At 34.2% G+C, this 114,286-nt stretch overlaps 1 protein-coding gene across 1 annotated transcript; it reads right to left on the reverse strand.

Annotated features, from left to right (window-relative positions):
• Nucleotides 1–8,498: 8,498 nt before the first annotated feature.
• Nucleotides 8,499–74,557, reverse strand: LOC129233108 (doublecortin domain-containing protein 2-like). Its single transcript, XM_054867167.1, has 7 exons — nucleotides 74,217–74,557; nucleotides 69,635–69,686; nucleotides 67,843–67,898; nucleotides 60,243–60,395; nucleotides 50,892–51,175; nucleotides 40,551–40,675; nucleotides 8,499–8,734 (listed from the first exon to the last, which is right to left on the reverse strand). The coding sequence occupies exons 1-7, from the start codon at nucleotides 74,522–74,524 to the stop codon at nucleotides 8,552–8,554; spliced, it is 1,161 nt and encodes a 386-aa protein (XP_054723142.1). The 5' UTR covers nucleotides 74,525–74,557; the 3' UTR covers nucleotides 8,499–8,551.
• Nucleotides 74,558–114,286: the final 39,729 nt, after the last annotated feature.

Genomic DNA, 114,286 nt, shown 5'->3' on the forward strand with positions numbered 1-114,286 from the left:
AGTAAAGGAAAATGATGCTTGGAGAAGTTTATATAACTTTGAAGTATACCGTAAATACAGACAACCCAACATCTTAAGAGTAATTAAAGCCAACAGAATCAGATGGCTAGGGAATGTATTTAGGCGTGCAGATCTGGACCCGGTTAAAAAGCTAACTTTTTCGAAGATTGAGGGTGCATGGAGATGGGGAAGACCAGCAACAAGGTGGCTGGATAGTGTTGAGAAGGACCTAAAAATTTCGGGAGTGAACAGGTGGAGAAACCTGGCAATGTGTCGTATCGCCTGGAGGAAGCAGACGGAGAAAGCATTGGCCTGCACCAGGCTGTTGTGCTGATGAAGAAGAATGAGTGAGTTACTACATACTTTCTGTATTTGATTTGCCCTTCATATTTCCACAGTATTTGTTTGGCTTTCAAATTTTTCTGTATTACAGTAAAACCTCGTTAAGTCGTCACTCAAGGGACCAAACATTTTTGACCACTTATGTGTAGTGACTACTTATGTGGAGTGGGAAATTAAGGAAGAAAAAAAAAGCCTTACAAATATTCATGACTAGCAGTAGAATTCTGTGAGAAAAACAATAGCTTATGTAATCAATGTCTATAAATTAGTGAAAATTTTAAAAAGGAGGAAAAATACTAATGATAGTTACTTTGTTTTATTTTCTCTTACTTATACATTACTTAATAACAACAACTTATTTTAATGTAGTTACGGTACATTAATACAATTTTTCAACGCTGACTGATGAAGTTGTTGCTTACGGAAAAGAACCATCTCTTCTAACATACATCAAGCTTTAAATTTTGTGTTTGTTGTTCCTTGTAAACGGATGTTAAATAATTACCAGCTTTTTCCAGGTATTAAATTTTGTCTGTCTTGCTGGAAGGAGTTAGATTCATATTCTCGGCACTTGGCAGAGTCACAGCAAGAAGTATGCTTAGAATGACCAGAACCGAGGATCGAGATTTCAAGGAAAAATTAATATCAAACAGCCTTTCAACTAAGTCCGACACTATTGTCTAAGATCCGATAAGGAAAAGGAATTTTAGAAAACAATTTTTGAGTGACTAGTTAACCGGGTAAAATTAAATTTGGTGATCAGTAAAGGAGGATCATTTTACATTACTGTGAATAAGACCTTGTTGGGACCAAAGAAAAACGACCACTCAAACGGAGTGATCACTTAAACAGTCGACTACTTATTGAGGTTTCACTGTATCTGCAACAGAAATGATTTTGTCTACAAAAATCTTAATTATTTGAAAAGTACTTTAGACTATAATAAAGTTCCTCAATCTTTTTATGGAAGTTACATTGTAAGAAATTGCCTTGCAGAGTGAAGTGTAGTGCAATTGTATTATTGCAGTCGTAAGGCCACCTAAGCTATGAAGGTCTGTTGGGATCTGTCCTGAAAATTTCCGATGTAATCTCTGCTCTCCAGTTTTTATTTTCAATCCAGTGACAAAAATGACAAACACATTCAATAAAATGAAATGACAAAATACTGTAATGCAATAGCTGTTTTTTTCCTCTTTTTCAAAATAGTTTTATTATATACTGTGAGTTAGATATATACAAAGTAGCAAGAAACTGGCAGTTATCTTTAAGAAATGCTTAGGGGCAACGTAGCAGTGTATGCGTTACTTACAGCATTGCTCAAAACAATTGGAGTGTCTAGTCATCGATATGAAACAGCCATACAACAAATATGAAAAAGTGGAAAAAGGTAAATAACATTTATAAATTTGAGAACATGTTTTCCCCCCCTGTGAGATGGGAAATTATATAGTTTGGATAAGAAGTGAATAGCAACCTGTAGCATTTCTCATGTAGGAGATGATTTAAAATAATTGACAGACATTGAATGCTTAGTAACAGTGAATATGATCCCAGTTACTAAACAGCCAGGTAAAAACTCAACTGATAACCGAGGGGGGGGGGGGGGGTCATAGTGTTGTATTCTGCCATAGGATGGTACAATATCTGCAGAAATGAATTTTGATATATTTAAAAAAACATATTTTAGATACCCCACTAGCAATAGGGAGTCTAGTCATCGATATGAAACAGCCATACAACAAATATGAAAAAGTGGAAAAAGGTAAATAACATTTATAAATTTGAGAAAAGGTTTCCCCCCTGTGAGATGGGAAATTATATAGTTTGGATAAGAAGTGAATAGCAACCTCTAGCATTTCTCATGTAGGAGATGATTTAAAATAATTGACAGACATTGAATGCTTAGTAACTGAATATGATCCCAGTTACTAAACAGCCAGGTAAAAACTAAATTGATAACGGGGGGGGGGGCGGGGGAGGGAATCATAGAGTGTTGCCATAGGATGGTACAATATCTGCAGAAATGAATTTTGATATATTTAAAGAAACATATTTTAGATACCCCACTAGCAATAGGGAGTCTAGTCATCAATATGAAACAGCCATACAATCTACAACTCACAACAAATAAGAAAAAGTGGAAAAAGGTAAATAACATTTATAAATTTGAGAACATGTTTTACCCCCCTGTGAGATGGGAAATTATATAGTTTGGATAAGAAGTGAATAGCAACCTGTAGCATTTCTCATGTAGGAGATGATTTAAAATAATTGACAGACATTGAATGCTTAGTAACTGAATATGATCCCAGTTACTAAAGAGCCAGGTAAAAACTAAATTGATAACGGGGGGGGGGGGAGGGAATCATAGAGTGTTGCCATGGGATGGTACAATATCTGCAGAAATGAATTTTTATATATTTAAAGAAACATATTTTAGATACCCCACTAGCAATAGGGAGTCTAGTCATCGATATGAAACAGCCATACAATCTACAACTCACAACAAATATAAAAAAGTGGAAAAAGGTAAATAACATTTATAAATTTGAGAACATGTTTTCCCCCCCTGTGAGATGGGAAATTATATGGTTTGGATAAGAAGTGAATAGCAACCTGTAGCATTTCTCATGTAGGAGATGATTTAAAATAATTGACAGACATTGAATGCTTAGTAACAGTGAATATCATCCCAGTTACTAAACAGCCAGGTGGTACAATATTTGCAGAAATGAATTTTGATATATTTAAAGAAACATATTTTAGATACCCCACTAGCAATAGGGAAATGTTGGAATTTTACATACATTATCTTCACACTTTATTTTCAGTGGAAACCAAGTAAGCTAGTTTGTACAATAAAGCTAAATGACGATGAAAAAGTGTAAAAAATGAAAAATTTGCAGATACTACACTTCATTTTTTACACAATAGTATTTTGCTGCCATATATTTATACAAAACTTTCTATGTAACAAGCATTCAGTAGCCATACACATACAACCTCATACATGTGTTTATGTCAGGGTTGGCCGGATTGGACCCAATGGGTTTTTTTGAAAAAATCCATTTAAAAAAAACCATTATTTAGCCCACTTTTGGGTTTTTTTAAATTTTCCGAGAAGTTTTTACAAAAAATAATTAATTTAAATACTTTCACAATTTAAACTTCTTTTTTATTTGTTCTTCACCACAGCCAATATAAAAAATTAATTTTGAACTTTAATAGTATTTCTTAACTCTTAACAGCATTAAAAAATACTTCAAAGATTTTAAATAATTATATTTAACTTTTTTCTTTAACTGGTCAATAAATAAACCAAATTATCTTGACTAAATCCTGTCACGTCTCATTTTCTTAATATTTCTAGATTGTACAGAGGAAACTACTCTAGCTAAAAGGCTTTCATGTCAATTATTTTCTGCAAACCAACAAGTCACAAATCTCGAATAAACAAAGTATATTTTTTAGAAATTAACAGGTTCGCAAACGGTCATACAGAAAATGGAATAGGATGTACAGTATTTTCATTATCTTACGAAAAAGTTTAATATTTCTTACTCTGTACACAGAAATAGGAAAACAGGGAACATAAAATTCGAAGAAATGTCTTGATTAAGCTTGAATTCAGTAAAAAGGGATTTAAATTACTTGAGGTTCTACAGTAGTTTTGCACTGCAAAATGAAATACAACAAAGTAAAATGCAAAAAAAAAAAAAAAAAGTAGTAATTACAAACGAACAATAGATTTTATCACTCGAGAAGTAACTTTGCCTTAACTGTTGGTAATCATGGAAACTAAAAAATCTGAAACTTCACCATTCTTGGGTTTCGTCATCTTTTTTTCTTTTCTTCAGAAAACGCTTAATTTTCCAGCTTTTTTTTACCAAGACAATTTTTTTGCTTTGTCCATATACTTACTATACAATATGCTACAAGTACCCCACATTTTCCCTAAAAAAAGACAAAAAAATCCACATTTCTTTAAAAAAACCCAGCTTTAGTTGGGTTTTTTGGGTTTTATTTAAAAAAACCCAAAAAACCCTGGGTCCATGGGTTTTTGCCAACCCTGATTTATGTCGTGTGTACCTGAATATTAGAACATTTTTATATCCTTCACTAGAATCAATAAGATTCATTTCTACTTTATGTTGAGCATCAATATAAAAGATGGAATAGAATATTTACATGGAATTTAAAAGATAAACAATTCAATATACATACAATAAAATCTTTTACAAACTCTTTATAAATAGAGGCAAATATTTTTTGTATCAACAATATAAATAAATTTGTAACTATTTAAACCTTGGCAAACAAATTACGCAGGTTGGCACAAAATATCTACTGCACTAGGAATCAAAATTATAAAAACATATAAATTAACACTAGAATTACAGCAGTATTTGTATATCTAGAAATACGGCGGGGGTCATTTTGACCCTCCCAAAAGAAACTGCCATAGTTTCCTACATAGTGTCATATTTTTAAAATTGAAGTTAAAATAAACTAATTGATAATAATCACTCGTTTTAGAGGATAGAGAAGTTTTCAGTCCATATAATGAAGTATTAAAAATATCTTTTAAAATGAGATCGCATTGTTTCAGTTTCATTAAATTGCATTTTAGAAATCTACGATAAAATAAATGAATGTTTCATCATAAAACAAATAAAACAGTTTTTGAACTCAACTACTTAAATTGGTAACTTTAACTAATAGTCAAAACAAAAAATAAATGTACTTTCAAGATTATTCATCTGCACAGCAATTTTTAGTCTTTCTAATTTTCTGTGTACAGAATTGAATTTCAGATATCTTAGTGTCAAAAAACATTAAGTTTTTTTTTTACTCTTACATTTCTTTATTTGACATTTCTTTCTTTTTCTGTGCTCTACTGACTAATCTTGCACCAGCATAAATCAACTTATAGCGAGAACAGGTTTGTTATTACTCAGTATGTATTCCTCTGTATTCTTCTGCTAAACATAAAATTTCATCTTCCCTGAGCCCACTTTTATGAGCCATCAATATGTTTTTACGAAAAATCATGTAAATAAAACAAACTATTTTAGAAAAATAATTATGAATAAGAAGCAAATCCTAGTCATTCAGTGATGCATAATATATTTTCTGTTCTCGTTTCTTTAGCAGGGGCCATTCCAGGATATTTTTCTCACTACCTATTTTTGTGAAAGTATTGCATCATTCTATTTTTGTGAAAGTATTGCATCATTCTATTTTTGAGAAAGTTTGTTTTTATCAGCATTGTTTTTGTGAACTTTTAGAGGCATCCTAATTTTTGTAAAAGAGAAGTAGAACAAGTGAAATTTTAGTTTGAAAAGTGTAAATGTCATCTAGTATTATTTTTAACAGGTTTTTTGTTTTGGGGAGGGGGGGGGAACTAAAAACCTAAGAAGTACCAAAAATACCATCGTAATTTCAGCTTAATGGGCTATGTACTGTGTACAATATTGGAAATTATGAGAAAAACGGTTTCCCAAAACAGATGTTGAAAGATTGCGATAACATTGCATAAATACACTTTGGCGAGAAACAGCTAAAAATGAGTAAAAATACCACAAAAAGGTTGCTATTTAAGCGATTGTTCATATAAACCTGCTTAGAATTTTATGTTATAAGTAAATTTTGTTTTAAACAGAGAAACAAATTTTATATTTTAAAATGCGAATTTTTGTGAAATTTTCGATGTTTTTGTGAAGCTACCTGATTTTATTGCTTGATTTTTGTGAAAGTACCGATTTCAAAATAAGATTTTTGTGAAGGTACCGAAAAACGGTAGCAAAATCAGCCTATATTGGGCCCTGTTTAGGAAATATGTTTTACTTTTTTTTTTGTTCTTTCCTTAGTTGGCACAAACAAATATAGTTTACAGAAGGAATATCTATCACGATGAAACATATATTAACACTTCTTTTTTCTGAACAGGAACAAAATGACACCTGCTGTAATTCCAGGTATAACCTTCCAAATTGCATTCAAAAAAATAAATAAATAAATAAATAAAATCATTTCTTCAAAGCTATATCACACAGCACAATGATTTCGGAAAAGTCAAGAAAGGATTAAGATATTAGTGAAAATATAAAAGAGCAGTTAATGAATGAAGTTTGCTTGGGGTCAAAATGACTCATCCCATAATTCAAGTGTTTATATAAGTTTTTATGTACTAATTGCAATTTTGAAGGAGGAAAAAAAAGCACTTTATATGAATTTTATTCAGAAACAAGTTCAATCTGAGATAAACTGCCGAACTGTAGCCAATCTATTACAATAATTATGTTGTGTTTCATAGTAAACACAATTGTATTGCATGAAATACACCGCCAGCTCGGTCATTTCCATCCGAGGACTGCAGTTTCGTGCTTATTAGCACTTATCAACTCGGCATAGGAAAGTGACTGAGCTGGAGATGGAAAACCTCTTAAGGAAGCCAAGAGTGCCAAACAAACTGGTAGCTAATATAGAATTAGCACAGACCAATGTATATCTGCTTTAGCCCTGGCAAATGGGCCGGTAATTTACTGAATATACCTTGCCTTGCCTTCAATCTTCGAGTTGAACCGAACCATTGCTTCGGTCACTCATCTGGTCTGTGCTAATTCTATATTAGCCACCAGTTTGTTTGGCACTCTTGGCTTCCTTAAGAGGTTTTCCATCTCCGGCTCAGTCACTTTCCTATGCCGGGCTGATGAGTGCTGATAAGCACGAAACTGCAGTTCTCGGCTGGAAATGACTGAGCTGGCGGTGTATTTCATGTATATCTGCTTTAGCCCTGGCTAATGAGCCGGTAATTTACTGAACAATTGTATTGCATGGTGATTTAAATAGCTTATTTCCATTAAGGACCAGTCTGGGAAATTCTTCTTATAATCTATATTCTCAAAATAATAAGACGCATATAGAAAAAAAAAATTCAAAAAGATTTTAAAAAACTTCCTTCTGAGCACTATATCTATCATAATCCACTACAACCAAACTCAATGTTGTATTAGAAACTAATTTGAAAGATACATTAGACCCAACCTACAGTTGGAGGTTCATATGGGGCTGTCAATGTTTTGTTCCATGTTATGAATAAAAAACTATGCTCTGGAACATTTCAAAACAGCTGATTATCCTTAATGGGCATTAAGAAAGAATTTTGTAGATAAATATTCAAAAAATGCAGTAAGTTACCGCCCTAAGCCAGGGCTAAGGCAGAAATACTTAAAATACACCACCAGCTCAGTTTTTCGTCTGAGGACTGCAGTTTCATGCTTTTTAGCACTCATCAGCCCGTAATAGGAATCACATGAGCTGGAGGCGAAAAACCTCTTAAGGCAGCCAAGAGAGCAAACAAACTGGTAGCTAATGTAGAATTAGCACACCAGATGAGTGACCGCAGCAATGGAGCGGTTCAACTCAAAGGTTTTCCAGGCTGATGAGTGCTAAAAAGCATGAAACTGCAGTCCTCGGATGAAAAACTGAGCTGGTGGTGTATTTTAAGTATTTCTGCCTTAGCCCTGGCTTAGGGCGGTAACTTACTGCAAAATACCATGATTTGCCATCAATCTTTGAGTTGAACCGCACCATTGCTGCAGTAACACATCTGGTGTGCTAATTCTACATTAGCTACCAGTTTGTTTGGCTCTCTTGGTTCCCTTAAGAGGTTTTTTGCCTCCAGCTCATGTGATTCTTATTCCGGGCTGATAAGTGCTAAAAAGCATGAAACTGCAGTCCTCGGATGAAAAACTGAGCTGGTGGTGTATTTTAAGTATTTTAAGTATTCAAAAAATGTTCAGTATGTTACCGCCCTATAGCCAGGGCTAAGGCAGAAATACGTGAAATACACCGCCAGCTCAGTCATTTCCAGCCGAGGACTGCAGTTTTGTGCTTATTAGCACGAAACTGCAGTCCTCGGCTGGAAATGACTGAGCTGGATTAGCACGAAACTGCAGTCCTCGGCTGGAAATGACTGAGCTGGCGGTGTATTTCACGTATTCAAAAAATGGTTTATGAAAAACATTTATTAAACAAGAATCAAATAATGACAGCAAATATTTTTGAAATTGTAATTTCCTTTCCTTTCCCTTTGTTATCTGGTTAATGTTTAAATGTATTTCAATTTTATATGTGTTCAGGTCCCTGAAATTTATCTTCATATGAGTTGAGGCCCTGGGGTAAAAAAAGGTTAGGCACCACTGCTTTAGACAAATATGTTTTGAATATCGAGAGTCTGTGAATGTGATAAACTATATTTATTAGCAGATGCTGGTTGATCCCTCCCATTTTGTTTTTTCTGCATACTGGGCAAAAATGCAACAATTTCATCAGGCACATCTAAGCTGAGATGTTGTAGTGATCTTTCCATATCTGGAGTAATGTCATCCTAAAAATAACCAAAAGCAAAGAATATAAATAGAAAATTTGGAAAGCAAATATGAAGAAAAAAAAAAAAGCAGAAAAGCAGCAGAAAGCAGAAAAAAAAGCAGAAACAGAAGTTCATTAAAATTATATATTTTTTTCAATCTTAACTTTAGTTCTTTGGATCCAAATTTATACTAAAGCATGAGTTAAGTGCATAATTCATTATTAGAAAAAGGATTTACTAAAGGTACAACATGGGATCCTGAATCCGAAATGCTTGAGACCACGACCTTTTTGAATTTCTGAATTTTCCAGATTTGGGAATCAAAAAATAGTGAAAACTTCTCCTGTCATGCTGTATTTTTCATGGTTTACCCAGTTTTGCTAATGTTTGTGCTAAAACTCTTTTATTTTTTGATCAATCTGAATGAAAGTTTACTTCATTAATCATACCTGCCAACCTTCAAAGAAAAAAAAACAGGAGATTCCACTACAGGTATATAGGTGATTCACCAGTGACATATCTTCACAACAAAATTATTAAATTATGCTTTAAAATAACATGAATACTAAATTTAAAGTGAAATTCGGATTTTTCACAGATGTAAGCTAATTGGTAACAGCAAGAAAAATATATTGTAAATGAATAAACCAAATGATAAGGACTAAATTGGCTTAAAATTTCGTACATTCCCTTGTCCCTACCGAAAAAAGTAGCTACAAAAATTTAATTACTAAAATCTGGTACAATTCGAAAAAAAAAAAAATCAATATATACTGAAAATAAAATATAAAATAAGTAGGTGTAGGGTAGCACATGTTAAAATAACTTCAAACTTTCAAAATAATTGAAATATTTTCAAGATGCAAAAGGATTGAAATTTGCTGAAATTTTCGGCAAAGCACGTGCTTCGTTGAACATGCAATGTCGATAGCATCCAAAAAATTTATTTTTACTAAATGAATTATTAATAGGAAAAATTCTTATTCCCTGACATTCCTAAACTAGAAAAGAGCGCCATCTATTGAGAAAAAAGTGAAACTTTTTGATGATTGACTGAAAAAACGGGAGAAAATCGTAAAAAACGGGAAAATGGAAGCAAAAAACGGGAGTCTGCCGTTAAAAACAGTACAGTTGGCAAGTATGCATTATGCAAAAACAAAAGTCAGAGATAATTTGCAGCAGCATATAGTCTGCAGACGTTGCTTTTTATTATTATGCAATGTGACGATCAATACAACGAATAAATCATTTTTACTAAAAATAACCTTGTTCTTTTGTTCAACAGGCTTTATATTGCATACTAATAAGAAGAAAAAAAATCGTTAACAGAAAGTGGATGTTAAAAGATTGATGCACAATTACAGCAAAACGCTTGTTTACGCATAACAAGTGGCATTAAACGTTTAAAAAAAAAAAAAAAAAGCCGAATTGAAATAGTTTTTTCAACAAGTAACTGCCAAACATCAACAATATCAAACTTTTAAAACTAAGAAAAAAAATCTTTTTAAATATATATTTTTTTAATTGTGGTTTCTTTAAAGGAAAAAGTTCTGAATTTCGAATCTTCCGAAATTTGGTATTCTGAAATCGGATTCTCATACTGACGGATCAAAATGCAAACTTTTAACCTACACATTTAATAAAAATTTTAACCTACAAAATCTTCTTGCCTGCATGTAAAAATTATGTTCATATTTTTAACTATTTTGTAAACTATAATTTATTTTACTTGAGATTGAGACGATTATAACTCAATCACACCTGCTTGCCTTGCAGTTCATATAACATGAATTATAAAGTGCTAACAACTGTAATCAAATGCCATCCTCATGAAAAAGTAGCAAGATTATATGCAGTGAAATATGTGTGACAACCTTGATTAGATCATAGTTGCCAATTTGGGAAAATTTTAACGTGCAAAAAACTAGTGCTGATTTGATAATAAACACCCAAATCAGTGTTATAAATTTTACTAGCTGCATGTAAAAAAAAAAGTGCAAGTTCAACTTTCAAAAAACTTTTTTTTTAATTTTTTTTTTTTTTTTTGCACTATTTGTTTTTTCACATTAAACTTTTATGCATTTACCATCACTGAAAAAAAGAATGTAAAATTTGGGAAGTCTGTATCAGAGCCGGCCTTAACGAATGCGGGGCCCGATTGGAGAATTCTGGCTGGGCCCTTTACAGAATGATTGCATTTAATTTGAGACAAAGGAAAAGAATGAGGGTGAATTTTAAAAACGTTTGACAAGTTTAACAGCGAGAAGTTTTTGATGTGCAATTTAGTGCTTTGACAGAAAAGTTATGTACCACATGCTACAAGACCTAAAAGCGAAGTTTAAGTCTTTGATGATGTTAGCAATAGGACAGAGATGGGAGGTCGACTTCCCCCGGAATATTTTAAAAATTGAAGTCTTCAAACTTAGTTTCAGTTGGGTGAAGAAGGGAGAAGGGTTCAAATGCCTCTCCCGGAAGAATTTTGAATCAAATAAAATTAACTGAATTTAAAAAACAGCTTTTGGGCCCCTAAAATTTGGATGCCTCGGGTAAATTTCCGCTTTGTATGCATGCGATAGTTAGGTCTGAGGTGGGGCCTTTACTTGATTACTCACAGTACTAATCGATGATAATCATTAAAAATTAGTTCTTTGAGGGCCCATTACCTAGTTCACCTTTTCCTGGCCGCTTAGTAAAGGGTACAGTCGGTAAGGCTATTGTTGATTTCAGATGTTCAACTAGACAGATAATTTAACTTTTTTCCAGAAATTTGTTTGACACAAGTAGTTTTGGAAATGAATTCTGCTAATTTTAACTCCGAATGCTTTTAACGAACTTAAAATTACCTAAAAGCTTCAGGAACCTCCTTAAAACCATCGATTGGACTAAAAGTAGCTCAGCATTCCCAGATTAATCATCAGTTAAATATTAAATTTTAACTTTTTATTTTCATACATTTTTTTTCTTGTATATCTAAAGGAAAAAAAAAGGTTTTTTTTTCTTTCGGCGCGGGGCCCCTGATAGCGCGGGGCCCGATTGGACCCTTTTGCTCTAATCGGCATAAGGCCGGCTCTGGTCTGTATACAGATACAAATATGATGACCATCAACAGGCTCTGGGTGAGGCCTTCAAGATTTAAAGGCCATCCAACTAGCAAATGACGTCATCGTTCGTCAATCCACAATGATATTGGGAAGTACGTGCTTCGATTAGTATTTTGGTTTAATTAAACTATTTGGTTTATTTATTATTGTCTTCTGTTATTTTAGTAGCATTAAAAGTTCTACTTTTTCATTTGAAAACATAAAAAGGAACCAATAATCATCATTAAAAAAATACACTGAGCTTAATTCATAGTATTTTACATAAAAACATTTATAAGTCTTACAAAGTATTCAAATAACTAAACATGATTTTATTTTACAATCATGTTAAAACGAAGTGATAAATAAACACAGTTTTATTTTTCATTTGAAATTTTTTAAAAAACTAATCGCATTTTAACTACTCGTATATTGTATTGAAACATCAAGTCTTAAAAACTATTCAAATAAATAAATGAACTTTCATTTTGCAATTACATCATAACAAAAAATAATTTTACCATTGTATTTGAATAAGAATTAAATGAAATTTTAAAAAATAAATAAACAATTTTACTTAAGTAAACGGGAAACATGACTGCAATATGTTTCAAAGACTTAACATCAAATAAAAGTACATAATACCAGATTATTGATGTTAACTTAGCTTAGGGTGCTGTTTACTTTGGGGTGCCATCCCCCAAAGTAAACAGCGCCCTACCCCGTTCAATTATGAAAACTTCAAGAAAAATACCCCTAAAACATCTCCCCCATCTCCTTTAAAATTCAAGGGCACAGTTATCAGGGATGAGAGTGGTCAGAGAGCAAAAAGGAGGAAATCCCCCCCCCCCAAAAAAAATCGTAAAACAGATGATATCCAAAAAAAAAATTTCGTGAAATGGATGATATCCAAAACCGCATCAAAACAGAACCTGAAAGCCATGATATTCAAAAAATCAACAAAAAATGTATAATTTACCAGTTTTAAAGGTAATACGTATTTAATTAGGTATGAGTAAGAATTTTGTATAATTTCTGCATTGCACCATTTCTTTGCAAGGGTGTTTATTCCTAAATAAATCTAAATTTTGAAAAAGAGGCAACAATTTCTAACTCCTGAGTCCTTGAACAAAGGGTTGGGGAAGACAGAGGTCAATCTTGGCTGCATCACACAATAGTGTCAACTTATCATATTTTTTAGAGAAAAATACATTTTTTCATTAAAAACATTTGAGTTTATAGTGTTAAACGAGTGAGAACATAAATTTTGAAATTAGATCTGTTTGTAAAGTAAAACTTTACAACAGAGAAAAATCTAAAATTTCTTTGTGACAGAACATACTTTTCATAGTAAGAATTGAAAATAAATAAATATATATGTATATAAACGATTTGTTATCTTTTTCCTTGCATTGGAACTCAAAATTTGTTTTTGAGAGCTTTCTAATATTGGAATAAAAAGAACAACTTACAACTGCCTCATTTAATCATGAAATTTCTAAACTTTTAACAGGTTGTAAAGCTAAACCATATTTGAGATTCACCATAAATATTTTTTACCCTTTCTTAAATACACAAAAAAAATGACCATGCCAAGTTACAAAAAAATTCGAGACTGTGGGTGCTAAGCCACATTTTTTGATTGAGTTTTGCATTTTTTTCTAAAATAAATTAAAGAAATAAAAATATTATTGAAATGATGAATAAAATAAGAAGATATAAGGTAGTACATAGTAAAAAACCACCCAACAACAAAAATAATTGAAATACTTTCAGGATGCAAAAAGATTGAAATCTCAAACGAGGCATGCAACTTTCGGTGCAGCACGTGTTTGACGTCGTTGGCTTGATTCCAAAACGTACGTTTTTGGCAGATATCGAGGAGGATTAAGATTCAAGGGGAAAAAATAGAACAAGTAAGAAATCGGGGACCGAAAATTTCAAAAAATCGTATTTTTTTCCGATTTTTGAGGAAAATAAGGACTAAAAGAGGCAAAAAAAGGAGGAAAGGGAGGAAAGGTCTTAAAAACTAACAGAAAAAGCCGGAATTCCGGCAAAAGCCGGAAAACTCTCATCCCTGAGTTATTTATAACTATAGCCGTTGCAAGGCTATCATTATTACTCACGCTGACTCACTTTCACTCAGCAGACAGTTACAAGACTTAATTATATATATTTTTAATTGCCTCTACATTCCGGTACGAAGAAAGGATGAGATAAATCCAACAGTATTGTACTCAAAAATGTGCATTCGAAGTTACATATTTCCTATTTCATCTATTTCAGCCAGAGCAAGCAACACTACTGTTTACTGGTAAACTGCACTACTTTCAAAGTTTCGCTCCAAGTTCATAGATCGATGACTGGTGGCGTAACTAAGCGGGGGGAGAGGAGTTTTCTGGCCCGTTATCACATGGGCCATGCTCTGGGTTCAGCTAGGCTGATCCTAGTCAGTTAACAAGTCCCCAATGAAGATCAATGGCCTCCTCTTCGGGTGAGCTTATTCGAGTGCCCACGACCCTACTAACGTAGTCATTTTCCTCATTTCCAGATTAGCCTGAGACTTGAATAGCTTAAAACAACAACCCCTCGTCCTGCTTTCGGTGCAAAAATTTAACCTACAGTCGACGCTCATTATAACAACCACACATTATAAAGACCGTCCCATTATAACGACCAGTGGTAAAAGTCCCAACTTTGATCCTATGAACTTTACGTTAATTTGCCTTCGTTATGACCGTTCTGTATCGTCTAATCCAATACAACGACCGAATTCAGTGGATGCTATTTCTAGTGTTCTTTCCAATAAAACAAATCTGTAGCTTGAAATGACATTGATTATTGTTTACGGACATCTGCTTGAAGTTTTCAATGCCAAATCCAACTTTGAGAGGGGGGGGGGGATATTACCATTCACCACAGCTAGCACAGAAAAAATAATGGGAGGAAAAATTGAGAAATTTCCAGATTCCTAAGAAAAGGGAGTTGACAGATGTGTTGGTAGTTTGGTGTTTGAATCTAGTGGTTTTTAAGATTTCGGGTTCGCGTGAGACTTTTAAATGTTTCTTTGAAAAGCAAGAAAAACACAATTTATCACCTATATCTGAAACGGAAAATAATGTTTTGCAAAAATCACGTCTGCTAAAAAGGCAAACATCTGTTTCTGGTTTTATCTTCAGAAAATGTAGTGGTAGCAGTAGTAGCGGATTTGTAAGTGTGTAACATTTTCCTCCCTATATTTTCTACTTTAAAATTTTTTAAATATTCTGTCATAGTATTTTGCACACGATTTTTCTTTAAATTCCTATGATAAAAATAATTTGGACATTTAACTGGAATGTTTCAAAAAGTACCATTTTTTTTGGAACAACGGGACATGCATGATGACTGTGTATATTTTTTTAAATTATACCTCTTATAACGACCACTCGTTATAAAGTCCTTTTTCTCTGGGACCGAGATGGTCGTTATATCGAGCGTCGACTGTATTAACATCCTTTTGATAAATTTACACAACTAAATCATGTCCCCACTGACTCTTTGTTTCATATTAAACCTTTTAAGTCTGGCATCATAATTGAAATCTGAAAATCAACTCACTAGTCTAGAAGCCCTACTTTGAACTCTTTCCAATAAAGAAATATCTTTCCTGAGATAAAGAGACCAAAACTGAACTAATTTGGTATGTTACAAATACAAATACTAAAGTGACGACCAGCAACAGGCTCTGGGCCCAGCTAGACTGGTCCTAGTCCATTTACAATCCCCAGTGAAGATCAATGGCCCTCTTAAAACTATCTACTCCCTTGCTCATGACCACCTCTTCCGGTAAATTGTTCCAAGGTTCCACTACCCTGCTGTAATAATAATTTTTCCTAATATCCATGTTAGCCTGAGATTTAAATAGCTCAAAACAATGACCCCTTGTCCTGTTTTCAGTGCTAAACTTCAGCCCCATAACATCTTTCATTTTAATAAATTTAAACAACTGAATCAAATGAAAGTTGAAAAATAAAAAAATAACAGAAATCACATATTTCTTTCCCCATACATCTTCATTCTTTGGCAATTAATTTGATTCGCAACATTAGGGGGGTTTCGTTTTGACAGTGTAATCGAGAGAAAAGTAAAAAATCAATCTACTTAACTTGAATGATTTTTATTGAAGCTAAAAAGACTAGGAATGATAATCAACAGACAACAGGGATAACTTGAAACTGATTCTACAGTGTTACTGGTTACAACTTAAGATTTGAAATAAACTTGAGGGAATTCAATAACTCCAGAATGGAACAACGACCTATCTACATAGCCCTCAACCCCAGAATCCTTATGAGTTTCGTAGCAACCTTTAGCGAACATAATTTTCTCCCCTAATTTTCCTTTCTCATGCGACAAACAGTCTGAACTGGAAAAAAAATCTACGAATGTCTCAACAAAAAAATTCGATCTATAGAGATTTTTTCGATATATCGAAACAATTTTTCTACGTAATGAACATGGAAATTTGCTGGGATTTCGATATATAGAAAATTTCGATATGTGGAAGTTCGATATATGGAGGTTCGACTGTATCTCCCTCCCCCCTCGTTGGACTGACAAGAGACGTCGACTGTCTTCGAAGGGTAGAAATTGTCCCGAAATTTCAAATTCCAATGAAGATGTCACTGTAATTCTTGAGTCCTGGAAGTCAGTGTAGTTCAGGCGGCAAAATCATGAGGGTCATGAATTTGGATAAACTTCTGGATTTAGGTCAATTTGTACTGGATATGAGCCCAGGTAAAATAGTTTGAGCACATAGGCTTTAGTTCGACTGCATGGAGGGTCTAACTTTGCTGGTTTGGCCCCGGAACTGCAGTAGCGTTTTCTTTCGAATTTGAAATTTTGGCACAATATTTGCTTTCCTAACATCTGTCGCATCTCTTGTTAGTACAACGTAGGGGCGGTGGAATTTATTCTATACTGTGAATACATTCAGTTGGGTGATAATTATTAGAAATGACGTTCCAATAGTGATCTCTGAAGTGAACTGAAGAGGAACCTTGCTAAACGCAAACCAAAACTGTAAACTGAAACGCGAACTTTCAAATCCAAACCAAAACTTTTTCATTTTTGTTCCGCGTTCGAGTCCATATCGTAAAACAGTCAGTCTCTCTCGAACCACCGTAGTGTGTAGATATGTGATGTAACGTTAGCTAATAAATGTAATTAATTTCTTTATTAGTTAAATTATTGAGCAGTGACTACATAAAGCATGTAACAATGACAACACTACACAATTAAAGGAAATATAAAATGATTATAGAGAGAAGGCCCAACGTGAACTACAGATGAACAAATGAAGGTAAGCTCTTTGCTTATCTATTATCATCTTGTTTTATTTAAATTGATTTCATATAAATGGATTATTATTATTAGAATGGCCTACCGAGTTATAACAATAATGATATGCAATATCAAGAAAAGAGTAAAAAAAGGTTCATTTTAAAGGAAAAACCATTGCATTCTGGAGCTAAACTAGAAACTTTGGACCCCCATTCCGGCCAAACTAGGACCTATGCAGTCAAACCGCTTTACCTGTGCTCATATCTAGTGGGAATTAACCTAAATCCAGAGTTTCGTCCAGATCCGTGACCCTCAAGGTCGTTAACCTAAATCCAGAGTTTCGTCCAGATCCGTGACCCTCAAGGTCGTTAACCTAAATCCAGAGTTTCGTCCAGATCCGTGGCCCTCAAGGTCGTTAACCTAAATCCAGAGTTTCGTCCAGATCCGTGACCCTCAAGGTCGTGCCGTTTGGTAGTCAGATCACAGTAAAGATTTCCATTATTGTACACTGATTACTTTCACGCTTACAGAGTTAAAAGTAATTTGTGATTGATTCCCACTGAATCACATTTTGCTAAAATCCTGGTTTCTTTCAAATATAAGAGAGAAACATTTTTTCCATGCATTATTATTAATTGCGATTTGTTCAGTACACCAAAGGCCTCTTATAGTCAGATTTTATATATTGTGACAAATTCTGTAAATAGTTTCCCGTAATGAATATACAGCCCCTTCACCTCTTCTCCACTTTTGGAGAAGCTCACTGTCAGTCATGACGAAGCAGTCAAAGACGGCAATATTGTTACAAATTCTGTAAATAGTAATTATTGTAGCAACGTAAACTGTAAATAGTTTCCCGTAATGAATATACAGCCCCTTCACCTCTTCTCCACTTTTGGAGAAGCTCACTGTCAGTCATGACGAAGCAGTCAAAGACGGCAATATTGTTACAAATTCTGTAAATAGTAATTATTGTAGCAACGTAAACTGTAAATAGTTTCCCGTAATGAATATACAGCCCCTATACATTCGGCTGAAGTATACGATCCCCCTATTTTTCATTGATAAGATTCGTGAATGAATAAAAAGAAGAAATAAGATAACGGTCTACGATTTCCGAGAAGCATTTGGAATCTTGTGGAATATTTGAGAGTTCTCTTTCGGTGTGTATAAAAAGCGTCACGCATGATAAAGAGTTTAGTTTCGATTGAGAATTTGTACTGAGAGTGTATTAGCTCTGTTTATTGTGAGGCATTTCGCTGTGTTGTTTTTCGTATTTGGAAGTACAGTTGGCTCTCTGTTTAACGACGCTCTATTTAACGACTTTCTCTATTTAACGACTTTCTCTATTTAACGACGGCTTTTCACGGTCCCAGATGGTCCACTGTAGTGTTAAAAGCATTCTATTTAAGGACGTTTTCTACTTAAGGAGGATTTTTTGTGGTCCCTTGAAAGTCGTTAAACAGAGAGCCAACTGTAAATACGTGTGTAACTGTTGAGTTTACGGTGTTGTGTGATATTTGCTTAATTGCTGATGATTAATTTAGCAGTTGTTGACAATCTTTCCTGTACAGAGTATAAATAAATTTCTTGTGTTTTTAATCAAGAACTGTGTCGTCCTTTCAAGAAAGTTGGAAGCCGCACCGGATCCGTTACAATTTACACATCTAAATATGTTACATAGTCATTTAATTTCAGCATTATCTTCCTATCTAAGTGATTCCCTTTGCTCATCACTTATTTGTTAATTTTCAATGCATATTTTTTTTTGTAAGAAATTGCAAACTGTTTCCAACACTTTTTAACAAGAAATATAAATCTATGAAAAACAAACTAGTCTCAAAAACTAAAAGTAAACATATTCCAAATAAAAAAAATTAATTAAAATAAAACTAAACATAGTGCAGAAACTTGGAGCTCAAACTTTCTAGAGTCACTATGCTTACAAAATGCTAATTTTCTCACTACTGTTAAATGCATGTCAATTAGCAATTATTCATTTACATTAATTTCTTTCCAAAAAAAAAAATCAGTCTCATTCTAAATATTATAGAGCATGCAAAGAAGCTGCTCTATAAGGATGCAAAGAAAAAGATTTGCAGTAATTCATGCATAAATATTTTGTTGTCATTTTTCACTTCATTAACTTCGCACAAATCATTTTTTTACAACTCCTAAAAGAAACGATAGAATATTCTAAGACAATTCCAAGGAACTGAATAGTGTATTCATACCTATCTATAAATTACAAACAAGTTATAACAATTTAATGAAATGTTTGTTTGAAGAAAATAACTCGTGCTTCTCGAGTTTTTTCCTTTGTAAAGAGGTCTTAATTAGCAGTTAAAACACAACGCCAGCAGATCAACAAGTCCTCTGACACAGCGATTGGTAATTCATTCAATTTTATTAAATTTATTTAATTTAACAAATTTTTCAATATTATTTTTGAGGGAGGTGGTTGAGTCTTTAATGGTACAGTGAAATAATACTTGATAACAAATTGAACTAGTTAAAAAATACTGTGACAATCTCCAGGGGTGCCCACAGGGAGGGATTATGGCGCAAGATGCGCCATCAAAAATTGGGGGGGGGGGATTTTAAATTTTTTTGAAATTTTATTTATTTAAATTCGTTTATTGATTTAATTTTAAATCGAATAATTTATTTTACTTTATATTGTTCTGTTCATATTTTATCTCACTTATTTATTAGTTGCTGTGTGTGTGTGTGGTATTGGTGTAGTACAGAACTTTCTAATAAAATAATAATTAAAAATAAATAAATAACTTAATTAATTTAAAATTAAATAAATGTAAAAACATATAAATTTAAAAATAAATATATAAATTTAAAAAAATTAAAAATAAATTAATAAATTTTTAAGTAAATCAAATAAAAAAAGAAAGCTAAAAATAAAAAATAGAAAATAGACAGAGGGTTGAGAAAAAAATTGGGAGGGGGGGATTTCGCCATTTAACTTAGGGGGGATGGGCACCCCCTGACAATCTCTCCCCCCCCCCCCCGCTTTGCAAAAAGGTCTCCTAATTTTTTGGAGTATAGAGAAACTGTCTGCAGTTGTCTGCCATAATGTTATCAATAGCAGTTCCTTCACTTTCAAACAAGAACACAAGCACTTCACTTGGTACCCAATCAACATAGGGCTTTTAGTTAACCCTACCACCAAATGCAAATTACAGTCAAACCTCGTTAACAGGAACTCGAAGGAAGTGTCAAAATATTTCGTGTTAACCGAATTTCGCGTTAACCGATTTCGACGTTTATCGGATTTTGTTTAAATAAATTGTTTTATGTTTGAGTCTCGGAAAATATTAGGAACCAAAGTACTTTTGTACAAAAATGTACACCCAAGCACTTAAATTAAGAAAAACGAGCAATTCGAAACAGGCAATGACTATTCGGTTCATTTCTCTACGACAGTGCATTTTTAAACATCTGATTTTTCCTTGATCGCAAGACTGCATTTTCGCTGTAGTGTTAACGGGTAAAAAAACTTAATCGCATTTAGACCTTAAACCTCTACATGAGCAGAACAGGTAACCAGAGTTTGACTTTCTTTTTCACCATGAAATTTTGTGTCTAGGTTTGTTAGCCACTTGGTGAAGATTTCACTTTTCATCCAATCTTTTTTACTGTCATAGTCTACAGCTAAAATTTGTACTTTCTTGAAGCAATGTAATTTTCCAAATTTTCCTACAAAAGGAGAGGAATTTTCCCGCTGCCATCCATGTCACTTGCGTTAAGTGCAGATCTTCCGACTATCAAAAGTAATTTCATGTAAAAGTATGGTAATTTATTTAAACAAAATCCGATAAACGTCGAAATCGGTTAACGCGAAATTCGGTTAACATGAAATATTTTGACACCCCCTTCGAGTTCCTGTTAACGAGGTTTGACTGTAATTTGCATTTGGTGGTAAGGTTAACTAAAAGCCCTATGTTGATTGGGTACCAAGTGAAGTGCTTGTGTTCTTGTTTGAAAGTGAAGGAACTGCTATTGATAACATTATTTTCTTTTTTCTTTTCCCTTTTTTCTACAAGACAAGAAATTCTTCTTCGTTTTATTTTGTCTAAATCCTCTTTGTGTTAAGCGATTGATTTAACACTATATTGTAGTACTATCTGACCGGGAATGGAATATATTTCGTGCTGAGCGAAATTTCGCGTTATGCGAGTTCGTGTTAACGGGGTTTGACTGTATTTTATTTTAGAATACAAAAAACATTAAACTGGTTGACATTCTTCACAAATGGATACAGCGAAGGAAAAGAAGGGATAAAAGGGATTTATGGATAACAGTGGCGGCGGTTTGGGGGCAAAGGGGGAGGCAACCGCCCCTCCCCACTTTTATGGTTTATTTATTTATTTTATTTTACAATTTAGCAACCAAGACGAAAAATTACAAAAAAAAAAAGCAGAAATGTCAAAATCTTCAGAACATAAATATTTTGTTAACTTTGTATATCGGTCATTCTCCAGAAAATGTAACTTTTGATACAGTGTTGCCAGATGGTCAAAGCCAGATTTCCCCAATTCCCTTCCAACTTTTCCCCAAAATGCAATGTTTTCTATCAAATTTCCCCAAATTCAAAAATTATTTTTCCACTAATATTTTCATAAAATGAATCGACTTTCTCTGATATTTTTGTCTCTTGAAAAAAATTTTTTCCCCCAAATAACCAAATTCTTTTATAAAATTCCCCAACTTTTTTTGTCTTCCTATTTTCCTTTTTTTTTTTTTTTTGTCTTCTTTATCTTTTTTATCTTTACCAATAATAAAGCTGAAAGTCTCTCTGTCTGGATCTCTCTCTCTGTCAGGATCTCTGTGACGCGCATAGCGCCTAGACCATTCGGCCAATTTTCATGAAATTTGGCAATAAATTAGTTTGTAGCATGGGAGTGTGCAACTTTAAGCGATTTTTCGAAAATTCGATTTTATTCTTTTTCTATTCTAATTTTAAGAACATTTTCCCGAACAAAAATATCATAAGATGGACGACTAAATTACCAAGTTATCATAATGTGGAACCGTAACGTGAGCAAGCAAATTGGCGAGAAATTCATCATGCATTATTTGTAAATATACAGGGGAACCAAAAGACCTTTTAATTTTCTGCTACGGGCAAAGCCGTGCGGGTGCCACTAGTCATAAATACAAATGCCTAACCGAAAGATAAGAAATAACCAAATATTTTTTTTTTCTACTCGCATTTACTACTCTGCTTCCATATGTACATTTAAACCATGATTTTTGTATATATTTATCCAAGAACATCCTTCATCACACTTATTTTTGCCTGTTTCACGTATCAACTAGTTACTCATGCAGAACTATTAATGCGAATTCCATAAAGTTGAGCAAAGCTAAACCAACACTGTTTGATACAAACAATGTAACTACCAGATGTCAAGACACGAATTTAAATACAAAAAAAAAAAAAAAAAATTCCCCAGGTTTTCCCCAAGATAAAAATTTTTCCCCAAAGAATTCCCCTCAAAACCCATTTCCCCAAAATTTCCCCAGATAGCACAAGATTTCCCCAAAAGGGGAAATTTCCCCCAATCTCACAACACTGCCTTTGAATTCAAACATTTTTTTAATTTCGAAACCTTTTGTTTTCTTTTTTTTTACATTCTTACATGAAAGTTTCACCTACTAGAAGTAACCATAAACAAAAGCCCAGCGAAGTTCTAATTATTTTACTCATAAATAAAAAAAAATATAAAAAAAATGCTTAGTTCACAGAAAAAATAAACTTTTAATGTTTAAAAATCGAGGTAATTTAATATCAAAGTAGTAATTTTTTTAATTTCACAAACAATGAGCTATTTTAATAATAATTGGGAATCTAATATTAAGCTCTCTTAATTAAAGTACAGTTTAACTCGTAGTTATCCTTTTAGTTCAAATGTATGTTAAAAAATAGTATGTAGTAAATTTGAAAGTAAACTGACAATTTATAATTTTGTTAGAATGCCTAAGATTGATGTATTTCCCCTACATCATTTATTTTCACCTCAGAAATAATGACATTGATAAGGTCTGTCATGAAGGTGAGGAATTTTCCATTAATATAGGCCAAATGGAAACATTTTTCAGGGAAATATTTTTTTCTTCATTGCTACAATCTGCACATGTTAAGAGGAGTCAGTACCCTAAATACTTTCAAAAATTCGATTTTTTGATTTTTATATATTTTGAAACTCCATTTCAATACCTTTTTAATGATACAAACATCTTGAACGTGCTCATATTAGAAGTAAGTTAAAATAAGCTTTAAAAAATGTAAAACCTGTTTTGATGAGGTATGATTTTCCCCTTTATATTGCAATATCTTGAAATGGTATTTTTTAAACTAAATGTTCCTTTTTCTCAGAAACTAAATTGTGTTAGGCTTTGAAATTTTTACCACCTATTCCATACATCTAACTGCATATACTGAAGTAAACTTTTTCTCATATTCGAAAAAATTATTTTTTTTATAGAGCTGATTTTGTGTTGCAAAATGGTATTTTTTGAAACAAATACAGTGACTTACACATTAGAATTTTTTACAAAAAAACTAAGCTTTCTTTCTGTAAAATTTTGCTTCAGTATAGAGAACAGAGTCTACTTGAGGTACAGAAAAAAATTCATACTTGTATCTTTAATAGATTTTCAGAAAAAGGTACATGAACCTGTGCAAATTAACATTGACAGTATACAGGGTACTGACTATCCTTAAGCCTATGAAAACATGTTCGCTTCTTTTTTATATTAATTTACATCCCTGAAATTCAAGTTCACGGAAGTAAGAGTACACAAGAACCACGCTTAGTTTTTCTAACAAAATCTTCTTGTTTTTCGACAAAAATATCACAACTTCTTTATGACTGAAAATAAACAACCCTTCTATCATGCAGAATGAAATTTGATGTCATAACTGCCATGTGTTAATGAGGAAGGGCATTTTGTGTTTAGGTAATGGGAGGTGAGAATTTATCGTGTGACATAATTCCTTTTATCCGAATAAAATAAACTAAAACACTACAGTAGGCGCCGCTTAATGTGATCACGGTTAATGTTATCATTCACTTAATGTTATCAGAATCACGAAGTCCCGGAACACTTGTATGTTGTCACACGTTAAAAAAGTCGGATATTGTAATCAGTGTCTTTGTTTATTGTTATCACTTTTTCATAAACTTTCAATTTTTTCCCCATTTTTGTTCCTCAATTAACAGAAATACATAGGCAAACCCTGACGAGACTCACTTTCTGTGTAGCATTTTGTGGTTTTCAATAGCAGTTCAAAATTTTTTTAGGAGTGAAGCTACAGAAAGTTCGCCCCCAGTGACCACAGACTCCCCCTAAGAAAAATTTCTTTTGCACCTAAAAAAATTCAGTTGCTGGACACGTTGCAGGCATTGATGTAGGACCTCCATTGTTGACATTACTTTGTAAACTATTAAAGAATTGTGTCGAGATTGAAAACAAAGCGAAGTTAAATTAAAATTTAAACAACAAGCAAAACCATGCTCTAAAAGATAGAAAAGCTGAATGTGCTTTGAAACTGGTTTATGAAGGTCAGAGAAAACGGTCATATTTTACTTCACCTATTATTATGTAATTAAAAATTGCATAATTTAGATTTAACTTTTTATAATTCAGATGTTTCCATTTTGTTAATTTAATAATTTATAATTCAAAACTGCGTTCAGTTGAGTCTTTCTGATTTTAATTTGAGGTTGCCAAAATAAATGCACACTAATCGCGGAAAAAATCATTATTTTGTGTCTCCTGGATTCTTTTCGGTTATTGTTATCAAATTGTATTTGTCCCAAAGTGATCACATTAAGCGGCGGATACTGTATATTAAAAAATTAAATATACTTAAACAATTAGTATTTGAGGCACTTGTGAAAGGAATAATAAATAAGTATATACTTTTAATTAAACAAGTTATTAAGTAACATGAACCGTCACACCAGGTGTGTGACATGCCACAGAGGTGAGAATTCACATGTTGAGAACCAAAATATACTAAAATAAAAATTATTATTAAAAAATTGTTGGCAGGTTTAAATAGATATATTTTTGATGAAATTAAAAAGTATTGTCAAATCAACTGTTCCTTAAAGTTTTTACTGTAAAAGGCATGTGACAGAAAAGTTACACTTTTTGAAGAATGACCCATATATGTTTACAAAAAGAGTTTTTAGCAAAAGCAGTAACTTTTAGTTTATGTGTTCAGTATTTAGATATTAGTAAGTCAATTGTTTTACTTAATCCCCTATAGGTCATAGGTAAAGCCATAAATTGTTTAATGAAATTATTACTAAGTGTTTGTGAGATCTCAAAATACTTTGGGATAAATAATGTAAGTCAAATTCATGTGTAAGTGTTTCTTTGAAAGTTAGTGTGTAAATAATTCATCAAAATCTTAAAAAAAAACAAAATCTTAAGTTGTTAGATTTACATCAATTACCACTCATCTGCTCTCAAAACCAGCCCTAGCAAAATTTTGTACTTTTTTCTCTCTTTTTTTAAAAATTATTTTTTTGTAGGTGCTAAAAGTCCTATGGCTTTAAGTTGTCTTTTTTTTTTTTGCAACTCCCCCCCCCTCCCTTTTCAGTCTCAATCCCCACCTCTGACGGATAAATATGAATGAGGTGTTAAAACTTTCACAAGTGTTACAGATAATTGATTATTACAGTCGAACCTGTCTATCTCGAATTTCATGGGAAGGAAAAAAATTCGAGATAAAGAGGTTTCGAGATACGGAGGTTTTGAAAAACTTATTGAAATTTGGAATCTGATGATGAAAATTTGAATTTTATACCAAAGACTGTACATGCAAAAGATTAAAATTCTTCCGTATTAGTTTTGTTAGGTACTATTTTATACTAAGCACTTTATTGCAAGCAAAAGTCTTTTATTGTTTTTCGGTGCCTGACTTTTTTAGATTCAACTATCCTCTTGAGGTTGGCAATGGCTGAAAACCCATCTTGGCCTATACATACTTAACTTTGGCGGCAATTTCATTTTTCTTCATTAATGGATTCTCGTCCAAAAATTCTAGAATTTTCACTTTTTCATCATTTGAAAAAATCTTTAGCTTTCTTTTCACGCCTATCATTTCTCTTTATTACGCAATCACAACTTCAAGCAAGAGATCACTCATGGAACAGTACCTAAACCAGGTTGTGAAACGGGTTTTAATTTGAACGACCTTTATTAACCACGAACTTGAAAAAGTCACCCCACATGTCAAATCTGTCATGCCCAGCCCTCTCCTCATTGTCCTATTCTCTGCCCTCTGCTCTGCTTCCGAGAAAGCGCTCGAAATGACTGTCCTTTCGTTAGTCTTCCTGGAAAAAATAATACCTGGGCGCATTTCTCCCTTTTTACTTCCTTTTACAAAAAAGGAAGTATTGTATTCGCGAAAAAATTTTCACTCACAAATCGCCCTTAATTTCCATTTTGCTCACCCCCAAATGAATGTTGAGTTTTTTTTTCGATTCGACCACATGCGGAAAAGTGCCTAAGAATGTATAGACACGCGAAATATCCATTTTGACCATCACCGAGGTAATTACAACGACTTTTCTCGTCACGTCTGTATGTATGTGCGTATGTATCTCGCATAACTCAAAAATGGTATGTCCTAGAAAGTTGAAATTTGGTACATAGACTCGTAGTGGGGTCTAGTTGTACACCTCCCCTTTTGGTTGCTTTCGGATGTTCCTAAGGGGGTCTTTTGCACCTTTTTGGGGGGAAATCATTGTTAATTTCGATGTAAACTCAAGTGGCGTTATAATTTGTCAGACACTTGGCGATATATCGCCAGTCTTTTGGTCGCCAAGTTTTGTCGCCAACTTGGCGACAAATTTGGCGGAGTTTTTTTTTTTTTTTGGTTTCAATTTGGCCATTGTTGGTGATATTTAGAGAATAAATATTGAATCACATTAAAATAGCGAATAATGGGGAAATGACATTAAATTGGAGTAAAAGGAAGTCATGTGATGCACACATCAGCTCGTTTACACTGACCTCTCTGCCCTTGAGGACAATGCTACTGTTTCTGTGTTTAAGGAAAGTTGTTTGTTGTTTTGAAGATTGCTGGGCTTCGAATTCAAAAATGTCAGCATTGCTGGAATTCGAGATATAGAGGTATTCAGGATTTTTTTTCGAGATAAACATGGAAAATACATTGAATTTTGGCTGAAAATGCAGGGGAATTTAAAATTTTCGAGATAGACAGGTTTTCGAGATAAGCAGGTTCGACTGTATACTTTTTTCCATACTTGCTATCATTTTGACAACCACAAATACATCAAATGGAACATATTACAGTTCAATGTAAAAGTGATTTACCAATTTTTTTTAAAGCTTTGGACTAATAGATTTTTATTCATTGCATGTTAAAAAAAGATGCTCTGTCCACAACATCCCTTTTTGGCAGCACTTACATCTATGAGGAGCTATTCTCCAAAATGAAAAATGTAAAGTCAAAACTAAGGAATTGTGCTCCTAACACTTATTTGGAGTGGTCCTACATCCTACTAAGCCATTGCCGTTCTCGCTCTGTATTCTGCCTATCATTTTGAAATTAAGATCATTTATTACTAAAGAAGTTCTTCTGCCCTTATATAGAAGTTTGGTAAGACCTCATTTGGAGTATGCTGTTCAGTTTTGGTCTTAAGAAAGACATTAATGTATTGGAAAGGGTTCAAAGGCGGGCTACAAGGCTAATAAGTGGACTTTCCCACTTAGATTATGATTCCAGGCTCAGAAGGTTAAAAATGTACAGTCTTGAGCAAAGAAGAGACCGAGGGGACATGATTCAGTTGTTTAAATTTATTAAAACGAAAGATGTTACTGAGCTGAAGTTTAGCACTGAAAACAGGACAATGTTTTAAGCTATTTAAATCTCAGGCTAACATGGATATTAGGAAAAATTATTATTTTAGCAGGGTAGTGGAACCTTGGAACAGCTTACCGGAAGAGGTGGTAATGAGCAAGGGAGTAGATAGTTTTAAGAGGGCCATTGATCTTCACTGGGGATTGTAAATTGACTAGGACCAGTCTAGCTGGGCCCAGAGCCTGTTGCTGGTCGTCACTTTTGTATTTGTATTTGTATATTATTCCATGCTGTCTCTGTCTTTTTTTCTAAATTTCATCACTTTCTGACCACTCCTTCTTGGTGTCGCATTTTCAATGTCGAGCAGTAGCCAGAAACAAATTAGGCATCCCTTAATTTTTAAAATGATATAACTATTACAGATAATAAATGGCTGATTAAAGATATAAAAAAAACATAGCACATTTGTTTTGGGAATGTCTTTGTGAATATGTAAAAATAACTGCAATAGAAACATATAAGTTCTTCCATGGAATTTATTATTATTGTATTCAAAAGCATTTATTATATGAATATGGTAGAAAATATTCATAACACTTCAGAATCTATGAATAAAATAAATTATTTTGCCAAGTAATCACCTCAATCTTGTAAAATAAATTACATGCATAAAAAAGAAGAAAACATTCTAATATCTAATTATTAAAATATAGGGTGTTCGAGAAATAACACCCCTACTTTGAAATGACATAAAAGCAAAATTCTGTGAGATAGAAAGGTGAAACAAGTGGTATGTTGCCCCAGCTGATCTAGAATTTTTTATACACCGGTTTTTAAAAATGGTTCGAAAATTGGACATGGAAAAATGCTGCAGTCAAATGTTTTTTAATTGACTTATGAAAGTGCACTTAGTGAACAGAGGTTCAATCCCATTGCAATGGGTTCGATATGTCCACCTTTCACAGCAGTAATATGACCTTTCAATTGCATAACGTTACAGTCTTTTCTCGTGTTTTAAGAACTTCAATATGAGTTATATAGCTGATTTAAGTCAAAATTTTATGTAGCTTATAGAAATATAAAAGTGATCACCAGCAACAGGCTCTGCACTCAGCTAGGATGGCCCTAGTCAGTTTATCAATCTGCAATGAAGATCAATGGCCCTCTCAAAACTATTTACCCCATTGAAAAGCGATAGCTTTATGCAAGGTTAATTAGATAAAAATGAAACAACATTTAAAAGCACAAAAAGGATAAAAAGTTTTTAAAAATGCAGACATGTTTCAGAGGCAATAGCCTCCTTCCTCAGTGCGAAATGAACAAATAGATGAATCAAGGTCAAGAGAGAGTTTAAATGAGTAACCGGAAAAACATTGACCAATCAGCTATCAGCGAGTGCAGAGACATAATATGACGTATTCTAACATGTAAGATTGAATAAGATTGGAGAAAAATGCGGAAGAGCAAAAGACTCATTGCAAAGATTATTTAAGTTTTTATGAATGTAAAAGGATTCCAGAAAATCTAATTCACCTACTGTTGTAGGTCTGCAAATGATCTTGGCCTCTGAAAAGACAAAATTGTGTCCTGTGTCCCAACAATGTTTAGCAATTGAAGATTTGTTCAGTTCCTGTTTTTTAACGTGGTTTTCATGTTCTTTCAAACGAAATTTAAGTGAACGCCTTGTCTGTCCCACGTAACCGATATTACATTGACAAGGAATGTGATATATGCCCCACTGATCAAGTGGTTGGATTGGGTCCTTCAGTTTGGAAAGAGAAAGTTTATTTATGGGTCTGTAAATTACGCGAAAGTTAAATTTACTGAGTATTCTAGAAATACGAAAAGAGATGTGTAGATAAAAAGGTAAAACCACAAAATTTGTAGAAGAAAAACTACGTATGTTGGAGGTTTTATTCCGAGTTGAAAGTTTGCAAAAAGCCCTGTCGATGACCTGAAGAGGATAACCCCTGTCCAGAGCCACGGCTTTCAAAAAATTGAGTTCATTATTGAGAAGGGTCTGATCAAAACATATGGAGATGGCTCGGTTGACAAAAGTATAAAAAGCAGACATTTTTTGCTTCTTCGGGTGGCATGAACGAGACCCCATTCACCCCATATTTACCCCATTGCCAGAAACAGCTGCTTGTGGTAAACTATTCCAAATTTCCATTTTTTACAACACCTTCTATTATTATCAGTTGCATTCAACCTTAAACAATACATATTTAGTCCCATCAAGCACTTTAATTTGATAAAGAGGTATTCAAGAAAGGCAGTTAGGAGATGGTGGTTGACCATGCCTTATTTTAGAAATACAGTCGAGCCTCCATATATCGAACTTCCACATATCGAAATTTTCTATATATATCGAAATCCCAGCAAATTTCAATGTTCATTACATAGAAAAATTGTTTCTATATATCGAAAAAATCTCTATATATCGAAAAAAATTTCGAGACATTTGTAGATTTTTTTTTTTTTCACTTTAGACTGTTTGTCTCATGAAAAATGAAGGTTAGGGGAGAAAATTATGGTTACTAAAGGTTGCTAAGAAATTCATAAGAAATTTGGGTTTGAGGGGTGTGTAGATAGGTTGTTGTTCCATTCTGGAGTCCTTAAATTCCCTCAAGTTTATTTCAAATCTTAGTTGTAACCAGTAACACTGTAAAATCAGTTTCAAGTTATCCTTTTTGTCTGTTGATTATCATTCCTAGTCTTTTTAGCTTCAGTAAAAATCATTCAAGTTAAGTAGATTGACTTTTTACTTTTCTCTCGATTATGTTGTCAAAACAAAAATCCCCTCATGTTGCGAATCAAGTTGAACTGCCGAAGAATGAAGATGTATGAAGGCACAAAAATGTAATATCTGTTAATTTTTCAGTTATTAACTTTCGTTTAATCCGATGCTCGTATAAATTAGAAATTAGGTTTCATTTTAATGTTTTAGGAGATTTTTATGATGAAATAAGATTGTTTCTATATATCGAAATTTCTATATAGCGAATTTTCCCCCCGCAATTTGCTACTTCGATATATAGAGGTCCGACTGTATTCATTTTCATGGAGGTGTGATACACAGAGGAAAATTGAAGAATGGATTGGTCAAAGTATGGTTGCAGTTTAGAAAGTAAAGCTTGTCATCATTACTTTTTTGCCAACTAAATGCAGTTATTGTTGCAACTTAAACATGTCAAAATATAAATAATCACACAAATAATCATTTGTACATTTTTTTCTTAATTCAATTAATTCTAAAACTCTGAAGTATTAATCATCAAAATTGGGTACATTTTCTTCATAATAATAATAAACATCAACAAGCTTCAAACAGCAAATGATAAATTGAAAATCAAATTCTCTCATTCAAGATAAATTTATTTATTGCAATCTCACTTTGAATAAATTCCAATGAGATAAATGTTAAGGATCCGGTGCAACTTCAACTTTCTTGAAATGAAGACACAGTTCTTGAGAACACACAGGAAATTTATTTACACTATGTACAGGAAAGATCGTCAACAACTGCTAAATTGATCATCAGCATTTAAGCAAATATCACTCAACACCGTAAACTCAACGGTTACACACGTATTTACTTCCAAATAGGAAAACAACACAGCGAAATGCCTCACAATAAACAGAGCGAATACACTCTCAGTGCAAATTCTCAATCGAAACTAAACTCTTTATCATGCATAACGCTTTTTATACACACCAAAAGAGAACTCTCAAATATTCCACAAGATTCCAAATGCTTCTCGAAAATCGTAGACCGTTATCTTATTTCTTCTTTTTATTCATTCACGAATCTTATCAATGAAAAATAGGGGGCTCGTATACTTCAGCCGAATGTATAGGGGCTGTATATTCATTACGGGAAACTATTTACAGTTTACGTTGCTACAATAATTACTATTTACAGAATTTGTAACAATATTGCCGTCTTTGACTGCTTCGTCATGACTGACAGTGAGCTTCTCCAAAAGTGGAGAAGAGGTGAAGGGGCTGTATATTCATTACGGGAAACTATTTACAGTTTACGTTGCTACAATAATTACTATTTACAGAATTTGTAACAATATTGCCGTCTTTGACTGCTTCGTCATGACTGACAGTGAGCTTCTCCAAAAATGAAGAAGAGGAGAAAAGGGGGGGGGGCAGTTGACCCCTGGAGGTGTACAAGAGAGGGTACATGTCTTTCAGTCTTGTGAGAGACAGGAGGTTGTTTTTTTCTTCTCGCAGAGAGAGAGAAGGGCTCAGCCAGCTTTTATAAATCATCTACAGTACTGGCCAGAGGATGACTCACTTGTTTTTTCCCATTCATAGTAACGTATTGGCGCCAGATATTTGTTTTGTGAAAATGATGGTGTTCTTGCTTGGCTTAGTTTATTAGATGTGTTCGCTGTGTATTGACGCATAATTTTTTTCAGAAGTCAGGGGCAAATCCAGCATTTTTTCCTCACTACCTATTTTTGTGAAGGTATTGTATCTATATTCTATTTTTGTAAGTTTTTTATACATATATATATATATATATATATATATATATATATATATATATATATATATATATAAAATTAAGCAATCAGAATTTCAAATATTAAACAAATTATTAATAATAAGTGATGATAAAAAGGATTGTTATTTATAATTACACTTATTATTTGTAATTATAACTATAATTTCACTTATTATTTATAATTTGTTTAATATTTGAAATTCTGATTGCTTAATTTTATATTTACTTGGCTTTTTAGTTTTGCTGTGTTGCGCATCTATGGGCTCTTGGTGTGGTCTTTTCAATATTTTTCACTTTTATTATTATATATATATATATATATCAGCATTGATTTTGTGATCTCTTAAAGGCACATTCTAATTTTTGTCTCAGAAAATTAGAGCAATTTAAACGTTAGTTTGAAAAGTGCAAATGTCATTAACTAATATTTCGAAAGTTTTTTTTTTGGGGGAGGGGGAAATAAAAGGTAGGGAACATATTGTATCTCAGCTCAATAAGCTTTGTACTGTGTACAATTCAGGAAATCACCATTGCCTAAAACTGATGCTAAAAGATTGCTTAAAAGAAATTTGGCGAAAAACAGTGGAACTTCAGTTTAATACTATTAAAAAGCGATTGTTCATATAAATCATCTCAGCATTTTATTTTATGAGTAAACTATGTTTTAAACAGAAAAACATGTTTTCTATTTTAAAACACAGGTTTTTGTGAAACTTTCCTTTTTTTTTTTTTTTAATATTGTTTCTAGAATGCATCGATTTTCTAAGTTAGTTTTGTGAAGCTGTTGATTTTATAACTTGATTTTTGTGAAAGTACTGATTTTAAAATAAGATTTTTGTGAAAGTACCGAACAGCGGTAGTAAAATCAACCTGTATTGGGCCCTGGAAGTGTAAAGTAATATCAAAATGCCCAGTAGAAGAATTTTACGCAAAATGCATGTACAAGGATTCTGAGCAAAGAAGGTAATAGTGTTGGGAAAGTGCTGCCCGATTACAATTGACACAAAAGACAGTTTCCGAGTCTATAAGTAATTTCAAAACGGAAATTATGGATATTCAAAGCCAAAATGTCTTCACAAGAGCACAGGATGATTCCATAATTTCGGCCCCAAAGAAGTCACATAGAAAATCAGCGAAAGCAATCCAAGCCGGTTTAGCAAAAGGTAATAATGTCCCTAGCCAAAAGACAATTTGCAGGAAGCTATTCAATGCCAATTTAAAGTCCTACAAGCCTACCAAAAAGCCTAAATTTTCTGAAAAACATTGCTGACTGACTGAAATTTTGTAAAAATTAGCAGGGGTGGACTGCGGAGCAATGGAAACATGCGATGTTTTCTGACGAGACTCAAGTATCACAGTTTTATGCATTTTGTAGAAACATACGACGACCTCCCAATAAAAGAGACTGTCAACTCTACAGTATTCCCACCATAAAAAATGCTGAAAAACTCATGATCAGAGGAGCCATTTGTGCCAAGGAAAGATGTGAATTGTGGTTCATGCCTGAAGACACATCAATTACAGTCGAACCTCCATATATCGAACTTCCACATATCGAAATTTTCTATGTATCGAAATCCCAGCAAATTTCTATGTTCATTACATAGAAAAATTGTTTCTATATATCGAAAAAATCTCTATAGATCGAAATTTTTTTCGAGACATTTGTAGATTTTTTTTCCACTTCTGACTGTTTGTCTCATGAAAAATGAAAATTAGGGGAAAAAATTATGTTCACTAAAGGTTGCTACGAAACTCATAAGGAATCTGGGGTTAAGGGCTGTGTAGATAGGTCGTTGCTCCATTCTGGAGTTCTTAAATTCTCTCAAATTTTATTTGAAATCTAAGTTGTAACCAGTAACACTGTAAAATCAGTTTCAAGCTATCCCTTTTGTCTTTTGATTATCATTCCCAGTCTTTTTAGCTTCAGTAAAAATCATTCAAGTTAAGTAGATTGGTTTTTTACTTTTTTCTTGATTACACTGTCAAAACGAAACCCCCTAATGTTGCGAATCAAATTAATCGCAGAAGAATGAAGATGTATGACGGCGCAAAAATGTAATTTCTGTAAATTTATATTTTTCAACTTTTATTTAATCCGTTGCTTGTATAAATTAGAAATTGGGTTTTATACACGAAAATTAGCTTTAATTTTAGTGTTTTAGGAGATTTGTACCATAAAATAAGGTTGTTTCTATGTATCGAAATTTCTATACATCAAATTTTTTTCCAGAAATTTGCTACTTCGATATATGGAGGTCTGACTGTAATTAATGGAACTGTTTATCTCGATCTGCTAAAAGAGAAGTTACCAACGTTTATGAATATCAACCAGTGCACAACTTCCAACATGATGGAGCATCTTGCCACCAGACTAAATCTGTTACGACATGTATTGCAAAAAAAGGGGTTTCAGATCCTTGGGCTGAGGCCAAGAAATTTCCCAGATCTAAACCCAATCGAGAACTGCTGGGTAATTTCAAAGCGCAAAGTTGCTGAGCCTAACCCCACCTCACTTTTGGGCTTAAGAGAAACTATAAAACAAGTGCCGATTACAGAAATTACACCACACTATTGCGAAAAATTATGCATTTCCATGCCTGATCGTATCCAAGCTGTATTGGAAAAGAAAAGGTTTCCACACCAAATATTGAACCTTTTCTCAACTATTTATGTATAATGTGCTTATACAGTAAAACCTGTAAAGTTGACCACCTTTGTAAGTTGACCACCTGTCTAAGTTGACCGCTTTTGTCAGGAACGGAATTAGTCCCGTCTTATATAATGAAGGAAAACCTCTGTAATTTGACCACCTCTCTATCTTGACCACTAATATTAACCAGACATTTTAGAAAACCTATGAATATTTATGTTTCCATCGAAAAATATTGGGCTCATGTTGTCCCAGAAAATGCCCCAAAATTCAATAAGGAGGTATTTTGTTGAAAAGTAGATTACCATGGTTAAACATGTACAAGAAAAAATCAAAGGAAGAATTTGAGTCACTTTTGACTTGTTATGCATTTTTAGGAATTGTTAAAATCAAGTAAGCAGAGATGCCACTCTCTTATTCAAGCTTTCAGTAGAAGTTCAAAAAATTTTCAGTAGTTTTCAGTGCTTATCAGTAGTTTACAATTCCCGACAAACGCTATGACAAAAGTCGAAAGTCAAATACATAGCGACGACGAAAATTAAAAGGTTATATATATTACACCAAGTAAACTTGTTCATCAAGATTATAAGAGGAAATTATGGAATTAAATATACACTGGATAATAATTTGAATTTCTTCACTGCTTAATGCAAGTATGATTTCCTTTTTGTATCAAGAGCATTCATGAATCTAATATTAAATATTATGAATCCACTTAAATAATGTTGTGTGCTATGGCAGAAAAGCTTAAAGCAATTTTCAAAATATTTATTCATATGTACAGAAATAATAACATAAGTTAATATAAAATTTTTAAATGACATACCTTTTTCACATGAGGATGACTGTTCTTAATACAGCTTATTTTTTCAAGATATTTTAAAACACATTTAAAGCAAAGTCTTTAAAGGAAAAAAAAAAGATGAAACAATTGAACTTTTTAATCCGAGTCCATGAATTCTAGAAATCTGTTGCAAGCCAAACAGAAGATAGTTAAACCATGCTGTGGTGACTTTAATTCCTCCTTCGAAAGTTTTTTTTTTTCCCAACAAAAATCCTTCTTAAAAATTTTAACAACTTGAAGAAAAAAAAAACAAAGTTTTCATTCAAACTAAAAAAAAAAAAAAAAGAGTCCTTATCTAGTTTAGACTGGAACTCACGGTCCATGTTTAATTTGAATTAGCTGCAAGTGGAAGAAGCTACAGTTGCGCCTTGCTTTGCTGACATCAATTCTTCCTTTGAGAATTTTTTCTCAAAACATGCCTCTTGAGAAGAAAACATCTTTAACTTCTGCACCAAAAGAGCTTCCAATACTTCAGTGCTCAAATTTGGGCGAAACTCTGTATGATTTTTTCGAACCAAACTAAAAAGTCGTTCACTAGAAGCATTTGAATGTGGTACAGATAAAATTGCATACATAATTGAAGACAAAAATTTATACTTCACAGCTCCATTGCAATCTTTTAGCTGTGAAATTTCATTCCAAATTTCATCTATTCTTTTAGTAAGGTGAATAGATTCAAATTTATCTGCTTGATAATGAACAAATTCATTTTCCAAATCATCGAGTGCTGTAGATGGAATCAGAAATGGGAAACGATTTACCATCCAAATCACAGAACAAAATGAAATTTTGTCTCTGATTGTTACATCAACTATCTCGGCATGTTTTAAAAATTCAAGTTCTCCTAACAACTTTTCAGAAATATAGGAAAGAGCTGTCGTGTAAAAATCTCTAACTTGAGTGTAAAATACTTCAGCATCTTGCTTGGATAAATTACTTTCTGCGAGAAACATCTTTGTCTTAACTCCTATGACAATGTTTTCATCTTCCTTTTGTAGGGATTTTTTCATGTAATTTTTGTTTGAAAAATCAAATTCTGTGCTATTATCTGAAACAACTGATGGCTTGACAAATCTTACCAATAGGTCAAAAAATAATTGTTGCAAATTTCTTCTTAATTTGTGTATGAGAGGTTCCTCTTGCTGGAGAAGAAGGTTAACTTTAATAAATAATGGAAGGGTGCTCTGGAGAAATAGGAGAACTAGTTTAAACATGGGATTGTTGAAGGCCTGTTGCACTTGTTGGAATCTTTTATTGTTTGAACTGTTATTTGTTTCATCGGAAAAAAAACCTTTCAGGGGCTCCCACTGCTCCAAAATTCGATCCACACAATTTAACAGCGAAAGCCATCTTGTTGACGTGTACTTTAGTATTTTATGTGGTTTCTCTAGGCCACACAGTTCTTGTTGCATTCTGAAATTGTGTTTTCTTTTGGAGCTTTTATCCAAAAAGAAATATATATCTGTTAGAAACAGTTGTATATCCACCTCAAACATTGAAGATGCTTTTTTTGCAGCAATATGTAAAAGGTGGCATGGGCAGCCTCTTATTACAATAGAGGAATTTTCTGATGAAAAAAAAGATGCGACACCTTTCTTTTTCCCTATCATAGTATATGCATTGTCAGCACTAAAGCTGATGCAATTGTCCAAAGTTAGGTCCTTTTGCTTTAAATTATCATTTATAATATCAAAAATTCCTTTACCTGTGTTATCAGTACAGTCTAGAAGGGATAACAGTTCCGTAGTCACTTTTCCAGACCGCTCATTAAAAAATGTCACAAGAAGAGGATATAGCTTCTTATCTCCACAGTCATTACTGCCATCGGTGCTTATGGAAAATGGTTGTGTTTTGCAAACGGAAACGGTTTGCGCAACAGAATGCTGAGCCATGTTTTTTATAATCTTCGAACATTTAGTCCGAGCGCAAGTGAATTGCTGTGCTATTTTTGAGTCTGGGAACATTTCCTTAAACAGCTGTTTAGAATGGTCTGCAGTAGCAATGGGCAAATTATGCTCAATCAAAAAGCGAGTGAAAAGACACTCTGCTTTGATGACTTCCAAGTTTTCATCTTTTTTTCTGAAGAAAGTAGAGACTTCTTTGGTGTTCTGCACCGCCTTGGAGTTTTCAATATGCGACTTCGCTGAAACGTGCCGCCGACAATCGTCGCGGCCGCCGTGCGCCAAACTGAAGTTTTTTGTACAAATCGTACAAAACGCCATATTTTCCGATATTTTGGATTTTTCCAAGCAAGGAAACTCTTTACTATAAACGTCTCTGAATTTCTGACAACTTTTTTTTTTAGCCCGACTCTCGGGAAGAGGGGACGTTGATCGTTTGTTTCCATCCATTAAAGAAAATAAACAAATGAGAAATAAGAAACACCAGAGACTAAAGACACAACAAACACGTGCGAAGCAAGGAGCAAGCGAACGAAAAATGCAATGCCTGCAGAAATTCTTATCTCTCCTTCTCTCACAAAGCAGGGTTGCTGCAAATATCACCAAACGTGGTGGGGAGAATTTCCGGTTAGAACCGGATTCTTTTGCTTTCTACCGTCGCCATTTCTCCATCTCCCATTGTCTGCGACTGCAGACTTCCATAATCGTCAGTACTCGCTCGCTTCGGCGATCGCCAAATTTTTTTTTTTCATCGCATTTAGCGTTTATTGATGTCACAAAAATTTTCCGTAGAAAAAAGGGCCTTTTCCGTAATTCGTAGTTAACTAACTTTTTAAAATTTTTTCCGTAGTAACTACGGATAATCCGTAGCGATCGGCATGTCTGAGTAAGTAGTGTTTCATAAGCAATGAAACTTTTTTTTTTTGATCGATTCACAGAAATTTTAAACTTGTATGATACTTTATGCGTCATTCTAGTAAATAATCTCTAAAAATATTTAAACAACATTTTTTCTTATTGTTTTAAAGTAATGTTAAACAATGACAGTGAGTTTAAAGTATTCCAATTAGTTTAAAAATGAATGCATGGGACGAGAAATGACAAACAAAAAAAAAAAGTTTTCATTACTACCCTCTATAAGTTGACCACCTGTCTAAGTTGACCATCAAAGTACTGCACCGCAAGTGGTCAACTTACACAGGTTTCACTGTATAACTAAAGTTAATCATTCCCATAAAATAAACATTTAGTAAAATGCTATTATTCTTGTGCATTCATAAACATCACAGTTTTTTGTGGTGAGTCATCCATTCTAGCCAGTACTGTACATACCGTCATCATCATCAACCGTAAATACAAACTGTAAATAAACTATGCTGAATGACTTCATTCTGAATTGTTCCTACACACGACTTTACTAATATATTAACGGCCCCCGCTCACACAGCTCGCTCTGACATGCTTTAAGAATGTTTTTTTTTTGTTAAAAAATGATTGGAAATAAAGCAGCATTTTTTTCCTCCAGATCATAACAAATATTTTTATTATCTTAGATGATAGGAGTAGAATTATTTCCTCTTTTATAAAACTTGGTGTAAAAAAAAAATTCATATGGACAAAAAGGGGCTGTACTCGTAAATATGGCCCACATCATTTATTCCTTCTCTACCCATTTTAAGGAGTGGACTGAAATGATTCACATGTTTCCGCGGTCAAACTATATATCATGTTTAAACAATTAATTTTTCATTATGCAGAAACCTTTAATGAGTTTGAAATCAGAAATCTCAACTCATTAATGTGCACATAAAATTTAACTTTTATGGATAAAAATATTACAGCCGGACCTCCATATATCGAAGTAGCAAATTGCCGAAAAAAATTTCGATTTATAGAAATTTCGATATATAGAAACGCTCTTATTTTATCCTAAAAATCTCCTAAAACTTTAACGCTAATTTTCGTGTACGAAATCTAATTTCTAATTTATACGAGCACTGGATTAAATGAAAGTCAATAATTAAAAAAATACAAATTACAATTTTGCGCCTTCATACATCTTCATTCTTCGGCAATTCAACTTGATCCGCAACATGAGGGGATTTTCGTTTTGACAAATCAAGAGAAAAGTAAAAAAATAATCTATTTAACTTGAATGATTTTTACTGTAGCTAAAAGGACTAGGAACGATAATCAACAGACAAAAGGGATGACTTGAAACTGATTTTACAATGTTACTGGTTACAACTAAGATATATGAAATAAACTTGAGGAAATTTATGAACTCTAGAACGAAACAACGACCTACCTACACACCCCTCAACCCCAGATTCCTTATGAGTTTCGTAGCAACCTTTAGTGAACATAATTTTCTCCCCTAACCTTTATTTTTCATGAGACAAACAGTCTCAAGAGGAAAAAAAAAATCTATGAATGTCTCGAGAAAGAATTCGATATATAGAGATTTTTTCGATGAATAGAAACAATTTTTCTATGTAATGAACATAGAAATTTGCTGGATTTCGATGTATAGAAAATTTCAATATGTGGAAGTTCGATATATGGAGGTTCGACTGTAATTACATACGTTTTTACGTGCCAGTCTGTTATTTAAAATCATATTTTGAAGTCAAGAACAATTTTACCTCAATTTCTTCAGCTTCTAACAAATCAACAGGCAAATCAACAATCGTTTCTGAACTGTCTTCAACTTCAACAGCACCCACCGTGAGATCATTTTGAGCTTTGGATCGAAAAATGCCGCCGAAATCTATTGGAGGGAAATAAGAAAAAATTCATACATTTCTTTCAAAAACCATAATGATACATGTCTAAGTCAGCATAGTAGCAAGCTTGGAAAAATCTCAGTGAGCAAAAAGCTCATGCTCTTTTGATAATACAGTGAAACCTCAATAAGTAGTCGACCGGTTAAGTGGTCACTCCATTTAAGTGGTCGTTTTTCTTTGGTCCCAACAAGGTCTCATTCACAGTAATGTAAAATGACCCTCCTTTACTGGTCACCAAATTCAATTTTACCCGCTTAACTAGTCACTCAAAAGTTGTTTTCTAAAATTCCATTTCCTTATCGGATCTTAGACAATAGTGTCGGACTTAGTTGAAAGGCTGTTTCATATTCATTTTTCCTTGAAATCTCGATAATCGGTTCTGGTCATTCAAAGCATACTTCTTGCTGTGACTCTGCCAAGTGCCAAGAATTTGAATCTAACTAATTCCAGCAAGACAGACAAAATCTAATACCTGGAGAAAGTTAGTCAGTATTTAACATCCGTTCACAAGGAACAACAAACACAAAATTTAAAGCTTGATGTATGTTAGAAGAGATAGTTCTTTTTCGTGAGCAACAACTTCATCAGTCAACACTGAAGGATTGTATTAATGTACCACAACTGCATTAAAATAAGTTGTTATTAAGTAATGAATAGTTAAGAGAAAAGAAAACAAAGTAACTATCATTAGTATTTTTCCCCCTTTTTAAAATTTCCACTAATTTATAGACATTGATTACATAAGTTATTGTTTTTCTCACAGAATTCTACTGCTATTCATGAATATTTGTAAGACTTTTTTTTCTTCCTTAATTTCCACTCCACATAAGTAGTCACTCCGCAAAAGTGGTCAAAAATTTTTGGTCCCTTGAGTGACGACTTAACGAAGTTTTACTGTAAATACCTAAATCAAAAATCAAGTCACAAAGTCCTACATAAATTTTTAAATAACATACTTGCATGTTCAATTTTCTAAAAACTTTTCTTTTTATGCTTTATTGCACTATTTGGATACTGTTATTATTTTTACAATTTCTAGAAAAACTGTCCAGAAAAAAAATTTCTTGTTCAAGATATTATAATTAGTAAAGCTGAAAGTAATCCTTGCATTTAAGTAAATTTTCAAACTTTTGGATCAATTCATAGTGTATTACTATGCCATCAATACTAAATTTCATTTGAATCGTAAGCAGTGGTGTAGTCGAGGAATAATAAGAGAAGCACCCCCTTTTTATTTTTATACAGTACAACCTTGATATCTCGAATCTCTTGGGATGGGAAAAATTTTCGAGATTTTGAGTTTTCGAGTTATTAAGGTTTTTAAAAAATTACACTAGTAACTCTCACATTTACACACACGTACGCTATATTCATTTATATATGTACTATCAGACCACTTCGAATTACGATCAATAAAGTAGTCTTCAATATTTCACTAGATTTGAAATTTTCTAATTGTCGAAAGTGCACAGGATGAGATTTTGAAATGAACAACAATTTCAACTTGGTTTTTTCACCTAAAAATTTAAAAATTCTAATTTTATCTTTAACCAGTTACCTCACATTCAAAAAGTTCTCAGCAGCCATATTGTAGGAGTTAAAAAAACTGAATGATGAAAATGAGGAACGCATTTTCCGTTTTTGCTTGAAAACTGACGGACGAAAAATCGAACCCCTTTCCTCAAAATGGACAACATGTTCGAGAGAAATGCACAAAGATTCTAAACTCTGGGGAAAACACAGCACCTCCTTCATCCCCTATTATCTTGCCCCAATCCCCTATTCACAAAATTTCCAAGAAAAGGGACGAAAAACGTTAAGCAATTGTCCCTGGAACTGGTTTTACTACAAAAACTGCCAAAGCAAAACGACAATTGAAACTTGCTTCTGTGCAAACATTTCGACATATCAAGGGTTTCGAAAAATAAATTTCGAGATAACTATGGAAAATACATAGGGGTTTCTATAGAAAATGCTGGGGAAAAATTTTTTGTTTCCAGACATCAAGGGTTTCGAGATAAGGAGGTTCGAGATATCAAGGTTTGACTGCAGTTCTTATGCTCACAGCTGCAAGCCCCGCTGAATTTTTGAGGCAGGACTATACCACTGATTATATGTCCCTGCATAAAAATTAAATTTACATGACATTGTTGATGCTTTCTGGGAAAATAATCTACGAATTATAATGTTTCTCCAAGTTTCAAAATTCCCACTTGTTTAGGTTTATTAAGATAGGTTATTAAGATATTTCTTGATAACTGAAGTTTTAAAGTCATCTTAAAGGGACAAAATTTAAAAATCCAATAAAATCTGATTCAACTTTTTAAACATCAGCTTTTTTGTGAGTTTTTTAATTAGTCTAAAACCACCTCAAGTATTCTCACATGGAATTTTTATATGACTACTAGCTGTACCCGACGCGCGTTGCTATGCCAACAAAAAAATACATCATTATACTGATTTTCATGACAATCGGTTGAACGGGGCAGAAGTTGATACTCTGCAGTGCCACCTGGTGGCGAGTGGCTTCAATGAGCCTATGATGCACCTTCTCCGTGGAAAAATACATATATATAGCCATTTTCATAAGAATCGGTCCAAGCATCGAGTGAAGCCGTGACTCTACTCAAATTTTGTACTCACGCAGTTTGCAAGATGAATCCATCGCTAAAAATATCAAATAGAAAAAGTTTTAAATCCCTCCGTTGCATGAAAAGCCATAAAACAATAAAGAAAGAATTTATTTGTTCAAACTCAAGAAAAATGGCTTCTTATCAATGAGATCTTTCACGCGAATTCATTTCTGCATTTTATTCGTATTTATCCAATGGATTGTGACTTATATTGGATAAAAAAGGAACTACAGTACAACCTCGATATCTCAAGTCTCTCAGGACGAGGAAAAATTTCGAGATATCGAGTTTTCAAGTTATCAAGGTTTTTAAAAAATTACACTAGTAACTCTCACATTTACACACATGTACGCTATATGCATTTATATATTTTATATTTCTAATTGTCGAAAGTGCACAGGATAAGATTTTGAAATGAACCACAATTTCAACTTGGTTTTTTCGCCTAAAATTTTAAAAATTCTAATTTTATCTTTACCCAGTAACCTCACATTCAAAAAGTTCTCAGCAGCCATTTTGTAGGAGTTAAAAAAGTTGAATGATGAAAATGAGGAACTCATTTTCCGTTTTCGCTTGAAGACTGATGGACGAAAAATCGAACCCCTTTCCTCAAAGTGGACAACATGTTCGAGAGAAATGCACAAAGATTCTAAACTCTGGGGAAAACACATCACCCCTTTCATGCCAAAACTCCCCTATTATCTTGCCCCAATCCCCTATTCACAATATTTCAAAGAAAAGGAATGAAAAACGTTAAGCAACTGTCTCTGGAACTGGTTTTACTACAAAAATTGCCTAAGCAAAACGACAACTGAAACTTGCTTCTGTGCAAAAATTTCGACATAACAAGGGTTTCGAAAAATAAATTTCGAGATAACTATGGAAAATACATAGAAGTTTTACAGAAAGTGCCTGGGGAAAATTTTTGTTTCGAATCATCAAGGGTTTCGAGATAAGGAGGTTCAAGATATCAAGATTTGACTGTATCGATCGGATTTTTTTCGAACTGGTCTATAAACATTCCCAGTACCAAAAATAACAAACGGTGAAAGTTTCAGCCAAATCTGCCAGGTAGTTTTTGAGTTCATGGATGACATACAGACAAACATTCATTTTTATATATATAGATTGGATAAAATACATGTTGGTACAGTGTTTTATTTTTTAAGGATTTCACAATCAAAAAGTTAAAGAATGTAAAAAAGAATGAAAAACCATTTTTTAAGGAAAAACTTGTCAACTTATTCCTTTCACAAAAGCAATTATAACGTTTAAAAGTATGTTTTCAAGCGTACATGCATTGCAGAAATGTCATTCCTGTTCATACATCAACAGATACAGTGAACTCTCCTTTATGCACAAAACAGTGACCAGCAGACAAAGGGGTAAGTGAAAAAGTCTATTTACAGGTCTAACAGACAATAGACGTTCTAGCAAGACCATGAATGAAAATGTTTCTAAAGAAAAATAGATTGATATTACAGGGTGGCGACAGGAACTGTGAAAAAAAGTTCCCTGACTTTTCCCTGATTTCCCTGATTAAATTCACCAAATTTCCCTGATTTACGTTACCAATGATAATGGTTTTCTTGCTTTGTTTTACTTGAAATCCATTGTATGTTTGTATAAAATGCAGTATTTTAAACGTTTTAAGTTATGTAAAGTTGTTAAACTAAAGATGTATTTTAAAATAATATAGATATATTAAAGATATATTTTATTATTTTTTTTGAATAGATAATTGGCGGAAAATGCGTAGGGAATTAAGAGTACTTAATTTTGTAAAGCAAAAATTTTTTTTTTCTTCAAAAAATCAATTTTCCCTGATTTTTTGTTATTTTTTCAAAATTCCCTGATATTTCCCTGATTAATAAAGTTCCCTGACTTTTCCCTGATTTCCCCGAATACCCTGATCTGTCACCACCCTGTATTAATAACGAGAAAATAATCCCTCACGGTATGACAGCGGCAAATTGCCTTTTTATCAAAGAGATTAGCTGTCAAATTTGACGTGTTCAAAAAAATATTTGCAAATCAAACCCTGACTAAGGTAAGTCACATTTTCACTACTTTTCAGGTGAGCGTAAAAAAATGTGCTTACCGTATACAAAGGTTGAGACTCATGCTCTTAAAACATTGGTTAATACTAAATAAAATGAGTTTTATTTTTTTTAAACATACAGTGAAACACCGTTTATACGTTTCTGAAGGGACTGTATGAAAAAAACGTACAAGAGAAAAAAACGTATAACAGGATACATTAATATGTATTAAACTCTGCAGGGACAAATTAAAAAATGTATAAATGATAAAATTGTATAAAAGAGAAACATATAAACGGTGCTTCACTGTAATTATGCATTTATGGCTTAATGTGGAATAGGATTCCACATACAATGCAGTAATAACCAGAAAATAACAATTTTTGTGTATGTTAGTATGGCTCCAAAGTAGATATCTAAGAGAGAAAAATGCTTAAAACTTATACAGAATTCTATACACAAATGTAACTGACCATTCTATTTATAAAATCATGAAATTAGCAATTCATCAGATGCATCAAATTTCTGAAGATTTCCTTGTTGAAATCATACTTAGTATAAAGCTGTTCTCAGCTCATCAACATTGCCAGAAAAAATTGTTAAAGTGTATCATCGTGATTGCAATAAATAAACCTCACATGTGACATGCAACTGATTTAATTTTCTACTTTTTGCTTAAAATAGAAAGGAATTTGAAATATATTTACGATCAGTAGGCATGAAAATGAATTTTTAATTCACACCAGCATCAGGCAACATGAATGAAAAAATGAATTAAATTCTGAAAATTTCAGAAAAATATTTCAAACTGCAGACTAAAAGTAATTTTAGAATGAACGTACATCAACGAAAAACAATTTTGTCAATCTATCGTGTTTCACAAAAACTAATAAAACTGGCAAGAAAGTGCAGACGATATTTCAAAAAAAAAAAAAAAAAAAGGAAAACTAAACCTATTATTCTTATTAAACATATTTAAAAAATCTTTCCTTCATTTTTCATCAAATAACAATGATTACAAAGTAGAGGGTATTTTACAAAGAAAGATAACCATCACTTTTTTTTCCTTTAAAAATCTCATTTTTCAACCCAGATGATTATTTGAATTGTTGATGACATCAGAGCGTTACTCAATCAGTGATTTTGGCTATTATATATATGAGGATGGTTTGGGAATTACAGTAAAAGAAATTGGCAAGTATTGCAATTAATGAGAAACACAAATTGTAACATACCAAATTACTATTTATTTCCTTTCAAAATATTCCATTCCAGATGCTTGTTTTTGATGATGAATTTCAATTAGAGTTCTTCAAATTCATACAGATAAGAAAAGGCAGTTTCAGAAGCTGAATTCAATTTCATATATTCCCAAATAGTATAATGTGACCAGATTTTTCAAGCTAAAAATCAGGACACATGATGGGGGGGGGGGGGAGTAGAGTAGTTTTTCTTCCACAGGCTTAATATTTTACGTAACAGAAAAATGCCAAGAAATAACTCAAATGTACCAATAAAGAACTCAAGTTGAAAATAATTTAATAGTATTGAAGTAAAGAATATTGCATCACACAACAAATTTATTAATCGAAATTATTATTTTCAGTTGTACTTGCTGTTAGAAGCAGTTTTGAGAAGCAAAAGAATAACATTTTACATGGCGTTCTAACGTTTACTGACAGCAAAAAATCGGAAAAGCGTTAAAAAAAATCTAGATTGTATGTTATATTTCTAGTGTGACGGAATTTAAACAAAAAAAGCTGGACTTTTTCGACAAAGCGGGACACTTTGGCGGGACATTTCTGCAGTGGGACAGTAAGAGAAAATGCGGGACGTCTGGTCACATTAAAATAGTATCACAATAAGCACTTTAACACTAGAACGACTGACATTTTCTGTATACCTAGAAAGACTGAAGGGGCCAGTGTGGCCCCTACCCATTTTTGGGGTGAATTATTTTAAAAATTCTTCCTGAGGGAGTCCACATGCCTGATACACCTTCTTTCATGACTAAATAAAAACTTAGAACTTAATTATTTTTAGTTTTTCTCTCTATACTGGGCAAAAGGTTGAATTAGTTTTCCTTTCTAAGAGCAATGGCCACCGTTAGGATGGTAAGCAGTCGGTACTGTTTATAGCATTTGGATATCCAATCGGCTGCATAAAGAGGAAGTTACAGGTTAAACTACAGTGAATGGCATTTTTTTTATGCTACAACAATAAGGATTAAGGAAAAAAATAAATTTTTTAATTGTCAAAATGCTTAGGGGCCACCGTGGCCCCTCCCGTCTTTCTAGGTATAAGGATCAATATTAACGGAACTATGGGACGAATGATTAAATGATTAAACAAGCATTCAAATAGTGTCATAGAATGAAAAGTCAGAAAATTCCATTAAGTTCCGTTAGATATCATCCGAGTTATTAAACAACAAACTACGCGAGGGGCAACACAGGCCCCTCCGTCTTTCTAGTGTTAACACAGTTTCTCCCGTTTTGTCATTTGAACATCATGATGCATAAGTTAAAGTTTGCAAACTGAAGAGCCAAATTGTGATACTACAAAGAAAGAAGTAAAGCTTAGGGGGTGAAAAAACTCAAGGGACACTTGCACACATTCGTGCCCCACTCAGTGTTGCCAGATGGTCAAATCCAGATTTCCCCAATTCCCTTCCAATTTTTCCCCAAAAAGCGATGTTTTCTACCAAAATTCCCCAAATTCTAAAATTATTTTTCCACTAATATTTTCAGAAAATCAATCGACTTCCTCTAATATTTTTCTCTTGAAAAATTTTTTTTTACCCAAATAGACAAATTTTCTCATAAAATTCCCCAACTTTTTTTTTCTTCCCAGTTTTGCTTTTTTTAAAAAAATCTTCTTTATCTTTCTTTATCTGTACTAATAATAAAGCTGAAAGTCTGTCTGGATATATCTCTATCTGTCAGGATCTCTGTGACACGTACAGAGTCTAGACCGTTCGGCCGATTTTTACTAAATTTGGCAAAGAATTAGTTTGTAGCATGGGGGTGTGCATCTTTAAGCGATTTTTCGAAAATTCGATTTTGTTCTTTTTCAATTTCAATTTTAAGAACATTTTCCCGAGCAAAATTATCATAAGATGGACGAGTAAATTACCAAGCTATCATAACGTGGAAACGTAACGTGGGCAAGCCAATAGGCAAGAAATTCATCATGCATTATTTGTAAATATACAGGGGAACCAAAAGACCTTTTAATTTTCTACTACTCGCAAAGCCGGGTGCCACTAGTCATAAATACAAGACAGCCAAGAGAAGAAGCTAAGAAATAGCCAAATGTTTTTTTTTCTACTTGCATTGACTACTCTGCTTCTGTATGTACATTTAAACTATGATTTTTGTATATATTTATCCAAGAACATTCTTCATCACACTTATTTTTACCCATTTCACGTATCAACTAGTTACTCACGCAGAACATTAATGCAAATTCCGTAGCATAATATTCCACATAATGCGAATTCCATAAAGTTGAGCAAAGCTACACCAACGCTATTTGATACAAACAAAGTAACTACTACTTCTTGACGTGAATCTAAATACGAAAAAAATTCTTTTTTCCTTGAGGTTTTTTTCCCCCAAGAAAAAATTTTTCCCCAAAGAATTGCCCTCAAAACCCATTTCCCCAGTGAGCACCAGATTTCCCCAAAATGGGGAAATTTCCCCCCATCTGGCAACACTGGCCCCCACTCCCGCTTTGGTTGTGATTTAACAAATCGCTCCTTTTTATTTTCTGACGGAGAGAAGATATATGAACTCTTTTTCTCTTCCCCGGGAATAAGAAATGGTATGTGTTTCACCTTCAAAATGTATTGGCTCTCGACCAGAGTGTTGCAGAGATAAGATGCTCCATTGTAATTCAAGCTCAATGAAGGAGAACATAGAGAAACACATTCCATTCCACATGTAGCATTTTATTTGTTAAAATTTTCATTCTAAAAAACCTTCAGTTCATAACAGGGCTGTAGACAGGGCAGGGACCGTCAGGACAAATCCTTCCCCGAAATTTTAAGTTATGTCCAAAAAATAAAGAAACGAAGACAATCTAATCAAAACTCTTCCTTCCATTCCTCCTTCACTATCACTTGGCCTTGTTATACAAATCTTCTTTCATTCAGACCTCTTCCTCTTTTCGCCCGTCCCTTCACACCATGATATATATATATATACTTTTTTTTTAATTCAAAAAGTCCTCATTTTTTCAAACTTTGGTAAATCACTGATTGCTAATGACTCTTGTTACGGATAACATTTTAAAAACATTCTTTGATATACATTTCAACAAGAGACGTAATAGATTTACATGATCAAAACTATCATTTTTAAACCTACCATATTTTTGATTACATGCTTAATTTTGTAGATTTTAATCAAGTAAGTCTTTAAGAATATTAATTTATTTTTTGAGGTGGTGAGCGTAGATTACTTTTCAACTGTGACTATTTTCACTTATTTGCGTGAAAATTATTCTAAAAGCCCCCGACGCATGCATTTGTAATTGCAAACATGTAATAGACACTGTATCAAGTGTTATAGACCGTAAAAGCGTGAGCAGACCTCTTATTTTGTGAACTCCCTAATAAATAATTTCGATGGAATATAAATTAGTTATCAAATATTAATGAAGTAATTAATTAAAATAATTATTTGATACAAATTTTTTTAAATGCATTGTTGTTTAATTTTTGCAAACAACATAATAAACATAATTTTTAAATGCTATTTTCCCACTTGATTACATGTCCTGGAACCACCTTTGCCTTGACCATGTCCCTCCCCAAAAAAATATCCTGGCTACGGCCTTGGTTCATAAGTAAAAGTTTTATTTCTAGAGCAATGCATGAACAAAAAAATTTTTCTCTGTTTTCTTATAGAATGAGCAGGGACCACAGAAAATTGTCATATTATCGAAAAATTTGCATAAAAGAGGTGGAGTATGAGTGAGAGTTCACTGTACAGTAGAAGACCGTTATAACGCCGACCTATATAACGCAATTCTCTATAAAACGCACAACTTTTCAGAAGTAAACAATAGGTTTTGAAGTTTAAAAAATCCTTCTGTTTTGCTTTGCAAGCACTAAAATTGCAAGGAAAATCAAATTTTGAAATAGTTTCTCATCTTTCCATCTTAATTCAAAGCTTTTAAAGGAAAATTAGTATTTACAGTAAATAGAAAATACCAGATGGCTCTTGAAAATGCAGCTGTTATGCAAACCATGAAGCTAGCAGAAGTGCAGGATTTTGATTGTGAAACATCTTTATTTGTGAATAACTAATTGTAATATTGGTGCTTTAATACTCATTGCAGATAAAACTCATTCTAAAGTGCTAATATATAGATATATTCTGAATGTTAGTTTCAAAATTTGTGAAATGATCTATATAACGCCAAAACCTGTATAACGCAAAAGCTATGGTCCCAAGGTGTGCGTTATAATGGTCTTCTACTGTATAACCAAAACTAAGATAACTTAAAATGCTAATTACCATCATCTAAGTCAATTTTTACTTTTGTTACGTAGTCTTCATTAAAGCTTATTTGTTGAGACATTTCATTTTCAGAATCAACAAAATAAGGATGATTGGCAATGGATTCAAGAGCACTTCCTTTACTGCTCAAAGCTGTAGAGCTTTGGAGAGGAGTTCTTTCGTTACTTTTAGTACCCGAGACAGAAAACCTAAATCCAACAGAATATGCAGATGAACGAGATGGCAGCCCAGATGACCTAGCTGTAATCAAAGATGATGTCTTTCGAGATGAATATGGAAGACTGAAAAAAAAAAAAAACATACATTATCACATTGCATCAGGGTTGTAGTTTTGGCCGGACAAAACTGATTTTATCCAGGCCACTGGCTAAAACCGGTTTAAACCGGCCAAAACTGGATTTAACCACCATAGAACTGGCCAAAACTAAAGTACATGAAAATGCATTTCTAATTTGTATGTATGTGAGAGATGTGTGTTTTGCAACTAATAAATCTGTTAGTTGGAAGTTTTTTTTGATTAAGCACAGCAATTTTAGTTAATTAAATATAATATTAGTGAAGTAATTTACATTATTATACCAATAGTAGTGAACAAATTTTAATTTTCTGACAGTATTCGAACTGAAAGTGCAACAATATGTAAATTACCTAGGTGACGTAGTTGTTTTTTCTACGTATAAAAGCATGGACTCTAGAGTTGGAAAGGTGCTCAATTGATTTAATGGTTTGTTGGTCAAATTGATGCCGGGTCAAATGCATAAGTTTGATTTATTTATCAGCTCAGTGAGCATATTTTTATTTTTGAATGTAACAAAAACCAATAAACGGTTTTTTAACTTAATGTCTCTTGCTTTGCTACTCTGTTATCTACCATTTTCTTCAAAATTAATAACTGAAATTTCTCACAACTAAAACATAAGGAATACAAAACAGCCTGTAACATAAATATAGTGACTTTTCAATAATGTTGCTTTTTAATTTTCAAAAGTGTTTCCCCCTGTACCTTTAGTTTAGTTTAAAAAAAAAAATGCCTATATATGTTTCGAAAAGAAGTTTTTTTTTTCTCTCATTAATTCTTCAAAATTAATTGAAATACTTTCAAATACTTTATACATTTGTGTGAGAGAATTAAAATCTATCTATTCAACTTACAATGTTTCACTCTATTATTTTTTTAACGTTACTGCACATTTTTCATGTAAACCTTATCTCCTAAACATGCTGTAATTTCTATAAACTGTAAAACATACTAGATAAATAATGAAAGATGATTGATAATGGTTTGTTTTGCATTTCTTTTTAATAAATTATTATTTGGTTTTCATTTAAAATTTAATAATTATCTAAGTGGCCAAAACTGGATAAAACTGATTTTATCCCTGCCGGTTTAAACCGGTTTTATCCACGGTTAAAACCACTACTGGTCGAAACTCGTACAACCCTGCATTGCATTCTCTGAAGCTTTATTTGTAAATATTTTTCCATTTACAAAAAAGGGATGTTATGTAATAAGATTTAGAAGGAGATTGAAATTAAAAAAAAAAGGATGACTTGCTTGTTGAGGAAAAAGAAAAAGGAACAAATTAAAGCACAATCACAAAAAAAAAAAAAAATCCCCACAGACAAAGTACAAATGAATCAAGAGCTTTAAAGCAGCCTATTTATCTGCACCCATAACATCATTATAAACATCAAAACAATCCACTACATTGTTTAAGCTGAAACGAGCTCATGTGTGCATCACATGACTTCCTTTTATACAAATACAAAAGTGACGACCAGCAACAGGCTCTGGGCCCAGCTAGACTGGTCCTAGTCCATTTACAATCCCCAGTGAAGATCAATGGCCCTCTTAAAACTATCTACTCCCTTGCTCATTACCACCGCTTCCGGTAAGCTGTTCCAAGGTTCCACTACCCTGCTAAAATAATCATTTTTCCTAATATCCATGTTAGCCTGAGATTTAAATAGCTTAAAACAATGACCCCTTGTCCTGTTTTCAGTGCTAAACTTCAGCCCCGTAACATCTTTCGTTTTAATAAATTTAAACAGCTGAATCATGTCCCCTCGGTCTCTTCTTTGCTCGAGACTGTACATTTTTAGCCTTCTAAGCCTGGAATCATAATCTAAGTGGGAAAGTTCACTTATCAGCCATGTAGCCCGCCTTTGAACCCTTTCCAATACATTAATATCTTTCTTAAGATAAGGAGACCAAAACTGAACAGCATACTCCAAATGGGGTCTTACCAAACTTCTATATAAGGGCAGAAGAACTTCTTTAGACTTATTTGAAATAGATCTATTGATAAACCCAAGCATCTTATTGGCTTTGTTGCTAGCAATGCTGCACTGTTGGCTAAACTTTAAATCCTGACTTATTAGGACCCCCAGATCAGTAACTTTGTCTGCCTGACTAATGACTGAACCTTGCAAATAATAACTTGTACACTTATTTCCATGCCCTAAATGTAGCACTTGACATTTCCCAACATTAACAGCCATACCCCATTTATCAGCCCACTCCGTAATATGATCTAGCTCCTCTTGCAGCTGATTTGCTTGTTCTTCATTTTCTACAGTCCCCATAACTTTGACATCATCAGTACTCCAATTTAAAAATATTAGTGCCTCGGAGTGAGCAAAAAAATACTTTAAATACTTTCATTCCAAGTCTGTTGCAAACTGAAGCAAAGAAAACGTTTTATACAGAGAAATGTTCCCAATATTGGCAGTTTTAATGTGATTCAATGGTTAACTCTCTAAATATAGCCAAATTAAAAGCAGATAAAAAAAAAAACCCGCCAAATTCGTCGTCAAGTTGGCGACAAAACTTGGCGACCAAAAGCTTGGCGATATATTGCCAAGTGTTTGCCAAATAATAGCATCGCTCGAGTTTACATTGAAATTAACAATGATTTTACCCTAAAAAGATGTAAAAGAACCCCTTTGGAACACCCAAATGTAACCAAAAGAGAAGGTGCACAACTAGACCCCACTTGGAGTCTATATGCCATATTTCAACTGTCTAGGACATACCGTTCTTGAGTTATGTGAGATACATACACACATACATACGGACGTCACAAGCAAGCTCGTTGTAATTAACTCGGGAATCGTCAAAATGGATTTTTTAGGTTATGTTCTTAGGCATGTATCTATGTGTGGTCGGGTTAAAAAAAAATCAATATTCATTCGGGGGCAAGCAAAATGGAAACTAAGACCGATTTTTGAATGAAAATTTTTTCGTGAATACAATACTTCCTTTCTTGTAAAAGGAAGTAAAAAGCAGCAGCGGCATAGGTTTTTCTCGCTTTCATTTTTAGAGAATTTTTTTTTTGGATCTACCAAGTTTATTTTATCCTAAAATATAGGCATAACATTATGAAATGTTTCACTTTTAGGTTGAATTTTATTTTCTGCGCAAGTAGAGAATAAAATTAAAGAAAATTTTAAGACAAAACTCAAAATTATAAGAATTTTATGCTAAAATATGAAATTTTAGGATTTTTAGGACAACTCCTACCCCTGTAAACATGATGCTTACTCCATGATTCTTGTCAAAAATATGCTTGATGGGGGAAGGAAAAGGATAAATATATAGATAATGAAACAACACACGATTAAATAAATAAATAAACAAACTAATTAATGTATGAGAAACAAGCTGATGTGTGCATCACATGACTTCCTTTTACTCCAATTTAATGTCATTTTCTCATTATTGGCAGTTTTAATATGATTCAATAGTTTACTCTCTAAATATTACCAACAGTGGCCTAATTGAAACCAGATTAAAAATATTTTTTTTAAGTCGCCAAATTTGCCGCCAAGTTGGCGACAAAACTTGGCAACCAAAAGACTGGCGATATATCGCCAAGTGTCCACCAAATTATAACACCACTTGAATTTACATCAAGGTTAACAATGATTTCCCCCCAAAAAGGGGCAAAAGACCCCCTTTGGAGCATCCGAATGCAACCAAAAAGGAAGGTGCACAACTAGACTCCACTAGCATAGCTGCCAACATATCAACTTTAAAAATCTTACAATGAATGCCGTGAGTGTATTTGTACAATTTTTAGCCAACACACAACAAACTATTAAAACTAAAAGCATTATATTTTCATATCTTTACTAGTAATTAGTCAGCAGAGAAAAAAAAACAAAAAAAAAAACAAAAAAAAAACTTGGGTTCACAAAAGAGAAACATAGGATTACGACAAGCAGTTAGTTTCAAAAAGGCAAGCCTGTGCATTTAAAAATTTAAGAATACAAGTGTGCACTTTTAATATTAATCTTTAAAAATATCCTTTTGGAAGAAACTAATAACTTGCCATATTATCTTACTTTTTTTTTCGTAAATTAATGAAGTCAGCTGCTTTTGCTGAAACTATTTTCTTGCTGACTTAGCAACATTCAAAAATTTTATTTCAATAACTTATGCAAAACAATATTTTTTTTTTTGTATGTTCTTAATGATTAAAATGTTATCCAGGTTATTATCAGACGGAACTGCACAGCTATGTTCTCGCCTTTCTGACGCTACTGAATATTCTTTCACACTCTGCATTGCTGTGACGTATGGCTAGAATGAAAAGCATAGAAAAGAAGAGTCCTTCATACTTCAATGAACCATTGACATCAACTAGTTTCTTCAAAGCAGCCTATTTTTTATACATCCTCTCCCTTTTTAGCACAACATCGGGTTAATCATCTATTTGTACAGAGCGAAATTCACTTTGGAGCTAATCTTAGGCTCTTCATCTGCAGTTTCTCTATTTTTCTAAAGCAACATAACAGGAAACTCAAAAAAAGCAATACCAGAGATCTCAAACCTAATTATCTTACAATTATGCCATAAGATCTTACAAACTTACAATACCTCCAAAAATCTTACAATGTAAGGCTAAATCTTACAAGTTGGCAGCTATGCACTAGGAGTCTAGGTACCAAATTTCAACTTTCTAGGACATTCCGTTCTTGAGTTATGCGACATACATACACACATATGCACATACATACGTACATACAGACGTCACGAGAAAACTCGGTGTAATTAACTCGGGGATCGTCGAAATGGATATTTTGGGTGTCTGTGCATTCTTAGGCACATATCCACGTGTGGTTGAGTTGAAAAAAAACTCAACATGCATTCAGTGGTGAGTAAAATGGAAATTAAGGCCGATTTTTGAGTGAAAATTTTTTTGCAAATACAATACTTCCTTTTTTGTAAAAGGAAGTAAAAAGAATGAGCAAATAAAATAGTGCTTGAATAAGAAATAAAGTGAATGAATGATCAAATAAGGAACTTTTGAAGGAAGCAATGTAAATGCATTATGTATAATAAATGAATATGTAAGTGATTTAATAAATGGTTGAATAAGTTAAACTAAATGAACTACAGGCGCCCCTGGTATAATCCGGTACTTGTACTACAGGTTTTGACATTACACAGTATGAAACTTGAATTTGATGCTTCACTCTTTTGATACAACACGAATTTTAAAAGTTGGAATTCCATTTTTGTTTAATACACTGTTGAAAAATGCATGAAAATTAACGTTTTTGTTTTTATGAAACTTATTTGAAAATTCTCCGACTCAAAAGTTTGTGTCCCTGTATAATATTAATTTTTAACTTTTAAATACTATATTTTTCTCATCAGAGTTGTAAAAACCAAAAGATGAAAATTATTTTGTTTCCAAACCTAAACTAAATTTGGTGAATGATAAATAAAAGAAATATAGTTGAAACAAAATATGAAATAAAATAAGTAGAATAATTTTATTTATCTTGTTTTATATTTTGTTTTGTTGTTGTTGCCCAGACAAACTTTATTGCTATAGAAAAGCTCAGATTGTTTTTCTGACAGAATACGTTTTGTTCTTGGTCAAGAAATGTAATGAAGTTTTTTCTTTTTGTTCATAATACTTTTCATTTGAGGTATGAAAAATAATTAAGTTTCATCTGTTATAACAACTTTAATTTTGGATCAGTGGGCCGTTTTATGTTTTGATTGCCAGTTTTCGTTTGTATGTTTTTATGAGCCAAATTTCAGTGACTATAAAATTTTTACCTTAAAACTTTGTTTTGATGGAACATGCTACTCATCCCGATTCACCTTATTTCTAAGTCTCCTATTACACTGTCATACAGAAAATAGGACTTCACTCTAGGCTTATTTTTCCCCATAACTAAATAAAGTCTTAATTTTAGATAGGAATTATCAGTCACTCATTGACATGTAAGAAAAAGTTTAATTCTCACAAATTATACCTAAACTCGTAGCTAAAAACAAGCATGAAATATCCCCCCCCCCCCAAAAAAAGCCAGCAAACTAATTGATAGGTCTTCATAATTATTTTTTTAACTTCAAGTTCATACATGTATTGGAGATGTACTAACAATTCAACCTACACAAATATAACGCCACTAGGTACATATTGCACACAGGAAAATAGGTGGCAGAGTTTATTAAAATAGTACCAGACATTTAAAAATAAAATGACGCTTTAAGAAAATATGCAAGAGACAAAGCACAAAAATGCTAGAATTATTTATTGTACAATTTTGAAACTTTTTAAAAATATTCGTTTAGTTGATTAAAAAAATCATTAAACTTTCAGTTAATATTGTTATGCATAAATAACTGGGATTGCAGACTGAACTCTCATAATTTCAGCTGCAAAACTGTTCAACACAATCAGAACCTTGTCTTGCAAGGTTAAAAAGTAAAGTTATAAAAGTTGAGAAAATAAAAACTTTTCATATTATTCTAGATTTCTACGATACATGGTTGCCTTACATGTTACTATACACCATTCTGTATAGTATTATGGAAATTTCATTTTATTATATGAATAACTATAATAAATATCATTATCAAAGCAATAAATTCAAAAAAAAAAAAAAAATCTGTGGGGGAATGAAATAGTTAAGATAACTTATTTTTTTCAAAATGAATAAATTAGAAATTTATTCCAAAAATTACAGTACAGAAAGGGATTACAATATGTTTTGAGATAAAAGTCGCATTGAATAAGTATTTTTTAGTTTTGGCAGTAAGTTTGTGCCTCAGAAAAAATATGGTCATTTTTCATCTTTTTTTAAAATGGGACACAGTGAAAGATAAAATATTTTTCCAATGAAAGTTTTTTAATTCGATCATTAAAGATATTTTTTGTCAAATAAGTGTAAATGAAAGAATGAATGAATAAATGAAAAGAAAATGAAGGAATAAACGAAAATAAATTAATGAGTGAATAAAATAGCGAATTATTAAAAAAATAAGTCAGTAAATGAATAAATAAGGGAAATATTGCAGAAGGAATGTAAACGAACTAATTAATAAATGATAACGTAAGTGATTTGATAAAAGAAATAATAATGTTATTTGCATTGGAATCTGGGAATTAAAAATTGTCCGCATAAGAGGGGTGTTCGTTAGGAGGGGTTTTACGGTATTTGCAAGATGCAAAAAGTTTGAAATTTCAAACACGAAAAGCAATTTTTCGTGAAGTCTGAGTTCGTTCAACGTTGGCATGTTTCCCATAAAATAAATTTATTTGCTTTTTATTAAAATTGAACAAAAAATATACTACTTTAAGGCAGCTTATGCGAAAAAAACATTTGATTAGCCAAAGTATTAAAAAATTTGCAGGATGAAAAAAGATTGAAATTTCAAACACAATAGCAATTTTCCGCGAAATCCGAGTAAGTTCAATGTTGTCATGGTTTCAAATTTAATTTTTTTGTTAATTCATGGAATTAAACAAAAAATAAACTAATCTAAGGCACCATATGTCAAAATATCTTTCGGTTGTAAAAAACATCAAAATATGTACAAGATGCAAAAGGATTGAACTCCCAAACACGGAAGCAAATCTTCGCGATGTTGCATATTGAACACATGTTCAGAAAATTGCATTGGTGAAATACTTTTTTAAAACTTTAAAGCAGAATCCAGTGATTTTTGAGAGAATTTAAGCAATAAGAAACTTTTTCAAGGTTTTAAAACTTTGAAAGGGATTTCAAGCACTTGAAAATGAACTTTTTTTTTCAAGCACTTTTCAAGTTTTTTCAAGGGTGTACGAACCCTGCAGTTCATTGCTAAGGCATTTCCAGCAGATCTGTTAGTTATCAAGAGAGTCTCTTATTGCCCAGTAATTTCTGAGTCCTTTTACTAAAACTAACAGAAACAACTATGTAATCTTCTAATATTCCTTGTATTCCTTGGGAAGACCTGTACACCTAGGCCCAACCCACTTTATTTAAAATATATAAAGTTCTAAATTTTATTATTCAGTTGGGTCAGCAATTGCTATTTTTATGGTCATTTTCAAATCCAGGAGGAGGAGAAAGTTGTGGCAAGTTAGAATTGCAAAACATTTTAATGCTTTGAAGTAAAGTTTGTTTGCTGATTGTTTTTGTGTGTGCGTAAAACAAAGTCCAAACTTCGCTTTGAATTTCAGTAAATAGTTTAGTTAGACAAAAGCGATATTGAATGAGGTAATGAAGAAGTCTTCCTCTAATGCAAATTTTTCAGTAGAAGACATTTTGTGTGAAATCAACTAGTGTTATATTTAGGACCATTAGTTGGCTTGTAACTAGAAAAACATCCTTTCATTATTTTAATGACAATGTTTTCATACAGTTAGTAGAACAAAGCACAGACCATTAGAATCAGTTTTTAAATGATAATAATAAATAATTTATGAAAATACTTATAATTCCTTGATAATGTATTGAATTGTCACTTAAATAATTACTATATGATATACCAATGATATTTTCTGACATTGTTCCTTTCATAAAATACATGTTTGGTTGTTTTCCTTTTCATGAAAGTTGTCAGTTTTGAAACCTAACTTTTGAGCAATGGCCTTAAGTACAGTGACATCTTGTACGTACGGCCTTTTTTTTCTTCAACTTGCTATTGGACGAATTATTTTCAGTATCAATACTAATCTCATTGGAATGAAGATTAGTATCACAATGTTAGTGTATACCAGTTTCACTTATAAATAGGTTACTGGCTCTGTTTCTAAAAAAATTTGGCCATAGGTACAAAGATCTCTCTTATTGTGGGCATAATTTTACTTTATACATTTATAAATATGTTGTTACACCAATACTTTCAATATATTTTATTCTAATCTTGCAGCTCAAAAACAAAACATTTCTAAGATAGATCTCGAGACATTTTTAACTTAATGAGAAACAAGTCAACTACTCTTGTTGAAAGACCCAAATCAAAATAAAAACTATGGGAAATGTTTTTAATAACCATATTTAAAATCAAGTTTTTTTCAAACAAACGGCAAAAGTCAAACAAAAAGTAGTACTTACTGATATTTATCTTTATAAGATGAGTTATTTCTAACTGAATTTTGTCCATAAGGTCCTTTTTTGAACACTTCATGCTTGCCAACAACAACATATGATTGACTGTTCACTAATTCATCAATATTTTTTATTGGAGTCCCACTTAGTGAATATAGCCTAGAAAATGATAAAATGGAAGAAGTATTTTAAATGCATATGACATCCAGTTCCATTTTGAATTCAAGTATTTTAGCTTAAATCTTTGTCATAAACCACAAAAAAGCACAAGTATTTAAAACACAAAAAACTTTACAACTCTGATTTTTCATAGATTACAAACTAAATAACAAAAAGTTAAATGTGTAGTTAACTGCACCAGAAATGAAATAATAAATCACAATCATTTTTACATCATTTTATTTTTAGCAGTAAATTCAACACTAAAAAGCGCCAAAGGCACTGTCCCCAGTGTTATTAATATACATACATATATATCTTAAAAGAAATATCACACACATAATTAAATAATGCACTAAATTTATGCAAAATATAGAAAAAAGTGTAACTTATATCAAAATTCAAGCTTCCAAAAAGAGAAAAAAAAGAAAGAACAAAAACTTAGCCGTTTCCATTTACCCCAACCCAACAGAATGACTGGGGTAAATAGAAACACCTAGATTCCACATAAAAACTAGCAGAAGAGGTGAAGCTCATAAGTTAAAATTTTAATAACTTTAAACTTGACAAATAAAACTAGTTGAAACCAGTTACTTTGCATTTCTAAACTCGCTGGTGAGGAAAATGTAAGATCAGTCACTTTGAAAAAGTCACTTTTCTCACAGTGTTATTCTCTAACATTGAAGACGCCTATACAATTGTTTGGAACTACGCAGAGCTCTAAAATCTTTGTTTAAAATATTACCTAGTTTTCACTCACCAACATTTTAGTTTCCCAATTGACCATGTGTGGTAATCAAGCCTATTTCCCTATACCTAAGAGCTCTAAAATCTTTGTTTAAAATGATACCTAGTTTTCACTCTCAACATTTTAGTTTCCCAATTGACCATTGTGTGGTAATCAAGCCTATTCCCCTATAACTAAGAGCTCTAAAATCTTTGTTGAAATTGTTACCTAGTTTTCACTCACTAACATTTTAGTTTCCCAATTGACCATGTGTGGTAATCAAACCTATTTCCCTATACCTAAGAGCTCTAAAATCTTTGTTTAAAATGTTACCTAGTTTTCACTCACCAACATTTTAGTTTCCCAATTGACCATGTGTGGTAATCAAGCCTATTTCCCTATACCTAATGTCTCCCTTACCCAAACTGATCTCATATTCTACTATATGCCAAGCTATGTTTTTTTCCCCTGGAAGATATTTAACCTTTTAAAAAACGAATCTCTTTCCTTTCAAATCAGAAATTGCCATTTGCTTCATTTTGTGTCACTCATTCTCAGATTGCAAATCAACTGTGAGCCAAAACCACTCTAATATAAAAGCACTGACGCATGCAAGTTATGACATACTGTATGTATGTGTATTGGTGCTGAAGGGGTCAAAACCCAAAATGAATAACATTTAATCTTTAATAAATATATGAGAAAACCAAAATTTATGTTAAGGAAAACACTTTTTTGTTTTACGTAGAAAGGAGGAGATAATTTCTGCCCTTATTTGTGATGAATTAATATATATGACTGGAAATTGTCCTGTCACTTTGAATATTTCCAGAGGTGGGGGGGGGGGGGCAAAGTTTGCTCAATGTAAGTTAGACCAAAGAACAGCAAAAGCAAAGCATACTAACATATAAATTCATTTGTTTTCCAAAGCCAGGGACGGAGCAATTGATCCCTCCTGACCCCCTAAATGATGTGCTTGACTGACTAAAACTACTAAACGCAAGGATTAAATTTTCCAATACTTTCTGCAGTTGTGTTTAAAAAATATTTATGAGCTAAAATAATGGCAAATAACAATAAAAAGTTTGCTTTAAATTAATACAGTGAAATTCTGTTACAACGAATACCAATACAATGAAATTTTCGTTTCAACTAAATACATTTTCAATCCCCATATAGTTGAGATTACATTATTTAAATTCCATTACAACGAACAAAATTTGCGGTCCCTTGAAGTTCGTTGTAACGGGATTTCACTGTACATTAGACAAAGTAGATTATTGAGAGTTTGCTTGGATGCAGGCGGATAAATTGTTGAGTACTTTATTTTGCTATATTTTATTCGCTCATAAATTCAAAATGTAAGGGGCTTTTGCTAATTAGTTTATATGTGCAAGTGTAAATACATGCAAGTTTGGATTTATAGTGTCAATCCAAAGTGTGTTCTGAGAGAGTAATTGCAATTACCAATGCAATTACTCCGTCAGAAAATGTTAAAATAAGGAAAAACATCTTTTAACTTTATAAAAACGTTATATTTTTGCTAGTCAGTTGCTTCAAGTGCTTTGCTGAAGTTGATTTGTGAAAAATTCTGAAGAATGACTGTTTAGGCCAAGAAATGCATGTTGTTGCATCATGTGGCAATTAACAACAGCAGTTGAACTACTTTTACTAGTTAGATAAAAATGGAACAACGTTTAAAAGCACAAAAAGGATAAAAAGTTTTTTAAAACGCAGACATGTTTCGGAGGCAATAGCCTCCTTCCTCAGTGCAAAATGAACAAATGGATGAATCAAGGTCAAGAGAGAGTTTAAATGCGTAACCAGAAAAACATTGACCAATCAGTTATCAGCGAGTGCTGAGGCAAAATATGACGTAATTCTAACATGTAAAATTGAATAAGATTGGAGAAAAAACCACGTTAAAAAAACAGGAACTGAACAAATCTTCAATTGCTAAACATTGTTGGGACACAGGACACAATTTTGTCTTTTCAGAGGCCAAGATCATTTTCAGACCAACAACAGTAGGTGAATTAGATTTTCTAGAATCCTTTTACATTCATAAAAACTTAAATAATCTTTGCAATGAGTCTTTTGCTGTTCCGCATTTTTCTCCAATCTTATTCAATCTTACATGTTAGAATACGTCATATTTCGCCTCAGCACTCGCTGATATCTGATTGGTCAATGTTTTTACGGTTACGCATTTAAACTCTTCCCTGACCTTGATTCATCCATTTGTTCATTTCGCACTGAGGAAGTTACTCCCTCAGAAAATGTTAAAATAAGGAAAAACATCTTTTAACTTTATAAAAACATTATATTTTTGCTAGTCAGTTGCTTCAAGTGTTTTGCTGAAGTTGATTTGTGATACCAAGAAGATCTAAAATGGATGGAGAAGCGGCAGAAATTCGGAAAAAATGACTGTTTGGGCAAAGAAATGTATGTTTTTGCATCATGTGGCAATTAACAACAGCAGTTGAACTACTTTTACTAGTGCCAAATCTAAACAAACATAATTTAACTGACAACTGTATACAGTAGAAGACCATTATAACGCCGACCTATATAACGCAATTCTCTATAAAACGCACAACTTTTCAGAAGTAAACAATAGGTTTTGAAGTTTAAAAAATCCCTCTGTTTTGCTTTGCAAGCATTAAAATTGTAAGGCAAATCAAATTTTGAAATAGTTTCTCATCTTTCCATCTTAATTCAAAGCTTTTAAGGGAAAATGAGTACTTACAGTAAATAGAAAATACCAGATGGCTCTTGAAAATGCAGCTGTTATGCAAACCATGAAGCTAGCAGAAGTGCAGGATAATGCACTTTCTTTTGATTGTGAGACATATTTACTTGTGAACAACTAATTGTAATATTGGTGCTTTAATATATTGCAGATAAAACTTATTCTGAAGTGCTAATATATAGATATATTCTGAATATTAGTTTCAAAATTTGTGAAATGATCTATATAACGCAAAAACCTGTATAACACAAAAACTCTGGTCCCAAGGTGTGCGTTATAACGGTCTTCTACTGTAATTAAAAAACGTTTTTTCCAAACCTTTTCAGAGGAGCACATTTCAATACTTCACAGATTTTTTTATATGTAGATTCCCAAGATTCCATATCTTGCACACTAAAATTAACTCTCTTTGGCTTTGCATTTTGACATCCATTTAAATATAAACTGAAAGAAAAAAAAGGATTTTAAACAAATATCTGAGCTGTAATAATACAATGAGCAAACTATTATTCAATCCAAAAAAATAAACAAGAAAATATAAGAAAAGAGAAACACAAACCTCATTTCTTAGCACTAACTTACCATCATATCTATTATTTACATTTACTTGGAATAATTTAAGTGTAATTTTAGTTTTAATTCATTAGTTACCAATTTTCTTCTGTCTGTTAGCCGTGACAAGTTTTTTGCCTCATAACAATTTTTAGCTATGAACAGTGTTGCCAGATTGGGAGAAATTTCTCCATTTTGGGGAAACCTGGTGGTCTCTGGGGAAATTTTGGGGAAATGAGTTTTGAGGGGAATTCTTTAGGGAAAAAATTTTTTCTTGGGGAAAACCTGGGGAAAGAAAAAACCTCGGGGAAAAAAAGAATTTTTTTCGATTGAGATTCACGACAAGAAGTAGTAGTAACATTGTTTGTATCAAACAGCTTTGATCAACTTCATGGAATTCGCATTATGTGGAATATTATGCCACGGAATTCGTATTAATGTTCTGCATGAGGAACTAGTTGATACGTGAAACAGGTAAAAATAAGTGTGATGAAGAATGTTCTTGGATAAATATATACAAAAATCATAGTTTAAGTGTACATACAAAAGCAGAGTAGTAAATGCGAGTAGAAAAAAAAAAAACATTTGGCTATTTCTTATCTTTCGGTCAGACGCTTGTATTTATGATTAGTGGCACCCGCACGGCTTTGCCCACAGTAGAAAATTAAAAAGTGTTTTGGTTCCCCTGTACATTTACAAATAATGCATGACGAATTTCTCGCCAATTGACTTGCCCACGTTACGGTTTCATGTTATGATAGCTTGGTAATTTAGTCGTCCATCTTATGATAATTTTTCTCAGGAAAATGTTCTTAAAATTGGCATAGAAAAAGAACAAAATCCAATTTTCGAAAAATTGCTTCGAGGTGCACACCCCTATGCTACAAATAATTTTGTGCCAAATTTCATGAAAATCGGCGTAACGGTCTAGGCGCTATGCGCGTCACAGAGATCCTGACAGACAGAGAGATATCCAGACAGAGAGACTTTCAACTTTATTATTAGTAAAGAAGATAAAGATAAAGAAAGATAAAGAAGACAAAAAAAAACATCGCTTTTTGGGGAAAAGTAGGAAGGGAATTGGGGAAATCTGTATTTGACCATCTGGCAACACTGGCTATGAAACACAAATCTAGTTTAACCGCTCGAGTACAACCGTAAAGCGGGTGACTGTGGTACACTTTTAGTACATTTCTGACTGTAATTACTCAACATTCATTCAAAAAAGAATCAAGTTGCGTTATTATTATAGCTTAAGACCTTGGCTTTTGATTTTGTCCCTCAAATAATCTGAAACTTTACCCAAACCCCCTCTAGAGCAATTTTCCTTTGTACTATTCTCACCCTCTCATTGCAGGTGAGAATGGTACAGCACATGTTTCAACGTTTTCGTATAGGTTTTGGTGATTTGTACTATACTCTACCTTTTTTAACGGGAGAGTTGTAGATGTAAATTATGCTGAAAATTGAACTTTGGAGAGTCAGGTAGGGGAGACCAGGGGTAGTTGTTAGTAGAGACGTACCGAGTACTCGGTAACTACTCGGTACTCAGCCTACTCGGCCAAATTCTGATCAGATACTCGGCCAATACCGAGTAGTTGCAAAAAATTGAATATTGTTCAAGGCAGATACTAAAATTTATATAAAAAAGAGCAAGCACTATATTCTGCAATCATTTACAATTAAAATTTATTAGTCAAATTTAAATTTTGAGAAAAATGAAATTTGTAATGCTTTAATGGAATAAGTCTTTATTTTAATGTCCCCAAAGTTAATAAAAAATTTTTACAAAAAATTATGCAAAAAAGGTAAGTACAGATAATATGGAATTTTTATATTAAAAATGGATTTTTGCAACAAACAAAAATTAGTTATAAAAATACCTTTGCTTAAAAAATAAAATTAAATAAAACAACATTAAAAGCACAGTGCAGGAACACTGCAGACATGTGTTTTGGGGTTACAAGGAATTTCTTTTTCAATGCCCAAAATGGGAGCTCGTGGATTTAAAGGCATCCGACAAAAGTCGGATCTTTTTGTTGTATGTCTTTACATTCTTTAGCTCACATGTTATGCACTGAAAAAGACGTTCCTTGTAACGGGGGGTCAGAAACACGTGTCTGCAGTGTTCCTGTACATTTGTTTAATCTGCTTTTAAAAATTATTTATGTTTGGCGGACTAGAACTATAATTGATTGGTATACGGTGAAACCCCTCCTAACGGACACCCCTCTTATGCGGACAATTTTTTAATTCCCCAGTTCCAATGCAAATAACATTATTAAACCCCTGTCCTGCGGACACCTCTCTATTGCGGATAAAAAAAAAATTGTTCGCATTAGAGGGATTTCAATGTAATTTGTTTTAATTCCAACTTGATTAATCATACCTTTTATTATTAGTTTTTGAAAATTAGGAAACTAAAAACGCATTTTGTCTATTTTTGATGATGTACGGAGAAAGGTCAAGTTTCGGGCGCTGCCCCCAAAATACTTTTTGAAAATAAAGCTTAGAAACCAAAATATTCCGTCATTATACATTGAGAAGTGAAGTTAGAAGAGGAGGGGCGCTCATCTCTAGCTCTTGAGCTGTCCAGCCTAAAAATGCACCTTTAGGTAACGTTTGCTTACACTAAAGGAAGTGTGAAGGTGCTTAGAATCCTTCCTTCATGGAAATATTTTGCCTTTGAGGCTCTAAAAATTCTATTTTAAACTATATTTATACATATTTTAGAAAGGGATGGAAGATTCGTGAGCTCCTCCAAAAACCTCCTTTTAAAGCTATCATCACGATATAAACTATGGAGGGAGGGGATCCTATCAAAAATCGTTTGTAACTGAAGTCCAAAAAAAATTCATTTAACCAAGTTAAGTGATAAGGGCTGGATAAGTTAGTTTCTGTTAACATTTTTTCCAAATAAAAGAATTAAAGTGCAATTTTTTGCTACATATCAAGACATTTGTGAAAACGCATGGGAAAATGGGGTTCTCCCCCTAGTTTTAAAATTAAAACCATAAAAACGAAAATTTAGGCTGTCTTTGGGCTTGTGAACAATAGGTATACTCTGAGAACAGCAGCATTTAGAGATCGTCCAAGTGTCTGTAGTTAGAATCAAGAAATGATGTAAAAGACGGAGAAAAATTTTGGAAATAAAATTTTTCTTTTGAAAATAGGGATATAATTTATCTCCCAATTAAGGCCTATACTTCTTTTTCAGTAAAACACATGTGTTAAATTTGTTATCTTCTCATAATATTTCTTTCTTTTTTTTTCTTAACAAAATTCCTACAATCAATTATTTTTCTAAAATTATACTACATTGCAGCATTTCAATCAGCTCAACTACAAATATCTAACACTCGAGCAGTAAAAATTATGCAACTTTTTTAAGCTGAAAATATGACTAAACTACTTACTTTAAAGACAAAGAATGATGGCACATAGGTTTGGCTCTGGACACCTTGAACTTGCTCTAAAATTAATTAACAACATATGAACTCGTGGAACAAAATGAAAATAGAAAATAATTTTTTCACAAAAAGATAATAAATATTTTTAAAATTTCAGAAAGTTCCCAGCACATAGAATTGCCATGACAATGAAGAAGAGACTTTTTCAATTTTAATATATTTTTAAAAACATCTACAAAAGTACACAACAATTTACCAGGCTTCAAACTAAAACCAAACCAAAAAATGGTATTTTGGTTGGAGTAAAACGGGAACTGAATTACAAAAAATTGAATACTGTTTAAAGCTTTGACGGCCGGCGTCAATATGGAGAGATAACATTTCCGGGCTTATTGGCCGTGGTCTAATTGGAGTAGAAATTCCAGACGTTTTGGCTTGTTTTGCTGCAGCCATCATCAGCGGTTTGAGTTTGGTGAGACTGATTCCTGGCTCCGGTATTTAAGCAAACTGCTGCTGGGCTGCTGGTCCTGATTATGAGGCGTTCTCAAGCCGCTGGTGGAATAAGGTTCCTGATTGGATGAGATTCAAGCCGCTGGGTGATCCTGGTACCAGATTGGATGGGATTCACAAGCCGTGGTGGCTACCGGTTTCTGATTGGATGGGACCACAGTATGTTTTAGACTGTTGTGGCGAGTGGATCTAAGGGCAGGGTGCCATGTTTTTGGTACATTGAAATTCTCCTCTTTTCTGTTGAAATTAAAGGGGTGTTTGAAAATTTCTATAGCTTTGCGATGAAGACGGGCAAAGTAATGAGATGTTGTAGCCAAGATGTCTGTGTCTTTAAATTTGATGTTGTGGACTCCTTCTTGTTGGCTGTGTTGATGGCTGCAGCAAAGCAAGCCAAAACGTCTGGAATTTCTACTCCAATTAGACTACGGCTAATAAGCCAGGAAATGTTATCTCCCCACACAAAAAATTGGTTTATTTCAGCTCGATATATACAATCATTTTGCTGCTGTAACCAACTTAACAACATTTTCTAATTTAACTTCAGCCACATAATTATCATCATTGACACTGTATGGCTGTGCAATGCATTGATGCACTGTAAAAGTGGGTGTATATCCCACATCATTAAACCGGCTAAGAATTTTTCTCTAAACTGATGCAGCCATGTCGCACTGACTACAAATTCAAGCACTGATGTACAGACCAGTCCAGGATCATATCCTATCCTTACGAATCTGTAATAAATCACTTTATTGTTTTTTATTATAAATAGAAAAATGCAAAATTTCTTACTCTTGTTGCCATGCCGGCTAATACATTGAAATCCAACTATTTCATATAAAATGCAATTTTTCACAGATTTATATATTTATATTTACTTATTTTTTTTTCAAAAAATTTAATTCACTTAATCTTTCAAAAAGTTTAAAATGGATCACTGTAGACAAACAAATAAGTGTTAATTAGGTTTCTTCAACGATGTGCAAAAAGTGTTTCTGTTATTTTTCGCTAAGCTATGAGGGCAAATCAAAAAGTCTTTGCGCTTATTTTTTTAGCCAAACTATAGCTGTGAAGACAAAGTAAACATATACATTCCCAGCAATGACTAATCAAGTGTATAAACTTGAGGGCATGGCTTTACTTTTAACTTCAGAAAAAATTACCCCCCCCCCCCCCAAGGATTTTTTCTCGCTACGCCACTGATAGTGTACCACGTGGAGGTCACCGATAAAAGGTAAACAAGATTATTACTTAATATAATTATTATCATGATTATTACATGACTCACTTTTGGTTTCCATGTATTTCTGTGCAGTTTTCTACTTCCCATGTCAGCATACCTAAAAGAGAAAAATAAAACAAACATATATTAAGGATTAATGTCCACGGCAAGACGTGAATTTCGCGAGACCGATCCCTCAGGAAAATCGACATTTTTTCCCGATTCCATTGACAGAGCGAGTCTGTTCCCAATGTTTAGCTTTTCTTTAACAAAAAAGATGGGTTCAAAAGTTTCTATTGCATCATAACGTATTACTTTTACCTCTCATTTTTTATCCGATCGAAAACTGCCGATCGATTCTGTCCATCTCGCCTCACTCTATTCTGTTTTCTTTCATTTTTCATTATTTAAAATTGGGACACGAGACCCGACCGCTCGTGAGTTGTATGCACTGGTGACATTTTGTAGTTCGGTTATGGTGTTTTTTTTAATTTTAACCCCATGCATCAAAACACGTTCACGCAGAGGTGTTGTGCCGAAGGAAAATGATTTGCGATCATGATGACGTGCATTTTCTTAAATCTCCCTCTGTGATGGAAGGAGGTCCACTAGGTCAAAAAAAGAAGTATCTGTGGACTGTGCCATTCAAATTTTTAGGGGAGGGGGTTAAAGGATATTTTTCTCTTATTTTAGAGGGCAGGAGGTTCTGTTGGGCTAAATGCCTTTATTTTTGGTTCTTGAAGGATTTCACCAATATTGTTTAAAAGAAAAATCATTTTGTGACTTACCTTTTGCCATTCCGAGAGAAAACCTTGCGCGGGGAATCCCATCCACCTGCCACCGACACTCAAATGTCCGAGTTTGAATCGGAAGTGTTCGGAAAAACATGTGGCGCGCTATGATTGGTTGCCGTCATTCGGCAGATGTCGGTAAATCTCCGAAAGAGCACGTGTCGATGACGTGATGAAATCATGTTGAGGCGTTAAGTGCTGAATGCCAAATTAAATAAGAATTGTGCAACCTGCAAGCTGTGTGATTACGGAGTAGTGTTGTTCTGGCAATATGCAAATCATGCAACGTCACATTGTTTCGGGAAAGGCCGAATCTGGCTATAAATACGCAGACCGGCCGTAGCTCGATCGCTACTTTTCTTCTACTCGTCTCCTCGTCTTGTGTTGTCTGTGTCTCGTGAATGTGTTCGTCAAATGTCATCATAAATTCTCGCTACTGGCCTCTTGGGTGAGGTCTGGTCTTTCTTGAAAAAGCACTGCTGATGTCTTAAGTTTGGAAAGCGCGTGCTGTGATGACGTCTACCAAAGTGAAAAGTTATAGTTTTCCCTGATGGGGGTTAATTGTTCTCCAATGAAAGAAGATCGTGTCCATCCTTGGTATGCCTTTTCCTTGATGTGGTGAACTGTTGCTCACGCGGTACGAACTGACCTGCCTGCAATTCGTGGAAATTGCCATGCCGTCCAACGACCGGTGAGGCGTCACCATAGAACATCAATAGGACTTTTGATCCATGCATGGACTTATTGTAAGATCTCTTTTTTTAATTTTTCTTCGGGGAACAAATCATTGTGTTGTAATCAATTTTTCAATATGTGTCAAATAAATGTTTTTCAGTGTAAGGAATGATTCATGTTTTATTTTCTTCGGGCAGACCACTACCTCAAAATTTTAGTTGGAAATGAGTTGCCTAATTTTCAGCTTAGCTGTAGGCCATTAATCTCAAATTATATCCAACAGGTTCTCGCTGACAGGGCTTAGGGTAACGACCCTAGTAATTCGACCTTTAAAAGTTTGTCCTTAAACTTACCTCTGTTTCCATTACTTAGAAAAAAATATTCTGTGCATCGATTGAGTTCAATAAAATCAAAAATATTTGAATTGATATTTTTATAAAAATAAAAATATAAAAAGTTACCATAATCGCCAATCATTGGCACCTGATACCCCAGTGTATGACACCTTGGAACAAGTTAATAGAACTCGAAAATCACTCAATTTTTCACTTTAAGATTACATACAAGTTTTATCATCATAAAAAACACAATTAATGTTATTTAAAGTAGGTAATTTTATATAAACTAAATGTCGACTCGTCGATAGTCAACCGTACACGTTTTTCGACTTCACTCTATGACCTGGGCAGCCAGAGGACAGACGAGGACTTACCCAAAAACATACAATACAATTAGTAGTGTCACCCGAAGCTAGATCTTCCAAGAATTTGACCTCGTGACCAGTGGCGAATCCATGGGGGCGGCAATGAGGCTGCAGCCGCCCCCTATATTATTTTGGAACAAATCTGATATACCCCCCTCTTGGCAACTTTTTCCTGTTGGCGCCAAAAAAGCGTCACCAAGAAAACTATGTATGACGTCATATGTCATACATCGTTCTTAGCGATGCTTTTTTAGCGCCAACAGGAAAAATTCAAATTATGTCATTAATTATTTAATGAAATTAATGCATTAATTTTTTTCCGTTGTTTCTCCGGGATACGAGCCCTCGGTCTCATAGTACTTTCGTAATGAGACCTCGGCTGCCTCGGTCTCATTACGAAAGTACTATAAGACCTCGGGCTCGCCAGTTATCCCTCCGACTTTTAATATACATCACAGTCGGATATAAGTCACAGATCTCCTCCGTTCAGTATACAATAAAGTCACAGATTTTATGTGAAATTAACACCATTTTTGTGCTACAAAAATGCCAACCAGACCAAAATACAAACTACCAGAAACACACTAAAAACACAATAATTCAAAATATGTTCACTTACCTTTTTTACTTTTCTTTTACTTCCTCACGTGAGGCAGTGCACATATGTTCCGCTCTTAGGGAAATTATCCCATTTTTTAGTATCATTACTTTACAAAAATATTTAAATTATGTTTGTTTTGACAAAAAAAATTCCAAAAAAAACAACCTTATTTTACTTGTATTTTGTACTCCACCCAATTAATTTCGCGAATTATTTCCAAAAACTTTACAAACATATCCTCATTTTTGTATTCACAATTTTTCATTCAAAAATTTCAATTGATACATTTGGACAACATCACAAACCGAACTCATAATTAAAATAGAAAATTCAACTAAATTAACATTAAAAAACAACAAGAAAAAGAATACTCTAAAATAAAGTTTGAATTGAAACTTTATTTTAGAGTATTCAACTTAAAATCTCCCTAAGAGTGGAACATATGAGCACCTACCTCCTACCATACACACACGTGCAAAAAGACAGACTTTGAGAAACTACTTTCCAGCGTTCAAGTTGCAAAACCAGGGTTGCCAAGTTATCGCCTTATTGGCGATTTTCGTATCGAGCGAAAAATTAAAATCTCGCCAAGAGGGGGGCATATCAGAGGAGAGCCGTTTGTTTATGGTATTTAAAACAACAAAACATTCTCATTGTTTCCCAGCATTTTTTTTCCTTTTTTCTAGTTTGTCTGAAAATAATAAAATCTTCTTCAAAATGCTACTCCTACGACCCCCCCCCCCCCCGGTGCCAATACCATTACGGAGCATTTCAAACTTTTGTTTCGAGATCTTCAGTTTCGCAAAATTTCCAGAAAAAGCCCCCGAACATTATCGCTTATTCTATCAACATTGCTTAAAATTGCGTCGCAGAAACTCGGGTTGGTTTTGTTTCAGTTTTAAAAGGGCCCTAATTTTACCAAATATGGTCGTACAACTGCGTTTTTGAGACTCCAGTTTCAGAAAAAATGCGTGCAAGAGTCCTCGAATCGCCTTCCTTTAATATCATCAAAAATTAGGTTCATCAAACAAAACTAACTAAAAATTTAAGTAGAATAACATTTGAACCACTCCTCCTAATATCTGAGAATACTGCTTAAAGTTTTAGAACTTTTTAGGAAAATCCAGGGGTTAGCATCAGAATCCTCTCCTCGTAAAAATCTTCAAAGTTAATCTGCAATTGCGTTTTTGGAACTTCAATTTCAAAAATTTGAAAGGGAGATTAAAAATAAATTTTAATCTATTTTTCAAGAAAAAAAAAAACGATAAGGGAGAGTCTCCGAGCCGTATTCCTTGCCATAATGTCAATAAATATGGTCTATAATCGCGTTCCACGCCTTTAATTTCTACAAATTTCCGCGGAGCCAAAGACTGTCTAAAATTCTGTTTTCAGTATTAAAAATTTCAAAATTTTCCGGGGGAGGAACCCCGGCACCCTTATCAGATTAGATTATTTTTCCACATGTCTCCCTTAAAACTTATTTTCTAGTTGCAGCACTGTTTTGCACTCACAGTTTAAAATTATTATTTAAGTAAGTATATATTTTTTAACTATACAAGTTTGATCCAGACAAACATGAGCCGAATAAAAACTAGGCATGTCTACTGTATATAAAATATACAATAATAGAATTGGTAATATCACTTGAAAACACATCTTCTGAGTTTTTGGATCCCCCCCCCCCCCCACTTCCCACACACACCGCTATGCCCCTCATTGTAGCCGTTAATGAATTATTTGAGCCACTGTTGTGTTTTTCTGACAGTGCAGGTAAGAACGAAAAAACATTGAACCCCTCCCTTTAAGAAATTCTGGACACGGGCCTGTCTGGTCACATTAGTAAAATGACATGAATAGGGCAAAAGAATAGGACCTCACCCGGATTCCAACTTCTTAAACCTTTCGTTACCAGCCACGACGTATTTCTGCTTGGGCAAGAGCTCTTGTAAGGTCCGGACAGAATGGCCGTTCTCGGGGGTGTAGATGTTCCGGACGGCCCCGAAGCTGGGCCGCAGACGATCCGTCAGATAATTCAAGAACATTTCCAAGTTGCGATAATATCTGCTATTAATGACGCACCTGCACCCCCCGAAATACTCATCGCCGTTCACGTAGATCTGAATCCATTTCGTCTCGGGGAGGTCCATCACATGGCTGCCGTTCTTCGCTTTCTTCGAGTCGGACATGACGTATTTATTTAGGATTGGATTCTTTTTCGAAATTTGGAAGAGGCATAGCCATTCTTGGACCGCTTGCAGCAAAACGTTGACATCATTTTACCCTTCACTGGATATCCGGACGCGGAAACCATTCACACGCGTCGTTGCTATGGCGACGGCGCTGGCGTTTTCATTTATTTTATGGTTGCGTTCGACGAAACTCACCGGTCTACCGGTAAGTAACCAGTTACTAACCGCGACGTTCTATGAACAACCGGTTACCATAGCGGTTACCATTCTAAGCAGTTGATTGGTTGATTGGAGCACGTGATCATTAGCTGTCACGTAATTAACTAACCGGTCGCTCCCGGTCGTGCTCGTCGAACGCACTCCTATTTTATTACTTTTAATACATTCCTTTTATTAAGTGAAGAATTACTTAGAATATAAAAATCATATTCTATTCTATTCAGAGTCACAACTGACTACAACTGTATTTATGTCGAGGACTGCATACTAAGTGCCTTGCCTCCATTATTTTATACACCGATAGATAGCAGCACCATCACCGGATCGAACAGTTAATGAGAATTTAGAACTAGTCCAAGAGCTAATAGCTACCTGGTGCTAGCACCCCCAGAGGTATCGTTTCACTTGGAGGACATTGAGACCACGAGCCTATTTAACGTCGCCCAGTCCCCTTTAAAGACGACGGTGGGTCTTCGACCAACGAGGTTCGAACCCAGGACCCTCCGGCCCCGAATCCGGCACTCTACCGATCGGGCTACCACGGCCCTTATTTTATTACTTTTGACACATTCCTTTTATTAAGAGAAGAATTACTTAAAATATAAAAATACACTCATTTGCAACATGTGAGGAATTCTGCACTCGCAATGATAATTAGAAAAGAGAAGCGCTCACTTAGACCATGGAGGAAGAATCCCGAGGTCTGTAGGCGCCTCTAGAGTCCCTAGGGACTCTAGAAGCCTCTGCCGCCGATTGGATTTCCCCCTAAATTTAGGGGTAAAATTTTAGAATGGGATTATTTTAGGGGGTAAAATTTTTAGGGGTAAATTTAAAGGTTTTAGTTTTAGGGTTTATCAGGTAAATTGTTTTTCTGTTACTTTTGGAAATGTAATTTTTCGATTGTTTCATTTATTTTTTTACTCACATACATTTTTTGAGCCTTTATAGCCCATGGTTTTGATCAGAAATGACATAAAAATACTTTATATTGTATTCCTAATTCAGCAGCGAAAAATAGAAATGGTCACGTGACCTTTTAATCCCATGTGTGACGTCACAGTCAAAGGATCACGTGACTTTCTGACGTCATTCAGGGGTTTTATGAGTTCAGTTTAGGGGGAAACGTTTTTAACAGTGGGCAACCCTGGCGGTGGAAAGCGCTCATTCTTCAGCGCAGTAAAGAAAGGGCGTCGTGAGATTCGAGTCCCACCGACCGACTGACGTCCCCTGTCAGTGCACAACTGTTTAGAAAAAGTGTTCTAGAGGTTTTGCCAAGGTATAACTATGGTGCCTAGAAGGAGTAGTGTTCCGATCGGCCAATGATTGTATGTTACAAATAGAGTCCCTACGTTTTCACATAGGGACTCTAGTTATAAATATCGCCCTACAAATGAGGAAACCACGAGAGGGCGCGCAAGAACACTTGTTTTTATAGATCATTGAAATTGTTTGTAAATGGCTACAAATAGTAAAAAGAAAAGTGCGATAGGACATGCTTTGGGGTAGAGTGTCGGACTCGGGGCCGGAGGGTCCTGGGTTCGAGCCTCGATAGTCGAAGATCCATCGTCGTTATTAAAGGGGACTGTTAGAAGTTAAATATGCTCGTGGTCTCAATGTCCTCCAAGTGAAACGATACCTCTGGGGGTGCTAGCACCAGGTAGCTGTTAGCTCCTGGACTAGTTCTAAATTCTCATTAACTGCTCGATCCGGTGATGGTGCTGCCACCTATCGGTATAAAAAAATAATGGAGGCAAGGCACTTAGTATGCCGTCCTCGACATAAATACAGTTGTAGTCAGTTGTGACTCTGAATAGGAATAGAAATAGGAATATTAGAGTAGGGACTCTAACAAATATCGCCCTCCAAAAGAGGAAACCGCAAGAGGGCGCGCAAGTTCCCGCCGGTGTTGATATTTTGAATTGTGTACGCGAAAGTATGCCGTAACACTTGTTTTTATAGAACATTGAAATTGTTTGTAAATGGCTACAAATAGTAAAAAGAAATAGTGCGATAGGACATGCTTTGTTCCTGGATGTACGAGTGGTTACAGTGGTTAAATTATTTTCAGTTTCAATTATTTATGATTCTATCATTTGTTTCAAATGTCATGGCTACAATGAACTTCAAAAAGAAAATCAAAATTATTTAACTTTCATTATATCAAATTCATTTTCAAAAAAAAAAAAAAAATGGGGTATGGTTTCAAATCAGAGGCGGCGATTGGGGCTCCTAAAGGGGGGAGGGCTGCAAAAAATTTTTTTTAAAAAGGCAGCAAAAAATTTAAAAAAAAAAGAGAAAAAAGTACTAAATTGTTAGGGTTTGTTTTGAGAGCAGATAAGTGGAAATTGATGAAAATCTAACAACTTAACTCACATTTTTCTTAATGTTTTGATGAATTATGTACACAATAACATCCCTCGAAGAAACTTAGACATGAATTACACTTGCATTATTTATCCCGAAGTATTTTGAGATGTCACAAACACTTGGTAATAAACTTCATAACACAAAGTATGGCTTGTTTAAATAAAATAATTGATTTACTAATATCTAAACAATGAATACATCAACTAAAAGTTACTGTTTGTGCTAAATAATGTTTCTAGTAAACCAAATAATTATGTTCTGAAAAGTTTGACATTGTTGCTTTTTTTGTAATTTCTGAATTTCTGGTTTTGGTTGTATAGTTGGAAAATAAAATAAATTTCTCATAAAAAGTGGGGGGGGGGGGCTGCCCCCCGAATCGCCGCTACTGCTTCAAATTAGTATATATATGCAAGTGTGGCATAATATTTATTGTTCGTGAAATGTTAGTTCCAAGAAAGGTCTGTCTCCCTAATCCTGCAAACAGTTTTTATATTTTAGCTTTGTATATTCACTTTTTTTTACTTGTGAATTACACAAGGCAACCAAATGAGCAATCAAAATAAAAACAAAAATGTTTTCAACAAGTTAGAGAGCAATGTAAATGTGCTAATTGTTTATTTTAAAAGAGATTTTAGCTAATTGTATTAAATGTGTAAAAAAAATCATTTTAATGTATAAATTTCAATCATCTATTTCTGAGTAAAGTTCATTTCTTCCCTCTGCGTCAATATATAATTGTTCAAATTTTACTTTTAAAGAACTGTTTCATTTTTATCGTATTCAAACATCGAGATATTTACTTTGTAAAATAGTTTTTCAATAAAATAATTTGCATGTACTGTATCACCTTGTACTGATACAAATAATTTGTCTCATTTGTAAAATAATAAAATTTGTTATTTTTTTCGTGGGAAAATTGTAACGGATCCGGCGCGACTTCCAACTTTCTTGAAAGGACGACACAGTTCTTGATTAAAAGCACAGGATATTTACTTACACTATGTACAGGAAAGACCGTCAACAACTGCTAAATGAACCATCAGCGATTAAGCAAATATCACACCACACCGTAAACTCAAGGGTTACACACGTATTTACTTCGAAATACGAAAAACAACACAGTGAAATGCCTCGCAATAATCAGAGCTAATACACTCTCAGTACAAATTCTCAATCGAAACTAACTCGAAACTGAACTTTTTATCCAGCATAACGGCTTTTATACACACCGAAAAGAGAGCTCTCAAATATTCCACAAGATTCCAAATGCTTCTCGAAAATAGTTTACCGTTATTTTATTTCTTCTTTTTATTCATTCACGAATCTTATCAATGAGAAATAGGGGACCATATGCTTCAACCGAATGTATAGGGGCAGTATATTCATCACGGGAAACTATTTACAGGTTACGTTACTACAATAATTACTATTTACAGAATTTGTAACAATATTATTAGCAATGAGTCTTGTTTATTCAAAATGTTTGAATATTTTGTCCAAATACATACAAGTTCTGTTTGTTTTTATTAACGCTTTTGCTGCATAAAGTATCTTCATTTCTTGTGTACATCGTTTTAAATATCCAGTAACTATGTTCTTTAATTAGTTATTCAAAATTGTTGTTCTTTATGTTTGACGTGAAAAAAAAAGGAGCAAAACTGAATAACTGCTACGCAAATCATAATATAGTTAACTTATTATTAAAAAATATGTTTTTTTTTTTTTTTTTGCCTGAAAACATTTTTGGGGCATTAATTCCCTATTTAAACAAATTTGTAAATATGTATTACTATAATTGTACATTAGTAATATTCTTCGAATTTTTCATCTTTAATTTACTAATCAGGGGTTCCTAGAGTCCCTATATGAAAACTGGACTATAGGGGTGCCCACCTAGGAGGGTGGGTCATGGCGCAGACTGTGCCATTGAAATTTTTTTTTTTGGGGGGGGGAGGAATGTTTTGAGGGGTATTTTTCTCATTTGGGGGGGGGGGTCCTCGATATTGAGGGGGTGCGCCCTTGCCCTTTGGGAGTGTGGGCACCCCTATACTAACCATTGAGAAGGAATACTAATGGAGGGCGAGCGACAGCAAATGTGTGAGTCAGATAAGCTTGAAAAACATTTCTCCCAGGTCAGGTGACTAGCTCGGCTGGGAAGTTGTCGCGTTTTGGCACGCAATCGCTCTTTTGGCGTTAAATATTTATTAGACGACGACGCTAATTATAAAGTCGGGGCTACAAAACAGGGCTGCGGAGTTGTAGCAAAAATAACAAACTATGGTTCCGACTCCTTTACCCAAAATACAGTCCGACTCCGATTTCGGCTCGGAGTTTCAAAACAATCGGACTCCGACGCTTTGCATCAAAATCAGTCCGACTCCGACTCCGCAGCCCTGCTACAAATTTAGAGTTGCGGAGTCGGAAGAAAAAAGACCGACTCCTGGAATTTAGAGCATTTGACTCCGACTCTTTTTCTCCAAAATCAGTCCGACTCTGACTCCGCTGCCTTGCCACTAATTATGTTTGCAGAGTCAGGAGAAAAATGACCGACCCTAACTTTAGAGAATTTTAGAGCCTTCGACTCCGACTCCTTTACGCTTAAACGCAGTTCAACTTTGACCCTTGCAGTTTTGAGACTTAGACTCCCGACTCCGACTCTTTCACTCCAAAATCAGTCCGACTCTGACTCTGAATTTTAGAGTCTTAGACACCGACTCCGACTCCTTTATCCAAAAAGCAGTCAGACTCAGATTTCGACTCGGAGTTTCAAAATCTTCGACCTTTGACTCCTACTCTTTAACTCCAAAATGAGTCCGACTCCGGCTACGCAGCCCTGTAAAATTAATGTTGTGGAGTCAGAAGAAAAAAGACCGACCCCGACTCAGGGAATTTTAAAGCCTCCGACTCTGACTCCTTTACCCCAAAAGCAGTCTGACTCAGATTTTGAAGCGGAGTTTCAAAACATTCGACCTTTGACTCTGACTCTTTTGCTCCAAAATCAGTCCGACTCCGAGTCCGGGAATTTTGGAGCCTTCGACTCGGACTCCGACTCTTTTTCTCCAAAATTAGTATATATATATATATATATATATATATGTGTGTGTGTGTTAAGTGTGTTACACTGTTACTGTGCTCTTTCTATAATAGATTTAATAGAAAACTCAGCCAATCACGAAGCCTTCCCCGGTTGAAAGCGAAAAGAAACTTCGTCACAAAGTAATATCCGCATAGGATAATAAAGTACACATAATATTGTGCTTTTGCTATGGATTGAAAGAGGTTGAAAAATTCATCTTCAAGTTATGCTCGAAAATGAAAACTAATACTTGGAGGTAAAACGTAAAAGAAAAATTCAATTATAAAAAACTTTCAAGCTGTCTTTCCTTTCATGTAAAATACTAAAGTAGTGCGCTCTTTTGCTATAGTAAAGCAATACAAACCTAAACCTTCAAAATCATCATTTTTCTTCTATGACAATAATTTTCATAGAAGACTTAGAAAAATACAGTACAATTATTGTACTGTATTTCTAAGCCAAGCATTCCTCAGATCGATACTCTAATGTTTACGTTATTGTATGTTTTCTTCAATAAGAATAAAACCAACTTGTGTTTAAACAACTTTTTCGGGCTTTATTTGTGCATCGTAGTTTTTTTTTTCTTTCTTTTAATAATAATAATAAAAAAAAAACATGGATAATCAAGCTTTCCTTATTAATGTAACAGTTCTGACTTGTAGCTTCTCCGTCGATTCGTACTGTGATTGTTAGATAGCGAGTCTCGTAAAGCATTGTTTTATGTAGTTAGTGTACCATGTCAGGCGATATGGCTTGACGTTAGTTTTTCGACCGTTTTGATTGACAGGTAGAGAGTCGCGCGAACCATTTCTTTGTGTTTAGTTGAAATATGAACATTTTCACATTTTTATGATTTTTCTGTTTCTTGCAGAAGATAAATCTTTTTGTATACCAAAGATTCGCCTCCTCATCCCAATTCTCATTCTAAACGAGCTGATGTGTGCATCACATGACTTCCTTTTACTCCAATTTAATGTCATTTTCTCATGTCATGGCAGTTTTGATATGATTCAATAGTTTACTCTCTAAATATCACCAACAATGGCCAAATTGAAACCAGATTTTAAAAAAAAAATTTAAAAACGCCAAACTTGTCGCCAAGTTGGCGACAAAACTTGGTTACCAAAAGACTGGCGATATATTGCCAAGTATCCGCCAAATTATAACACCACTTGAGTTTACATCGAAATTAGCAATGATTTTCCCCCAAAAAAGGGGCAAAAGACCCCCTTTGGAGCATCCGAATGCAACCAAAAAGGAAGGTGCACAACTAGACTCCACTAGGAGTCCACATAGCAAATTTCAACTTTCTATTACATTCCGTTCTTGAGTTATGCGACATACATACACACATACGCACACACATACGTACATACAGACGTCACGAGAAAACGCGTTGTAATTAACTCGGGGATCGTCAAAATGGATATTTCGGGTGTCTGTTCGTTCCTAGGCACATATCCACGTGTGGTCGGGTTGAAAAAAAAAAAAAACCTCAACATTCATTTGGGGCTGAGCAAAATGGAAATGAAGGCCGATTTTTGGGTAAAAATGTTTTCGCGAATACAATACTTCCTTTTTTGTAAAAGGAAGTAAAAATAAAAACCATGCATACACAGACACAAAAATGTGACAACAAAACCTTCACTGCTTGTTATAAAATTGTATCACCCTCAAAAGTAAGGCTAAACATTTTCTAAATGTTACTTGAAATGACCTCATGAATGCAACAGTGACAAATCGGAAACATACTCGTATATGCACAAGAATGTCATTGCTGTCGCAACAACTGTAAAATCAACTTTATCTGGCTCTCTAGATTCACTCTTAGCGATCTTCTAGTTTTTTTTTTTTTTTGAGCAATCACGATTGCTTATTGTTCTCACTTGACTGTTTTGATGTGCTATCATTTTATTTTCCCGCCAGCACCCTCTGCAGCACCACCGTCGACCGGCCTTACGTTGCTGCTCCTATAGCGAAAGCCGTCTCCAGGTTGTGTCATTATCCTACAATTACACGTATACATACACGCACCTACACACACAAACACATACACACACATACATGCACCTACACACACACACACAAACACATACACACACATACATGCACCTACACACACACACACACAAACACATACACACACATACATGCACCTACACACGCACACAAACACATACACATACACACACACGCATACATACAGACACCTACACATACACACCTACACACAACTACCCGCACACTCATGCCTGCACACAAACACACATACACATACCCCCACACACATATACTCCGCCCCCCCCACACAAACACACACGCCTACACACACACACCTACACACACACACAAACACATACACACATACATGCACCTACACACACAAACACATACACATACACACACACGCATACATACAGACACCTACACATACACACCTACACACAACTACCCGCACACTCATGCCTGCACACAAACACACATACACATACCCCCACACACATATACTCCGCCCCCCCCACACAAACACACACGCCTACACACACACACCTACACACACACACAAACACATACACACATACATGCACCTACACACACAAACACATACACATACACACACACGCATACATACAGACACCTACACATACACACCTACACACAACTACCCGCACACTCATGCCTGCACACAAACACACATACACATACCCCCACACACATATACTCCGCCCCCCCACACAAACACACACGCCTACACACACACACCTACACACACACACAAACACATACACACATACATGCACCTACACACACAAACACATACACATACACACACACGCATACATACAGACACCTACACATACACACCTACACACAACTACCCGCACACTCATGCCTGCACACAAACACACATACACATACCCCCACACACATATACTCCGCCCCCCCACACAAACACACACGCCTACACACACACACCTACACACACACACAAACACATACACACATACATGCACCTACACACACAAACACATACACATACACACACACGCATACATACAGACACCTACACATACACACCTACACACAACTACCCGCACACTCATGCCTGCACACAAACACACATACACATACCCCCACACACATATACTCCGCCCCCCCCACACAAACACACACGCCTACACACACACACCTACACACACACACAAACACATACACACATACATGCACCTACACACACAAACACATACACATACACACACACGCATACATACAGACACCTACACATACACACCTACACACAACTACCCGCACACTCATGCCTGCACACAAACACACATACACATACCCCCCACACACATATACTCCGCCCCCCCACACAAACACACACGCCTACACACACACACACACACACACACACACTCGTGATTGCGAAAAACATAATTTGAATTCAAGATGTCAAAATTCAAATTAACTTTTTTTTTTTTTTTGAGTGTACTTTTTATCACTTCACCACTTTGAGTAAAAACTGAAATTAGTCTATCGTACCTAAAATAATTTCATGAGAAACGACAACAGGTTGAATTTTATTATTTTTATTGATTCATCAATATTGACCAATAAATTGATGCAACCTGCATCATGAAATTTCCAACTAATTTTTAAAATAATTTTTATTTAACGAAAAACACAAATATAGAAACTTTGAAAACTTTAAAGAATGGTTTATTCACGAAAGTATTAGAAATAAATATTTTTAAAAATCGTGCGATTTTTCTAATAAATGAACAAAAAAAAAAAAAAAAAAAAAGGCCCGAAGCTGGGAGAAAAGACTTTTGCGGACTTGGAAATTTTACTTTAAGCCTTGGATTTACAGCCTTTTAAATAAAATGATTTTAGTATTTTTATTTCGACACTTATTCATTAGGAGTTGCTCGGTGATTAATTTTCCGGCGTGAAACAGACATATTCGGAAGTAAGTCGGTTCCTTTGTGCCGGGGAATAACAGGAAATATCCAAAGTTGTTTAGCACAAATACACAGATTTCAGAATACACGTGTTTCGGGGTTTCAAGGAACCCCTTTTTCAATTCAAAGGTGTGAGCTTCTAGATGTAAAGACACCCAATAAAAGCAATGAAAATGGACAGCAGACAGTTTAAATATCAAAATAAGCAATAACAAAAGCAAAACAAGACAAAACGGAACTCAAAGTCAAGATTTATTGCATGATTCCCTCCCAGAGAAAACCGTTAAGCAATTAATTTCAGTAAAAAGACCCATAAAATACATGTTGCAGTCAAAATGAAACCGCTTATTAATAAATTAGCAATAAATTTAAGTCCGAAAAAATTTTACTACACTGTTAAAAATTTTCCGGAAAATTTACGGTAATTGTTACTGGCATCCATGTTGCCAGTAACTATTACCGTAAAAATCAAATGTTACTGTAAAATTTTACGGTTTCCTCGGTAGGCTACAGCAACCAATTGGCGCTGGGAACGCTTATTTTTCCGGTATAAATTACCGTAGAATTCAGCAATGCGTTAAGTCCACCATTTTACCCTAACAATTACCAGAAAATCTTCCTGAATTTTTAACAGTGTCCGAATCAACTGCCACATTTAGCGAATGGAAGAATAAACATAATTCAGGAAAACAGAAAGAAGTTGGAAAACAACAAAAAGTTAAGCAAGTACAAAATAAAACATAAAATGGAAACGTAAAGTCAGGAAAAAAATACCAAAGAAAGACATTACCATAACCACCTACAACGCAACGGATAAAAAATGTGAGATCAAAGAAGAGGGGCGATTTGTACTAAAACAACGTTGGATATTTCCTGGTACAGTGAAACCTGTGTAAGTTGACCGCTTGCGGTGCAGTACTTTGGTGGTCAACTTAGACAGGTGGTCAACGTATAGAGGGTACAGGGTAGTACTGAAAACTTTTTTTTGTCATTTCTTGCCCCATGCATTCATTTTTTAACTAATTGGAATATTTAAAACTCACTTTCATTGTTTAACATTACTTCAAAACAATAAGAAAAAATATTATTTAAATATTTTTAGAGATTACCAGAATGACGTGTAAGGTATCATACAAATTTAAAATTTCTGTAAAGCGATCAAAAAAAAAAAAAAAAAAAAAAAAAATTGTCTCATTGCTTATGAAAATCTACTTACTTGAAATTAACAATTCCTAAAAATTCATAACAAGTTAAAAGTGACTCAAATTCTTCATTTGATTTTTTCTTGTACATTTGTAACCGTGGTAATCTACTTATCAACAAAATAACTCCTTATTCAAGTTAGGCGCATTACTTAAGATTAGCCCAATGTTTTTCGATGGAAACATAAATATTTATAGGTTTTTTCTTAAATGTCTATTTGCTTATTTGACGCATAACTGAATAAACTTTTAGTACAATCTAGTGCTTTTGCCAAGTGGTCAACTTACAAAGGGTTTTTTTACAATACTCCAAACCAAAGCTGGTGTATATTAGTGGTCAAGATAGACAGGTGGTCAATATAGAGAGGTGGTCAAGTTACAGAGGTTTTCCTCCATTATGTAGGATAGGACTAATTCCGTTCCTGACAAAAGTGGTCAACTTAGACAGGTGGTCAACTTACAAAGGTGGTCAACTTTAAAGGTTTTACTGTATTCGGAAGTATTCGAAAAGGATCGACTTAAATTAAATTATCCAGTGTGATTATCCAGTGGACTTTGCTCATAAGAGTAATCCTTTAAAGAACTGAAAATGTACTTGGTAGTACAACACTCTAAGTTTTTCAAGCTGACCGTAATTAATTTACTAATTACAGTAGGCGCGGCTTAATGTGATCACGGTTAATATTATCATTCGCTTAATGTTATCAGAATCACGAAGTCCCGGAACACTTGTATGCCAACACACGTTAAAAGAGTCGGATATTGTAATGAGCGTCTTCGTTTATTGTTATCACTTTTTCATAAACTTTCAATTCCCCCCCCCCTTTATGTTCCTCAATTAACAGAAATACACAAGCAAACCCTGACGAGACTCACTTTCTGTGTAGCATTTTGTGGTTTTCAAAAACAGTTCAAAATTTTTCTTGGAATGAAGCTACAGAAAGTTCGCCCCCCTCCCCAGGTGACCACAGACTCCCACAAGAAAACTTTCTTTTGCACCTAAAAAAATTCAGTCGCTGGACATGTTGCAGGCATTGATGTAGGACCTCCATTGTTGCCATTACTTTGTAAACTGTTAAAGAATTGTGTCGAGATTGAAAACAAAGCGAATTTAAGTTAAAATTTAAACAACAAGCAAAACTATGCTGGAAAAGATAGAAAAGCTGAGTGTGCTTTGAAGTTGGTTTACGAATGTCAGGGAAAACGGTCCTATTTTACTTCACCTATTACTATGTGATTAAAAACTGCATAATTTAGCTTTAATTTTTTTATAATTTAGATATTTCCATTCTGTTAATTTAATAATTTATAATTTAAAACTGCTTTCAGTTGAGTCATTGTGATTTTAATTTGAGGTTGCCAAAATAAATGCACCTTAATTGGGAAAAAAAAAAAAACATTATTTTGTGTCTCCTGGCTTCTTTTCGGTTATTGTTATCAGTCGGTTAGTGTTATCGAATTATATTTGTCCCAAAGTGATCATATTAAGCGGCGCCTACTGTAAGTACCAAGCTTGCTTGAGAACTAAACTTCCACGTTCGGCTGACCATCTAACCGTAACATCTGCCTAGCACCCAGAGCCCTTGGTCAGGAAGGCTGAGATAGGCACAGTAGACCTTGGCCCCCCATGGGCTGTCGTGTCACTGAGTTTGGTTTTGTTTTTTGCATTTTGCTGAGACACTATTTCAATATTGGTGCGAGTTTCAATATTTAAGCAAAGTTCCGAACTTTTTCACTCATTGAGAGAATGAGTGAATACCTATAATTGTCATGCTACCTTCGACGCTCTTTTTAATAGTTCAAGTATTGTGAGAATCCTAAAATCCTAATTTATAAGAAACTTTTTTTTTCTTTTTCAAAAAACTTTAGATGAAAGAAGGAGCTGTATGCCATTATATTTCAGTACCTGGACGACCGAGCCTCGCTCGGCTTTAAAAGAATTATTTTTTGTCAAATTGTGTTTTTTTAAGGTTCAATACTTTTCCAAATATACTTGAAAAGCTTCACGTTAACGAAATATTATGTACTCGACCTTCTTATAACACTAAAGTACCAAACAAAGAAGATTCTGAATGTAATTAAATCAACATTTTGCTTTAAACTATCTGTTACGTTTGTTTCCGCTATACAATTTTCTTGTCAGTAATTTAAATATTTTGACCTTAGTTTTGCTACGGTGAAATCGGTTTTTAACCGAATACTTCCTTTCATATTATGATGCGTTTCACGATTTTATCCCAATCGAGATTTTCTTTTTGAATAAGTACTTTTAGTTTTTACGCCAGAAAATGCTACATACAGCATGATATCCATCCAAACTGATGAGCCACAAACCATTCCAACAAATGATAACAACTGACTTAACAAAACATAAACAATCTCAAGACATACACTTCTTCGAAATAAAATTTAGATGGGTGATTTAAAAAACATGTTAAACTATTTGAAGTGTAAAAAGAAAATAAATAAATAAAATAAAATAAAATAGGATGGTCAAGCAATAGTTTCACTTAAAAAAGAAAAAAAGCCTTACATCGACTTACATAATGCTTTTGAATTTGTTTTCAGCCAAGTGTGTTTGAAATTAGCCAAAGTGGCCAATATCAACCAAGCCTGGCAACCCTAAGCAAGAATAAAATTTTAAAGCGAGAAGAGACAAGTTTTTATTGTTATGGTTGCAAATCGTCTGCCTGATGCGTCAACTCACAGTTTACTTCAAGGCTTAACTCAATTTGACTTTATATTAAAAACCTGTTTTTCGTAAAAAATCGCGTTTTTACAGAAAAAACACTGATGTAGATGAACTTACAATGCAAAACTACAATTAAATCTAAAATTTCATCCAAATCTTTAGAGCCGTTTCCGAGATAAGAAATATATATATACCCACAAGAATTGCTCGTTTAAAGATATAAGATGAACTGTTATACTTATAATGAAGAAAATAAATCAAAAAGCTGCTGAGTAGTTATTTACATACGCTAGCAAAGCGATGTTTAGACTGGTACGGTATAAGAACTTCCGCTGCGCGAGATGCAACAGGGATGAAAATCCTCCCAAAACCAATATTTAGTGTCCATTAATAAAACCAATATCTATGTACGCGATCCGAAAATTTTCGTTTTGCGGTCGATAAATTCACGTTAGCTCTAAAATTCATTATTCGTGGGAAATCTCCGATTGTAGCCATTTCACGTAAGTCGAATAGGGAAGTTGCAACCAATTAAATGTTCATATTTTGATTATTGTATATTGTTAATTGACCCTCAAAACTAAAAAATTCACCATCGCCGAATTTTAAAACACCGTGATTGATTTTTAATGAATTTTTAAAAATCCACGCGCAAAAGTGCGCGCTTCTGAAACGTCACGAGCCTACGTCACAGGGCACTCATGAGCAGCCTTCCGCCGAAGATCCCTTGTTTTCGCTACGGACATTTCGAGTGCGCTGATATTTTTATTTTTTAGAAATTTCCTCAAGTAACATCAATGATGGTATTTGAATATTTCCGAGAGGATGAGGGGTTTAATATTCCAATAACGCGAGGAGTTAAATGCGAGGAGGTAAGCCTTACGTTTCGTCTTCGAAGGGAACTGCACGTCCTTCGGCTTCTCCCGTGGCAGAAGAGCGCATGACGTCACTTCCTGTGCCATTTGACGTCACAAGCGCTTGAACTTTAAAAATTAATTAAAAAAAACTACTTATCGTATCGCAAAAATTTTTCACCTATGATGTTCATACATGTTACTCTATCATATAAAAATAAAATTGAAAAATCGAAAACTTCCCTATTGCGTTGTAGCGCGAGTCGATTGTAGTCAGGTTTTGGTGACCCTAGAAAGTTTGATGTCATTGGAAGAGAGAGAGTTTAGAAAGAAACAAGAATTTCTAGAAAGAGATTTTTTAATTGTTAAGTGAAAATGGGTGCATTTATCTACAACCATTTAATCAACGCCGATTAAAAAAATATTTCTATTGAAGATGTGAATGACCGCGGGTAACCCGGAGTTTACTGTAGTACAAAAATGTGACATCATTACTTCATTTTTACTTCCTTTTACAAAAAAAGGAAGAATTGTATGCGCGAAAAAAATTTCACCCAAAAATCGGCCTTCATTTTCATTTTGCTCACCCCCAAATGAATGTTGAGTTTTTTTTTTTCAACCCAAACACGTGGATATGTGCCTAGGAACGTACAGACACCCGAAATATCCATTTTGACGATCCCCGAGTTAATTACAACGAGTTTTCTCGTGACGTCTCTATGTACGCAATTATGTGCGCATGTGCGTATGTGTGTATGTGTGTATGTATGTCGCATAACTCAAGAACGGAATGTCTTAGAAAGTTGAAATTTGGTACGTAGACTCCTAGTGAGGTCTAGTTGTGCACCTTCTTTTTTGGTTGCCTTCGTATGCTCCAAAGGGGGTCTTTTGCCCCTTTTTTGGAGGGAAATCATTGTTAATTTCGATGTAAACTCAAGTGGTGTTATAATTTGGCGGACACTTGGCGATGTATCGCCAGTCTTTTGGTCGCCAAGTTTTGTCGCCAACTTGGCGACAAATTTGGCGATTTTTTAAAAATTTTTTTTTTTTTTTAATCTGGTTTCAATTTGGCCATTGTTGGTGATATTTAGAGAGTAAACTATTGAATCATATTAAAACTGCCAATAATGAGAAAAAGATATTACATTGGAGTAAAAGGAAGTGATGTGATGCACACATCAGCTCGTTTTCTAGTTGAGAGCTATGTCTTAATTTACATATTTACATTATTTCAGAAAATAAAAGCTTTTAAAATAAATTTAATTCAATATCCATCACATCCATGGGACTGTACGTTTATATTCATTTCTTCATGCAAAGGAGCTTTTTCCAGCAAGCTAATTCCATCATTCAGCAAAATTCGGAGTTTCATGCGGTGAAATCAAAACTTCCACCCACACAAAAATTTAAGTTCAGAGCATTCCTGGATACAGGGGACTGGGCGACGTTAAATAGGCTCGTGGTCTCAATGTCCTCCAAGTGAAACGATACCTCAGGGGGTGCTAGCACCAGGCAGCTATTAGCTCCTGGTCTAGTTCTAAATTCTCATTAACTGTTCGATCCGGTGATGGTGCTGCCATCTATCGGTATAAAAAATAATGGAGGCAAGGCACTTAGTATGCGGTCCTCGACATTCCTATTCCGAGTCACAACTGACTCCAACTGTATTTATGTCGAGGACTGCATACGAAGTGCCTTGCCTCCATTATTTTATATACCGATAGATGGCAGCACCATCACCGGATCGAACAGTTAATGAGAATTTAGAATTAGTCCAGGAGCTAATAGCTACCTGGTGCTAGCACCCCTAGAGGTATCGTTTCACTTGGATGACATTGAGACCACGAGCCTATTTAACGTCGCCCAGTCCCCTTTAATGACGACGGTGGATCTTCGACCATCGAGGTTCGAACTCGGGACCCTCCGGCCCCGAATCCGACACTCTACCGATCGGGCTACCACGGCCCCAGTCCTCGACATAAATACGTGTTGTAGTCAGTTGTGAATCGGAATCGAAATCGAAATCCTGGATACAGTGCAAGAGTAGCCATCAGTAAAATTATAGACCAAGCTTACAAAAGTAGCAGACAATATGCAGCGCAAATCTTTTAATAAGGATTGGTTTCAGATGAATTGTATTTTGAATTGTTTCAACACATCATAATATAAATATGTATTTGATTTGTTGACATTTTTATCTTGACTTTCGACTTTAAAACGTTGATTGTAAACCAGAAGGTTTTTAGAACGAGTCTTTCTATCTGTTTTAACTATCTACGTAAATAAATATTCGACTTTTATTAATATTACTAATCTATAATTGTTACAAAAAAATTTCCAGCAATATTAAAATTAAAAAAAAATAATAATAATAATAATTTGAATTTTGACATCTTGAATTCAAATTATGTTTTTCGCAATCACAAGTGTGTGTATGTAGGCGTGTGTGTTTGTGTGTGGGGGGTATGTGTGTTTGTGTGCAGGGGTATATGTATGTGTGTAGGGGGTATGTGTATGTGTGTGTGTAGGGATGTGTGTTTGTGTGTGGGGGTATGTGTGTTTGTGTGTAGAGGGTATGTGTATGTGAGTGTAGGCATGTGTGTTTGTGTCTGTGTGCTGGCATAAGTGTGTGGGTAGTTGTGTGTATGAATGTGTGTGTGGGGGTATGTGTGTTTGTGTGTAGAGGGTATGTGTATGCGTGTGTAGGCATGTGTGTTTGTGTCTGTGTGCTGGCATAAGTGTGTGGGTAGTTGTGTGTATGAATGTGTGTGTGGGGGGGATGTGTACGTGTGTGTAGGCATATGTGTTTGTGTCTGTGTGCAGGCATGAATGTGTGGGTAGTTGTGTGTATATGTGTGTGTATGTTTTTGTGTGTATATGTGTGGGTGTCTGTATGTGTTTGTATGTGTGTGTAGGTGTATGTGTGTGTATGTGTGTGTGCGTGCGTGTGTGTAGTTGTGTAGGTATGCGCGCGTGTGTGTAGTTGTGTAGGTATGCGCGCGTGTGTGTAGTTGTGTAGGTATGCGCGCGTGTGTGTAGTTGTGTAGGTATGCGCGCGTGTGTGTAGTTGTGTAAATATGCGCGCGTGTGTGTAGTTGTGTAGGTATGCGCGCGTGTGTAGGACATGGATGCAACCTGGAGACGGCTTTCGCTATACTGCCGTGCTAAGCGCAAAAGTCGTATCTGCAGCTGAGGTCAAACCGAAAAACTGCTATTTAAAGTTTTACGCCTCCATGTATTTGATCCAGATTTCACTTTTTTAGATTTTTTTAAAAAATAGTTCCAATTCACAAATGATAATAAAACATTGCATAGGGGTAAAACATGTTATAAAAAAACCACCTCGCGACAATAACTCAATTTTGACAAAAAGTGTAGATATCACTTTTGTGCTTAGCACGGCAGTATAGGTGCAGCATCGTGAGGAGCCCGTCGACGGTGATGGTGCAGAGGGTGGCGGTGGGAAAAATCAAAAGACGCCAAAAACAGTCAAGTGAGAACAATAAGCAATCGTGATTGCTCAAAAAATGACTTAATTGATTTCTGTCAAATTTTTTACTTGAAGGGCACGAATATTTTTATAAACAGTGTAAATTAGGTGACTGAGTTCTTTAGAAGATTGTTGATGATTTTTGGAATATTTGAGAATTGAATTTTTACATGCGTTTCTACTAATAATCTCTCATTTTCATAACTCTCTTTTCAAGCTTTGAATAAGGAGTCATAAGTGTTCTCTGCTGACATTAAATGTCATGCTTCTTTCATTCAGTATCTTTTTTTTTCTTTTTTTGAGCAATCACGATTGGTTAGTGTTCTCACTTGACCGTACTTGATGTTACGGCTCCTTTTTCAGCTTGGACCAGGGGCCTCTGCAGCACCACCGCCCGTCGTCCTCCAAGCAGGCGCGGATCCACGGGAGGGGAACTGGGGGAACGTTCCCCCTCCAAAATCCCAAGTGTTTCTAAAAATTTTCAAAAGAGAGTACGGGAAAATAATTCCGTTTTTCAAAACTTGAACTATATGAAAGGGGCCAGAAAAAGTAAGGAGAGAATTTCAAAAGCGGATCTAAAAAGAGGAACTGCTGGAATGTCCCCCCCCCCACACACACACACTTTAGAACGTGAACTAAGGCACCAGGAAAAGCAATTAGGCAACAACAGAAACGGATCCATGGAGGGAACTGGGGGAACCTTTGAGGGGGAAACCCCTCAAAACCCCCATATATACCTAAAAATTTTCACAATACAGTGTAGAAAGTAGTTTTATAGAACTTAAACTCGAGGAAAAGCTCCAGAAAATTCGATCAAACAATAGCAGAGGCGGATCCCTGGAAGGGAACTGGGGGAACGTTCCCCTTCCTCTAAATTCTCATGTGTACTTAAAAATTTTCACAACGTATTACAGCGAAGTTCTCCAGTTATATAGAACTTTAGCTTGAAGAAAGGCGAAAGAAAAAGATAGGAGAGAATTGCAAAAGTGGATCTAAAGAGGAGAACTGGGGAATGTTCCCCTCTTCCCTGCATAAAAATAAATAAATAAATAAAGACAAACCTGTTTAAACTGTTTTTTGCATTTATTTGGTGAAGGATTGATCATTATATTTAAAGCTACTGCAATTCCGTGGCGCTATTAGAGGTGGAGGCTGGAGGGTGGGGGGGACACAGGGCAACAGAATCCGTGATCCCCCAGAAGGCCGAGTAGAATGTTTTTGTAAAACATTTCCTATAATTAAAGAGAAAAATAGAACGTACCTTGGAAACAGTCGCCTTTTTTAGTCGGTCTAAAAATAAGAAAGTCTTCATAATGTTGGAAGTCCGCTTCCTCCGCCAATACCTTTAAAGCGCGTCTCAAATCTTGTTTTCAGGACTTCAATTTTGAAAATTTTAAAGGGGAGAACTACCGAACACCTCGCATTCTAATAACATCGAGAATCGCTTAAAATTGCTTTTTTGGAGCTTCAATTTTGAAAAATTGCCAAACCCCTGACGTTACCAAATATGGTCTACAGTCATTTTTTTAAGATGTTGATAACGAAAAATTTCCGGACAAGGGTCCGAATGCTCCTGTAGAAAATCTGAACATTAAAAAATTAAGGTTTTGAAAAATTTAATGGGGAAAGCGTTTAAATCCTTTATCACCGAATATCGCTCAAAAACTTCGTTTTCTAGGACTTCAATTTCGAAACATTTTTTGGGAAAAGCCCCAGAACCGTACTGCTCGAAGTATTGTCAAAGTTAGTCTGTAACTGCGTTTCTAGAAATTCAATTTCAGAAAATTTAGCGGAGGGATTTTCGATTTAAATCAATTTTACAAAAAAACGGAGGCAGCCCCCCAAAAAAATCCCATCTGTGACCCTACCGTCAATAAATATCGCCTATAATTGCGTTTTTAAAACTTTAATTTCCGCAGGCGGCCCCCGAACCTTTCTTTTTCGTAACATCACCAGAGGCCGTCTAAAACTGCGTCCTTAAGACTAAAATGTCAACATTTTTTTTCAACAACTGCCCTATCAGATGGTGAAAATTTTAAAAGTGCACCCTTTATAAAACTTTTGTGGTTGAACCACTGGTGCAAATATTATTTCCTTTAAGCACATACAAATAGAAAAATTAACAAACTTTTTTAACTAATTATTTAAGAATTGTACTTTTAGAATTTGTAATGAATACATTTTTTTCATAAGAGGCATTAAGAAGCAGTAGATACGTTGTAAAACTCAATGTTTATGGTTATTTTTTAATGAGTAATTTCATATAACTCCCCCACCCCCATAAACATACTTGCTAGAAAAGTTCCCCTCCCAAATCCATAGTCTGGATCCGCCCCTGCCTCCAAGCGCGGCTGTCCCCCGGTCCTGAGCTACCCGCTTCTCTTGGTCAGAGACGTCCATGTCCTACACACACGCACGCTCACACACATACAAACACACCACTTCACACACTCCTACACACACTCATGCCTACTCACAGACACAAACACATATGCCTACATACATACACACACACACACACACACGAACGCCTACACCCACACACACGAACGCCTACACGCACACGCGCATACACAACACTTACTCACTCACATACATACACTTACACGCACACGCGCGTATACAACACTTACTCACACACATACATACACATACACACACATGCACCCACACACATGCGCCTACACAAACACACACGAACGCCTACACGCACACGCGCGTACACAACACTTACTCACACACATACCTATACTTACACACACATGCACCCACACACATGCGCCTACACAAACACTCACGCGCATACACACAGGGCCCGATTAAGATATCGAGGGGCCCTAGGTCAAATTCTTTTCTGGGGCCCCCTGTGTTCAAACTTTATAAATTTATCCGTTGGCTGAAACAATTTTAACCATTGACTAAAGTAATTTCAGCCATTTGGGGGCCCCTAAATATCGGGGGCCCTAGGCCTGGGCCTAGTTAGCCTATTTACTAATCAGGCCCTGCATACACACGCTCGTGATAGCGAAAAACATAATTTGAATTCAAGATTCAAAAATTCAAATTAATATATTTTACTTACAAATAATCTTCTTTAACGGAAAGTAATATCTATTTTCAAAAAGTATGCTGATAAAAGAATTCATGCAAATTAAATCTGTTCTCAACATCAAGAACAGAACAAGAACCACGACTGCTTTTTTTTTTTAAACAGTAACGTTATAAACGATGGAAGATGAATGATTTAAAAATCGTCTGCGGATAAAAAATCGTCTGCGTGTCATTATTCATTTTCATGGACTATTATTTTAATAAGAATGGAATAACATCGGAAAATTTCTAACTATTAAAAAAAAAGAAAAAATTCTAAGTAAAACAATCCTTGTGTGAGGCTCCTATGGAATAATATTGTTAGGATTTTGGAGAATCAACCATACGTAGTGTGAAAAAATATCGCTTACTTTTAAAAAACAATATTATTTTCTTATTCTTATTCAGAGTCACAACTGACTACAACTGTATTTTATGTCGAGGACTGCATACTAAGTGCCTTGCCTCCATTATTTTATATACCGATAGATGGCAGCACCATCACCGGATACAATATTATTTTAAAAGGAGATTAAAGCCAAGTAAGAAGAAAACAAAGGTTGCGTTCGACGAACCTCACCGGTCGACCGGTAAGTAACCGGTTACAAACCGCAGCGTTCTATGATCAACCGGTTACCGAATCGGCTACCATTCTAAGCAGTTGATTGGTTGATTGGAGCACGTGATCAATAGCTGTCACGTGATTAACTAACCGGGAGCTACCGGTCGTGCTCGTCGAACGTAAGCAAAGTAGAAAAATTCAATTGACCTATTTATTAATTTATCGTCTGCGTAAATTTATTTTATTTTTTTTTTGGCAACATGCTTTAAGAGTTGCTATTTTTTCCGAGAATATTCGATAGACTGTGTTGTGAGTAATGGAAAGTTTTCAGCATGAATTATAGTGATGGGTTTTTATATTGTGCATCGCTGTCGTTAAAATTGTGTGTTTTTTAAAAATACATATTGAACATTTCTTTATAAGAGTTATTAAAAGACTAAAAGAGTTTTAAACAATATTGAAGGATCAATTCTAAAAGGTATCGTTTCTGATTATTCTTACTTGATATTTATTGACGGGCATGTACAAATATAAGTTCAAAGTGTTCTGTTATTGATTGAAAATTTATAGATTCCTATGTCTTGTAATCCATTTTTTGAGATTATTTCATACGCATGCATACTAGTACTTAAATTAATTCATAAAGGTAACACATCTTAATTCTCAAATCTAAAACTTGTTCTAGCCAACAAAGCAAATGTACACCGAATTTCCGTTAAAATAATTACTAGTTGAGTAAAAAGTTTTTATGGAACTAAAATGTTATTTACACTCAAGATATATAATGTTTTATAACTTTTATAGATAAAATAAGTACAAAAATTTAAAAACTACAGGCAACTGTGGGAAATGTACTCGTTGAATGCATCCGTATGTTATTACTTCCTTTTACAAAAAAGGAAGTATTGTATTCGCGAAAAAAATGTCAGTCAAAAATCGGCCTTCATTTCCATTTTGCTCACCCCCAAATGAATGTTGAGTTTTTTTCTCGACCCGACCACACTTGAACATGTACCTAGGAACGTACAGACACCCGAAATTTCTATTTTGACGATCCCCGAGTTAATTACAACGAGTTTTCTAGTGACGTCTATATGTACATATGTATGTGCGTATGTGTGTCGCATAACTTAAAAACGGTATGTCCTAGAAAGTTGAAATTTGGTACGTCGACTCCTAGTGGGGTTTAGTTGAGCCCCTTCTCTTTTGGTTGCATTCGGATGTTCCTAAGGGGGTCTTTTGCCCCTTTTTGGGGGGAAATCATTGTTAATTTTGATGTAAACTCAAGTGGTGTAATAATTTGGCGGACACTTGGCGATATATCACCAGTCTTTCGGTCGCCAAGTTTTATCGCCAACTTGGCGAAAAATTTGGCGATTAAAAAAAATTTAAATCTGGTTTCAATTTAGCCACTGTTGGTGATATTTAGAGAGTAAACTATTGAATCATATTAAAACTGCCAATAATGAGAAAATGACATTAAATTGGAGTAAAAGGAAGTCATGTGATGCACACATCAACTCGTTTTAAAATTTAGACGTAAAAAACATTTGTACATACCTGTGAAATCTCACTGATCCTCCCGGAGTGGCTTTTTCTTCACAGTTTGTGATGCAACAATAGTGCACCGTTGCTATAATCTAAATTTTCCTTTATTCAGTTAATGGTTTTTATGATTCCTGGTTTAGTTAATGGAATTCTCTATCGGCGGTTACGGTCAACTCGAAATTGCTTCCCAGGTCACATGGTACTGTTACCGTATCCGGATAGTAGGGTTGCACTCTCTCCATCTATCCCTTCTCAATAGTACTAACGAAATTAAAGTAACTGCATACTTAAAAAGTTGCGAACGCTTTCGAGCTTAAGGCTCTTCTAAACCTCTCCGTAAAATCTGACACGGCGAAATCACGAAATCTGTGGCAACACAGAGGGTGTTTCTGGGAGGGTCTAACTCGATTTTTTTTTGCACTGCTAATTGGTCAGATTTCATGATGGACAGCGTCAATCACTGAGTACGTGAATGGACAGCCATAAATCTAAGCTGTGCCCGAAGGTACTGTCTTTGCGATCGGACGAGGGCAGAGAGAGCTGCGAAAGATTCGAAGGATCCTGTTCCAAAACATGTTTCCCACCCGGCCTGTTTCCCCTCCGTAAATCAGTAAACATGTGTTTTCGTTTCAAAGTGTTTCTAGAGCTGACTGCTTACGATTTCCGAGAATTTAGTATTCAGCGAAAGGAATAGCAGGGAAAGCTGTCTGAGTTTTCCACTCAAGTTCTCCCGCCAAAGGGTGACAGAAGAAAAGAAGAAAGAAGACCATGTGTCAGGAAATTAACTTATTCTGCAAACTATAAAATTTGCAGAATGCGTAGAAAATAGAATTGAGAAATGAAGGCAGAAAAAAAGAGAGAAAAGAAAAGTTATAATATAAATTCAAGTGCTTTATTAATCATCTAAATTTCAATATTGAACATGGTGCGCACAAATGATGAACAAAATTTTTAAAAATCGAATTTCCGAAACTACTGCACATATCACAATAAGTGATACTTGAGAATAAATAGAAACATTCTAAGGTTTTTTTCCCTTTTCAGTTACAAACAGGGGCGGAGGGCGGGAACAGAAATTAACGTTGCGAGGGGGGAGGGGGATGTATAATAGTCATTGAGATAAAAGGCGAAATTTCAAGAACTATCACTAACAAAAACAAAAACATATTCCACTATAAATATGGATGTTATTCTCAGACATTAGTCATTCGCCTTGAATAAAATTTTATCAGTTCCACAATGCTACAAGTTAGAAATAAATTCCCGTTCCTTGAATCTATTTTTTCATATCAACTGATGTATTTGACTGTACTCGGGTTTTCAACGCAACATTTCAATCCGAAGAAAGGAGCAAGTAATAAAAACTACCTAATAACATAACATAAAATCAAGTTACATGATATAAAGTGGAAACAATAGATCGCAGTCCGACGGAAAAGGTATTTCTACTTCTTTCATTCGATTTAAAACTGCTCAGGGTTTGAATTTTTTAATGCAGTAATGAAAATAATTCAGATCAATATCATTAAGTACAATAATGACACCTTGAGAACAAAAATTAACATTACACAAAAACGGTGAACTGTGCACTGGAAAATTGTTAAAAGCCATTTTATAACTGCCGAGCACAGACCAGGCATTAAAAAAAAAAAAAAGGTTCAAAAGGTTCGCGTACATTCAAGGAGGATATGATAAAAATTCTAATTTTATCAACCCAGTATGTCGAAGAGAAACATGTTAGGAAATATTTTTTTATCATTTCATTGAACAAAAGAACCTTTCAGTAATTCATGCATTAGAGACGTACCGAGTAGCACTTTGGTCGAGTATCGAGTTCCAAGTTCCAATTATGTTTTAAGAAGAACCACCGACACACACGTGACGAATTTTGAACTCAGTGGTCAGTGGAAGAGTAGTATATACCTCCATGTCCACACACACACACAAATAATAGTTTTAAAAACAAAATTCCAGCCGAAATTTAATTGCGCATTATTGAAAAGATTTGTTTCTGTCAATAATTTTGACAAATAAGTTATTTTTTAAATTAAAAATAAACAAATACATAAAAGGTAGTGTTAATCAAGTTGGAATTAAAACAAATTATATCAATCCATACTTCTAGTCCGCCAAACGTAAATAATGTTTAAAAGCAAGTGAAACAACGTTAACACACTCTCAGAAATGGACTTTCATATTCGACGAAATTTTCTTCGTTTCTGACGAAATCGCTTCCAGGGATATGCTCCGAGCGAACATTTCGTCAAATTGAGGAAACTGCTTTCGTCTCTGGTTTGAAGATGCGAATTTCGTCAAATGTAACGAAATATTTCTTCATTCTAGTTTCGTCAAATCGACAATCATTTTCGTAGTTTTGAGAGTATTAGTTTCGTCATATTTGAGTATGTTAATTTCGTATTTTTTTGAGTTTATTTTTTATTTTTTCTTTTTTGAGCTGATTAGTTTTCTTTCTTTTTTTTTTTTTTGACAATACTGACGAACCTCGTTAATTCGAACACGCTTAAAAAGAATTACTTCTAAAACGGACTTTTTTGTATTCTCTGTCCCATTGTTTTTGTTTTTCGAATAAGACGAATTCTGTTAAGAATAATCGATTTTAATGATCCATTAAAGTTCGTTTTAACGAGGTTCGACTGTATCTTATAAGATTTAGTCAAATCTTCACTTCAGAATCTTACCGCCATAATTTCCCACTTTGATGCGCATAGTCACACTGACAGGCTCGTCATTTACGGGGGGGTTGACATTCCCCCCCCCCCTTGATTTTTGAACATTTATTCTTTACGTACGAAAGGCCGTGGTTTTAGTTGGTTCTCTATAAAAATTTTGAAGAGTGTACACCTTTTTTCACAATTGGAAAAAAAATCGAAATGACTGGCCTGCACTCCCCCTCTCCGCCTAAAGCAAAAGGCAAGTATTTGTTGAAAAAAGAGACACATAAAAGATGTTAAAAAAAATTTTATTAATGTAAAAATACAAGCAGACAATTTCTTTAAAATGTAAAAATAATTATTGCAAATTCAAGTTAAAGAACAATGAAATGATGTCTGGGAATTAGGGCTTTACGATGCATCGATGCATCGTAAAGCCCTAAAATTAAAATTGGAACGGTTTGGTTCTTTTTTTGGCGTTCCAAAAACCACCTACGTTCCTACTCGGGTACCCAAGTACCTCCCTGCCGTGTGTGTGTGTAACGGAAACAAACTGTTGATTATATATAACTAGCGACGATTATTCATAATTTTCAATAGACTTGGTAAATATGATACATTATGTAATGTTTATCAAATTTACTAGTTTATTCACATAATTTCCTATTCGTGGATAATGCAATAAATTAGGATTATTTGTGGAGTAATGAGATCTTAATTGCAAAAACTGAACATTTTCAAGCAACACCAGAAAACTCAATCGTCTAAAAAAAGAAAAATGTCTCGGTTGCAATTAAAATTTCTAATAATATTTCAATTAAAAAACTGAAATGTGCCTTTTTTTTTGTACATTACTTTCATTTCTTGCCGTGGAAAATGTATATTAGATAATAGTTTTAATTCTATAAAAAAAAAAGTTTATATTATTAACTATTTAATGTTTACCTAAACAAAACGGAACTTCAAATTTAATTACATATTTAGAATTCTATATAATGTCAAAGTCTTGAAAATTAAAGATCTGAAAGTAAATGCATAACACACAAAGCCTCGATATCAAAAAGCAAACCAAGCCAATATTCTAAAGAAAAACATTTTCTTGTAAGATAACCTATTCAGACTCATTCTGCTGTGACTTTCCGAATTATTAGCAACTTTTTTACTAAACTTCATTTTCAAAGGCATCGTTGTGTGTGATATATCTGATCCTTCCAGAAAGAGACGATTATTTTCAGGGACGTAACTAGGTCATTTTCGAACAGGGGCAAGACCTCGTTTCGGCGCCCCACCCCCCATAAAAAAAATAATATCTGATAAACTTCATAACGTCAACACCAGGACTCCTCAACGTACATTACAGAGAAAATCAACAAAATACACGCTCTCTATATATATATATAATTTATAATAATAATAATCGTTATAATTATAATGCAAGTGAAGAATATTGAAAAGACCAAACCAAAGTCCCATAGATGCGCAACGCAGCAAAACTAAAAAGCCAAGTAAATATATCAAACATACAAGCCAAATGACAAGTTTTAAACAATTTTTAAGAATAATAATGATGAGAAAAAGAAAAAAACAAGCAGCAATTATTAGAAAAAGTAGGAAAGGTTGAATCCAGAGCTCATCAGCAGTGGAGGATTCAATAGGTATGGTAGAAAGACCAATACATTAAACTACAAACTAAAAAGAGAGTGTTTAAGCTCCAGTATATGCAATACATAAAAACAAACTGGACTAAACGCACCACATGGTAAACTATATACAATAAACAAGAACTTAAACCTAAAATTAATAGCTTAAATATAAATCTTAAATTTTATTCTAAATATCAAATTTCAACGTGAATGGAGCACAATCACGGAGGAGACGGTTACATATTAGCCAAGGATGAATTTCACACAAAATGCTATGCAACTTAAATACATATCTTGTAATGTAACTTTTCGTTATACCGTGACGGAGTACTCTTTAACCAGTAAAACAAAATGATAAATGACATTCTATTTGGTATCATTTTTGAACCGTTTCACCACCGGAAGCCACATTTAAATTAGGCAGTGAAAAAGGAGTCCGCTGCCTATAATGCCATAAGCCTTATAAATGCGACTTTTACGTAATTATAAGTTTTTATATAGCTTTATCTTATCACTGTATTGCATTTTTTAAAATAGCGATAGGGGGTAAATATCATTAAGTATTTTATTTATTATTTTGCATACGAATTATTCAAAGAAAATAATTTTTGTATTTCCACAAGAGTAATTAACAACTGTTGCATTATTTCCTTTAAAAAATAAATTTAAAATTATAACTTCAATAAAACAAAAATATTTTCAATTATTTATTTTAAGTATTTTAACATACTACTATAAAGAACTTCGCAAGAAAAATAACAATTATCAACTACAAAAGAGCAACATATCGCAATAATACGTGAAGTAATTTTAAATCCGATAAAAAATTTAGTAGGTTTTTTTGTTTTTGTTTCTTACTTGAAATTAATTGAATATTACTATAGTTGGCTTATCCTGACTTTAAGCTGACATATTACTATAGTTCGAAAGGACAGATTATCTTATTTAAACATTTATCTTAATAATTTTATGTGCAATACATTTTAAATTGTCGTAATCTGTACAGTTAAATATTAATTATTACAGCTAATTTTTATAAAGGACGCACGTCACCCAACTCTGGTATATAGTATACATCTGAGAAACAGTTAACAGGAAAACAGAAACCTAATGTGCTTGAGATCAAAACTCTTTCTGTGTACCTTTAAAAAAAAAAAAAAAAAAAAAAAAAACTTAAAAATGTTAATATTATATGTTTTCAGTGCGCCGTCTAAGTTATTTCCATTTACAGTACAACTTCATTTATCTCAACTAACGGGGACCAAAGCAATCCGGGTAATTCGTAAAACACATTCGTTAATAAGCAGACTTATCTTTTATAACAGCAAAAAACGCTGTAACAAAATTACATAGGATTGTTACTCGCAAACACTCAATCATTTATAGTTCAGGTGCTATGGTGTAGGACTGACACTCCAAATATGCCATGTTGTTTGTTAGATTACTAATTTATTGCACGTCCTATGCAGGAGTTGTGCATTTAATCAAAATAAAGAGCAAATATTTGGTACATTTACAGTTTCGATCCAGCTATCATAATTTAGAATTATCATTTCAGTGAATATATTTTTTAACTTTACAAATTTGATTTGGATAAGTCTGGATAAGCCAGATATCTGGATAAACGGGGGCAAGATAAACGAGGTTCTACTGTAATTATAAATATGCATCAAAAGTACCAAAAAAAAAAATTTTAAGTTTAGAGCCGTAAAAAATAGCTAATTTCTGACACATTGATTGACGTTGATGATTAAAGCATGTTTTAAATATTGTGTGGGTGGAAAAAATGTATTGAAACTAAGTCGAAAATTTCTTTTTTTAGTTCAATTTATAACCAAAAACACCCTAGTATTTTCTAAAGAAAAATTGACAGCCTCCCGAACTTTAAGTTGAATCTCCATTATTATAGTTCGAGATTTTTTTCCAAGAATGAGAAAAATTGTAAAATTCAACAAATTTATAATACATCATTCAAATTATATAAACAATGCCTTACTGCTGTCCTAACGACTTCAGCGTTTAACCACGATGATAAATAAGATGAAGATTGTTAGGGGGCTCTTTTTCGTGGTCTTTCGCTCTCTTTATAAATTCAGCTTCAGATAGTATTTTCGACATATTTTAAAATTGATTTAAACCTATACAAGATGAGCAAAACATATCCTGAGAACGGAATGAAAAGCAGGAAAAAAGTAAGTGATACAAGCTAGAGAAGATACTCTTTAGAGAATGATTCTGTTGGATAAAGATATTGGCTCCAATTCTTAAGCCATGGGCTACGGCCAAGGGGACAGTGCAACGATTTTCGTTTTAGGCCCCCCCTCCCCGTGGGGTGGGGTAGACAAGTTCTCGTCATTGTAAAAACTGAGATTAAAACATCATGCTGAAAACTTTATGACGTTTAATTGTGAAAAAACGACATTTGAGCATTTCCGCTGTTTTGTATTGGTGTGTACTTCCCTCAGCTTTGCTCCTATATTTCTCCTACGAGAGGGAGATTCTTAGATAAGAAAAATAAGTACTGGTCACTCTAGGAAAACACATTCATTCTATTTACTGCGCCCTCCTACTCTCTCTCTCTCTCTCTCTGTCTATCTTTCCCACTCTTTATCCACATTAAACCATGCTAACTTTCTGCTAGCGCCTGCTCTGCGTGTTTTTTTTTTTTTTTTGGGGGGGGGCGGCTTTTAATAACTTGTCCTTCTTTAAAATATTACATTTAAGCACTTATTTAGTCAGTTTAGCGCCCCCAAAATCTGGCGGCCGGGGCACGAGCCCCGTCTGCCCCCCTCTAGTTACGTCCCTGATTATTTTTAATTAATATTGCTAGTTCAGGAACATTGTCAAGCAAAATATTTTTTCTATACAAACTGACCTGATTTTTAGAAAAGCTATGGACTTTTATTGTATTCACCACTACGAGTCAAGAAATATATTTGATAAATATTAAATAGTAGTCATACCCACACGGCTTTGCTTGTAGTAGAAAATTAAAAGGTCTTATGGTTCGCCTGTATAATTACAAAAAATGTATGGTGAATTTTTCGCCTATTGGCTTACCATATTACGGTTCCACGTTATGATAACTTGGTAATTTACTCGTCCGTCGTATGATAATTTTGCTCGGGAAAGTGTTCTTAAAATTGGAGTAGAAAAAGAACAAAATCGAATTTTCGAAAAATTGCTTCGAGGTGCACACCCCACGCTACAAACTAACTTTGTGCCAAATTTCCTGAAAATCGGCAGAACGGTCAAGGCACTATGCGCGTCACGGGAACCGGACATAACGTCCAGATCCATAACGTCCACGGACATAACATCCATGACCAAAACGTCCAACGGACAAAACATCCGAGGGACAAAACGTCCGACGGACATAACGTCACAGAGATCCAGACAACCAGACATCCTCCAGACATCCAGACAGACTTCAGCTTTATTATAACAAAGACTATTTCCCAACTTTAGTGGCAATGGGGTTGATTCCAAAATTAAAAGTTTTTTTTTTTTTTTCCTGAAAGAGCATGCTTAAAAACATTCGCAACTCCAATAAACTATAGGGGGCGCTGCAATCACTGTCTAATAGTGGATGTAAAAGGTAGAACAAACAGATGCCGTAACTTATAACCTGCTTTGACGGTGAATGACAGTAATTTTTGATCGTGTTTGTGGGAAGCTTTCATTTCTATTCTTCTGAAATTACATTACACAACAAACTGTCTGAAGCCTGTAATTTACCCAAAGAAAACACGTGGCATGGAATGTTTTACCTTTTTCTTTAATATTGTTAATCACCGCAAGGTAGCGTATTCGAGCTCTGGAGTTGCAAATAGAATCTGACCATTCTTTAAATAATTTGACTAAGTTTAATAATTTTAAAAATTTATTTTAATCGGTACGCTTTTATTATGTACGCTTCTGCCGATGACATCACAAATGATGAAATACCATTCACTGTTGCCATTCGTAGAGCGTAATATTTAATTCGCATCTTTACTCAAGTGTAATGGCAACGATATGGTTGATAGCAAACGTAGAGCGCAATATTTAATTCGCTTCTTGAATACAATAACGTGAAAACGCAATACACAGATGCGCCTAAGTACATCATTTGTGACGTCATAAAGACCACGTCTTATTTTCAAAATCGGACATGTTAAAAAATAAGCATCTGGAAATGAAAGTTTTTTCTCGTTTCATGTTTTTTTTTTTTTTTTTTTGCTTATTCTATCAATTTCAATGACTAAAAATAGTACTTCTGACTGAAGGAAACAACCCCATTTTGAATAATCTCTGAGGAATATGTATAATCGCCAGATTAATCTCATTCTACTGCACATACACTCAGGAGTGGGAAATTTCATGATTTACTCGCCACTTTTCCCCTAATGTGGCTAGTGTATTTTAAGTGAATTCGTTTATATTTTTGCAAATTTCACATCGAGATATAAATCGCAATCACTGTACTTGGCTATATATTTTTTAAATTAATAATTTAATAAAGAAATACATAAATAAAAATGGCATTTCGAATTTTTTTCCCATTATAAGATGCGGTAATTTTCACTGATTTTTCAAACAAAATAACTTCTACATTTAAACGGGGTACTTATATTAAAACAGCATTGAAAAATATATCACCTAAATAATTTCAAAAACTTATCGAATAGAACTCGAAAGAAGAAAAAAACTTCTTTTTAGAACGAGTTTCGTCGATGTCACAGAAATACAAGACCAACACACAAAACGACAAAGAATGAATGGTCATTAGTAGGGATTCAGTAATTTATTGCCTGCCATTGAGGCAAAGCGGAGGAGCGGAGAAGCAGAAGACAAGACCCCAAGACCCTGAAGACCCTGGGGGAGAAGAGAAAGTGGCCCCTCAAAGTGGGAGGAAATGGGTGTGGTCTGGTGAAAGGCGTGTTTTTCGCAGTTTTTCACAATTTTTCGAAAACAAGGCTTTACTCCGTGGAGAATATCAATAGAACAAATTGTCTCAGAAACAAACTCAAAATATGTTTTTAAAGAGAAATGTTCAATCTTTTGCGCTCCTTTTTCAGTTTTTCCATATCATTTTTCAAACGTGTTAAAATAGTCGTTTAAAGTTTTAAAATGCTATTAAAAAAATTTCAAAATAATTACAGAAAAAATAAAAAAGCGCATATCTAGTTCTGTGTCATAGCCATCGTTTAAAACAAACCGCATGAAAATATTCCAGTAATTTCTCGTGTTATGCTTTGCACAAGTAGCAGATTTTCCCGTAGAGAAAGCATTAGCGTCGAAATCCAAGATGGACGGTATAGAAGAGCCTTAAGTATATGAAGTTATTTTGTTAGCATTTATTTATTTTATGGTGGGTTTCATCAAAACAAATTAAAAAAAAAAAAATAATTTGAAATTTGACATCTTGAATTCAAATTATGTTTTTCGCAATCACGAGTGTGTTTATGTAGGCGTGTGTGTTTGTGTGTGGGGGGTATGTGTCTGTGTGCAGGCATGTGTGTTTGTGTCTGTGTGCAGGCATGAGTGTGTGGATAGTTGTGTGTATGAGTGTTTGTGTGCGTGGGTTATGTGTGTGTAGACATATGTGTTTGTGTCTGTGTGCAGGCATGAGTGTGTGGATAGTTGTGTGTATGAGTGTTTGTGTGCGTGGGGTATATGTGTGTGTTGGCATATGTGTTTGTGTCTGTGTGCAGGCATGAATGTGTGGGTAGTTGTGTGTATGTGTTTGTGTATTTGTTTGTGTGTGTGTTTGTGTATGTGTGTAGGTGTATGTGTGTGTATGTGTTTGTGTATTTGTTTGTGTGTGTATGTGTGTGTGTATTTGTTTGTGTGTGTGTATGTGTGTGTGTATGTGTTTGTGTATTTGTTTGTGTGTGTATGTGTTTGTTTATGTGTGTAGGTGTATGTGTGTGTGTGTGTTTGTATGTGTGTAGGTGTATGTGTGTGTATGTGTTTGTGTATTTGTTTGTGTGTGTGTATGTGTGTGTGTATTTGTTTGTGTGTGTGTATGTGTGTGTGTATGTGTTTGTGTATTTGTTTGTGTGTGTATGTGTGTGTGTGTATAGTTGTGTGTGTATGCATGTAAGTGTAGGATATTGACGCAACCTGGAGATGGTTTTTGCTATAGGAGCAGCATCGCGAGGAGCCGGTCGATGGTGGTGCTGCAGAGGGTGCTGGGGGAAAAATAAAATGATAGCACGCCAAAAACAGTAAAATGAAAGCAATAAGCAATCGTGATTGCTCAAAAAAAAGATAACTTTGGCAACTTTTAACAAAAATAAATTCGAAATATCTAAATTATTTTTCTTTCGTTCGATGCACCGAAATTATAAAAGAGGTAGACAACGAAAACATAAATTATATACCAAGTCAATTTTTCATAAACTGCATTTTTATTAATTTTATCTCGGTTTATGAATTTTTAGGTGAAATATATTTTATAAATTAACGTTTTGTATTGGTTTTTCCCTGATTGATAAGATTTGTTGTAAATTTACAAAATAAAATACGATGAGACTTTGTTCGATTGATACGATGCGACAAAACGTAGTTCTGACTAGGGATGCACCGGATATCCGGTAACTATCCGGTATCCAGCCTATCCGGCTGATTTTTTAACTATCCGGAGCTATGAGGTATCCGATCCGGCAAGCCACTCCAGATCCGGATATCAGAGAGTTTTTTGCAGGATATCCGGGCAGTTATCCGGTAAAAATGTGAGAGATATCCGGGGTTGATGTGGGGTTATCCGGTACGAAATGAGGGTTTAATTTTGAATTTACTTTTGCAAAAATTCCAGTTAGCTTCCAAGCTTTCACTGTTTCATAAACTTTTCGATGATGCTTTCTCTTTTAATTGCTGCTTCAAAAACGACCATTCCTCTTCAAACCTAGCTTCTGGCATTCCCCCGCGTTGTCCCCCCCCCCTCTCCTTCGCGAATCTGCTGACGGTATGTTGCCCCAATAATTTCTCCCTCCCTCTCTCTGCTTTAAGACGCTGAAGTGAAAAGTTGACCTTGAAATGGTTCATATCAAAGCGTTTGAAGTATGGAGGAGCGGCCGTGTTGAAAATTAAAATACAGTCAAGTTCCGACTTGCGGGAGAAATGAATTCCACTACTCTTCTCATGTAAGTTGAAATTTAGCGTAGTAGAAAAATGTATGAATTCGGATTTTTAGAAACACATTAAAAAATTTTAGGCATTTGTAAACACCTCTCACACTATTTTGAACCATTTCTTAACTATATATTACCGTTTCTTGCATAAAAAAAGCTGTATTATTCAACATAAAACTCTGTTACGATGTACAAAATTAATGGTCAATGGGAGAGAGACATGTAAATAAAACAATAATATAGTTACAGTGTATTAATAATTTAATAATGCACGCTTTGGTGCCATTATATCTCATGAACATTAAAACGAAGAATGAAAGAAAGTAATGAAAAATGCGGAATAGTTGCACTGAAACAAAGCAATGTTTAGAGTAGTACGGTGTGGAAACTTCCGTTATCAGTGATACTAAAAGGATGAAGAACCATCAAGAAACCAATATGTAGTGACCAATGACCAGGGCCGCGCCGGCCCTATGTGCAAGGTCGTGCGAGGCACGACGGCGCAAGAGTCAAAAAGGCGCCGAGCAATGCCAATCAAAAATGTTCCAAATGAGTGGAAAAAATCTCCAACCAAAAAAATAAAAAATTGAACTTTTCATTATATCTAATAATGATCGTGAAATTATACTGCTCATTAAAGCAAGCAATCCTCCTCGATGTCTTTCTAAAAGGAAAAAAATTGCCTTGTTGTGACCAAACATGCTATTCAAAAGCGCAATCTTTTACAGTGAAAACACATGATTTTAATTCATGCATACATGAGCATTTTTCTTCATATGTGGAGCTGTGAATGCTATTCCGGTATCTCTATAATTTCGCAAGGTTGAGCATACGAAGCGCAAGAAATTTGCTATTCTCCATTTTGGTTCTTGCAGTGAATATGTTGTATTATAATTAATGCACCTCCAGAATGCTGAGTTGAATGTTTTTCAAAAATATTCTTTATTACTGAATCGAAAAAAAAAGTCTTAGGAAAACAAAGTGATTTTGATAGGAAAAAAATAATGATGTTGGGGAAAAACTTAAGTTTCTTTCAAAAAGAAATCTTTGAATTAAAAATTTTCAGTAGCTACAGCTAATTGTTCTCAGCTACTCCGCCCACCGTCCGATTTTCTCCGATTCTCTCCTTCACCCGCCACCAAAAGCATTAAGGAACATCTCAAATTTTTCTTGTTTTCAAATCTTCAATTTAGCAAAATTTCCAGGGAAAGTCCTCGAATACCAAACAACATCGCTTGAAGCTACTTTCGAAAACATTTCGAGAGTATAATATTAAATTTCGAAAATAGCCTAAAATTGCGGTTTTGGAGCTTCAATTTCGAAAGATTGCCGGCACGAATGATACCAAATATGGTCTTATAATCGCGTCTTTAAGACTTCAATTTCAGAAAACATTCGGGCAAGGGCCTCCGAACCGCCTTCCTTTAATATCATAAAAATTTAGGTTTTTAAAACAAGGCTTATGTAAAATTTAAGTGAAATAGCCTCTGAACTTCTTCTCCTAATATGATAGAATATTGCTCAAGTTTTTAGGCTTTAATTTTGAAAAATTTTCCAGGGAGGAGTTTCAAAATCTCCTTCCCGTAAAAGTTTTCAAAATTGTCTACAAGTGCGTTTTTGGAAGTTCAATTTTAAAAAATTGGAGGAGAGAGGAAGAATTGACTTCTAACTGTTTTACAAAAAAAAAAAAAAAAAAAAAAAAAAGAAAAAAAATCGAGTAGAATCCTATAGTTCCATCTCTTATTCTGACGTCAATAAATACGAACTATGATCGCGTTTTAAGGTTTCAAATTCTACAAATTTCCGCGGAGCCCCTTGTACCGTTTTCTCCCATAACACCATCAAAGACCGTCTAAAATTGCGTCTTTTAAAACTACAAATTTCAAAAACTTTACAAGAGATTTTTTTTTTTCAATGTACTCCTCTAAAATTATTTTCGAGTTGCGCCATTGCTTCTGTTGTCATGTTTTGTCAGGTATAACTATCTTATTAATTATTTATCACTTAGAGATTAGATAGATACTTACAGTGGCGTGAACTTGGATATTTCAAACATTTTCCTTTTTCCAAAATGCATTATTAGCATATCAGAGAAGCTGCTGAACTCGAAATTATTTCGAGACGTGAAGTAAAAACGTACACCATATTCCAAAACTAAATATTCACACATTATTGTTTTAATAAATTAAATGCTAAACTTTTTTGTTTTCATTTTATATTTGTTTACAAAACCTCTTTCCAGGTGTTAACTAGATTTTCTCCGATCGCCAGAGCATAAAGGCGGTCAAAAGACATTTGCACGACGGCGCCGATCAGGCTTGGCGCGGCCCTGCCAATGACGTAGTCGATGCTTGCACCCAGCGCGCGCAGTTGTACAAACGAACTATTTTCGAAATTATATTTGCTTGTATATTTCTACACATGCTAAAATCCTTTCATTGCATTCATTTATATCCGAAATTTTGTGTTGCGTTTGTATTTTTTCCATTATTAGTTATCCGTAAAAGTTTTCTCCCCCTTTTTTAAATTATTCCACTTCCGTAAAAATGAGTTGAAATCTACCTGGAAAAAAAAACCATCCACAAAAAAAAAAAAAAAAAAAAAAAACTCAGAACAAACGTACAATTTATTTTACTGAAAGCATGACACATTTTAGAGGAAGGAGAAGGGAGGGTGGCAGATTGGGCAAGTGAAATTCGAATTCTCAGGCTTCAAATAATCTCTGTATGAACTAAAAATATAAATAAAGAAAAAACGGAGAGAGCTTTTTATTTATTTATTTTTTCAGTTTTAATTTCTAGTCTTGTCCTTTTTTCTATTACTTTTGCTTTGCATTTAGACTTAGCAAAACACAGACCAATTAAGTTTTGGTTTAGATCTAAACGAAAACTGATGACATCATAGTTTTGCTTCATGATTTTTGATTATACTATAGGGCTATTTAGATCTGAACTAAAACTAATGACGTGATAGTTTTAGTTCAGACTTTTTGCTCATATATACTGAGGCTAGGATTGCTTTCTTCAGATTTAGATGAGATCGCTTGCCGCTTAAACATTTACCAATGGCGCAATTTAAATCCCCGATTTGGGAATATTTTACAGTTTGTATAAATGAAGAAAAAAAAGCATTGTGCAAAGTTTGCTCAAAACAAAATTTAGAAATTTTTATTACACGTGGTAAAACCGTAAAATCATATTCAACAAAGCCATCTTTTGGGGGGGTTTTCTATTTGGGGGGCATTTATGGTTTTTAGGGGTGGGCCCTTGCTCTTAGGGGGGCACCCCTGTATTTAAGATGCTAATTTGCATCTTTAGAGAAAAAAAATGTACCTTTATTTCTGGAATTAAAGTAAAATTTTAAGTTGATTATTTAAGTTTATTTATTTATTTTTTGAGTCAAACTGGCCCTGTTTTAATATTTTCTTTTTTAACTTGTATGTTAAAAAAATTTTACACGTGTATTATCTGTAATAAAAATGATTTCAAAGCAAAGTTTTATTTTTTGTTATTTCTAAATTGGAAACAAGAAAATGTATTACTTTATGATGAAGTTTAAAAAAAATTCTACACGTCATGCAAATCTAATAACAAATAAGACTCATTATACGACCTTTAAGACTTCAACTATGAATAATTAAAAGTTCAAACCATTAGTACATTACATACAGAATTAATTTTTGCCGAAAGTTTGTCTCTTTCGAAAAAATCTGTCGAAATAAAACAATATTTTAATGTTTCATTTTATATATAGCACAATTCCTAAATTAAAATATAGAGGTTCTAAAAATATTTTTAAAGAAATGATATGTGGAACAAGTTTGATTTATTGTTTTGAAACGGCGTTGTAGAAAAATAGGCGAACATGCAATGCAATCGAAATGCCGGAAATCCGAATCCGGCAGGTAAGGGGGCATCGGATATCCGGTATCCGGCAAAATCACTATCCGGTGCATCCCTAGTTCTGACGCCGGCGGGGACATCAGCGCCATCTAGTTGTTTCCTACGTTTAAGGGGCTACGGTTTCTATTTCGATTGCAACACTACCCCTTCTAAGCACTATAGTACTAGACAAGCCATATCGCAGACGATGAGCGACCAATGATAGAAATGGCCTATAAAAAGGGTTTCCGTCCCTAGACTTTGAAACAAAGGACATGCTGCCCAGAATTTCATAGGTGTTATCACTTCAATCTCACGAGTAAGATTAATTTTATTCAATGATTATATATGTTATTCTTTAAGATAAATTCATATGTTTTGTCCAGGGGATATTTCCAATGCTGACATCCATTCGGAAATGTACTTTATTGTGTTTATTTATTTATTGCTATCTTTATTCTTTAATGTGCTATAAAAACTTCCGCAATTATTCCTAACTAGGCATTTTATGTCTTTATAATACAATTAGAAGCATGAATTTAAAAAAATAAGTCAAACGAAGAAATTTTTATTTTTTAAATCAAATTGTAAGTACTATCTTTATATGAATTTTCGATCAAATGTCAGCTTTAAGAAAATATTCTCTGACTAGAAAACTAATCAGTCTTGAAGAATAACAGAAATAATTAAAGAATGAAATTTAATTCTCGAGTTTGAAGTAAAAATAATACAAACAAATAAATGGATAAAACACCTTGCAAACGTACTGATTTCATACTGTCATGTCAATGTATCCTGACATTTTCCTGTCATATCAATACGTATGCAAGATTACAAAAGCAAGATCATCTTGTCTAGACCTTGATTTCATGCTGTCAGGACAACATCTTGATATCATCCTGTCATATCAATACGTATGCAAGATTACAAAAGCAAGATAATCTTGCGTAGGCCTTGATTTCATGCTGTCATGACAACATCTTGATATCATCCTGTCATATCAATACGTATGCAAGATTACAAAAGCAAGATCATCTTGCCTAGACCTTGGTTTCATGCTGTCTGAACCACATCTTGATATTATCCTGTCATATCAATACGTATGAAAGATTACAAAAGCAAGATCATCTTGCGTAGGCCTTGATTTCATGCTGTCATGACAACATCTTGATATCATCCTGTCATATCAATACGTATGCAAGATTACAAAAGCAAGATCATCTTGCCTGAACTTTGATTTCATGTCTGCAACGATAATAAGTATAAGTGCTAGTTTTTTCTCTCTCCTCCCCCAATTTCTTGAGCTGTTGGGCTCCTTAAGGACATGAGCCGCAGATCTGGGGCTGTATGTGCAGTTTCTGAACCTCGAAGATAATTGCA

This window comes from Uloborus diversus, unplaced genomic scaffold, assembly GCF_026930045.1.
Source record: "Uloborus diversus isolate 005 unplaced genomic scaffold, Udiv.v.3.1 scaffold_17, whole genome shotgun sequence".
Taxonomy (NCBI): Eukaryota; Metazoa; Arthropoda; class Arachnida; order Araneae; family Uloboridae; genus Uloborus; species Uloborus diversus.

What these genes read in the sequence shown, in the direction of transcription:
- LOC129233108 (XM_054867167.1), bottom strand. Translation starts at nt 74,524, where the DNA reads ATGTCCGACTCGAAGAAAGCGAAGAACGGCAGCCATGTGATGGACCTC. An exon ending in GAAATACATGGAAACCAAAA is followed by an intron (nt 67,899 to 69,634) that starts GTGAGTCATGTA and finishes AATTAATTTTAG; the next exon opens with AGCAAGTTCAAGGTGTCCAG. An exon ending in TAGAAGCTGAAGAAATTGAG is followed by an intron (nt 8,735 to 40,550) that starts GTAAAATTGTTC and finishes GGTTATTTTTAG; the next exon opens with GATGACATTACTCCAGATAT.